At 38.3% G+C, this 126,199-nt stretch overlaps 5 protein-coding genes and 1 pseudogene across 6 annotated transcripts in view; 2 read left to right on the top strand and 4 right to left on the bottom strand.

Moving 5' to 3' along the window:
- Positions 1–2,944: 2,944 nt before the first annotated feature.
- Positions 2,945–11,545, bottom strand: LOC149813631 (tubulin-folding cofactor D-like). The gene is made up of 4 exons (XM_089992090.1): positions 11,453–11,545; positions 9,355–9,447; positions 6,415–6,591; positions 2,945–3,174 (listed from the first exon to the last, which is right to left on the bottom strand). Exons 1-4 carry the CDS (start codon positions 11,456–11,458, stop codon positions 3,058–3,060), a joined length of 393 nt encoding a protein of 130 aa, XP_089848216.1. The 5' UTR covers positions 11,459–11,545; the 3' UTR covers positions 2,945–3,057.
- Positions 11,546–20,242: 8,697 nt separating this feature from the next.
- Positions 20,243–45,666, bottom strand: LOC149813632 (UMP-CMP kinase 3-like). 2 transcript variants are annotated; one of them, XM_089992091.1, is made up of 10 exons: positions 45,363–45,666; positions 44,651–44,704; positions 42,797–42,851; positions 42,238–42,355; positions 41,961–42,117; positions 22,543–22,623; positions 22,324–22,431; positions 21,781–21,846; positions 20,656–20,707; positions 20,243–20,533 (listed from the first exon to the last, which is right to left on the bottom strand). In XM_089992091.1, the coding sequence occupies exons 1-9, from the start codon at positions 45,429–45,431 to the stop codon at positions 20,699–20,701; spliced, it is 717 nt and encodes a 238-aa protein (XP_089848217.1). In that variant the 5' UTR covers positions 45,432–45,666; the 3' UTR covers positions 20,243–20,533; positions 20,656–20,698. The 2 variants fall into 2 exon arrangements, with proteins under 2 accessions (XP_089848217.1, XP_089848218.1); XM_089992092.1 differs by lacking the exon at positions 20,656–20,707.
- A 14,709-nt stretch (positions 45,667–60,375) lies between these two features.
- LOC149813633 (plasmodesmata-located protein 8-like) lies at positions 60,376–63,547 on the bottom strand. The gene is made up of 3 exons (XM_089991167.1): positions 62,830–63,547; positions 60,670–60,774; positions 60,376–60,561 (listed from the first exon to the last, which is right to left on the bottom strand). The coding sequence occupies exons 1-3, from the start codon at positions 63,545–63,547 to the stop codon at positions 60,557–60,559; spliced, it is 828 nt and encodes a 275-aa protein (XP_089847293.1). The 3' UTR covers positions 60,376–60,556.
- Positions 63,548–72,867: 9,320 nt separating this feature from the next.
- Positions 72,868–106,788, top strand: LOC149813634 (hsp70-Hsp90 organizing protein 2-like; annotated as a pseudogene).
- A 280-nt stretch (positions 106,789–107,068) lies between these two features.
- LOC149813635 (uncharacterized) lies at positions 107,069–118,907 on the bottom strand. Its single transcript, XM_089990746.1, has 7 exons — positions 118,717–118,907; positions 117,550–117,696; positions 117,355–117,410; positions 108,023–108,146; positions 107,768–107,874; positions 107,563–107,632; positions 107,069–107,493 (listed from the first exon to the last, which is right to left on the bottom strand). Exons 2-7 carry the CDS (start codon positions 117,632–117,634, stop codon positions 107,417–107,419), a joined length of 519 nt encoding a protein of 172 aa, XP_089846872.1. The 5' UTR covers positions 117,635–117,696; positions 118,717–118,907; the 3' UTR covers positions 107,069–107,416.
- Positions 118,908–123,311: 4,404 nt separating this feature from the next.
- The window catches only part of LOC149813636 (uncharacterized), an 8,476-nt gene continuing 5,588 nt past the window's right edge, over positions 123,312–126,199 (top strand). Inside the window, exons 1-3 of the mRNA XM_089991274.1 lie at positions 123,312–123,769; positions 124,061–124,114; positions 125,678–125,803. Of these exons, the coding sequence (XP_089847400.1) occupies positions 123,338–123,769; positions 124,061–124,114; positions 125,678–125,803 (612 nt within the window). The 5' untranslated portion in view covers positions 123,312–123,337. The remainder of the gene's footprint in view (positions 123,770–124,060; positions 124,115–125,677; positions 125,804–126,199) is intronic.

The raw sequence follows: 126,199 nt of genomic DNA on the forward strand, positions 1-126,199 counted from the left end.
CTCGCTCCTGCCTCTTTGCTCTTTCGGCAGGCAGGATGAAGCCCCGACCTCCCTCGTTGCCTTCATCAGGCAGGGGTGCAGCCCCCTGCTTTCCCGTGGTTGCTAACAGCAGGTCAGCAGGGGCTCGCAGCCCCTGCTTCTTTCGCGTTCAGCAGGTTCGCAGGGGCACGCTGCCCCTGCTTCTTTTACGATAAGACAACGGCAATAGCCCTGTCGTTTCTACCTTTCTGATTGAGATAGCATGTTGACGTCTTTCTTTTCCAGCTCATACGACGGATCCCGCTCGCGCCCCGCGACCCGACCCGTTTATCGCTTACACCCGTAGATGCCAACAATCTCGCAACTCCCCAAGGTAGAGAAAGATTGCACAGAGGACTTGGACAATTGAATTGAGTTCAATTAACTAAAAAAGATAATTAAATAAATATATATGCATTATATTTATACGAGTACGCATTTAACTCAAGGACGCGGTTTCACGATCCTTGTCCTTTACTTTCTATCATGGCTTTACTTTGTCGTCGCGCTTTGCGCCCAGGCTCCTGCTTTTGCAAATGTTTTATTATTGCCTTGCCATTGCAGATGACGCTCAAGTTTTCGCTTATTGCATGTTCTATTAAAGACATCTTCGTGGAGGGTGCAAGAGGCATTTATCATTCTTCCTCTTGCGACAAGTGTTGAGTCAAGAGCTTAACAATACATCCTCGTCTAAGGAGAGGGATCATGGCTTTTCGAGTGAGCAGTCCTGCAAAGTAGAATTGAGAATTTAGGGAGCTGAGCAAAAGCATCAAAGATTGCCCAAATCGAAGTATTTTGGAAGGATGTGATTGGCTAGTTCTGTTTGTCTATTCGACATATCTCGGGTAACCCCGAATTGAGGCTTGAGCGAACTTCTTAGTAGGGGTTCTGTTGAGAAACTCGTATCCCATCTATCGAGGCCAGTATCGAGTCATGTGAGGGATGTAGATACTACGATAGCGGATGAGATTCTTGAAAATCGCATGCCAAATGTTTGTATAAGTTGTTGGTTGTTTCAAAAGATAAAGAATGTCAAAGGTAAAGTTTGAGAAACATTACACCTTTGTGAAACACTTTTTTTGAAGCTCCTATTGAGGAACTATACCCCTTTCATCTTAGAGTACTTGTAGTCGGGCACTACACGCTAGTACTGCGATGATCGGATAAGACGGTCGTGCAACCTCGAACAGTACTAAATGCACAATGTTGTAAACACATAAAAATGTGATCGCCTTCACAGGTAAGATGCTCATTTGATCAAAAGACCAGATCATATAGAATGAGTCGTCAGTTAATTTAACCTTGATGCACTCATTCGCTTCTTGTAGTCTGTCAAGGGAGAGGATGGATCGGTACAAAACTTCAATGGACAGGTTATTAACAATCACCCCACGGGCAAAGATCAGGCCTCCCCAGTCATTGGAGTTAGGGGAAGGAACTACCAGACATTATCCTAGGTAGTAGATCCCATGGATATCTGCAGAAGTTGGATGCATCCGTTGCCAAGTACCTGCCTTTAGGGAATCCTCTCTCAACTAAAGTCGTCTCCTTAGGAGCGGACTCAACTAGTTATTCGGGTTATTGAAAATACATAGAATAACAGACGTCTGAACTAGTCTCAGTTGTTTCTACGATTTGTCTGCGCGTACCCGCAGGCCAGTAATATCGAAACATAAAGTTTGTTCACACTGGTTGATGGGTCATGAGACTTGCTTGTTGCATGGTACTTCACAGCTTACGATCAAATGAATCGTCATGATGTGTTTGACAGTTGCACTGCTTACTTGCTTTGAACTGCTTACCTGCTTGAAACGGCTTACCTATTTAACTGCATATCTGCTTTAAACTGCTTAGCGTGCTGAATTAAATGCTCTTAATTCAGTTTTTTTGTAGTCTCTCTTGTGCACCTACTAGTTTTTCGCGAAACTAACACATTCTATGGGTACATTTGATGATTAGGTACACCACGGATGATGGCGCGATTGCAAGATGGCTTCAAGACTTCTTTTTTCTGCTCTTAGCTCGCATCCTGGATGTTTTTGTATTTTGTAACGGATTTTTCTTGGGATATCCGAATTTTGTACTATTTGGGAACTTCTTAAATGAAAATGGTTTTTCCAAGTGTTTTGTAAGTATCATGTGTAGTGAGTTTTGGTTCTTTTAGCTAGCGTGCCCAAAGTTGTCAGCTTGCCTTTCTAAATTCAACAAAAGAATTATCTTCCGCTGAATTCAACAAGAGATTTTCTTCTAGTCTCTGGCCTGTTTTCTGAAAGGGTCGCAAGTTTGAAATTTTGGAGTGTTACAACATTTCTCATATCTTTGCTTCTTAATGTGTTGGGGTAAAAGCACATAGTGGCACATGATCTGTTATGGAGTACTGGATGTGGGAATTGAACCCTTATACATTCAGGAATGCGGAATGGCTGTGACAGTTTCATTTGTAGCTTAATTAACTCATTGAAGTGGCCTTCCTTACATGAACCAGCCACATGAATGCATGGCAACTTGCTATTGAACTTCCATCAACACATCATAACATGCTCCCTAGGACCAATTATGTAAGTTTTGGAACCAAAATGCACCTCAATGGATTCATTCTTGTGTAGTATCTAACACAACCAAACGTGATTGAAGCCCATAGGAGGTTCAGCACAAAAAAAACAACTGACATGATCAGAAAAAAATGCATTAAGATTTCAGAGCCCCTGAAACTTGGAACTCCCATCACGATCAGATTGAGAATGTAAGCAGCAGGCATAAATGATGCCACCACATCCTCTCTCTACTAGATTCACCATACTTTTAGTTTAGTTTATGCATCATCTTGTAAAAGTCTCGGTTCAATTGAAGGGATCAGCAGACCAAAATTAGATTGCTAGTGACAGCCGGTAAACTTACCATTTCTGACATGGACCACATACTTAATATGCCAACATATATGAATGTAATGTCCAAAGGCTATATCCAAGTTACCCAAAGTAGAAAACCAGTAATTTGTTGTATGTACTGTGTCTCTAAGACCAGTCAGTAACTCATCCATCATTTCTCCAATATTTTCAGGTACATCCATGTCTTCTTCCTCAGTATGATAATGGCTTCCAAGAGTACTATATGAATCTGCGCGGGAACAATGTCTAGATAAATGACAGCTTTCAGCTGCACTTGAAGAAAGATTCTCAGTAAGTAAGCTGTTCTGGCCTTGGAAAAAATATACAAATCCAAGAATGGTAAGGCAATCTGCACTAGTTAAGAGTGCTCACAAGATAAGGCACAAACACATTCAAATAACATTTTTCCAGTCAAAAAAAATGTAGGATGCACTATTATTCGCTGAAAGAAATGACTAGAATGCATTTAAGTAGCAAAAAAATGAAAAAAGACATAAGATGCCAATATTTGACAGCAACATAAAGCAAACACCTCATGTTGCACGTGAAAACAACCATTGATTGAAAAGGCTAAAAGGGAACCTCAACCGAGAGTGTATAGGATACAATCCATCCAGCTTTCTCAAGATGCTGAAGCTAGTGCAGTGGTGTTACAAATAAGATTTGCAACAAAATCAAGGACCTTGCAACAGCATGCACTGATTTAGGCTCCAATGGTAATATAATTGTTGTGTATTTACTATTTACCGTAGTCACTTGTATCATTCAAGGTAATTTTTTGCCGAGGACTTTTCTCAGAGAGATTTTCAATAAGTGGTTTTTCTCAGGAAAATGTTGGGAAAAACTCAGAAGTTTTAAAAATTAAAAATTATAAAAAAAATAATAAGAGAAGAAAATAATAGGTTTTGTATCATTTTTCTTGCAAAAGTAAGGAAATAAGTTTGGAAATTTTTAAAATAAAAAAGAAACAAAAAATACAAAAATTGGGCTTAAATATATAAAATAAGAAACTTAAAAAATATCATGATAAAATCATGATATTGTCGCACTATTTTCATTTCTGGCGATATTTTGAAAATATCGCAATATTTTTGTGATATTATTGGCTTACCTGATTTTGCTGATATTATTGAGATATTTTCAAAATATCAGTGATATCAGTGACTGGTATTTACTGCTTTAAAGGGAGGAAGTATGGCAAGTTTACCTTGCATCAACATACCTTAAGGGCGTCTTTTCCCACCTATACCAATCTGGACACAACACTCAACAAGTTCTTGTTGCTAACAACTAACTCTCAAATAATTGTAAATGAAGACAAGGACTCTTTCTATTGAATATGGGAGTCGTTTTGCGTATTATTAGATATATTAAGACTTCTATTTATCGAGGTCGTTTCTTGTCTGCTTCCACTTTAGATTTAATTGCTTATAATGATGTTGACTAGAGAGGTGATCCGAATAATAGACACTCAACCATGGGTTTGTGTCTTTTTAGGAGAATTATTGATTTCATGGCGATGCAATAAACAGCAGAAGGTTTCTCTCTTCGACTAAAGTTGAATATTGAGCCATGGCTACGACAACTATAGAAGTGATTTGGCTTAGAAGATTGTTGGCTGATATGTGAGTTCAAATAAAAGAAGCCCCACGAATGTGTTGTGACAACAAAAGTTCCATCTACATTGTCAGCAATCGGACCTTTCATGAGTGCAGCAAATATATTGAGATGGATTGTCACTATGTACGAGAGGAGTATCTACATGGCATTATGGATTTGTCTTATGTTACATCAAAATACCAGTTGGCAAATTTTTTCATCAAATCTCTCAATGCTCTTAGATTTCACTTTCTCTTAGGCAAACTTTCGGTTATCCAGCTTAAGTCTGAGGGGGAGTGTTAAATTGTATATATTTGTATATTATATATATAATATATATACGTATTATATACATATGTTGTAACTTTTTCCCTTTTTGTATTCTTCTTTTTGTATTTTGTTTGGTTCCATTTTACTGTAATTTTCTCTTTGTCTTTTGTTTAGTTCCTTTTTGACCAGGCAACATAAAGTTGACTAGTCAAAAACAATTGTTGGAACTGTTCCAACAGCTCTATTTAGAGTCGTTGGACCAGCTCCAGCAACTCTTTTGAGCTCTCTTGGTTGTATATAAATAGGGGTGACCCCCCCCCCCTTTATGTTGTGCTTCTTGCATACCTCCTTTAATAAAATATTAATATTTTTTATCTTATGTGTGACCTTGAGTGGGTTTTGTGAGTAAACTTCATAGTGAGTTCCTTCTTGGTGATTGTCCACTTTTGTATTAATTTGGTGGATATTGTTGGTGATATTTGAAGACCATCATTTCATTACAATTTCTACTAGGTGGGAGTAGGTGCTCCCAAAGCACCGTAGCAATACTCTCTCTCTCTCTCTGCCAGCGGTCCATTGCCAGACACATACACACAGTCATACACATGTGCCCACCTTAATTTGGATTTCTAGCTCCATCACTACTTATAAACTACTCGCTTCTTGCTTCCCTCATCACTTCTCAACTCAACTTCGCTCTTTGGCAACCTTGGTATATATAGTAAAGAACAAAGAAGAAAAAAGATGACAGTTCCAAATACAGATAATGTACAACATTCTGGTGCATGTTTAAGTAAGCAAACCATATAAGGAAATACAACATGTGCAAGCTTTGATACAATTTCTTCCTTGGAGTATCTCCATCCTTTATGTGGCTAATTCACGTGGAAATGAAAAGGATTACTCAAGAACTAAGTGCGTCCAAATCAGAGTTACCGGAAGCTTCTTAGATAAGTGGGAGGCTCACTTCCTGGAAACTCGCTTCCGAAACTTGATGAGAACCTCGATTCCCCCACTCTTCTCCTATGCTTTCCACACACTTCATCTATTCTTCTTATATGTTCTCTTACTCAACTTTTCATGTTTTTATGTGTTTTCTCTCACTCTTCTCGCTAACTTCCATGTGTTTTCTCTAAATTGGTAGTCATCATTTTTAGATTTTGTTACAAATTTAATTCTTACACTAAAAAATCATGAAATTTAATATTAGTCACTTTTATTTTAGTTTTTATTTGTGTTTCATTTTGATTCCCATTTAATTCTTATATTTCTTTTTTATTCCTCACTTCCCGCTTCCTATACATTTTAAAATGCATCGCTTCTCACTTTCACTTCCCGTATAATTTCCCGCTTCCGCTTCCTAGTCTGGCAACCTTGGTCCAAATATTCAAGGCACATAATTGTCATTGCAAGCACCATTTATTAATCAGAAGAAAGGTTGTAGACATGGCGTCAAGGTCAGATATTGTCATACATGTTGGCCAAGGCAATTATCGTCAATCATTCTCAAAAGAATGAAAGATGAACATTACCAACAACAAATAAGTCAATTTTGAAACATAAACAACCCAGACAGATTGAATATAAGCAATGGCCACAAAATAACATGGCAAAAAAGAGAATGAGATGATAGTCTCACCACATAATGCCAACGGAAAGATCTCGGAGGCAAGCAGATCATCCCAATGCGTTGTGTCAACTTCAAAAGGGATTTTCTAAGTAGTGCACTTTGTGGTGACGTTGCAGAATTAATTAACACAGAAATACTGCTCCAAATTACTGGAACTACACCTGGTCGAGTGCTCCGGTCACCAACCTGAATTTAAAAAACATACAAATCTTATTCTGCATATTATAAGGCAATGAAAATACAAGAGAGGCAACAAGTCCAAGAGAACTAATAATGAGAAAAGGGAAACAAACCGGCCATTGGTTGGTGAAATAGAAATAGAAAGCAAAATAGGAGTGAGCCAGGTGGAATACAGTTCAGGAAATTAGTTACCATCAATTCAAAGGAATAAAAACCATAAGCTTTTAAACCACAAGTTTAGCAAGTATTCTGGAAAGATTTACCAACACGTGAATAATCAAGTAGTATATATTCCAAACATCTAAGCAAGTGCTCATAGCATAGACAGACTACTAAATCTATGAGCCTGGGACTGGTTGGATCAGACAAGAATAGGTCAATCCTCAGTTTATGCTAATAGATTACTTCGAATTGCTATCTACTTAATTCTCCCATCCAAACATGATTGATTAGGTAATGAACTTGGTTGGTTCAGCCATATTTTTAAAACTTGGTCAAATCATTCAAGCTCAGTCCACTCACCTAACATAGACTGGATAGACTTAGCCAAATAGCAAATACAATCATCTGAGTGAATAGTCTTCTTAACCTGCAATCATCTCTAGATAGGAAGCCATCTCAAACGGCAACTTGAATATCAGCTTGGTCAAGATGTTTGAATGTGTGGCTTATATAGCTTGGACTACATCAGCGACTCAGTCAATACTTGGTCTGAGTTGGTTTGCTTACTTAGTTGAGTCTATTCTAAGTACAGCACTTTCTTCGGATTCATTAATCATTACAGACGGAGTCAAACCTTGACTGACGTTGGAAAAGTGTCGAACATCAGGTATGCTAGTTGCTATGTCACACGGACTCGGCTAGGGAGGCGCTGCACCCGAGTCGACACGCCCCGACACGGGTGCGGCTTCGGACACGGCCCGGACTCGGTCAACGCCGAGTCAGACTCGGTCAACGAGTCAAGGCCAAGTCCGTCCTTGTTTTGGACTCGGTTAATGTTGATTGAGTCCAAAAATATCCATTTTTAGGGCAAAAAACAAAAAAAATGATCTTTTTATATATTTTATATATATAGCATGAGTCTTAAACATAAGCCCCAGAAAAAAAAAATCCGGGGAGCGCTGCCCCCCGCCCGCTGACCGTGCAGCGGGACCCGCGCCGGGGGGAGCCCCCGGACCCCCCTTTCTGCAAGGGCAAAAGTACAATTTGCAAAGTTTGTAAAAACACTCATGCTGGTGCCAAACTTTAGAGGACAATATCCACATATATGCACACACTGGATATATTATTATTATTATTATTATTATTATATTAAAAAATATCTCTATATATATATATAGCCAAGTCCCCGTGTCCAAAATTTTTAAAATTGCGCCGCACCCGTGTCGCACCCGCACCCATGTGACATAGGCTAGTTATTGGTTCAAGGAGCAAAGTCTCATTAGAATCATCATATCTGCTACTATGAACATCTAGATGGATGGAAAAATCAGCTAATAACATGAAGCACAACACATGGTAGACTAAAAGTATATAAAAGTACATACCCTCATGTCACTGGCATAGGACCAATGCAGCACATGCACATAACTTCAGTTTCTTATTATCCTCTTTCACAGCGTGAGAGCACCTTAGGCAATTCATCCATGTACAACTTAATGTTGGCTTCCTCCTGTTACTTCCTGAACATCTCTTTTGTTCCTTTTCTTTGTTATGCATTAACACTCATCATTCCCATATGCATTATATATTTCTACAAGACATACCATCTTCACATTTTACATCAATGGTATATTGAAGGAGAAAAGAAAAAGGTAGATGACTCATTCTCCTACTTACACAACCCCAAGTCAATCTAATCCAATTCAACTTCAATATACCCACTTCTTATATAACTATTTTTTGTTCTTTGACTGCAAGAAAAGGGAATAAAAAATCCCACAAACACTTTTTGGGGCCATTATCCACATCCTCAATTAGAATGAAGCCCACACATAGGCCAACAAAATGGTAAAGAGAAGATAGTTCTTGGATATGTTCTAGATTTGAAGTTGGTTTCTTCCTGCACTAACAGGAAATATTCTTCCCTAATATTTTTTTCTTTATCTCCCAAAGTGACAGTTCAAGGCCTGACCACACCTACCAAGTCATGATCAAGATGGCAACTAAAAGGACAAAGGTGCCGCAACAAAGATGAAAAGGACCCAAGAAAAAAAGGACAAAAGGGAAAAATAAAAATGTAAACCAAGAAAAGACCAGGACAAAATCTAAAAAGTTTAAAGACACAAAAAGATGGAGAAAAAAAATGCCTCAATAAAATTACAAGAAAGTCAATGGAAGAACATGAATTAATCATCTGAGTGATCCTTTACCATGAGAAATAAGGCTGTGATTTAAATGGCTACGACAATTCATGCACCAAATTATACTAAAGCATCTCAAAGGCATCCTTTGAAATAAAAAATGTTAGATGTGAGAACTAACTACTAAGCATGGATGACCAAGCCATGCATGTTAAGCTAGGCTTGCATCAAGCATGACATGAACCAGGAGATTAATGGATGATCAACAGCAACACTCTTGCAATAAAGTGAATCCAAATAAAGCATAATTTATCATTGTTAATTGACTTATTCGTCGAATTCTAGCAGAAATCTGTACACGCAGAAGAATTTGGTTTATTTAAAAAATCATACAAAGTTTTCCATCATGCTAAAGATGAAACATGCACATGAGAATGATAGAACTGGGTCTCTCCAAGAATCAAACCTTAAATATAGCTGCTAATGCTTCCACAACACCAAGCTGAAGAAATATGCCCATCCCATCATCTTTGTAAGAAGAGAGAACATCTTGTGACCACTGAAAGAAACTAACAAGAATTAAAACAAGAAACAAGTTTAAGCATGAGTATAATATCAAACTCTGGGTTATCTGTTGACCAAGAAGCACTCTTTCCTCTTTGCCAGAACCAGTTTATCAAATGTGAAAAAAATCGTATTAACATGCAAACAGCAGGCTACAAAAGTCATATGAACTCATCTAACATAAAAAGGAAATGTACATCCTTTGAAATTTATAACAATGTCCATATACTTTTCAAATGAGTTAAGAAGTCAGTGAACCGACATTTTTATGCACAGTATGCTGCCTAGGAGTTAGGAACCAGGTGAAACTGTTATCAGGTTATTACGTAGTTTGAGCAGATGCAAACTATGTGATACAGGTGCAGTTATGGATCATATTATGGGTGTGTTTGCGTGCAAGGGTCCATGTAACGATACAGCCACACCCTTCTTTTAAATAACACATGTTATACCAGCCATCCCCATGATGTACCTTTCTTGCATCCATGTGACATAAACCTAAAGCAAGGCAGGTTGCACTCATCCTGCTTCGGATGGTTGCACAAGTATAGTAGTTAAAATTCCACCTAAGCGCAAGACGCCACATAGGAGCACCTAGATGCTTAGGCAATTGCCTAAGTGGGGGAGAAGAGGGGACACCAAGATTGGCATTTATATTTGTTTTCTTCATAATGTTTAAAACATTAAAATCATGTTTGGTTGTGTATTTTGAAGTTTTCCCGTTCTTTTTCTTATTTTTATGTTTTTATATTTTTATTTTTTAAAAATATATTCTTTTATGGGTCTCCAGGTGAAGCCTAGGTGACCGACTACATGCCACCTAGAGCTTTTGACTAATAAGAGCACAACCCAAAATGATCTTTACATAATTCTGTCTCATGCCAAGCCACCTATCATGAAGGAAAGTTGGAACATCGTATTAGTATTTGACTATTTCCTTAAAGGGTAGCAATGGCTGATCTGCCATTCTACATTCACCAAAAAACCTTTAAACAGAACATTTTTTCTCTTCAAGCTCAAACTGTAACAAAAGGCAGCTTTATGCATATTATAAAGATGAAAATACAAAGGGGAAAAAAAAGAGCTGATCATAACATGGCTAAATAAAAGAGATTATATAACACATCATGCCAAAAGAAAAGAAGAGAGAAATGCAAAACCTGAAGGTAGTATAGAACCCTCAAAATTAATGATACAACAAATAGATATATTTCACAAACATCATTTTCAAGAGTTGTACATGTCCTTTTTCAGAAAATTCTCGACATAGTACAAAAGAAAGACAACATATAGGGAAATGATATTTCATGCTTTGGGATAATATCAGGAAACATCACGATATTATTATGATATCATGCTATTTCAAAAACATTATGCTATTTTCTGGTTATATTTTTCATTGAAATTCTCAGAACACACATCTTAAGCACTCATTTAACAACTTGGAGTCCTACACAAGCAAGTAAACATCAAATGCCAATTTCTAAATAATTAGTGTCTGGTAATGGAAAGTGTATATGTCAGTTGAAGAAGCAATAGAAATAAAACAGTTAAGCCATGGAACAACCTGCCAAAAGCCTTGTCCATATCTGGGCGTGCTAAAAGACTGGAGATCAACAGTGCAGCTATTTTTTACATTGTACCAGCACTACACAGATAATCTTTAGATATTTCCAATATTCTTTGCACCAAAGGGAGTAGTTTTTCATGAAGATAACCATTTGCAAGACTAGTATCCCACAATGAGATATCAAATGGAATCAAAACCAGTACAGAGAGCCAAAGAAGTACAACACATTTAGTTTCCATCTTCCCAGCACTTTCATGTGGCAATGATGACACAGAAGGTGTAAGATGACACGTATCCAAAAGAGAAACAGCAACCTCCAAATCAGAAACATCATGTGGAAAAAAACTTGTGACAGCCTTGTAACCACAAACTATGACCAGAGTATAAATAATAAGGCATAATCGCTTTATTATTCCCAAAGTGTCATCACCTGCATCTTTGAGCTCTAATGCTTTTCGCCTAACACCAGCCATTACAGGACAAATAATGCTCTCCAAGTATGGCTCTAGCAATTGACCCTGTTCTTGATACTTAGCCATCTACAAAATCAAGATAAGGAACATGCATTTTAGTAGCATGCAAGGCCAATTAAACATAACTTGACAGGTAAAGTATCAAAATCACAAGTTGAAATAAATAAATATATACTATTATATTTATAGTTACATTTAATATTTAGAGAGGTAGGCCAAATAAAGATTCCAGATCCTACACCGAACACTTCATCCTCAAGTTGTTTTAAGTGCCATGCAATTGATACCAAGCTTCATAAAAATCCAACATATGAAGTGATTGTATGGATTCCCCAGAATACACACGATATTTTTTTTGCAATGCAGTATACCAGCATGTCTCCTTTTTTACCTTATCTTTTTTGTTTTAATCTTAAGTGGATGCCATCCAAATACTCTTAGAGGAAGTTCTGGAGTATGATAAAAGGCGTAACTCAGAAAAAATCGTACACTTCGTTCTACCGTTTGAAGATGTAATAGTTATTGACGTTATAAAAAAATCTTTAACCAATCAAATACTTCTATACAAGCATGAACCCCGATTCATGGTTTCTGCTGCTCCTAATCAACATCGTTTCCATCAATGTACTCATGTTAAATAACATTATGGAGAAATATTCAATCTGATTGCTTTTGGTCACGAAAATCCCACGAGATAATCACATGCAATCCTTTTAATTTTTATAATCCTCCAACTACTCTAAGGCACGTGCGACGCAGGCATAATCATATTCTCAGCAGTATGTAGTGGTTTGATTTTAATGAACCACTGATTGTCAATTACAATGCACATAATTTTCTAATCTATTTCTATCGCAATTTCCAAATCATGGTTTGCTAATCTTATGTGACATTCGTTCACTGCACCTTCCTCCAATTCCTACAATTATCAACTCGCAAGATCGATAGAAATCGAAACACGACGACAAATAACAGAAGCGATATAGTTCAAGAAACAATGTAAAGAAGCGCAGACACTCAAGGGAGAGAGAGAGAGAGAAAAAAAACTGGAATCCTATGAGGATTAAACGAAGAGAGATAACAATCGATCGGAATCTTTCGACGGAGGACTGATCGATCGATCCTCGTCCGGCGATCTCGTCGATCATGGGCTTCAATATCTCCCATTCCTGGACGAAGCAGTTCAGGAGGAACTTCTCCTTCATCTCGAGCTCCACGTCCACCTGTGTCCCTGCCGTGGGCGGATCGGAACCGTCTATCTCGGCCATCAATGGCGGTGCGCAACGCGAAGAAGATGAAGAAGAAGAGCAGTAGGAGGGAGGAAGGAAATCTAGGGTTTCTTCGATCACGCCTTCCCGCCTAAATGCCGCTTTTTGAAAACGCGGGATAGAGACAGGAGGCCTTCCGATTTATAGTAATGAACGAGGGGTCTCCCCCGAATACGCTTTTCACCCGCAGGGAGTAAGTCGGTTTATATCCGTTGATTCGCCGTTTGCTTTCTTGGAGAATTTTCAAATGAACGTCTAAGCTTATTTGAAATTCAATATTCCCTAAAGAAATATTTGCAATTTGCACCTGATCAAACAACTAAAAACACAAGCGGGTCGAATAAGGGTCCGGTAACGACCCGGGTTCAACTTTTGAAAAGTTGGCTTTGGCCTCGGATTCAGATCCTTCCATTGTGGTAATGGATATGTAAAACCACCCGACAACCTGTGGGGAAGGTTAAAAAAAAAAAACAATGAGATCAGGGGAAGACGGTTCCCCCAATTGTAGAACTGCCTTCTCTCATTATCGTCACGGGGGGTGGGGTTGAAGATAAACCTCACCCTCCACAATCGTCGGGTGAAGTGAGGTTTATTCTCACCCACCATGAGGGCTCTATAAAGAGCTCTCACAGTTAGGGATGGCAGTGGATCGGGGGAAAGTGGGGCCCTGCCTAGCCCCGTTTGGACCGGGGATGAAGGGTATGAAACGGGGATGGAGGCGGGAACGAAGGTTAAAATCCATCCCCGTTCGAGGATGGACGTACCCTTTTCCCCGCCCCGCCTCATCCCCATTTGAACCGGGGATGGAGGACATGAAACGGGGATGAAGGCCGGGGTGGAGGTTAAAATTCATCCCCGCTGGGGATGGAGGTTCTAATCTTGAGGCGAGGCGGGGGTGGAGACCTTGTCCCCCACCCCGCCCCGCCCCACTACCATCCCTACTCACAGTGAACCTTCCTTCCCCCTTTATACACACAGATTGAGAGAGTGTGAGGAGAAAGAAAAAAAATCGTCATATTTTTCTGTACGAATTATGTATACTTTTTCTCTGAAAAGTAATATCAACCATACTTGAACTCTCGAGGTCGCAGATCGAGATGTTATAAAGTGGTATCAGAGCCAAGTTTTGATCTTGTGATCTGTGTGTTATGGGCTCACCATGAATCTTCTTTTAAGGGGGGTAGAATTGTAAAACCACTTGATGAGTTCGTCGGATGGGAAAGGTAAAAAAAATAATGAGATCAGAGGAAGGCGGTTCCCTCAATTGCGAAACCACCTTCCCCGATTATCATCATGAGAGAGTGAGGATAAACCTCACCCCCCACAATCATCGAGTGAGGTGAGGTTTTTTTTCACGTTGAGCCTTCATGCCCCCTCGATACGCACAGAGCGAGAGAGAGAGTGAGGAGAAAGAAAAAAAATAGCCATATTTTCTCTGTGTGAACTCTTTATGTTTTTCCTCTGAAAAGTAATATCAACCGAACTTGAACTCTCGATGTCCCAGATCAGGGTGTTACAAAGTAGTATTAGAGTTAGGTTTCGATCCTAAGATATGTGGATTATGGGTGCACCACAAATCTTCTTTTAAGGGGGGTAGAATTGTAAAACCATCCGACGAATTTGTTGGGTGATAAAGGTAAAAAAAAATGAGATTAGGGGAAGATTGTTCCATTAATTATGAAATCGTCCTCCCCTATTATCGTCGCGGGGGAAGGTGAGGATAAACCTCACCCCCCATAATCGTTGAGTGAGGTGAGGTTTATCCTCACCCACCGTGAGGGCTCTATAAAGAGCCCTCATAGTGAGCCTTCCTACCCCTTCGATACGCACAAAGCGAGAGAGTGTGTGGATAACGAAAAAAAATTTACCCATGTTTTCGCTGTATAAACTTTGTATGCTTTTTCTTTGAGAAATAATACCAACTGGACTTGGACTCTCGAGGTCCCAGATCGGGGTGTTACAGGATACTCGAATCAGGTTATCTCAATTAGTCACATAGTGATGAAACTTTTTTTTTTATAAATATCACAAACTTGTGATAAATTAGAATTTTTTTTCTCACATTTTTTGGCAAAAAATAATAAAGTTAAATTACAAAATGGAAAACCTATTCTTATTAAAAAAACAATAAAAATATTATGAAACTAAAATTTTAATATATGGCTAATGTTTATCCTTTTATTGGTTTTTTTATTTTTCTCATGTTTTTTAGGAAAATAGCAAAATTAAATTACAAAATAGAAAACCTATTCTTTATAAAAAAACATTAAAAATATTATGAAACTAAAATATTAATATATGGCTGATGTTTATCTTTTTATAGATAGAATCTATTAATTTTAATTTGAAAATGGTAAAGCATTTTGGGTGAGGCCTAATTCTGGCACAAATTCAACTAGATCCGACCATTTCATTCTCAGTCTGACCCAGATTTGAATCTGGCAACATGATCAAATCTAATTCAGCCTATTCGAGTTCACCTCAAGCAGCCCTGATTAGGCAAGGCTTTGACAAGGTTCAACCCGTAGATCCAAGTATGAACCAAAGAATTAGACCTTTTGTGTTTCTTATCGAGGCATGTTGGATCTGCATTCGAACCGATCCAAGACATGGGAACTAAACACAATAAAAAAATTTGTTAGTATCATGACAATTATTGTGGAGCCAGGAATCTGGAAACATGGTTGGATCTAGTCCAGTCTATTCGAGTTCACCTCAAGTAGCTCCAAGTGGGCAGGGCTCTTACGAGGTTCAACCCATAGATTCAAATATGAACCAAAGAATTAGACCTTTTGTGTTTTATATCGAGGCATGTTGGATCTGCATTCGAACCGATCAAAGACATGAAACTAAGAACAATGAAAATTTTTGTTACAGTGGACACAGACGCCAAGTTCGCCAACTGCCTCAAGGCCGATCTTGGGTTGTTAGTCTTGTTAAAACAAAAGAACGAACTCGAGTTGAAATTCACATCATAAGGAATAGACCTATGTTACAAAGGCACATAGACACGAGTACGTGTGACACGGGTTCAGACTCATAAGTTCATTTTTTTTTTTGAAAAATAGGATATGACACAAATTTTTATTTTTAATCAATAAAAAAACTAAATTTTGATATTTTAATATTAAAAATATGTTTTTTATTAAAATAATACTTGCAAATATTAAAATAACATTAAATGTTAACCATTCATGTAAGTGCCTGTGTCAGTGTGTTTGCTCGTATCATGAGGAATACATCACCAAAATGTTGTGTCCCTGTGACATAGTGTAATACTAAGTATTTTTTTAAATCCAAAATTTTAATTAATGAGATTTTTTTTACTTAATAAGATTTTGATGTGAATGTTTTTATTATGAAAGATTCATAGGTGTAGGCTTATTATAATTCATTATTATTTATTTAATAAATAGGTTAGTATTATTCATTGGATTATAGGAGTAGACATTATGTTGGATCATGGAACCAATGAAGGATCCATAGTCCATGCATAAGACCGCTGGAGGAGTCCAAAATTTTAAGAAGGGTTAGGTGGCAAGAGGTAAACCAATATTAGGAGATGGAGTTTGATTTTTCTTAACTCAATGGGGGAGGCATCCCCTAGAAAGTGAAATAGGAAGATAAAACTTAACGTTCTCTATTTAATGAGTTCAGTCGCCTTCCTCCCCTATATACCACATTGAGAGAGAGAAAGAGAGCAAGGGGGTAGAGAGGAGCAACATTTCAGCCTTTGTAGATGTTGTTTTTGTCGAGTTAAGCCTTCTACTCCCCGATTTTTTCGGTGACTGTCCATATTAGTCGATCATATTCATGTTTTGGTTTATTTTTTTGTGTTGGATCTGATGTGAGGTTTATATATTGACCTTGTACAACAATCACGTGTGTTGGGAAATGGATCTACGATATCTTTTGGGTTCCAAAGGTGTGTCGAGAGAGCTACATTATGATTTGAGCATCATTTTTGTGTGTGTGTTTTAACCGAACAAAATTGCATTAAGGTACGAGATTTTTACATTTTTCAACATGTATGGGGTTCAGCATAGGCCGATCAAGCATTGAACCTTGTTTTTATGGATTGTGTATAGAAGATTTAGGTTGGATTAATTTTATTTCTTTTATAAAAAAAAATTCTATTCATAGTATAGAACAAACACGTTTTCTTTCAAAAAATGATTGATTTTGGATTTTATATTCATGATAGGTGTTGGATTTTTGTATTTACAACATGTTAAATATTTGTATGAATGAATTTGAAATGTTCTTAATATATTTAGAAAAAGTTGGATGGCTTTTTTGAAGTTCTCTTTTGAAATCTTGAAATTTCTTTGTTGATTTTTGAAAGATATAATATGTTCTCTGTTATTTTAATTCAACTAGTTGGTTCTCCCAAACCACAAACCCATAAATTTTGCAATTTGACAGGGATGTTAAATACATGTGTAAGTAATCTCATACCAAATTTTAGACAGAGAGTTGTGGTTTGAGAGTTATGTCATTTGTAAGTCGATATAAAAATTCTATATTGACTGTGAGTCTGCGGAGACAGAGTATTTTTATAAAAAACATCTCTGTAAATGTTGAGGATCTATAGCTAAAATTTTAAGGTGTATTAGTCAAGATATGTAAAAACACATGGTTAAAATTTTAGAGTGTGATTCATGACATTTTGAAAAAAAGAACAGAGGAGTTGGTCTAGAATCTGTAATTTTTTAGAAACATGTACTATCTAGTAATATAAATAATACATATTTCAAAAAAATTTGCTCTCAATTAAAATCAAATTAAAATTTCAAATTTTGATGGGTTTGAATTTGACATATCAAGTCACCTATAGTAAAAATCCTAACATCTAATTCTTTCTGTATGATTTATAACTAACTTTATTTTAAGAGACAAATTTGGACAAGTCTGTACGGTGATAAAAAATTAGTCTGTGTTACAAAAATTTAATTCTCTATTCTGTAATGAGTTAATGTCTGGATTTTTGCGTGTATGCATGTAACATATGTAAGTGCCATCACTTAAAATCTAAGAGCTTAAGTAGTTTTGTATGATTCATAACATATTTTCTAACGACAGGTAAATTTTTACATTAATAGTCTTGAGAGTGAATTGTTTTTGCTTTGAATCCATATAATGGTTTCAGAAGTGAACCAGATGGACTTTGTGGCATGTTGTTGAGCAACATGTGGGCCTATTGAGGTAGTGTGCTGGTGCAATCTTTTGTGAAAATTATATTGAATGCAAAGTTTAAATTTTGTCATGATGCATATGATGAACAACACATATTTGCACATATTGGCACATGATTGGTACATTGTTGTGTCTGAGCAGAGAGATCACCCAATTGGGTGATGCATGAGATGATATGCATGTTTGAGCTTGATAGAGCTCTTGTGACATGAGTGCATGCTATGAATATTGTGAATCCAAAATCGTTCTTTGTGAAAAAAATGCATGAAAATGTAAGATATCAAAGATATCCAAACAATGTGCTAATTTTTATTTTTTTGTTGCCCTCTAAGAAGGTGGAATCCTTGAATGACTGTTGTGGAGGACGAGGTGGGATTGAACTCCATAAAATATTTCTTAAGAGCACGATATTGGAGCTCATTGTCCGCGACCACGATAGTAGGGGATATTTTCCACCATTGAAACTGAAGAATCGTGTGATTTTGAGCTTCAATTGTTAAGCGTTATTAGTATACCAAGAAGTAGCCGCCTAGGGTGTTGTATCTCGATGTCACCTCAAGGAACAAGTGCATACCAAGTTAATAAAATACAATTACGTGTGAAAATAAAATACCCCTGAGGATTGCTTTGTGCTTCGGTTTTTGCCTGTGAACAGTATCCACAGTTAGGTCAGGAGGAAATTTAAATTGATTGCAAGTAACATGCGTGTGCATTCAAAAGTAAGTATCAATAAGAAAGATAAAAGTTACAGCATACATTATGCAATGGTTTATGTATCTTGTATGATTACAAGTATATTTGAATTGTTTTACGTACCTTCATATTTTCTAAAGTTGATATTTATTATATTTATATTTTATGCTATAATGGATTATAGGGTGTTCTTTTTTTTAAGTAGATGAGTTAAATAAAAAAATTATGAACTTAATTAAAAGTTTATTAATTTTTCATTAAGAGTTTGAACTATTTCATTTCGACAATGGTTTGAAATGGATGATTGGTTTGATGGTGGAATGTGGGTTCCAAAACTGTGATGTTTCCCGAATCCTTAGGATGCATTTTCATTTTGATATAAAGACTTCTATTTTTTTTATGATATTCAAGATCATTTTTGGGATCGTTACACAGGTTTATAGTCACAAACTCAAGGCACGTTTGATTGGCCCCAAATGATAATCTATCTCACACAACAGTGAGAGAACAATTTTCATTTGCCCTCATTTTCCATGTGCAAGCAAACGTGAGATGGAGTCCTTCACATGAATTAAAATCACATTTCAGGCCATACTACTCGCTTCTTGTGTAATTTGAAATCATATTTGTCCATCTTGTGATTTTGAATCACAAGCGATGCAATCACATGAGATGCAACCCACGTGATTTAGAATCACATGAGATGCAAGGAAACGTCCCCTCAGTCACAAATTTGGGACTCTTAGGGGGTGTTTGTTTCAAGCCCTTTCTTATGAAAGAGGCCCTCTTTCACAGGAAATAGGGCATCTTTACAATAAAGGGTGAAAAAATGTCCAGGAGAAATATATGCTGGGACCTACATAATAAATGCAAAAAACAACAGAGATTTCCCATTAAAATGGGTTCATACCTCCCCCGAGGAAGTAATTTCCCTCCAAAGTGGCTCCTTCAAAGGAAAGAAACTTCCCTTTAGTGGGAATGTAACAAACACCCCTTTAAGAAAAAAATTATGGCAAAAAAAAACTGGCATCTTGAACCACACATGGAACACTACGCATGCATGTTGGTCTTTTAGGAAGAAGAAGAAAAATTAATGCCGCGGAGCAAGCAATTAGGGGCACTGCTGTTTGCTTGCAGTAATGTGGAAAGCGGGGCGGGGGGGGGGGGGGGGGTGTATTCCAATGTTCCAGTGAAGATGCTGTTTGAGTTGGAGTCAATGTAGAAGACTTAAAAAACCTTCTTTTGGAGATAACATTGTGGAGCATAGAGATCTGATGATGCAGACAGAGTGAATGAGATGATAAAGAGATGGGAGCTTGTAGCAAGCTGCAATGGAATGTATATCTCATCATCATCAACCATCAGATCCCTGACTGTCATACATGAACTTTTGATGGTACTCTATGAAGACGTGAAGGATCAGACTGAGACTCATCAGACTCACCAAGACAAGCAAATGGCACCATTCAAAAATTTTAAGCAAGAAGGTGCAAAGGAATGACTGCAACTCAAGCCAGCTCAAGGGACTTGTCCACGATGCTCTGCCAATGGTGAATCCAACTGATGAACAGAACTCCAGCATTGTGTTCATACAATCTGGGAATACCCATCAAAGTATTTTATTTGGTGTTTGCAGAATATGAGAAAGAAATTGCATTCTTATCATGGGCAGATTGTTGCTTAATGTTCTTTTTGAGTTCCTCAATCAATCAAGAGTTTCATTGAAGAATGTTATAGATAAACCGGGAATATTATTTCTCACAGATACAAAAAGTGTCAGCCCAAAGATGTGATACGGTAATCTGGCACATTAGAACTACAGTCTACAGAGATGGAGATGCATCCCACAATATCTTTTGTCCAGCCAATATTTCAGGTTGCCTGTTTGATAATCAAAATGCAAACAAGAATTAGAGAAACCTGATTCCTGCAAAACAAGATGGCAAGTATATGTTGTAATGACAAACGTAGGTCACACACACAATAATACATGATTAACGTACAATATCACTGACGCCATCATCTTCAATCAGAAAACAAAGTTCCTCAATTTATCTGCACAATTATTGCCGACTTATTACCTTATGGGAATTTGTCAAAAATATCATAGTTATCAGAATAAATTAACAAGACTATAAAATCACGATGAATTCAAATTTTGGCTACTATGACATGACTTTAATTGGTTTATAGTTCCTATGATGCATTTGGGGCTTATCGGCTGAAAGGGATTGATTTTTATAGTACTTTATGGCTACGGTGGCATAATTGGTTTATAGGTTTTAAGATTTTCATATCGTTTATTCATGTTGTATTTTACTAGAATATGCTAAGATTTCTCCTTGCATTATCCTAAAAAATGAAAGTTTTTGATTTATCATGAGATCTGTTGCTAGCAGCTAGCCCAAAGGGTTCAACACATCTAGCTAGGTGGTCGGCTTAAACTGCCGAAGTTTAAGGACGTCACAAGTTCAATAGTCAGGGTGTACACCCTTGCAGCAAGGCTGAAGCTGGGAGTACTGCTGGGGGTACAGTGGACCTCAAGGGTTTAATCAGTTGAGGCCTGCAATAGGGCCAATTAGGTTCATACACATCCTGGTCACGGCCAATGAAAACCAGGTTTTCCCTTTGCTTAGCCCAAAAAGAAAAAGAGTTTCCCTTGCTGAGAAAATCTCAACACTATCGTGTGAACTGTTCAGAGACCGAATTTGTGGGGTCTCAATCATTTACATGGACCCACTTCTAGTTCCATTTATGGGAATTAGATGATCTATAAACTTCCAGTTTGTTTTTTGCAAATCTAAACCTGCAGAAATGATAGACATGTTTCATTTGCTAGGAATCAACACTTGGATCGCAGTTTCTCGATGACAAAATACGATTTTTTGAGCCTTGAATATTTATGAAAATTTTAGAGGATTGGTTTTAGATTTTAAAACCTACTCACATGTCAGAATCAGGCAATCCAAGAGCCATTCCTATAAATCAAGCATGTAAATCACACATGTATGGTCAAACTAAAGAAAGAAACACCAAAAACCTCCATTCACATGTAGTTCACCTCTCTCTCTCTCTCTCTATATATATATATATCAACAATTGTCAGGGAAAAGAATTTGAAGGTATACCTTAAAAGATGAAAAATGAGGCTTGATTTTTTCAAAAACCTCCTCTACTGTTCCAACTGCATTAATCTGCATGCACGAGATGACCAAACTATGTAAAACATACCAGAGTACTCTAAAAATGTATATAAATAACATAGTGATGCTTGATGAGCAAATTGGTGTCAACTTCCTTTTTTATTTTATTTCTTGAAACAGGTTATTTCTTCAGTTAGAGATGAACACTTTTTATGAACTTAAAAGTGCTCTAGGTAGCAAGATATCTCCATCAACAAAATTAACAAGAATTATAAGGTTCAATTTCCTGGAGGTTTTAGAACAAAAAATATCTTTAAACTATATCATATAAAAAAGGTTGATGCTTTTCCACAAACTGCAAAGAATCCTGGGAAATGGATATGGGGTAAATAAGAAAAAGAACAAAATAACAAAATGCCAGAATCAAATATATTGATTGCAAAGGCAATAGATTCATTAGACAAACTTTATAATATCAGCCTACCTTATAACTTTAGGAAAAGGTTAAACAAGAACCAGCATTCAAACCTTTAGAAGTATCCCTTTTCCATCATAATAGTCGATGACAGGAAGATTAAGTTCATTGAAGACCTTGAGACGTTTCTTTATGGTCTCTATGTTATCATCTATTCGTCCCTAGGAACAAACCATAAAATAAGGGCACGTAATGTTAGTATCGATAGAATAAATAAAATGGCCATAAGACAGTTGAGAAGAATATGTATGCCCCTTAAGAGGAAGCCTGACCTGATTACGGCTAAGCACACGTCTGATCATCTCCTCCTCGGAGCATTCCAGGAAAAGAACAAGTTCGGGTTCCTTGCCAATCTGCATTGTATTGCATATAATTTTCAATAGTAAACAATTGTTCGTTACAACATAAACTGGAATATATACGACCCTTGATAAATCAAACTAATAATGCACAATGAAGAGAAATAATGAACTTTATTAATTCCATAATTAAGAAAACCAAATAATGTTACATGTAAGCATTGCCAGGTTTCAAGGCCATCAATAACAGGTCACAAGAGCTTGAACATATGGGAAGTCATTATTTTTCTCTATCAATATCTTAAGCCAAAGAATGTTAATAAGCTACTAGTGACCAACAAACTAAAATCACAAATGAAAAGCAGTAATCAGAACAAAAAAAAACATGGTCATGGCCATGTTAAATTGCATGATTAGTAAGTATCTATATATACATACATGATGTGTACATGTATTAATATTAATATATGTATGTATTTTTTCATTTTAATATTCATGTAATAGGTCATGCCCTCTAGGGGAATTTGTCATTTTAACATGTGTAATAGGCCCTGCCTATTAGGGGCAGTTTTGTATTTTTACCTTTCTTTTTTTATTTTTGTTTCTTTTCATTTTATCTAGCGGTTGGGACTAGCCCAACGGCTAGTTAGACTAGCCCTCTTGCCTCTCCTTTGTTGTATATAAATGGTATCTTTCCCATATTTCAGGTATGCTTCTCTTAAGCATTTTTCATATGAATAAAATGTTTTTTTTTATATTTTGAGTGCTCGCTTGTGTATTTTTGTGAGCTATTGTGAAGTGTGCCCTTGTGGCCTTGTATTTGCCCATTAGAGGCCTGTGTGTTGCCTTTGTCACTTTGTGCTTTTGTCATGCTTTGTGTGCTCTTATGAGAATAGTGATTGTTCTTGTATTTGGGTTTTCATTACATGGTATCAGAGCCCTTGGAATCTTGACTCTTGGGCCTTTTTTATCGCGGTGCTTGTGTGATCGGGTGCTCGTGGTGATCATGATTGTTGTGCTCGTGTGATCGGGTGCTTGTGGTGATCATGATTGTTGTGCTCGTGTCATCCTTCTTCCTTCCACCTTCCACCTTCCACCTTCCACCTTCCACCTTCCACCTTCCACCTTCCGTCTCCTCTTTACTTTCACTCCTTTATCACAGCTGAGCATGAGTCTAAGATTGAGCTCTCCTTCAAGCTAAATGAGACGAATAACTTGATGTGAGCCGCTGCGATGGAGAACCACCTCAAAGGAAAGAAGCTTTGGGGTTATGTTTGTGGCACAAGTCCCGAGCCACAACTTAAACTCACAAAGAAGGAAGGGGACCAAGTGAAAACTCTTGAATGAGACAAAAGAACCAAGGCAATTCAAGAATGTCGAACAAAAATGAAAGATGGGGAGAGTGAACATGCCAAAATTTTGGCATGGTTAATGAACAATGTAGAGATAAAAATATGTGCAAATATAACTAAATTTAAAAAGGCAAATGAAGCATGGACCTTCTTGAAAAGGATGTACACTTAAAAAGATCTTGCACGACAATACTTGTAAGAAAAGATTATATCCATAAAACAAGGAAACATGACGTCAGTGACTACTATAGTGCCTTGTCTCCATTATGGGATGAGCTTGCATTTCTTGAGCCTCAATGGAAGGGACTCGCCATTGGACTTAGACAAAGGCAAATGAAAAAAAAATACCTTTTTCAATTCCTCCATGGCCTTCGGCCGAAATTTGGCGAGCGTCTCTCCTTCATAGATCCTCTCATATTTCGTTAAATAAAGCACTTGCCGAGATTTGTCAAGAAGAGACTCGTCTCGGCATGACCAAGAGAGGAGATGGAGTGTTGGCGGTTGCTAGACCAGGGAATAATGTGAGGATTTACAAGCCTCCACACTTTGGGAGGCAAAACAACGGAGGACCAAGGAGGATTATTTGTCATTTTTGCAATGGGTTGAGGCATATCAAACCAGCTTGTCCAAAATTAAAGACCAAGGTGGCTTTCGATAGAGATCCCTCATCCAAAACAACCAATGAGACGAACAAGAAATGAGAACTCGAAGACTTATCCATTACACAATTGGCAGAGACACTTCAAAAATTGTTGAAGACATCACCTTCAACATCCGATGTCGAGACCACATCATCCTCTCCTCTAGGTATGCCTTCTTGGATTTTTGACTCGGAGGGCCTTTTTACACATAAGTCTCCATGCATTTCTTCTTTATGATATAGGCAGTAACCCATTCTTATCCTGTGCTTCCACCGCCGATGGAACTTAAAAAATTCAAGGTATTAACACTTTGAAAAAGGAATTCAAAAATTATTTGTTTATAAAGTTAGAGTTGTCACTAAATTGAATTTAAATTTATTTTTCGTTTCGCACATGGATGTGAAATCTCCTTCTCACCTAAGGGTTGCTCCGTGCAGGATCTCCAGTCATAGAAGTTGATTGGGCAAGGTCATAGGAGAGGAGATCTCTACTTTATGGATTTTTTGTCTCTTCCTCCCAAATCTTTTTATAACTATGTCCAAGACAAAGATATTGTAACTTGGCACAAAAGGCTTGGACATCCAAGTTTATCAAAATTGTATCTTTTTTTTTTTTAGAAAAAAAATGTAATGAAAATGATATTACATATATTCTTGAAAAGATGAAGTCTCTTTCATTTTTCAATAGAACTTTTATATCCAAAAGACCTTTTGAGTTGGTGCATTCGGATGTATCGGGACCTTCTCCTGTCATGTCTAAAGGTGGTTACTCCTGTTATATTGTATTTATTGATGACATTACTAGATATGTGTGGATCTACTTTATTAGATTTAAATCAGATGTATTTTCATATTTTAAGGAATTTCACATGCATGTTAAAAATCAATTTCAAACCAACCTTTCCATTTTTAGATCCGACTCTGAAGGAGAATTTATGTCAAAAGATTTTCAAGAATATTTAAAAAAAAAGTAGGATTTTTTTTTATCAAAGATCGTGTTCTAGGACCCCTCAACAAAATGACCTAGTGGAAAGAAAACATAAGCATATTATATAGGGGTATCAATGGGCTTGGTTTACCCGGACCCGACCCGAACAAACCCTATAGGGCCCGGGTATGGTGATAAATAAGAAGATCTAATTAAGAACCAAATCTGGACCTGAAGGTTTGATTAATACATTGAACCCGAGTATAGTTTGTGAAATTTTATATACCAGACTCGGACCCGACCCAAGTTCAGATTAAGACCCACAACTTTTTAATGTAAAAATAATAAAAAATATGGTTTTACTGGGTATGGTCAGGGTTTGGTTCATGTACTTATCGGGTCCGAGTATGGTTTTTCTCGTAGTGGACCCGATTAGACTCAAGTTCGGACTTGATACCATACCCGAAAATCTAGACCAAGTCTGGTTCCACCTGAGTCTGAACCAAACCCGTCCCGTTGACACCCCTAATATTATAGAAATTACCATGACTCATCTCATTTCAAACGATGTTCCTAAGAATTTTTAGACCAAAGTTGTTTTAACTTTCATATATTTATTAAATAAAAATGCCATATTCCTCTTTGCAAAATATTTTCTCTTTATAAAACTTATTTAACATAACTCCAAATTTTAAAAGGTTGAGAGTCTTTGGATGTAAGTGTTTTGTGTTATATATATATACAGTTTTGTACATTTCTGTATATTCGAAGTTCAAGGGTATTTTGGTCTTTTCACATGTACAACAAAAACAAGTATTTTTCTGTTTTTATTTTTATTCTTTTTATTGTAATTATTCCCAGCCTTATGGGCTTTTTAGGAATGTTGATAGAGTCGTTGGGACTCTACCCAACGGCTAGAATTCTAGTTGTTGAGTAGGTCCCAACGGCTCTCTAGGAGCCTCTTGTGTATATAAAAAGGGGTCTACCCCCTCTCTCATTTGTAACACTCTCTAAGGGATTATTCCCCAATAACATTATTTATTTTATGTGTGTTTTCAGCCCATTGTGGCTCATTTTTGTGTTTTCATGTATTAACCCATAAGAACTCATATTTGCAAAGTGTTCTCTTGCCCAAAAGCATATCATTCGATTCGTGACATAGTATCAGAGCCTATCGACTCCTTAATGATATTCGACTCTTTCTCAAGCGTATTTTGAAGTAGCTTGAAGATCGAGCTTTGCCTCGGGGAGCATGCCTACCAACCTTCTTAAAGATTGTCCTTATGAATGCATAGAGACATTGGTGCTTCAAAAATAGTTGAAAGTTTGCTCAAGTATTTATTTTACTTCTTCTTTCTTCTCTCTTGCTTTGTATTCTTTGGTTCTATGGCCAAAAAAGAACTGGTGACAATAGTTCCAATAGAATTTGATGAAAAAAACTACAATTTATGGGCTACCGCCATCAAAAGAATCCTTATTGGTAAAGGATTGTGGGAGAATGTTGATGGTTATGTAATTGAACCACAACTCACTCTCACAAAATCCATTAAAGAGAAGGATGAAACCATTAAAGATGAGGTTTTTAAAGAACAAAAGGAAAGGTTATAAGAAAGCCTTGAAGGAATGGGAAATTGCCCATGCCAAGATACTTTCTTTATTTATGGAAAGTATGAACGAAGATACATGTGAAACTAGTTTGAAGTTTGAAAAAGCCAACGAAGCATGGCTCTTCATTAAACAAACATATACTCAATGCGACATTGCATTTCGATGGGTATGAATGAAGATACATGTGAAACTATTTTGGAGTTTGAAAGAGCCAACGAAGCATGACTCTTCATTAAACAAATATATACTCAATGTGACATGGCATTTCGATGGGAGCTTCAAGACAAGATACACAATTGTAAACAAGGCGACAAGAGTATTAGGGAGTACTTTGGTTCTTTAAAAAAATTGTGGGATCAAATGGCTAAGTTAGAGCCCATTTGGGAAACTCCCAATGAGGCTCAAACTAAAAAGAAGCAAATAAACAATGAGCAATTCTTTCAATTCATGAGGGTTGCAACCCGAGTTTGAACAAATGAGAAACAACATCTTACATAGAAATGAAGCAATAACTATGGAACAATAAGAAGACAAGAAGAACTTCCTCCTATTCAAGAGGTTTTAGCTCAAGTTTGCATGAAAGAAACTAGATTAAAGTCTCAAAATGAAGCAAAAGTTAAGGACAATGTGTTGGCTGTTTCAAAACCGGGTGCCAACACTCATACATACAAACCCCCGCACTTTTACAAGAATAATAACTATGGAAAAAATCGTGTATGAAGGAAAAGGAGATGAAAGGAAAATAGGATGTATTTTTTGCCATAATTGTGGAGAACCGGGACATATTAAACCATTTTGTCTGGAATTCAACAAAGATGAAAAAAAGGTTGCTTCGGTTGAAAATTCACAAGTTCAAGATTCTTCAAGTAAATCAATTTTGAACATGTCTCTTTCTCAACTTGTGGAGGCATTGCAACATCTACTCAAAGGACAATAAAAAAATAAGGAATATTATTGGGGAATAATCCCTTAGAGAATTCTTACAAGAGAGAGGGGTCTCACCCTTTTATATACAAGAGAGGCTCTAGGAAGCCGTTGGGTAGGGTCCAACGACTCTCTACCCATTTCCCAAAAAGCCCTTCAAGGTTGAGAAGAAATATAAAAAATTAAATAATAAAAATAAAAGAATAAAAAAGAAAATACAATTATTTTGAATATACATGTGAAAAGACTAAAATGCCCCTAAACAATATATGTATGAACATACATATGTAAACACATATAAACATATATATGTTTATATTATATGTGTATATATTAACAGATCCATCTAATGAAATGCGTGTTTATACCCGGCATGAGCAAGAGGATCAATCGTGTGCTCTTGAAAAATACTCCCAAGGACAACCTATAGAAGAACCAAATATTATAAGATCTAAACATATTTTCATACCTCCTAATAGGTTTGTATCCTATGAGTCTTTCTCTCCCAACTATAGAGTGTGTTTAATATCAATTCACTCTTATCATGATCACATTATAATGAAGCTAAAAACTACCCTCAATAGATTGAAGCCATGAACGTGAAACTAGATGCCCTTCGTAGAGCCAACACTTGGGAAGTTGTTAACCTACCTTTAGGAAAGAAGCCCATAAGGTGTAAATGAGTGTTTACAGTTAAAACTAAGAGTGATGAAACTTTAAAAAGATACAAGGCAAGGTTAGTTGCTAAGAGATACTCTCAAGAGTATGATATTGATTATGAAAACACTTTTGCACCCGTAGCAAGAATGATTAGTGTTAGAACCCTAAATAACTATAGCCTTTATCCAACGGTGACCCATTTATCAATTAGATATTAAAAATGTCTTTCTTAACGGTGAACTTAATGAAGAAGTTTATATGGATCATCCACCTGAGTTTGATATTGAAAGTGATAAGACTCTTAAACTTAGAAAAGTTTTGTATGGACTTAAGCAAGCACTTAAAGCTTGGTATGATAAATTTAACAAAGTTGTGATAAGCTTGGGTTATTGATCTTGTTATACTGGCACTGCTCTTTTTGTCAAGAATACAAGTACTAACATTGTTATTTTTCTGCTATACGTAGATGATATGATCATTATTGGAAGTGACAAAAAGGGAGTTTAAGAAATAAAAATTATTCTTAAAAAACATTTTGATGTGTCTAATCTTGGTTATTTGAGATATTTTTTACGTATAGAGGTGGCATACTCACCCAGAGGGTACATCCTATAAAACATGAAGTTGACTGCAGATATTGTAACTAAATTAGGAATTTCCGATGACAAGAAAGTGAATACACCAGAAGTTGTCAATGCAACATTGAGGTTGGAAGATGAAACTCTTCTTGAATATCCAATGACATATAGATAGCTAATTGGGTCTCTAACCTACTTGTTCGTTACAATACCAGATATTGTTCATGCAATTTACACCAGAGTTACCAGAAGAGCCTAGGGTAATGGGGAAGCACGCTTCGGAAGCGCAAAACGTCGCGCTTCCGAAACGCGTGGGGAAGCGTCCTTCCTTTTTATGGGAAGTGTGTTTCCCTTTTATGGGAAGCGCGCTTCCCCCACACGCTTCCCCCTCGCTTCCCCCATTTTTTCATTTTTTTGCTTCCCCCTCGCTTCTGGTTCGCTTCCTAGGTCACTTCCGAGACACTTCGTAATTTTCTTCTAAGTAGTCCCACGCTTCCCCCGCTTCCTACATTTTTTAAAGTGCCTCGCTTCCCACTCCCGCTTCCCGTATCGCTTCTCGCTCCCGCTTCCTCAACTGGCAACTCTGGTTTACACAGCAAACCAATTTCAACATACACCAACCACGGTGCATATGAGTGTAGTTTTAAGGATTATCAAATACATAAAAAAATTCTTAACTAAAAAGCTTTTCTTATCCTTCTCTTCTTTAGAATTAATAGCTTATACTAATGCAGATTGGGGAGGAAATGACAGTCTCGCTACCGGATTTTGTGTGTTTCTAGTGGACTCTCTAATATCTTGGAGGTGCAAGAAGCAACTGAAAGTCTTGTTGTCTTCAATGGAAGCTAAGTATCATGTCATAACCACAACAACTATTAAGATTAATGTATCCTTTTTGTGTATATATAATATTATATATATATAATATTTAAATAATATATATGTATATATATTAAGTCAACTGAAGTTGACTTCCTTCTAGTCGTTGGGAACTAAGCCCAACGACTGGCCTTTCTAGCAGTTGGAAATGACTAGTCAAATCCAATGGCTAGAGAGGACTCTCTCTCTTCTCTTTCCTCTATCTCTTCCTCTCCTCTTTCTCTATAAATGTGTGGGTGTGTGCTTTGTAAAGTGAGAGAGTGATGGGTAGTTTTAGGTTTATGAGTGTGAGTGTATTTGTGTAGTGAGGATATTATGTATTTTTAAATTTTTTTGTGAATGAAATTATTCATTCATTCACATTCCTTCTGTTTCATTTTTTTGTTCTTATGTTTTTGTCCAAATTCATCATGTTTTAATTCTTGGAGTTCATTTTGGAGTACATCGGGATTCATGCCTTTATGTGACATGGTATCAAAGCTTGGCATCTTGTTTGTGTTTGTCCTTCTAAAGAAAATTTTAATTGATGTACGACTTGGACTTGAGGCTCTCACATTTCGGTATGTGTTTCTTAATTGGAGAAGTTTCTATGGTAAATTTTAAAAAATTGTTTTTGGTATTTTATGTTGAAAAATTGAACGTGTTTTCAAATTAATTGAAATTAAAGCTTATTTTCAAATCTCTTTTTAAATGTGTTATTTTTTTGTTGGCTCTTGCATGAGCATGTTAATTCAAAGTATATTTTGGGTATGTTAGTATCTTTTTTTATTATCAAAGCATGTTAAAAATTATGTTCTAAGTATGTGATTTCTTTAAGGATTCTAAATACTATGATTATATGTTTTTTCATGCTTCTTGCATTTTGTTAAACGAATAAAATATTTATTTTATAATTGAGCCTTCTTGTGTATGCCCTTTTGTAGGCTTTGTTGGTGTGCCCTTAGTGGACACTCGTTGTGCTTGTCCGCTTAGATCTTTGGTGGACACTTTTGTTCTTGATTGAAGGCTCTTGATTCATTGCATACTTGTTAGTTATAAAATATCAATTTTTATATTGTGCCCTCTTTGGTATATGCCCTTAGTGGATTTTATGTACCCTTAGTGGCCTTTGTAATCATCCCTTGGCAGATAATTATGCCATGTATCATATGCTAATTCTTATATATATCTTACATTAGATTAATCTATCACTTGCATATATGGTTAAATGTGTTGCTATGCTTATGTGATTTTTCATAGCTTTTGTATAGGATATGTGGCTTTATGTTATTAAGATTATTGCATATACATGAATTTTTTATCTCTTTGTGAGTATCCATGATTAATTGTACTTGTGTATGGCCTTGGTTTTCTATATGGTTCTTTGAAAATCTCAATATGTTTTGACCCTTTTTAATGTCATATGTCATTGTTGTCTCATAGTAGACTTGTAAGCTAGATTGAGCTATCTCTTTATATAGCTTGTTTATATTGACCATGCATATGATTGCATCAATTGATATATTGTTGTGCATATGATTGCAATATATTCATTTTAAGTTTTTATCTATCTTTATTGGATTTGATTTAAAACTTTGTTTTTTTTCAAATCGGTTCTTTTATATGAACTCACTTATTTGAAAATTGATTCCCGTGAGTATTTATTATCTTCTTATGGTAGTGGTTTTGTCCATCACAAATTTTTTATGATGCATCATTTCATTTTGGCTTTGTTGTTGGGTCAGAGTTAGTCGTTGAGGTGAGTTATGTGTGCAATTCAAATCATCTTATCAGTCTATAATTATCAAAGTTTATGAGTGTCATGTTGACACTTGTCTTGGATCTGATTAATAGTTGATTGGCCTTTGGATCCATGTTGCTTTTGTTGAACCAGAGATTTTGTTGGGGTGAGTTATGTGCACCTCGGTTTTTTGTCAATTCAGATTGTTAGCTTATAGTTTGGTCCTAACCGACGGTTGTTTGATCTTTAATCCTGTGAGTGTGTTGTATCACTCATTTGTTTTTTTTGGCCAGTGTTATTATGATGATGCTTATAATTATGTTTAGCTGTTATGGCTATCTATTTTTTAAACCATGGTGTTTCAAAAGTTTGAAAATTTAATCTCTGGCTTGATTTGTAAATCTTTTCCTTATCTTCTTGATGACATTAGTTTGATTTCATTACAAGTTGTCTTCACCTCGTTGGTTGTGTTATTTTTTGTTGGATAAGAGATTTTTATTTATCAATTTTACAACCACGGCTGTGATGAGTTATGTGCACCCATTGCAGTTGATGATATTGTTTGCAGTTTTACAATCATTTGTGAGGTGAGTTATGTGCGCCTCTTGTGGTTGTAGCTGGTTTGTATTACTAGAGATCCTGTATTGCCTATGTATGGTCACTGGAATGATTATTGCTAACATTTGTGTTTGATCTTGTATTGTCAGGGAGCCTGTATTGCTTGCGCATAGTCACAGGAATGATTATTGTTGATATTTGTGTTTGATCGTATATTATCAGGGAGCCTGTATTGCTTATGCATTGTCATGAGAATGATTATTACTGACAATTGTGTTTAATCTCTTGTCCTATGCACTGATACATTTGAATTTTTGAGTTTTTTTGGGTTGAAGGTCAAAGAGGTGGTTGCTTGTAATAAGTAAATTGGTGTTGAGATTTGCAAATATCATTCATTATGTTATGTGAGATTTTTTAAATCTCTCTATAAATTTTCTAAATGTTTACTACTCAATTGCCCTTGTATGGAAAATGGTTATTGAAATATTTTCAAGCATTTTGCATTGAATATGGTTTAATTGCATGATTAAGGATATTTTAAATTTGTTTCATGATTGGTTGTTTTGCGTGTTTTGCATAAATTTAATTAATGCTTTACTAAGCATTTGTTAATGAAAGATCTCTTATATTTTTTTACTTGTAACTCTCTTTGTGAATTGTTGGTGCGTATCTCCATTGTGAGAGTTCTTTTGGTCCATAAGTGACCACTATTGTATTAGTATCTCTGGTGGCCTTTGTGGCACTCTTTTGAGACTTTGTGAGACCTTGAGACTTTTTCTAAGCTGATTATTGTGAATATATATATACTATCTTGTGAGTTAGGTTCTTGTGTATGAGTGCTTGAAGCATAAGTGGTCAGTACATATTACTCTCTTGTTGCGCTTGTAGGCATTTTCATTGTTCTTCTATTTTAAACATTACATAGTCCATTAGCATGCTTATAATGTGTCTTGGTTCCATACGTTATGAACTTATGACAAGTATATATGCTTTTTGAAATTGTTTTTAAACTTTTTAATTATGTTTAAAATTTTGTGCTTAAAATTATTAAAAAACTTTTTGTCTTAACACTCGTCTTTTTGGATATATTATATATATATATATATTGTATTTTTTGGTGTGTTTGGCCATCCTCTCTCCAAAATATATATAGTTCAATTTTGAAATCCTCTTTTATGGTTTATGATATATATATATATATATATATAGTTTAGATGTTTCGTTAGCTTTATTTACAGGTTCTCAAGTATTGATGATATTGAAGATCCCAAAGACCTTTTGTTTAATAGAGCATATGATTGAAGATCAAAAGATCCTTTAAGGAAACACCAATTGGAAGAACTTGATGAAGTCAATGAAGACATTTTATATAATGGGTTCCTTCTTTTGTAATTGCAAACTTATAGTGAGTCACCGTAAGTTTGAAGGGGGGTGTTAAGATTAATGTATATTAATGTATCTTTTTGTGTATATATATATTCATATATAATATATATTAAGTCAACTGAGGTTGACTTCCATCTAGTTGTTGGAAACTAAGCCCAACGGCTAGCCTGTCTAGCCATTGGACCTAGTCCAACATATTGGGACGTGAATATGGATCCATTACCTATCCATATTCACGATAAATCTGTACATGTGTGATGCATTTTAGTTTTCTTTCTTTAACTCCACATTATTATTATGTTGTATTAAGTGTGGGGGCAAATGTGAATATATTTTTCTTTATGAAGTTGTGATAAATATAATCAAAACAGCCCACACGTTTCCAGTTGAGGAAATGTTTTTTGAAGGCCTGTGATATTCTTGTCTTCTTCTTCTTCTTCCTGCAGAGAAACTTATTATGGTATTAGAGCCAGGACTGATCGATGAGACATCTCCGAGGTATGTTTCTCATAGAGCTTGATTCCCTTTTGTGATTTGCCTATTTCAAATCGATTTTTTCTCCTTGATCTTTTCCCTGTTTTTCCTCAAATCTTTCAAAACTCTTGTTTTTCCCTCAAATCTCTCTTTCTTTTAAATCTCGCCTCACTCAGATCTGATTTCACGTCAGATCTGTTTCTTTATTCAGATCTGATTGAATCTGATCAAGATTCAGTCTGATCAGTCTCATTTAACGTCAAGTCTATTTCCCCTCATTCAGATTTGATCAAAACTGATCAGATCTGATTTTTTACATCAGATCTGTTTTGCGTTATTCAAATCTGATCAGATCTGCTTTCCTCACAACAGATCTGACAATAAGCCAATCAGATCTGCCTTCTTTCACGCCAGATCTGATTGCAAACTGTGTTTCCTCCATCGTGTCAATAGTACCAGGCCTGATTCAAAATAGTGAGTTGTTTTTTGCTTGAGTTTGTATCTTCTTGATTCTTGGGTATCTAATTGAGTTTCTTTCTTGATAAACCTACTTCAAATTGTTGGTTCTTGTGTAAGATCAAATATAAATTCTTTAAAGGAAAGAAGACTTATTTTTATATCAATCTAAGCAGGATTCAATACCCGTAAGGTTCACAGCTTCAGATTCCAAAAGAAAAAAGAAAAAAGAGGAAAAAGGGGGATCTCGTTTTCTGATATATATTTGATCTTATTAAAGTGAGTATTTTCACTCTGACTTACTTTCTTTCTTTGATCTTTGAATTTGTCTTTTTTTTTTCTTTGAATTTGTCATACCATGAATTCCAATCCTTCTTTTATTTCTCCCAATTTGTCGTCGAATTTTTTACCTCGATTAGTCTTTGAAAAACTCAATAATTCTAATTTCCTGATTTGGAAAAGACAAATTACTCCCTTTATAAGGAGTCAAGGTTTATTAGGACACTTGATGACTCTCTCCTGGTTCCACCTGAGTTTATTTTGCAAGATACAAAAGATGAGAATGGGCAGGTTATATCATCTATTCCGGTCTGCAATTCAGAGTTTATTAACTGGGAAAGAAGGGACCAAGCACTTGTGGCGTACATTACCTTCACTCTTTCAGAGAAAGTTCTGATTCATATTCCAGATGATTGTACAGCCATGCAGTTATGGATGCATTTGGCACAAATCTATTCTTAGATATCAGAGTCAAAGGTTATGTACTTGAAGCATGAATTCCAAAATCTGGAAAAGGACAACACCAACATTCTAGATTATCTGAATAAGATCAAGACCATAACTGATCAATTGGCTCTAATTGGATGTGAAGTGTCAGACAAAGATAAAGTGCAACAAACACTTAATGGATTGAGAATTTAAGGTCAAAGTTGCTTGAATATGAAGTCGCTCTCAAAGGATTGTCTGACAGTGAGAACAAAAATCAAGGGGAGTCTCATGATGTTCTCTACACAAGATCATTTCGTGGGAGAGGTCGTGGATTTCATGGAGGGCGAGGCCGTGGATGAAATAATGGAGTAGGACGAGGTTTATTGCCTACTCCAAGCACACCTCCTTTATCTAATAATCAAGGAGGACGCATCTTTTCCACTTGCTATTTGTGCAAGAAACTAGGGCACATAAAGGCAAATTGTTGGTTCAACGATGATTCCAAATACAATACTCAGTTAAACATGGTTCAAAATAATCAGGAAGTGGAAAATCCAAGACAGCTCAAGGGCCAATCAAGTGAGACCAGCAACCCAGTGCTTGATAAAAATATATTATTGACTGCTCTTAATGGTCTGAATTTGAAGCAGAATGAACAAGGGATATGGTATATTGATTCAGGTGCCGCAAATTATATCAGTGGTGATATGGGTAAGTTTTCTACTTTGGTTCCTTATCATGGTAACGGTAATGTTATAACTGTAGATAGAACTCGACACTCTATATCATATGTTGGTCAGGACTTTGTTCCTATTTTCAATTCTAAAACTCTTTCTTTATCCAATGTCTTTTATGTTCCAAACATCAAGAAAAATTCGATCTTTGTTTCTAAACTTATAGACGATACAAAATTGAGCATCTCATTTACCCTCAATTTTATTTATGTGAAGGATCTTCTCACAAAGAAAATGTTCGCTGAAGAGGAGAGATGCAGGAATATGTACATCTTCAGGGAGAGTTAAATCGGATCTGAAGAGCCAGTTACAAAGGTGCTGCCAAAGTTGAAGTTGTTGCCATTATCGTCATCTTCTTTTGTTTATGTCTCCAGTATCGTTGAGTCCAATAAGCCTGAAATATGGCATAGTCGTTTAGCTCATTGTAATAAGTCCTTTGTTGAGGAACTTGTTTCAAGTCATCTTATTCTTAAGTCAAGTTTAGATAAATTGTCTAATGGCTCATTATGTCCAAGTTGTCAAGTGTGCAAGAGTCATGTTATTTTTGTTGATGACTTTTACCCGTTACACATGAATATATTTTATGAAACATAAATCTGAGGTCTTCAATATCTTTCGTCAATTCCACATGTTTGTTAGAAATCATGTTTCTAGTCCTATCCTTAATTTTCAATGTGATGGGGGTGGAGAGTTTTGTTCAAAGAAATTCATTGACTGTTTACGTGATAATGAAATTAATCGTAGAATATCATGTCCGCATACACCTCAACAAAATGTTGTTGCAGAAAGAAAGTACCACCATATTTTGGAGAGTAGTCTTGCAATGATTCATGCTAGTAATTTGCCCTTATTCTTATGGACAAAGGCTTTTCACTCTGTTGTTTTTGTTATAAATAGATTGCCTATGAAGAAGTTAGGACACAGGTCACCATTTTACATGTTATATGGAAAGCACCTAGATTATGACGAGCTAAAGGCATGGGTCTGCACTTGCTATGTCCATGTAGACAAGTCCTTAAGAACTAAGTTTGATAAAAGAGCTTGGGTGTGCAGATTTGTTGGGTATGCAGATGAGTATAAAGGGTATCATTGTTTTGGTCCATCTGGAAAATGCATTCGGATATCCAGAAATGTGGTGTTTGATGAATTGTTGTATCAAGATGTGACTAAAGATAAATGTTCTCCAGTCACGACCAACATTGCAACTCACAAGGATTTTTATCAGCCCTAGCTTAACACTAAACTTTTTGTTGTTCCCAATCCTGATTGTTCTCCACGACAAAGTGCTCAAGATATGAATGTTGAGGAATTGAAGTCTCCTATGCAAGTGTTGATCACAGTAATGGATCACTTCAAGCTGATTTTCAAAGATTCAAAGAAGGTTTTGTCTATGGAAGAAGACCAAAAGATTCAAACGTAGAGCCAAGAATAGAAGAACTTCCACATGATGCAGGTGACAATGTTGAACCAAGGACATCAACCACGATTCGACATCCAATTGAAAGATGGGTGAGTTATAATATTTTTTCAGCAGAACATCAGTTATTTCTAGCTGAAATAACTAAGCATGATGAACCCAAGTCTTATAATCAAGTTGCAAGACACGAGATGGGTAGAGGCTGTGAATGAAGAGATAAAGGCTTTACATGAATGTCAAACGTGGGAGATCGTACCACGACCTAAGGAAAAAAATGTTGTTGGCTCGCGATGAGTGTATAAAATAAAATATAAGTCAGATGAATCAATAGAGTGACGAAGAAGTGTATATGGAGCAACCATCGGGGTACAGTGTTATGGATCCAAATGCATATGTTTGTAAGTTGAAAAGAGCCATATATGGATTGAAACATGCCTCAAGATCTTGGTCCGAAAGTTTTTCTCTAGAGATTCAAAAACATGGCTTCCAGAGATCATCTCTTGATTATTCACAGGGAAGGAATAATTACATTGTTGCTTATTTATGTTGATGACATTATAGTTACTGGGAATTCATAAGAGTACATCAAAGAGGTCAAATCTCTATTGAATATGAGGTTTCACATGAAGGACTATGGATAATTGAAGTATTTTCTAGGAGTTGAGGTTGATAGAACTCATGATGGCGGTCTCATTATGATTCAACACAAATACACCATGGATTTGCTTGCCAAAACAGGTATGAAAGATTGCAAACCAACACCCACACCAAGTCCAATGCTTCAGAAATTGAGTAGCGACGGAGAATTATGCATAGATCCTACATAATACAGAAGCATAGTAGGTATGCTTAAATATCTCACCTTTATTTGTCCCGACCTATGTCACAGGGATTCGGCCAGACAGGTGCCGCACCCGCGTCGACGCAACGTGATGCGGGTGTGGCACCCGGTGCGGTCAACGCACCCAGGGTCATTTTGGTCCATTTTTGAATTTTTTTTTGAATTTTTGCCCTATGAAATGGGCTGCAGAATTTAAAAAAAAATCTTTGGGGTGGGGTGGGGGGGGGGGGGGGGGGGAGGGGGGGGAGGGCGCTGCCCCCTTATAACCCCCTGCCAGGGGCGCCCCCCCTGGACCCCCGCCCGCTGACCGCGTCGGGGGGAACCCCCGGACCCCTCTCTCTCTCTCTCTCTCTCTCTCTCTCTCTCTCTCTCTCTCTCTCTCTCTATATATATATATATATATATATATATATATATATATATATATATATATATATATTTGCCGCACCCCCGCACCCGCACCCCCGCACCCATGTGACATAGGTCCCGACAATTAGGGGTGGCAATTTCTGACACGACCCGCCAACCCGCCTCTTAGGCGGGTTCGGGTTGGGCTTAAGCCAACCCGTTTAATAAACGGGTCGACCCGCGTAACCCGTTTATTAAACAGGTCGGGTTCGGGTTGGGGGTATGCCAACCCGGCTGACCCGTTTAATAAACGGGTTAGGCGAGTGGGTCAACCCGCCAACCCATCTGCCCGACCCGTCAACCCGACCTGCCAACCCGATCCGTCAACCCGCCAACCTGAAAACCCATTTACCCGACCCAACCCATTTATTAAATGGGTTGGCGGGTCGTGTCGGGTTACCCGTTTATTAAACAGGTCGGGTTCGTGTTTGCCACAGCCGACCCGTTTAATAAACGGGTCGGGTTCGGGTTGAGGCATGCTGACACGCCAACCCGACCCGATTGCCACCCCTACCGACAATACATATGCAGTCAATCAAGTGTCGCAATTTATGCATGAGCTGAAAATCAGTCATATGAATATTGAGATATTTGAAGGGTACAACAGGAGATGGGTTAGTATATAAAAGAAGATTGCATGGAGAACATGTATTGTCATTAATGGCCTACACTAATGTTGATTGGGTTGGAGATCCAAATGAAAGGCACTCAATTTCAGGTTATTGTGTTTTTATCGGTGACAATCTTATATCATGGAGTAGTAGGAAACAAAAGACAATTTCAAGATCCAACACTGAAGCTGAGTATAGAGCTATGGTTGCGATCACTTCAGAATTGACATGGCTGAGATTTATTTTGATAGAACTAGGCGAAAAGGTATCACATTCTATCTTGTTTTGTGACAACCAAAGTGCAATTAGAATATCACTGAATCCGGTTCAACCTAAGTCACACGGACTCGGCTAGGGAGGCACCGCACCCGAGTCGATACGCCCCGACACGGGTGCGGCTTAGGACACGGCCCGGACTCGGTCAACGAGTCGAGGCCGAGTCTGTCCTCGTTTTGGACTCGGTCAATGTTGACCGAGTCCAAAAATATCCATTTTTAGGGCAAAAAAACAAAAACAAAATTGATCTTTATATATATATATATATATATATATATATATATATATATATATATATATATATATATATATATATATATATATATATATATATAGCATGAGTCTCAAACATAAGCCCCAGAAAAAAAACACTCATGCTGGTGCCAAACTTTAGAGGACAATATCCACATATATGCACACACTGGATATATATATATAGTCGTGTCCCCGTGTCCAAAATTTTTGAAATTGCGCTGCACCCGTGTCGCACCCATGTGACATAGGGTTCAATACAATAGAGCATATTGAAATAGACCAGCACTTCATTAGACAAAAAATTGAAGGAGAGTTAGAGGCTAAGCTTATAGGAACGGAGAACCGAGTAGCTGATATCTTCACTAAAGGGTTGACCGTACAAAGATTTTGGTATTTGAAGAACAAGTTGTTCATGGTGAAAACCATGCACAACTTGAGAGAGGCTATTGGGACGTGAATATGGATCCATTACCGATCCATATTCACTATAAATATGTACACGTGTGATGTATTTTAGTGTTCTCTTCTTTAACCCCACTTATTATTATTATGTTGTATTAAGTGTGTGTGGGGGGGGGGGGGAATGGGTAAATGTTTTTTCTTTTTGAAGTTGTGATAAATATAATCAAAACAGCCCACACGTTTCTAGTTGAGGAAACATTTTCTGAAGGCCTGTGATTCTTGTCTTCTTCTTGTTCTTGCAAAGAAACTTATTACAACGGCTAGAGAGGACTCTCTCTCTCTCTCTCTCTCTCTCTCTCTCTCTATAAATATGTGTGGGTGTGTGCTTTGTAAAGTGAGAGAGTGATGGGTAGTTTTAGGTTTATGAGTGTGAGTATATTTATGTAGTGAGGATATTATGTATTTTTAATTTTCTTTGTTAATGAAATTATTCATTCATTCACATTCCTTGTGTTTCATTTTTTGCTATTATGTTTTTATCCAAATACATCATGTTTTGATTCTTTGAGTTCATTTTGGAGTGCATCGAGATATGCGTCATTCCGTGACAACAACTATGAAAACTATATGGTTAAGAAGCCTTCTCAAAGATACAGAGTTGTCATCTCTAGACCTTCGAAGATGTATTGCGACAACAAAAGTGTTAACTACATTGCAAGCAACCACACCTTACATAAAAGAACAAAGCATATAAAAATGGACTGTCACTATGTAAGGGACGAATACTTGAGAGGAACAATTGAGTAGCCCTATGTGACTTCTGAGTGTCAACTGGCAGATTTCTTCACTAAGACCTTACCTTCACCTCGTTTTATTTTCTCCTCAACAAACTTTCGGTTATCGCACTGTAAGTTTGAAAGCGAGTGTTAAGTTGCATGATCAGTATGTATATATTTATATATATATGATGTGTACATGTATTAATATTAATATATATGTATTTTTTATTTTAATATTCAGGTAATTGATCATTCCCTTTAGGGGCATTTTTGTCATTTTACCATGTGTAATAGGCACTACCCATTAGGGGGCAGTTTTGTATTTTTACCTTTCTTTTTTTGTTTTTTTTGTTTTCATTTTATCTAGCTGTTGGGACTAGCCCTACGGCTAGTTAGACTAGCCCTCTTGCCTCTCCTTTGTTATATATAAATAGGATCTTTCCCATATTTCATGTATGCTTCTCTTAAGCATTTTTCATACGAATAAAATATTATTTTTTATATTTTGAGTGCTCTCTTGTGTATTTTTGTGAGCTATTGTGAAGTGTGCCCTTGTATTTTCCCATTAGAGGCTTGTGTGTTGCCTTGATGGCCTTGTGCTTTTGCCATACTTTGTGTGATCTTATGAGCATTGTGATTGTTCTTGTATTTGGGTTTTCATTAGAGGACACACATCAGTAAAAAAGGAATAGTTATATTGAACTGAATGATGAATATTTTCTCTATTATATCTTAGAAGGAAATATACAATCAGGTCTCATTGAACTCTCCTAGAAGGATGGAAGATAGAAGCTCACAATGTGTTCAAATGTAATACGATTTTCAATAGTTCGAGGAAACCCATCAATAAGGAATCTACCACTCCCACTTTCTTCAATTTCTCTTTTTATCAGTGACACTGTGACTTCTGATGGAACAATCTTTCCTTCCTTAATTATATCACGGATCATTTCTCTGAGAGAGAGAGAGAAGGAAAAGAGCAAAGAAAAGACAACCAATCAAGGTTTCAGTTTAAGGAAAAGAAGAATGATGATGATAGTACAAATTCAAATGTAGCTGAAGTAAATAACATACCCATTTGTGAAATCGGAAGAAATCTCTCTCCTCAGTAGTTCTCCAGCACTTAGATGAGAGAAACCAAAAGCATCCACAATCTTTTCACATTGTGTGCCTTTTCCACTGCCAGGACCCCCTATAAAAATCATGTTCTGCATATCACTCGAGACATGGATCTAATGCAAGTCCTTCAGAACTTAACAGGGACTTGAAGAGTCTTTAAAGAAAAAAAAAAGAGAGAAGAAAATCATGGGAACTGGAATGCAACAAGCATAGTGTTCAATTGTGCACTCATATTGTGAGACGACCATGCCAGCTTATCAAGTATGGCAATAGAATATACACAATTCACTAGATGTTCGTCATGCACCAAGAGAGAGAGAGAGAGAGAGGGTTTTCTGGGGTTATTTGTAGGCCAACCTGGACAAATCAACAAGTACATGTTGCATTCACCATTAGATTCGGATGCATTGATAAGAAAGCTATAAAAATTTTGAAAAAAGGGAAAAAAAGGAAAAACTTTATCCAACTCTTGTTTAGGACACATTTTGATATAATAAATAGCTGTGATGCTTACCTAAAACAAAAGCAATACGTAGTTCTTTCTCTTTTTTCGAAACAGCATCTTTTTCCTGCATAACATAAAAAGAAAATATCAGTAAAGGGAAGACAAACTACCATGAATTCTACTGAACAAAGTTAGCATGGATTCTAATGAACAAAGGTAGCATGATAAAAGAAGATAAAGCACAAGTGATAATTATCATCACAATAAAAAAACAGGGAATATTTTTTGACAGTAGTATTTTAATAGTATTCAAAGGTAATGTATTTAAACTTAGCAAAACTCAGGACTTGTTTCCTTTGTGTGTGCATAGTACTTGATTAGTTTCTGTGTGAATCCATATTATTTGGTGCACTCCAGTCTACCCCTTTCTATTGTCCTTGTCCATTGCTGGTGTGTCCATTTTTTTGGCACGTTCCAATCTGACCTTCTCCATTATACAAACATTTTTTCATTGTACAAGCAGACTTTCCCTGTCCTTTGCTCTTGGAGTATCATTTATGATCCATATTTCTGAATTTTCTTCTTTTCTCTACACTCTAGCTGCTGAGTTTGATAGAGGAATTTCTTCATAGGCAGTTTGATAAAGACTTTGTCCAAAAGAAAATTCTTGGTCTCAAATTTCAAGGAGAGTGAAATTTCACATATAGAGGTTAAATATAGAGATCTACGAAGGAACAACAAGGCAGCCCTCTAGGTCCCCACCAGTACAGGGTTGTGAAAGCATAGGGAAAAAAATGGGATTAGATACCCTGGTAATCCATGCTGTAAAATATGAGTACTCACCCTTGGTCTATGCAGATCAGTGGCCCCGATAATGCGCAAAACACTCCATCTGGGAAGTACAGTTGTAAGACCAAAACCCAAAGAAGCTGAAGAGGTTGAACCACTTAGGCACAAGCATCTATAGACAAGCTTGGCAATTGTGAACCATGCAGGCTGTGGTGTTCCTTGCTCTTTGAAGCTCCTAAGATTTGTTTGCTTCTCTTGCACATTCCTATATAATATATGATTATTCATGCCAATGGTTTGCTTATGCTTTTCCTGTGTCAATATTGTGTGTTGCTCCAACTTGCTGATTTCTTTGCTAAATCACCAAGAACTTATCAGATGGTTGAGTTCATCATGAGCTGGAGGGGGAGAATGTATGTAGTTATGAATGTTTTTACAAGGATACTAGTACCCTTATATTTTACTTCTATATGGCATTGCATTTCTTCTCTAGGATTTGCTATCTTTTACTTCTGGCTATATACTTAAAAGTGTAACTCACCCTGATAATGGAATCAGAATGTAAAAAAATGGCTTCTAAAAAAGTGTCCAATCAGCATCCCAAGTTGTGTAGATAAAAGAGTTGCATGCATAATGTTATACAAAAAGTTAACCATACATTCAATCAGAGTCATTGAGGCAGAGGTTTTTTTTTCATGGAGTATCAGAAAAATAAAAAAGAAAGGTCGAGATTGAGGTAGTGAAGGAACTTTATGTTGTTCTTGGATATTGTAACTGGCGAATCCACTATTGAAGAAGTAAAACACTCAAAATATTGAATTAAAATAGAAGGTGCTGATTCACTTTACATATGTATGTCCTGGTAAGTATGGTGCATTTGCATACACACTTTGTCCTAATTTAGATCAAAGCATCTGCAGACAAAAAGACAACACTAAAACTAGCAACGAACGAAAATTTTTCTTGTGCAAATTTTCACATATAGCATAGAGTTGTGCGCATAATTACCAATCTGAAAACAATTAAGCTTCAATGCAGCATCATAAGACATACTACTATTACTCTTATCAACCAAAAGTTGGTGCATAACATATTATAAAGGAAATACCAGTATAGTAAGTATAACACAAATACCAGTATAGATGCTTTCGTTCTGAGGGCTCCCACAAAATTCCATGCAAATGAATCCTTCAAAACAATAAATAGAAACCCATCATTACTCCAAAAAAAAATCTATGAGTTATATGTACTAAAAAAAAGAATATGAGGGTACCTGTAAATGCATAAACAAGAAAGATGAGGCGAAGAGATTTCAGTGATCGCAAGATGGGAGAGAAAACCCAAAAAAAAGAAAAAAATGTACAACAATGGACAAAGAAGGACCAGATACCATGGGGAACTAGAAAAATACATAAAACATGCAGCATCCAAATAAGTATAGGAGAACAAACTAATAAGACACCATTCTATCCATCAAATCCAATTCAAGCACAAATAACACCATCAAAACACACAAATCTAACAAATACCAACAAAAAATTCAACCCTTAAAACCCCTCAAACTAACCAAACAATAGACAAAAAAGAGAAGAAAATCATACATTTCAACATTTTAAATAGTTGATTTGAGTCCAAGCAAATGGTAGTCCCACCAGACAACTCGAAATGCAACACCCGGAGAAACCATTCATTAAACAATAAGAATCTCCAACACCAACATCGACAAATTCAATAGATTCCAAACTTGCTACTAATTCTCGAGCAGGATAAAAAAGAAAAGCAAGTCACGGAAGCATGCACCCACCAACAACAAATTGAAAACGCAGGTATGGATCAGCAGACCCACCTTGTGTGAAGGGGCCATGTCACGAGAAGGTAGAAGAAGGCGCGAAAGGATGGTTGCTCTCCTCCACATTGTTCACCAGAACGCTGGGGATTGCCTTGGTGGCGTTGTGTGTTCTGTGCTCATCGCATGACCCTCATCATCTGCACCTCAACAGTTGCACGCGAAAGGGCACCAATCCCCCATTGAATAGATAACGACGTGGGAAGTCCAGGTGGGAGCGCTTCTTTTGCTTCTCCTCACCTTCTCCGGGTTGTTGGAAAGCCGAGAGCCCCAATCTCTCTCTCGCTCTCAACCGAGTCGAAATAATGACACGTTGACATCACCCGACAATTATTTTTTTTGACGAGAAAGCTGGGGTTAGGCAGAGCCCTACCTGTTATACAACCATTTCATTGGGATTCGAACTTGCAACGTCCCAACACAAGGTGACGTGAATGAGCACATATATTTGCTACAATGGATTGTACCTACGATCGAGTTGGAATCTCATGATCCGAGCTGTTTTGACTCAATCTAATCTCGTAGATGTGTTCATCATGCTCGGGTGGTTAGAAATAGACCCTTAGATTCATGTTTTTTTGGTAAAAGAAAACATGATTTTATGAGTAACCAATTTGATGCATTCATAGCTGTTGATTTTTTAATCGCTGAAAAAAACGGTATGCAGGTTGGATTCCAACAATATAAAAATATGTAAATCACATATCTAGTATTAAATGTGAGAAAAAACTTTTTGCTAAGTACTATTTTAAATACAATAAACTGTAGTGAAATTTAACCCTATTTTAATATCACTTATTATTTTTTAAATATTTTTAATAATATGTTGATATAAATTTATATATCAAAATATTAAAAAGGTTTTTATTGATTGAAAAATAAAAAGTTGTGTTGCCCCATCTTATTTTTCATAAAAAAAAGAATTCATCGGTCGAACTTGAGTTGGTGTTGGGTCATTACCCGTGTTTTTTTTAACATATTTCGAGGTATGTCGCGAGAACACAACATTTTGGTGGCAGAAAATGATCAGACTGTCCTTGCAAAATCGTGTGTTTTCTGAAATACCTAGCAATTTAACAAAATCCTTCTGCGTATACAAAATTTTGATTCTAGTTTTTTTGGGGGTGTTTACACTGAAAAAGTACATATTACTCCTCGAGTCAGTGTCTTTTACACCCGGACATGGGTATTAAACAGCCCATGTTGGAGCTAATGAATCCTAGAAATTTAAACAGCCTTCACTGTGATGCATGGATCTAGTTTAGTTAGGTTTAGGTGCATCAATCCAACCCATTTTTGGAATTAGATTTTGGTTTTCAAATGGACCCAAACCTGAATTATGTTGGTCCAAGTACCAGTTAGAGAACTCAAAGATAGCATCACTATGCTTAACTGAAACAATATGGGTTGAGCAACACTTCAAAAGCATCGCTAAAGGTCAAATGTTTTGACATTTGTACATTATTTTTATGCGAATCTCACCCGTTAAGGAGTTAACCTTATCAATTAGATGACATTCGTACATCTGAATGTGTGAACCTGAAACCATGTTTGTGAATGTGGTCACATATTTGTGGACGTGGAAACCTTTGCGTGTTATTTTCATGCGAATCTCGCATATTGAGGAGTTAACCTTATCAATTGAATGTCATTCACATCAGAATGTGCAAACCTGTCACATATTTATGGATGTCTATCTTAGAGACTTGTGAAATTGAGGAGTTAACCTTATCAATCGAATGACATTCATACATTAGAATGTACGAACTTGAAACCATATTTATGGATATCTGTCTTGGAACTTGCTAGATCCACATAAAAATAAATCGCAAAGGTCTCCACATCCACAAATATGTGACCACATTCACAATTGAGAAGTTAACCTTATCGGTTGAATGACATTTGCATATTAGAATGTGCGAATCTAAAACCATATTTTTGAATGTTGTATTGTATTTGCAGATGTTTGTTGAATCTCCTTTGTATGAAGGGTTGTGATTTTCTACAACTTAGATATATATATCGCACGAACCTAATAGGTTCACATGTGCGAAGGGGTAAAAATATTTTAAAAAGGTCATGCATCAAAATTTTGGATATGTGGAAGATTTTCTCAAATTGCTAGGTATTTTAAAAAAAAATGTCATCTTGTAAGGATAATATGAACATTTTTTTTTGGTAGTATGTCCTTGGTGACACGAGCAGTAGACATGGGCACTGACATACAGGGTCTATATTTTAATGTTTTAAGGTTTTATTTCAATAAAAATATACTTTTAACATTAAAATATCAAGAAATTAGTTTTTTATTGATTAAAAAATTGTATCCTCATGATTTATTTTCCAAAAAAATCACATGTCATTGTGTCCATGTGTCTTTGTGACATAGATTTAGAGACATAGCAGTGTAAAGGGGGCGAATACTATCACGATATGCATAGGAGTCAACCCATGCATATCAAGGTATACTTGCCCAACCGACCAGGCATTATCATTCACATGTTATCACGATATGCATGGAAGTCAATCCATGCATATCAGGTATGGCTTAACCATTCATGCATGAATATGTTATCCAATGAAAAAAGGTTGAAAACCCCATCTCATTAAGCACCTACTTATTACTCGAGTTAGGTGCTTGATCGTTAGGTGCTTGATGGGTTTTTCGACTTTTTTGGTGCTTGATGACACACATCCTTCGTCAAATGATGGGATCATACTCGCTACAAGACCACACGCAATTTGCTCATCTGGCTAGGGTGGGTTTGTGGAGGCAGGATCAAGTGCCATGTGGTGGCGCACTTTTAGTGTGCCACTGCACCTGATAGTGCTTCATCATTGCTTGACGATAGGACTTGTCAGTTGCGGGGCACAAACAATGATGAAGGGCGATAAGGTGCAGTGGTACACTAAAAAGTGTGCCATCACATGACACCCAAACTTTTTTCGAGCTTGTAAGGATGAAGCTTGGTGTAGTCCCTGATGGGAAAGCTAGGTGGACCTAGAGTTTTATTTAGACGGACCCCATGAATAGGACGTCAATTAATTATATTTTTTGACAGACAGAAAATTGGTTTTCTCTCCACCCATGCAAAGAAAAAATCGTTTAGTGGAAACTTTAAAGGTGCATTTGGACTTACTAAATTAGGTGAAACTAAAATCTAATTCCATCAAAAACAAGCAAGAAGAGGATTTGGGTGGACATTGACTCCAAGATCCACCTTTGGAGCTAGGGAAATATGTGTTTGGTATAAGGGATTTCGATATCAAATGAATTGCTAGATGCCCCCAACAAAATATAGTAAAAAAAACTCATTGGTTGGAATTTAGAGAACTGCGGAAGGCCCAAACTATTTAGAATTAGGATCATAAAAAAATGCCAATATTACTAGGGGTGGCAAAATCTGACACGACCCGCCAACCCGCTTCTTAGTCGGGTTTGGGTTTGTCTTAAATGGGTTTGTGTGGTTAACAGGTTGACCCGCCTAACCCATTTATTAAACGGGTCGGGTTCGTGTTAGGGGTATGCCAACCCGGCTGAACCGTTTAATAAACGGGTTAGGCGGGCAGGTCAACCCGTTTACCCAAACCTGACCCGCCAACCCGTTTACTTGACCCGACCCGCTCGCCAACCCGTTTACCCAAACCTGACCCGCCAACCCGTTTACTTGACCCGACCCGCTCGCCAACCCGTTTACTCGAACCCGACCCGCCAACCCGCCCCAACCCGTTTACCTAAACCCGACCCGCCAACCCGCTTACCCGAACCCGACCCGCCAACCCGCCCGCTAACCCACCAACCCGTTTACCCGACCCGACCCGTTTATTAAACAGGTTAACCATGTTGTGTCGGGTTACCCATTTAATAAATGGGTCGGGTTCGTGTTTGCCACAACCGACCCATTTAGTAAATGGGTCGGGTTCATGTTGAGGTATGCTGACCCACCGACCCAACCCGATTGCCACCCCTAAATATTACATGTGGGTCAATATTTATAAGTCAAGTGAGACCTAATTGGTCCTCATAAGTGGATTCACCGTGCTCTAAATGCTTGGAACCAACTCTTATATCATGTTTTCTTGACGAAAAAACAAGAATTATGATGCCAGAAAATATCACACATTGTATGGTCTTGATTTTTCCAAGTTAAAATCATGACGATTTATTTTAGTTGGATGATCTACGAGCTAATTTCCACTAACCAAACCGTGTCTCTCCCTCTCTCTATATATATAGAGAAAAATGGGTAGGTGATTCAAACATACAAATAAATGTAGAAATCACACTCTTCATAAGTACATATAGTTGTAACGTTTGGACTTTAACATTAACATCGTTATACAATTTAGCAAACTTGATTACAAATCTTGGTAACTTTATAAATCATAAATCTCTACTGCATTAAATGCATAAATCGTTGTTGCTTTAAATGTGTAAATCATGAATCATAAATCATAAATCATAAATTGCCACAATGATTTGCCTTTGTTACGAAAATATGTGTCATTCATTTGTAAAAGAAATGTTGTTTCACATCCCGCTCGTTGTCAAAAAACAATATGCCTTGTCAGACCTGGATTCCGGTTGTGATGTTTGCAACTTAAGCAATGACGTCTCTGTAAGCAACAATGATTTGCCTTTGTATAGAAAATATAGGAATAGTATAATGCAAATTGTGGTTGTAGTAACATACTATCAATTTGCGAGATACTGTTTTGTTTGTTAATATTGATTTATAAGTTATTATGCTGAATTTCTGTATTGATTTATAATATATTATGCGATATGTATATCGCTTTATAATATATCATGTGTTTTCTAGTGTCGATTTGTATGATATTTGTATTATGATATTGAAACATGTGCGTGCGACATTTACATTGTTGCACGATTGCGGTGGCGATGTGCGTATTCAAATCGTTGTTCATTTAACGATTAAAATTGAAATCGCTTTGCAACATCGTAGATGTCATTAAATTGATGTCTCTTGAATTGCTATTGTCAACACACATATACGATAAGTCATTTCTTTTATTGGCACGGTAAATAACAACTCGATGCATAGTATAGTGTGATGCAACTGATGATCATGACAGATAACATGAAGAATGATGTGCATATAGATTTAATTTTGCATGGTCGACACGAAGAAATCCTTTTGCCTCACAAGTGCGCGTAGTTTTCATTCTCCTCCTCCTTCTTCCTTTGCTTTTCTTTCTCTTCGTCATCCTTCTTCTTCTTCATCATCTTTAGTTCTTCCTCATATTTCTTTGTTTGCTTTTCAACTTTAATATCTGATAGATCAAGCTCCGCATAATAAATATCCAACAATTTGTTCTTGTCTTTTTCATTCTCAATGTTCTTTACATAACCCTCATATATACCAGATTGGCAGATGATTTCTCTAAGAGTCATCCCCTCAAACGGCGAAGGCTTTCTTGTCTTACGAATTGTAGTCATTGCTAACCTGCACAACACATAAATTTAACTGCATCATTGTATGTTACAACCACTTTCCCAAATATATATTATTACAAATTATCACATTCGTTACACAATCACCAACATTACAAGTTGTCGTAATATTTGGCTTCATAAATAAACATCATAGTACGATTTAGCAAAATTAAGTACAAATCAAGGTAACTTCATAATTATACATCGCTATTGCATCAAACGTATAAATTGTTGCTGCTTCAAACGTATAAATCGTTGTACAAATCGCACCCTTCATAAGTACATATCGTTATAACATTTTTGTTTCCTAAGTAAACATCGTAGTACGATTTAGCAAACTTAAGTATAAATCATGGTAACTTCAGAAATCATAAATACACATGACTACTGCTTCAAACGTATAAATCATTGTTGCATCAAACATACAAAGTGCTCCTTCAAACATACAAATCGTTGTAGAAATCAAACACTTCATAAGTACATATTATTGTAAATCATAAATCGTTGCTGCTTTAAATGTATAAATCATGAATCATAAATCGTAAATCGCTACTGCTTCAAATATATAAATCGTTGCTGCATCAAACAAATCACTACTATATTAAATGTATAACTCTTTGTTAATTTTAAACTTACAAATCATTGTAGAAATTTAGCCTTCATAAGTACATATTGTTGTCTTTCACGACTCTTGTTTCAGTATGAAAATAGGTGTTATTTAGCATGTATAGTATAACTACTTGTAAGATTTAGCATTCAAATTTACAAATCGATTTGTTTATATAACAAAAACTTACACAAAACTCACCTGTCTAGGACACAAGTTTTGTTAATTCGACAGTGGAAGAGAAACACCTAGAAGGTAGATGCAGTCGATGGTGGCAACAATACTCCGACTACGCTCTGGCGGTAGCAGACGACGATAAAGGGTACTTCGACGCTAGCAGACGATGACAAATGGTGCTCTGGAGGCAGCAGACGACGATAAAAGCTGCATCGTCAAAGGGAGCTCCTGTTACAGTAGATGGTACATCATCAAAAGGTGATCCAGAATGTTTAAGGCAACATATTGCGAGGAGCTTCTGTTAAAGCAGAGGAGTTTACTCCTTAGGGCGAAAACGATGATGATTTTAACTCTTTCTGACGGGAGGACATTTTTATCATTTACTCAAAACATCATTTTATGGCGCCAATGGCGGGAAAGGGTACTTAAGTATTTGCAAACTCTGGTGGGAGGACATTTTTGTCCTTTACTCAAAATGTCATTTCATGACGCTAATGGCGGGAAAGGGTACTTAAGTCTTTGCAAACGCACCAGACTTTGATGCTAAGTGGTGCAGACACATACGGGGAAACGAGCCCCATGTGCTTACATACGTGGTACTCATTCAAACCTGAGAACATGTACCTGCGTGTTATGAGGGGGAACATATAACCTGCTTTGAGACTTAATGCATGCTAGGACTAAGTTTCTTAACCAACTTTCCAATAGGACACCTCTCTCTCTCTCTCTCACACACACACACACACCATATATATATATATATATATATATATATATATATATATATATATATATATATATATATATATATATATATATATAGAGAGAGAGAGAGAGAGAGAGAGAGAGTCTACCAACGGAATGCTTGTGATCGTCCATCACAAGGCGTGATGGATGGTCACAACATATAAAAAATGCGAAAACATACTATTTGCCTCTTTAGTGGCATTTTTTACCACCGTTAAAAATGATAAAATGCACAAATAGTGTGTTTTACCATTTTTGTTAGATTTTTTGTGCCGACCGCTCATCAAGCCCCGCGATGGATGGACAACGCAATTGTGCACAACCCTTAGTTGCACACCTAAGGGTTGTGCAGCTACCATATATATATATATATATATATAGTGAGGGGTAGGTGCTTAATGATACATGCTTAATGGTTTTTTTTTTCAAGTTTTTTTCATTTTATTTTTAAATTTTGACCATGTGATCTAAGTACTTGATTTTATATGGATCAGCTCTTGAAGTGTTCAATTTTGACACATGGATGAGTTTTTATAAAGTTCAAAAATCAACCGTGCAAAATCTTTGTAAATTTTTGAGGCTCGAAATATCAGTTTTTTCATCGAAAACACATGATCCAGGTGTGGATTCCTCATAAATTGACCATGCCCAACACATTTATGGGCTCAAAGTTGCGAAAAAAATACTGAAAGAACAAAAAACCCATTAAGCAGGTATCATTAAGCACATTTCATCAAGCAGCTATGCTCATCTCTCTCTATATCTATATCTATATCTATATATATATATATATATATATATATATATATATATATATATATATATAGAGAGAGAGAGAGAGAGAGAGAGAGAGAGAGAGAGAGAGAGTGGCCATTTTGTGCAACCTCATTATCTAGAACCTAATGGCTTTCTAGTATTTTTCTTGTCAAATATTGTTTATGGATCAAGCCCTACAGGTATGAACTTTCATACCTAGTTTAAAATGAAGCATGTTTTAGATTGTGTTATTTTGCTATTTAAAAAAAATCAGCAGTGTAGAGTGCACCAAAATTTATGGCCTACAGGTACTGATAAGTGATAACCTTATTTATGGCCTCCCTTTGATATGCTCAAGGCTACCATGCTCTCTAGTGAAATCATTTCATTTGAATGCTTCTATTGATTAGTTTGTAGATTTGCTATTACACGTGCGTGCACACACACACACGTGAGCATGCTGTGTACACATGTACACATGCACGCACGCATGCACACACACGCCTGCCCTAGCTTTATTGAAAGACTGCCTTAGCTTTGACCTTGCCCCTAATGCCATGCAAGCAAGGATGTTAATGAATCGAATTTTATCCGATATAGGACCGAATTCAATTCCTTTTTGTTGCATTTGGTAATTCAAAACTATACCCAATTATAATCAGATGCGGATATGGTTTTGCTTTTTTGTAACCAAATTCGATGAATATATGAATTCAATGGATTCTCGAATCTGGCATGAGCTTTTTTCCATTTGAATCCGTTTAGCCAACATCCTATTAGTTGGATATGGTATTGGCAACATCCGATCCGAATATGAACCGTTTAATTCCCTACATGCAAGTAATCATACTTGTGCTGAAGAAATGATTTTCGGTGACATCTTACTGAATTTGCATTATGGGCGAAGTTGGCAAAGGTTTTGAAGTGTGTATATTTCAAGCTCTGTTACCATGAAAGAATAAGTTTATAATTCAATGAGTGTCAATGTTTTTTGCAGGCTGATGTGTGTCATGCTTATCAATTGTTCAAAAGAGGGGGTTTGAAGGATGAGAACATTGTGGTGTTTTTATGTATGATGATATTGCACACAATAAGGAGAACCCAAGAAAGGGAATCATCATAAACCATCCACAATGTCGAGATGTGTATGCTGGTGTCCCCAAGGTGAGCCCTTCACTGGATAGTTCAATGCGACCTCTCTTTCTCTCTCTCTTTTGATGTCACAAAGATACGTAGATTTGACGACAGGGAAAGCAGGTTTGACTTCAATTTCCCAGCATGTGTGTTCTTTGCGAGAAGCCAGTAGAGGACATGACTCACCTATTTTGGTTTTGCCCGGTAGTTCTAGACCTATTCTTTCAAACTTGGGGTACACCGCCTGTTCAAACTCGTTCGAGTTCTGTTATTCGGGACCTCTTGTTTGGTCCCATGAGTTTACGAAACAAAAAAAAAAGAAGATTATTGTGGCGGGTATGGTTGTTTTCAGCATGGTGGGTGATATGGACTGAAGGAAACAATATCTTTTTCCGGGACATCAAATTCAATTTTGGAAGGCTACGTCAGCGGGTTATGTCTGTTGTGTATCTGGCTCTTAAATTACATAGTAGAGATGGGGGTTGAATCTACTTGTACTCTGAATTGTGCACAGTCGCCATCTAGATGGTGGCTGTCTTACTCTTATGATCCTCTCTCATCCAATATTCGGTTGGATGTATTTTTGTAATGTTGAATGATAAATGTTCTCTCTCTCTCTGAAACGGGCCAAGTACCAAAAAGGAGTAAACTGCTTATTCAATGGAGCCCCACCAATCCAACCAGTTTATTGGTTAGATTAATTTAAAGGTCCGGCTCGACCCACTTACAACTTGGACCTAACTCCAAACCCAACAACAGCCCAGTCAGGCTTTCAGCAGGCCTAGGTTTGGGACTCGGACCTATTAAGACCGAAGGGTCCCAGGGCCACCCCATTGTCCCACCTACCTAATATATGACTACGTCTATCTATATGCTTGGGGCTGCTGCTGTAGAGAGAGAGGGGTATATTTAAATTTTAAAATACACAAAAACAAAAAAATATAAATATCGCATTAATAATGCAACAATATCTTGTTAATATTGCATTTTTTGGGGGCTTATATCAGTTTTTTAAAAACTTGCTATAAAAAACACAAAATTTTAAAAAATAAAGCAATATGTGACTATGAAAAACTTGCAATAAACTCGTCATTCGCATCGAATAATGATGAACAACAAAAGAGAAGCACCTACATTGCGATCTATCGGGTGTAGCTGGCGAACCCCTTGATCTTCCAAACTTGGGAGTATGTCATCAGTCTACTACAAACAAAACCAAAGTAGGGAACCAAATAAGCATACTAATTGTACATTGAACTTTTACCTTCAAAACTCTAGCCATCGAATACCCAATTGAGCAATAAAAAATATAATTCTTGGAATTGTTTGAAACAATATCTTTCAAACACTCCATAAGAAGTCAGCAGACAGTACAACCATGTGCGGAATTGGGCAAATATCGTATAATTGGAACCATAGAGCATGTAGGTGCCCGCAGTGGGAGGTGGTGGTTCAGCGGCAGAGCTGGGGTTTTCATGGTAGTTCTTGTATAACATGAAGAATGGAGGTGGTGTTGGGTAGGGATGGCAGTGGGGCGGGGCGGGGGACAAGGTCGCCCCCCCCGCCCCGCCTCAAGATTTTATCCTCCACCCCCGCCCCGCCTCCCTGGCGGGGATGGATTTTATCCTCCACCCCCGCCTTCATCCCCGTTTCATGTCCTCCATCCCCGGTTCAAACGGGGATGAGGCGGGGCGGGGCGGGGAAAAGTGCATGTCCATCCCCGCCTCCACCCCCGGACGGGGATGGATTTTAACCTTCGTCCCTGCCTCCATCCCTGTTTCATATCCTTCATCCCCGGTCCAAACGGGGTGAGGCAGGGCGGGGCCCCGCTTTCCCCTGGTCCACTGCCATCCCTAGTGTTGGGTATGCTGATGACATCTTCCTGTTTCTTTTTTCAGAGTAGACGCTCTTGAATCAAGATGTGGGTTCGAATGACAAAAGATGGCTACTTGAGAAAATATGGGATAAGACGGTCAGGTTCTTGGTGGGCTTTGGACCCAATCCCAGTTCTCATGGAGCCAACTTCCAAAACCTGGCCGGTTTGTGTGCAGTACAGGGCCACGTTTGGGCTGGGGCTCTTTGGAACGTAATTTTTGCTTGACTCGGGCCGAAATCTTTTTCATGTTGAGTTCGGCCTCGGCCCCTTCATAATCTCTTCAAGATATAAGCCCCAAGGGGTTTGGTGCAGTGGAGGGGCCTTGGCCTTTTGCCACAAGGTTGTAGGAAGGCAAACGGGTCGGGTTTCAGATCCCAAAATACATTGGGGGAAGTAGGTCAGGTCGGATCTGGGATAGTTAAAATTTTGCAAATTCCTCTTCCTTTATCCAACCCATTTGAAATCCTACTAGGGGTGGCCAGGGTTCCCTCCCCATGAGCATCAGCCCCTTGCATTAATGAGGGCAAGGAATAAGGCCCTTGCTCAGCGGAAGCTTGGGGACTCTATAAGGGCAAAGGTTGGACCACAGGTTTGCACCGTTGAGACAGCAACCATCAAGTATGGCAGGCTTAGCCAGCGCAACTAGGTCTCTGATCCCCATCCTTCATGGAAACATCTCTTCAATATATACATGCCTACCATGATATTATTAGGGTTGGGAAACAAGTTGAGCCGCTCATGGCTCAGCTCATAAATGGATTGTTCAAACTCATAAAATAGGCTCGGCATACTGGGCTCGGCTTGACTCATGAAAGCTCAATCATTATATAGTAAGAAATATATTACGTATATTTTTTTGTAATCCTATTTTTTCTAAATCTAAAACAATGTATTTTTCTTATAAACAAGCCAGCTCAAAACTCGACTTGTTTAGCGTGATCTGGTTCAGCTTATTAATTTACCAGCCCTGGATATTACTTGAGTGTGTTGCGTGCTATTTTTTTTGTGGGGGTAGGGGGAGTATTTCAAAAACACACCTAACTTTCTGGCAATATTAAAGAAAAACACCTTAGCTTTTAGAATTCCAAATGTTAAAATTTCTGAAAAATATCTCGAGAGATATCAATTTTTTACATGGTTTAAGGAAAATAAATTATTATGGCCACTTCACCCCTGATGGCTCTACGTATATCTTGAGACATATCGATGTTGGGCATGGTTTAAGAAATTTCCCAAAATATATTTAACTTCATTGTAGATATAATTTGGTGCCCATGATTTCAGTTGTTGCTATCACCTCTATATGAATGGCTATGTTACATGTACACACAGTGGCGTAGCTAGGATTCATGTGAGGGGGGGGGGTGCAAACAGGGGTGTAGGAAAAAAAACTGGTTTGATAGTCGGGTTTTCGGGGGCAGCGGCCCCGAATTTTTTTTTTTTAGATAAAATAAAAAATGGCTACAATTATTAATAAAAATCTATTTCATATGGACAAATCAAACTATTTGCTGCAGTCAGGGCTGGGCTAGGACTGGGCTAAAAAAATGGATAAAAATCTATTTCATATGGAATCAGGGTTGGGCTAGGACTGGGCTTCTACAAAAAAAAAAAAAAAAAATTAACTGTTATAAATTTTCCTACATAAGTAAACATATAATGGGATATAGAGCGGGATCAAAATGGATTGTCCTGTGACGCATACAAGTAGTATTATATGCTTTCTATGAGAGTCTCTTCCATATGAAATAGGTTGCTTTCTTACAAAGGGTGAAACAAACATGTCTATGAGAAATATATGGTGAAACCCACCACATAATAAATGCAAAAAGTAGCTTTCTTGTCAAAGTGAAGGTGAGTCTCCCCTCCTTTGAAAGCACTTTCCCTTCAAAGTGACCCTTTCCAAAGAAAGAGGATTTCCTTGAGTGACAGCTTAACAAATACTCCGTTAGAACTTTTTATTATAGATTGGGTTTTATCATGTAAGGGCAAAACCCCAAATATCTAGACAAATAGAGGAACCAAGGTGTTTTATTCAACTGCAGCTTCATAAGTGATCTGATTGTCACCTGACTAGTGTTGTTAAAAACGCGCCTCAAGGCGCAAAAAGCGCGCCTCGCCTCGAGGCGAGGCCCTTTTCGCCTTGAGGCGCACTTAAAAAGTGCAACACCGTTAAGGCGTATGCCTCATGCGCCTTGAGGCGTACGCCTTGAGGCGAGGCGCGCCTCAAAGTGAGGTGCGCATTAAAAATCGGATGGCCCGGACCCGAGTTCGACCCGGATCCGGGCCCGTATTCTCGAAAGATCGAAGCGCTTGTGTCTTTAAAAAAGACACAGGTGCTTCGGGGCGAGGGAAAGCCCTCGCCCCTTCTCTCTCCACTCCGTCCCCTCTCGTCCCCCACCACTGCTGTCGCCGGCCACCACTCGCCGCCGGCCACCACTCGCATCCGGCCACCACCCGTAGCCGATCATCGCCGTGCGACCACTCGCCGCCGCCGTGCGACCACAGCCACCGTTGTGCGACCACTCGCCAGCGACTCACAGTCGTGCCAGCGACTCACAGCCACCGCCGTGCTACCACTCGCCGCCGCCACTGCTGTCGCCGGCCACCACTCGCCGCCGGCGATCTCTGCGTTTTTCGGTAACAATTTTCTGGGTTTATCACCTTGGGGAAGATGAAGTGGTTGCTCCGCTCCCTTGGCAACCCTCATCTCGAGTTTAAGGTGCCACTCGAGATCAGAGCACCACTATGTCTAGTGCTTCCAAAAGAAAGCTTTTTTCGATTACATTCAAAGGTTGATTTTTTCACTCACCCACATAACGATTGTGTCTTATGTTCTTCTCTTCATCGATGGAAATACATTGGCTCATTGTTGTCGCTGAGATTTTTTCTTTCTCGAGAAATTGTTTGATATTTTTGAAGACCAATTTTCACCATATTGCATGCTAGGCTGCTTGAATCTTTATGTGCAATTGCTTGAAATTTCTATTTATGTTTGTTACAATAGTTGACATGAATTTGCTGAATTTCTCTCCCCTCCTTAAACTCACTCATTTGATTCGTTGTGCGTTTAGGCTGTCCACATTTCTGGTACCAAGGGAAAAGGATCAACGGCCCAATTTATCTCTAGTATATTGATGGGACCTTTCTCTTTTACTGTTCTCTTGTTTGTAATGTTCAGTGGACTTCACCTTCCACAGTTCTTGCTTTTATGTTTGTGTGTTATTTCCTTTTGGTTTTTCCAACTGTAGCTATAGAAAAAGGCTCAAGTGGATGTTTATTGTTCTTTGCCATTTATGTTACTTTTACATGTTAATCTCATATTTTTTCGTATTTATTTGAGATTTTTTATTTCGTGTTGGTTGGCGCTTCATCAATAAAGCATTTCTTATTTATTTATAATTTTAGATCATTTTTATAGTTTTTTTTAAGTTTAAATTTTTTTTTTTTGAGGCTTACGCTTTGCGCCTCGCCTCAGATTTTGGTGGAGCGCCTCGCTACGCCTCAACGCTTTTCACAACACTGCACCTGACCCAGGATGAATACAGTTCCAAACCAATAAGGGCGTTGTTTGCTGCAAGTTGGTAACCAATGAGGACGCCACCCGTGGGTTTAGAAGCCAGACTATAATTGATATAAACACTGTTTGATGTTGGAAACTGACCTCATGCAAAACAAGCAAATATAATAAAAATATTTGAGAAAGTGGACTGGCACAAACTGATTTTGGCATTGGTTCATTACTTTTTTGCTTCCTAAAACACATCTCATGTTGGAATCCAACTAGTAAGGTGTCAAACAGTAGCCATGATTTGGGCCGAGTCGGATCAAGTGCCTGTGCCTGATTGCCTCTAACCTATAATGACCCAATAGGTCCTGATGAAAAAGCAGAAGCGAATCCACAGTTGATCAGGTTCAGAACTCAGAGAGCAAACCTGGCCAGCTTCTATTCAGACCACAGGGATCCGATATATTAATCATTAATGAATTATGGGGACTATTGAAACTTGATTCTTGTCCGATCATTTGACACCTTGAGCGTATATCAACATTCGAATTAAATTGATAAGATAGAGAGAGGGTCATCAAAATCATGCTATATAAATCTGAAAATTGATATAAAACCACTAAAGGAATATACCAAATAAAGCATCAGTACCATTTCCAGAAGAATAAATTGGATTCCTTTTTCCTTGTGCTTTGGTTAACATGAGTTTTTTTTTGTTTTTTCAACATTACAGTGAATTGCCATCTTACAAACCTTCACATATTTTGGGTGCACCAACAAAGAGATAAAATGGGAAGAATGACTGTACACCAGGTGGGCTCCACCAAGTCACCACCAACAGAAAGATAAAAAGGGAAGAATGACTTTACACCAGGTGGGCTCCACCAAGTCACCAAAGCTGGTTGGACTGCTTTAACAGTCTATCCACTCTCTAGCCTGAAGATATCAATGCAACATCATTACACAAAAGATAAAAAAGCAAAAGAAAACCAATGATTTGTGCAGGGGAAGTTTGAAAGAGAAGAAAAAGAGGTTGGTAATCACCAAGTGCTTTTCTTAAGACTGCCATGAGAACCACCACAAGGGCCACTCCTGCACTCACTCCTATAATTATGGTCACTGTTCTTCCAATCTCATCTTCTTGTGGATCTGTAGAAAAGAATAATTACAAGTTGTAATCAAACTTAAGACTGATCAACCCAGTGAGTTTGGATCATACCAAGGAAACTTGGTGTGTCGCACGATACTCCAATTTTTTTCAAGGCAAATAATAAGGAAACATTTATTTTTTTATTTTTTTTGTATGGTAAAAAGAATGGCTTAAACACAAACAGACAATTAGTAACAGGATATTCTCAACAACAGTTGTACTGCAAATCATTAAGCATCTATTCCCTAGTAACATCACCCCCAAAGAATCATATTCTCTTGGATAGACAGAATTTTAGGTGTATGTTGATCGTTTCTCAACAAGTTGGCTGAATTACTTCTGTGTTGTTTTCGAGCAAATTTAGACTCACACCACCTCACTTATTTTGCGTGTTATCTGTTAAACGCTTACATTTAGGATACAATAGACCAAGGTTTGTTAAAAGTTTTCTGAATTTAAAACTTCATCATGCTCTTTTCCATTAAAAACCTATATGATATCAATGTTTTTTTTCTCCTTCATACAAAAGGTGCTTCCCTACTCCATCATTAAATAATTTTTTTCAATAATGGGGAGAAACCACTGTTATGGTTGGTGCAGGGGCGGAGCCAGCAATCTGAACTAGAGTGGGCACAAATTCTTAGGCTGGGAAACGACATGAACAGCTTGCCATTTGACTCGATCAGCTTGGCTCAACTCAGAAATTGAGCATAGCGAGTCAAGCTATTAGCTAGCTCATTTAGGTAAATGAGCCGGGCACAAATATGACAGGCTTGATTGGCTTGACTCGTATTGGTCATTTTAGATATTATATATTTATACATATATTATATACATAAATTGCATATTATATATATTTTATAATGGGTTAAACATATATATATATATATATATATATATATATATATATATATATATATATATATATATATATATATATATATATAAAGCTTTATAAAATACTTAAAAAACAATTTTTTGTAGAAAACGAGCCCGCTCGTGATTGGCTTGCAAAGAGCAGGGGTGTAGCCTTAACGAGCCAAGCTCAGGTTTACCAGCCTAACAAACACCTCCATTGGAAAGATTTTTGGGTTAAGAGAGAGAGAGAGGTGGGGGAGGGGCACATAAAAGATCAGGGTGGGCACTGCCAACCTGGTCCTTCTGTCATGGATCAGGGTGGGCACTGCCCACACCTGAACCCCCTATTGACCTCAATGTGACTCTGCCACTGATTCGAGGTCCCCTTATGAGCCAAGAAGTGCCACATTGACTATGGCCCTGTTTCGGTGTCTGCAGCTTAAAAATCCACATGTACTCCCTCCTGCCCACCGAGGATATTCGGCCTTAATCTTAGGGCAAGGGATGCACACCCCAGGCATCGAACTCGCAACATCCTTCAACTTGAACACCTTAAGCCGACCTATCAAATCAGGCGTGCGGAGCCCTTGTGGGCTTCCATTATTAAACAATAAAACTAAAGAAAAAGAAAACGTTTCATGACCAATTGTTGGAACATGCATTTGAGTTCCTGCATGTCTTGAAGTGTCTAGTATATCCTTTCTGTGGTATAAGTGGTCGTCTAAACGAGATTGGCTAATTAAACTTATTTTTAAAACCAAAAAGAAAAATGCAACCTTCAAGCTGAATTAGCCAATCTCGTTTTAGACGGCCACTTATACCACAGAAAGGATATAATAACTAATACCAATATTTTACCAAAGGAGGCCCGGCCACTTGTCTGGTAGGAGCAGCTAGTGCACGTCACCTTGTGTTGGGACGTTGCAAGTTCAAATCCCAATTGTATGTTTGTATAACTGGTAGGGGTCTGCCTAACCCCAGCTTGCCTTTCAAAAAAATTAATATCAATATTTTCTAGTATGGAGTTACCACTAATAAAGGCTCCATGCCTAAAGACCGTTGTCTTAGCTCTTAGAAACATGGACTTCATGGACTAAAGACATGGGGAGTCGGCTAGATCTATGGGGATCAAACCTTCCATTACCAACTTTGATCACCAGCATAGGAAGTTGATGCTCTGTAAATTGGGGTCTTACCTTTAGAAGTATTTGAGTAGTACCCAGAAGCCCAGTACCGAACGTAGCATTGCGCTAAATAAACATCTCCAGCCATGGCCGAGCCACATGCCGCCTTAAGCTTTTCGACAGCCTCGGTCAAACAAGTGGTGCAATCACTTGAGCTCAAGTCCCCTAGACACTGTCCATATCCCTGTACTGTGCTGGAAGAGCTAACTTTGAAACCAGTTGCAGATTTCAAGTCATCAAGAACATCATCCCTTCTAGTTAAGAACTGAACATCATTGCTGCTACTCTTGCTACACTTGCTGTACACCATAGTCGTATCAAGCTTACCTAAGAAGTCCACATTTTGGTATCTAACAAAACAACTATCAAGTTGCAGGCCACCAGCATAAATGTTGGCACACACCAGACTCAACTGGGCCACGGCGTTTCGAATGCAGCCCGAGCAGTCAACTAGGCTCATGTCACCACGGCATTGGTAGAGCCCGTAGATGGGCGCATCGGGGTTTGGAACAGAGAAGTTATTGTAGGAGGATGAGGAGGCTGAGTTGATGAATGATGTGAACATTAATTTGAGGTTGGTGCTGAATGAAGAGCCAGGCTCATACCTATCTTGTAAACAACCTGCATAGATGAAGGCCTCTGACCTTGCTCTTGCCAAATATATAAAGTAATGAAGGTAGACAAGGATGAAGAAAGAGCTCTTGAAGTTGTGCTGCTTCTCATTCCCCATCTCTCTCGCTCTCTCTCTCTCTCTCTATATATATATATATTTTATTTATTTATTTATTTATATTGTTCTTCTACTGCTTTTTGGATATTGGTAGGATTTCATTTTTAAAAGAAAAAGCAAAAGTTGATGTTGACGTTGGCCACAGCATATATTCTACTACAATGCACACACGGGCTCTATGCAATGTGATTTGCACACTTTTAGTGTGCTGCTGCACCTGATCACCTTCATCATTGCTTGGGCCCAGAACCGTTGTATGATGGAGGGTGATCAGGTGCAGCAGCACACTAAAAGTGAGGATAGCTCGATTAAGGCACATCTCGAGTTTGAAACCAGAGGGGTACATCTTGTACACATGCTGAAGCATAAAAGAAAGCTTTTTTAGTAGGTAGTGAAGATACTACCTAGAGTTCTACACCGAGGGTGCCAAACAAGGGCACATTCAATGCTTAGTGATCGAAGAAATTGGTGGTTTCTCTTGGAAATTAAAAAGAAAAAAATAGAGTATGCTTATCAAATCAGACCTCATATAATTGGAAGAAGGCTTGATGATCTAGATGATGACCATTTGAATAGAAAAAAAACATAGGTACTATTTGGATGACACCAAACCCGTAAACCCACATGGGTCTTCAGGTTTAGTCATACCCAAACCGAAAATCTCAAGTCAAAGTCAGGTTTGACAAGACCGACCCAAACCTAAACCAAACCAGACCTGGTTATACCCCTAAACAAATCTAAGGTACCCATGTTGATAACCCATTCTCTCTCTCTCTAAGATCATTTAAATAGCTCTCCTAACTTTTCTCCCCTATAGGATCTCATGTAAATAGTTTTCCTAATCTCTCTCTCTCTCTCTCTCTCTCTATCTATCTATATATATATATATATATATATAGAGAGAGAGAGAGAGAGATGTAACGTCGGACGAGTTAAACACTATCTCAGACAATTAGCGGTGGTCACAACCGCCGCTAATTGCCTGAGTAGAAAATGACATTTAGCGGCGGTCTCTACAGCCACTAATTGTCATGTTTCAGTTAAAATAAATATATGGTCAAATTTCCGTAGAGAAATGTGGTCCCTTGGACTGCAATCATCGCAGTTACTTGCAGAGTGGTGATATTAATATGTCGTTTAGTATGTGTGATATGATGCGTCATGAAGGATTGCAACAGAATTCTCTGATCATGTTCTCTGCTTACTAGAATTGATTTGTTTGTGCATCTTCTCTGTATTATTAAACTAGTGAAATCTGGATATAAACGACTCAGTTTCTCAAACCAATCAATTTTGAGCTTGATTCAATCCCTAGAAAGAAATTAGGTGCACATTCTAAACATGTTCCAATCCCTGCTGAATTCAATCTAGAGCCTTAGGTTGAGTTAGGTATGTCAGTTTGAGTGCAATAAGAGATGCAGCTTTCCCTCTCTCTTCGAGTGGTAATCCCCATTGGTATCATATTATAAGGTTTCAATCTGCCTCTTAAGAACAACACACTGAGAGCTGAAAAGAGGGACTGACTGCAGTCAGTAAGCTGCATGATTGCAATGAGGCCTATTTTCTTGGGCTCTGTGCACTCCAGAGAGGCCATTGTATTCTTACACATACCAAATCTTTACATTCTGAATCTCATGGCCACCTTTTTGAGAAGTTTCTCTTACATTGTTTTACTAATAAAAATAACTTTTTGTTAATGTATTGTTTCAAACTTTAACAAATCTTCTAATATGTAAGATCAGGCTTTCATGACAGTACATTGTCAAAACTTGCATAGGTGTTTATATTTTTCCTTAGCACTGTTATTATGATTAGATGCCTCTACTCATAAAATCATTTATTTAGCTTTCCCATCTGATCTTGCTACATAACACATTTTCAATTTAACAACTTAGTCCTCTATTAGTTCTAGGCTTTTATCTTAGTATGTCTTACATACATTAATTAGTTAATGCTCAATATGATTTTTTAATTGTATACAGCTGCCTCTTCTTTGGCCTAAGGTTCAACCCATCTCCCCAACATCCTTTTTCATATAATGCTGCCTTTGTGTTCATTCTCCCTAAATGTGATCATATGGTCAAGATGTATTGGTTGTGATGTTGAGCACTTGTATAATTGTATGTTCTCGTGAAACTTTCTTTGTTTCTTTGAAAGCGCAAAACAAATATGTTAATTTTTTGCTATCATGGAGTTTCTTGGTTGACTCATTCATGAATCGCGATTTACAATATGGTTTGAACTGTTATAGGTAAGCTCAACAGAAACAGAAAATTTTTGCAAGGCCATTCAGAATGTTCAACAGAAACTCGTAAACATTGCCTTAAGATTGTAATATTGTTCCTTGATTTGATGTATTTTTAAACCAGTCTTTAACTTTATGTTTTGCTCTTCAGGTATATGATACAATGAGTTCAGATGGTGTTAAAAAGATCCCCAATGCATTTGGGAGATCGACAGGACAGCCATGGCATTTTTCTTTGTTCTCCATTCTTACTTTTGTCTAGCGAATTCAGTGTAAGCAGTTTGCTGCATTTTTTTGCTCTGTAAACTTTTAGGCAGTACCTTCTACAACAAGAAAAAAAATATGACAGAAAATGAATTGCTAAACAGAGGTTTGTTGTTTGCTTAAGGCTACTGAATTTGTGTTACAGGTGTAGTAATTTCTTGTATTTTTGTGTTGTAACAGGTTTCGTTTCCTGTAGTTTTGTGTTGTAATTTCTGCTAGGCAATTCTACCGCAATTCAATGACTAGCAGCATTGGCAGGTCATGGGTACGTTGAGATGCAGAATGCCTATAGTATGAGAGATGCATTGTAGTTTCTCCAACAGCCTGTGTTGTTTCAGGACAATGCACTACAGTCTGTTAGGCGGGAGAAATGGTGTTTTTGAAACACTGTATTGGAGAATTCCGACATCACATTTCAACATTCAGAAGAGGCAGTACGGTACATTTTAACGCCATTATATTTAAGAACAACCTAGCATAGTCTCAGGGTTTTACGCTTCTGGGACGATAATCATAAGTGTGACAGGTTGAGCTAGCACCACCAAGTCTTTGATCACAAAGGCCATTTCTTTGAGTAATAAATAAAAAATTATGAACAAGACACATGACAAAAGTGTTTGCATCCTCATGCAAGGCTCCCAAACAAAGCCTTGAAAGCAGTTTGTAGATGGGAAAAGACGACACAAGGCGAAGATGCTATTCATTCCAACTTGACTCATGTGAAGTACAATGGGATATACACAATCAAGGATCACTTGGTGGTCAGTGCAACTTGGTAGAGACCGCACGTTTTAATTTCTGTCGATGCCAAGTAGGTGGCCATTTCTGGCAGCACTCAATGGTTACAACTTACAAGTGGTTGGCCATCAATGGCTCCCCCCGGCAACTTCATGGCAACTCTGAGTTATTTCAGTTTCCTTCAGCCAACAAGACCATCCAAGAGAACAAAACCCATCTTCTAGAATCCAACAACCATTATCTGCCTTTAGTTCACCTGTAATACCTCAACAGTAAAAATCCAAAGCTTCTTACACTCCAAGGAAGTGACCCACCTGTGATGGAGGGTCCAACATGTGATAGAGGGAAGAGAAGGTTGGAGGGGTGGATTGATTGTTTCGTGAAGACCGATTGCAACACGACCAAGAGAAGAGAGCTTAGCTTGACAAGGCTCTTTAAATTATCAAGGCAGAAGCTCCCAATCAACTAATTGTATTAAAGCAACTCATTGGTTTATTTCGGTATTTTAGTTTCCTGTAATACATTATCGTGTTGTATATGCAAAAAATGTGCAAGAGACCACAATTTGATTTCTCAATTGCCAACATTTTGATTAAAACAACACTAAAGTCAAAACACACCATACATAAGCCTTAGCAACTGCTATTGGAAATTTGGTAAATTCATACACGTAGTGGATATGTCCATGTTTGATATAAAAGCACGTCCTTTTGCTTATAACAAACAAGAAGTTACGCAATTGTCACAGAAACCTCAGAAAAGCCATTGAACATAATTGTGATTAGACCATAATGTAGAACCCAGATAAATCCTTTCACAATTCATCATATACTGGTGCATCTCAGGACACAGGAAGTGTGTCATTGTGATATAGCCAAGTCTTTATAAGCAATAACCCTGTTCCATTTAATTAATCCTGCATTAAATCTCCACATATCATATGAAGCCTTCATAAGCCTTAACTCTACACTTTTGAGCTTTGCATCCACACCTAAAGGCCAACAATGAAAGGAAACTAGTAAATGCATGGGAATTATTTGTAGAGTGAAAACAAGTATTGCAAAAAACAGATGACTCACATTGGGCAAACTAAGTTGCTCATCTTCTAATAACTAGATTAGTACACTTTCAGAAGTAAGCATTAGCTAATTCATGCCAACCATCAACCAAAACAAGCATGATATATATATATATATATATATATATATATATATATATATATGAACTGAATATATTAGGCCCCCTTTTCTCGTTTTGCCCTGTTAGGCCCAGTGGGGGAGCCATGGGTGGGCGGTCGCCCACCCCAGAATTAGAAACCAAGTCGAAATATGATATGACTCGGGTCTTCTTCTTCATTCCGCACGATTTGGTGGTTGCATTCTTTCCTTGCGAATGCTTGTCGAAGAAGATCAGAGCAGGGTGGTGCAGGAGTGGAGATCAAGCCTCCCTGCGATACAGAGTACCCTATGGCCTATGGCACCCAGACGCAGAAGACGGTGGACATGGGATGGAGCCAGCCGAGGGAGTTGCTCTGCCTCATGCTGTGGTGAGGACCGTCCCCTCCGAGAGGGAGCTTAGGAGGCACCTCAGTTGGAAGACCTTCGGCTTGCTGCTGGATCACCACCGAGAAGGAGGTGGCTCAACTACCGAAACAGGCTTTCGATCTCGATCTATGATCTTCACCACCACGGAGGCTTCGAGCCATTGCGCCACCGATAGAGGTCGATCATCACCACCCGAAGTCTGCCCACCCAACGAAAAACTTCTGGCTCCGCCACTGGTTAGGCCTCATAGTTTGAAGTGTTTTATGATAGTTATGAACCCTTAGATGTGTTTAGCATGCTCTATTTAGTGAGAATCAACTCTTGGGTCATGTTTTTGGATGAAAAAATGTATTTTTATGAGCCAGAAAAAATTGATGCCTTTATAGCCATTGATTTTGGATCACCGGAAAACCCTGTATTCATGTCAGATTCTGGTGATCCAAAAGCCGATTCATATTAAACAAAACCTATAGATCACATCTATGGTGTTAGATGTGAGAAAAAACATAAAAAACTACTATTTTGGAAGGAGCATAACGAGAAAAGGGGCAGCACCAGTGTATCACCGATCACCTAATCGTCAAACTCATGTTGGATGTGCGGCATTGAGCCACATATCTTTTTTTCTATGATTTTTGAACCTTTAGTGGTGGTTCTGAACCGCCACTAAAGACCTAATTTCTGCACAGGTCTTTAGGAGCGGTTATGACCACACTAAAAAGTCTTTTTGTGCAAACGGTTCAACATAACGTCAAACCCTCAAAGTGTTCGATGTTACACCCAATTCAAAACCTTGACTATCAACAAATTGAGCATTGTTTTATCCTTTCAATGTATAAGGTGCTCAGGTTGGATTTGGGCGATGTTTTTTGGTTTAGTTGCACTGAAAACCCCATAGACTAACAGGTAGATCATAGATCCACCCCAAGGGGAAAACTCTTTGGTTAGGACCCTCTCCCCCATGGCCTATGTTGGGCATTAGCTTGTGTAAGGGAGTGATGCCCATAGGATTTTAACCTTGACCACTTGTATGATAGCCAAGGCACATGCTCTCTACCCAGATGAAGGCCTGCTAACTGGCTTGCAAGATGCAACCCTTGTGTTCAACGTTACTATAGGTGTAGGCATTAAGGGCCTCAAGCTCCTCGCCACCAATGAATCTGTGCACAAATTTATGTTTAATAATCTCAGAGGCTTTCACTTTGACAAATCATCGTTTGGGATTGCTTAGAGTCTCTCTTCCATCAATAGGTACTCCTAACACATCAACTACATAACCTAACATGGCCTTTTTAGCCGGAACATCCATAATAGAGCCAATGCACTTGACACGATCTCTTTTTTTAATAGAAATATCACTACCAAAGACAATAATACCAGCATTCTCATTTTTAAGATTCAATGTTATTCCTTTTACATTGTTGGCAAATTTCACCATTTTTGTAACACCTCCGGTTGGTATTACATTCCAAAGGAAATATATAAAGAGTTCACAAAGAGAAAACATGGCTAATTTTTTTTTAATAACTCAATTTCTTTCAGAAAGTTCATCATTCATAACATGTGAAAATAATAATTACATAAGTATTCAATAACAAGAAAGTAAACTAACAAGTACTCTACTGTAAAGCCAGAGTAGCTGATCACGTCCTACCTGCGCTAGTATGCCTGAAATTTACAATTGTAATTATACAGGAAGTGAGTCTAAAACTCAGTAAATAATATTTATAAGCAAATAATGATTTTAACTTACAACTGTAGTGGGTTTTAAGCCCCTAATTTTGAGTTTAGTTTTTGACACACCACATAAGGTCTGTATGTTTTAATTTTTCCTCTTAACTCTTTCAATAAAACACTCACTCACACTAAACTATAACACTAAGTCGGCTATACCGGTCATAATCGTCTATGGGGTGTAGCAACCTGCATAGAACACCTAAATTCTACATTGTTTGCCAGACTATGAACCATATACTCTTAGTGATCCCTGGATCACCAAACACCGTTGTGAAACAACAAGGGGGACCCCACCGGGAGGTCAGGCTCAAACTCAAACTCTGCATGGTTCATGCTACATTCTAACCACAATGACTTTCAACTATCCATTGTTGTCTAGAGTCATAAATACTACGTGAATATAACCCTAAGTCATATTTTAAGTTCATTACTTTGAACCTTACTCTCGAACTCGTGTTTCACTCATTCTCCCATGAGTGATATCGTGAAATAATCATGACGACTCTCATTCTCAATCTTAGAATGACATTAGGGTTCACACTTTGTATCATACTAAGCATGCAATGAGGTAGAGTCTCTATGTTGTTAAATCATTGACGACTCACTCTCTATAGTAGTTGTACTCTAGCCGCGAATCAAGTAGACATTTCCACAGGTCACCACTTTAGGGATTTAATGGGTTATGCATGCTAATCTCAATATAAAATTTACATGACATGACTAGATTAAGGAGACTCAACTCTAATCACAATCTCATCACAATGCATGTTATTTGTAGATTATAATATAGATATGTTATCATAAAAGCAATATCTTTCTAATATGCATAATATATCATGGCTAATGTGTGCATGTAAACATCCCATTGCAATAATCTCATGCATGGTCATTTTATACATATCATGCTCACACTTAAGAACTATATTTTTAAACATGCTAATATATAATATCAATAATAACATGCAATACAATATGATTTATTCACAACTAAGATTACTTATAATATCCCTTACCTCGAATATGAATGTTGTACTCTGGTCGCAATCGAGTCTCGAGATGCTCTAACAACATAATCTAATCATCAGATAAGTATGCTCATATTAATACATATATTTTTTTTATATTTTGATAAAATTATCAAAATACTCCTCCTGAGTTGACTCATCAGACCTCAATTTTTGTGCCCCTGATTTGACCAAAATCAGAGGACAAGAAGATTTTTCTTTACGATATGAGTTTAACGTACCAAACCTCACTCAATTTTGAGTTTGGAGTGCAAAGTTATGCCCATTTTACTTAATCGAATATTGGGTATACTTAAGGGTAATTTAGTCATTTCAACTCTTATGATTTTACCTGAGTCATCCTAAGTCACAACAAGTTCGGTCTAAGTTTAGAGTACTAGGTTTACTGAACCTAGTCTCGACCCACCTGGGTTTGGTTTAAAAACTCAGTTGGACTCTCAAAATTCATAATTAATCACGAACTGAATCGAGATCCAGTTCTGGTCTGGATAAAAATCTGTCATACTGGATCCAGACCCAGTTCTAATCTGAATCTAGAACTGATCCATCTAGCTAAGAGTTTGATCTGGATCCAGCTTTGATCTGGATCCAGAATTATCAGCCTAGATCCAGACTCAGTTCTGATCTGGATCTAGAACTGATCCATCCAGTTAGATCTAGATTCATATCTGATCTAGATGTAGCACTGATCCAAACCAGATCCAGTTCTGATCTAGATCCAGATTTGTCAGACAAGATTCCGACTCAAATTTTGTCTAGATCCAGTAAAATTTGGATCAGCCCAGATCAACTGGATCAAACTGAACCCAGATTCGGTCTAGTCCGGATCAGACCAGATCCAAACAGGGAACCGAGACTCTGTCGAACCTGACTCAGTCTTGGTCAAACCTAACCCGGTCTGGTTCACACCCAGACCGGTTCAGTCAGATTGAGTCAGTCTGATTCGGTACGACCGAGTCGTACTGGTTCAGTCCAGACCGGTATGATCGAATATATATATATATATATATATATATATATATATTGTTCTTACTTGGTTCAGTCTGGGTCGCACCTAGACTGACCCAAGTCAGTCTGCTGGGTAAAAAGGCGAAAGGGGCACGACCCCTTCCTGACCTTCTCCTCTTTGATACAGAGGGGCTGGCTACCAAAGCTGACCCTCTCTCTTTCTCTTTCTCTTTCTCTTTCTCTTTCTCTTTCTCTCTCTCGGCAATAAGGCTGGCAGCCATGGTTGCCGGCCTTGTTGTTCGGGTTTTCTTTTTCTTTTCTTTTCTCTGCAACTTACCGACAACCATGGTTGTCAGCCCTTTGAACAAACGAAAAAAGAAAAAAAATGCATACATGTTGGTCGCCAGCAACGATCTCTGATAAGTCTCTCCCTCCTCTCTCTCCAACGCTTTCTCATTTTCTCTTTTTTTTGTTTTTTTTTCCTCACGCTCTCGCTCTCTACGTATTGATGGGCAGAAAGGCTCACTGTGAGGGTTTTTTATAGGGCTCTCACAGTGGGTGAGGATAAACCTCACCCCACCCGTCGATCGTGGGGGGTGAGGTTTGTCCTCATCCCCCCTACGACGAAATGGAGGAACCACCTTCCCCTATTTATTTATTTATTTTTACTTACCTTCCCCACTCGATGATCTCGTCGAGTGTTTTTACAATTTTCCTGACTTGAATCTCGTTCAATCCATAAACTTTGTGCTGATCTGATGCCATTCCACTTTCTGGCCTCCTATAGGAATGGAAAACTGTATCATTTTCGGTGTCAACATGTGGACCATAGAGAACATCCCGACTTATCCAAGCATCAGGTCCAAGTATGTTTCATTTGGAAACAATGCCACGCATGGCCATCTGGGGACATATGTTCCACTTGCCATATTGAACCTGGATACAACCCTTGGGGCTTATGGCCTAATCGAGATCAGCATGTCAACGATGATCTCCATATCAACACTGAACTTGACTAACTACATCTATAAGTGGGTAATTGTTGATGACGTGGCCTTTGACATAGAAAATGTGGTTGTCTTTAGGGATGCACACTTAATCAGGTTTTAGTCAGATTCGGGTTGGGTTTCAATGAAAAACTCAATGTTGAACCCAAATCCTATTTTAGCTACCAAATCCAATTAGTCAAATTCATATTCGGGTGTTGGATTCGGATTCATGTCAGACGTCCGACCCATTGACATCCCTATAGTAACACGTAGACAACCCAAATTTGACCAAATAGTTTTATGTAAAATCTTCTTTTAAAAAAAAGTATTTTGGGCCTTTTCAAGTCAAAATTGGGTTTAAATATTTTTTGGCCTCCAAAGCAATATCAATTAGAGAGTCTTAGCTTCTAAAATGAGACAAAAATTAGGTGGATCCAATAATGGAGCAAGGAGTTATGACAAAAACAAGGTGACATGTAGGACTAAAATTCTGTTTTCAAGTAAATCACATGTTGAGTGCATTTTTTACCATAAAAATTATAGAATTTATTTTTTTACTTAAAATATGAATTAAAAAAGAGAATGTTCGCTTTTAAATGCATCAAACTATGTCTCAATCAAACAACTCGGATAGAGACTTATGGCTGAAATAATTTAGCTTATCGTAATGGATCTAAAGTACAATCCGATTTAAAATATGAAGATCCAAAATTTCTATATCTAGTTTCTAGAAAACTTATGCAAGCCCCGTGCATACTCTTAAATTCTTATCTTCTTATAAAATCCTAAAAGTCATTTAGAAGTTTCTTCCCATTTTTTAGAAGCGTTCCTAATTTCACCCTCAATTCATTGAACTTGATCAATTTTAGGTTGCTTAGCCCCAAAGCTAAGTAACTCTATTAAATAGAATTCAATCTAGTAGCATGAACCAATCCCAATAAGAAAATCAATCTCAAAACTTCCAACTAATAGAAATATGTCATATCATCAAAAGCCAGATCTAGATTTTTGGACCCACAATCTATAAAATCAAAACTCAAATCCATTTCAAAATCTATAAATAGAGATTCACCATTCTAGTCTAGTCATCTATAACTAGAGTAAAAAAGCCCTGTCACATTGAGAGCCTAACCCACCCCGAGCGTCCTTACTCTATCCAACCTAGTTGTCAAATTTAGCATTAGATCACCTATCATAGGATTTATACTATTGGATTTGAACCTCCCCGAGCCCGTGCCCTACAGAGGTATTATTGAATTCATCGTTCATCAAAGTCAATGTCTTAATAGGGCTATCTAAGCATGTGGTGCATTCACCTTTCCTCTTAATTTTATTTTATTTATTTAAAGTATGTTTGTTTCCAATTTTCACATACTTGATATTGTTTGTGCTTTTTCAAGTGTTGTAGTGCTTGACACCATCAACTTCACAATTTTTTATAGGAGTCACTTGCAATCTAAAGCTCAACCATTCATGATTCTAAAGTTTCCCTACTCATCAAAGGAGAAAATGAGCGTTACTTGAAGAGTGGATTTCACGTTTTCTTATATCTCAAATTCATATCCATTTTCACACCCAAACTCTTTATTGAAATACCTCATTTTGGTTTTCAAAATTTGGAGATCAACATAATCCAAAGGTTCATCTACACAAGGATTGGACAATGAGCCCGACGGCCTGCGGATAGCCTGTGGCCTAGCCCAAATCGATTGGCCCTGGGCCTAGTTTTTGAAAGAAGGCCCAACCTAAAACAGGCTTAAGCCTAACTCGACAAGATATCGGATCGGGCTAGCCCGTGGGCTAAAAGGCTGTCTCGTGGGCTTTATATATATATATATATATATATATATATATATATATATATATATATATATATATATATATATAGTGGGAGAGAGAGAAGTGTATCATTAAACCTTAATTTGGTCTGATGATACCGGGTGTGCAGATCAACGGTGCATGCACAATCAAGTGTGCGTGCAAGCCCGTTTTTTCGGAAGCTCTGGACCAGCAAGAAGTGGAGGGGGAGGATCGACGTGCACTCTACCCTCTTCCAGAACCTCACCCAGCAGGGCCTCCTCTTGGCACTCTCGCAAGCGCTCGTCGTTACCGGTGGCAGAGATCCGGAGGAGGTCATCCCGCATCTGGTCCTCGCATTGAAGGAGATCAGGGTCTCCGACTCGATCAACGTCGGGAGGGGGCGGAGGTGGCAGATGGGGCAGAGCAGTGGTGGAAGGGACCGGAGGGGTAGAGCGGCGACGAAAGGGGGTGGAGGGGGCAGAGCGGTGGCGGAAGGGGACAGAGGAGGCGCAATAAGATGCTAAAACGTATTTTAGCGTTAAAAAAAATTGGATGTGCGTGAAACGCATGTTTGACGGTGTGTCTGATATAATCAGACCAAATTAAGGCTTAATGATACGTTGTAGTATATATATACAGATAGAGAGTGAGTGAGAGAGAGAGAGAGAGAGAGAGTAATGCTACGGAGCACCTACTCTCACCTACAAGAAATCATTTGCATCTCTTTAAACAGACCTTATAGATGTACTTGACACAATTTTTTTAATAGAAATCATGTTTTTGACCATATTTTGGGTACATTCTGAGCCGTTGATTTTTGAAGATCTTAAAAAAACTGGCATAATCACATGATCTAAAACTTATTTTTCACTAAATAATGGTTGTAGATCATATCATATAAATAGGGTTTGATCCATGAAAAAAACTCTTAAATTTTGAAAATTTGAAGCTTTTTATATGTGGCACTATATATAAGGCCAAGAAGTATGCTTTTTGAAAATTAAACTTATCTTCAGTTTCAATTAATTTTATATTTTTCAAAATTTCCCTGAAAAACTTTTATATTCAAGGAAATGAATAGAGAATGTGTGAATCTAACTTAACTTGTAACGGGGCATGCGCAGCTCGAATTAAGCTAATGGGACAAATGGAGAAGCTGATCCTGTAAAACGCTAGTTGAGATTAGCAATCTCACCCAGCATTTACAACCACAAAACCCACCCCTCTACGGGTCCCACTTGTACTGAGCTACAGTACAGTTTTACAGGATCCGTTCTCGAAAAAAGGGCTGGTCGTGGGCTTTGTATTAGACCTGGGCCCGACCCGGTTGCTCAATGAGTCGGGCTTGACCAGGGCCGGCCTATCAAAAGCCCCAACAAGCCCGTCCACTAACCGGGCCAGGTCAGCCCGGACCACTCGCCGACGCCAAGAAGACGGTCGCGCTCAAGCCCGACTGGTCCAAGGGCTACAGCCGGCTCGGCGCCGCGCATGTTGGCCTCGGCAACCTGGAGGAGGCCGTCGCCGCCTACCGGAAGGGCCTTGATCTCGATCCCTAGAACGAGCCCCTCAAGTTGGGGCTCGCCCACGCGCAGTCGGGGCTCGCGAGCCGGAATCGGGGCCGGCGGGATCGTCGCCGTTCGGGAACATCTTCCAGGGGCCGGAGTTGTGGGCGAAGCTCACCGCCGATCCGACGACGCGGGCGTATCTGCAGCAGCCGGACTTCCTCAAGATGATCCAAGACGTGCAGAAGAACCCTAACAATCTCAACATGTACCTGCAGGATCCGTGGATGATGCAGGTGCTGGGCGTTCTGCTCAACATGAAGTTGAGAGAGTGGGCTCCGGAGGAGATGGAAAGGGACGTGCCTCCAATGGCCACACCGAGCTATGGCGAAGAGAAGGAGGAGGCACGGCCGGAGCCCGAGCCTGATGGAAGTTAGCAAGGAGGAGGAGTTGAGGGAGAGGAAGGCCGATGCACAGAGGGAGAAGGAGTCGGGCAATGCAGCTTACAAGAAGAAGGAGTTCGACAAGGCTATCCAGCACTACACGAGGGGGATGGAGCTCGATGACTAGGATATATCCTATCTTACAAACAGGGCGGCCGTTTACCTGGAAATGGGAAAGGTAAGCTAGCTACTTTTTATGAACCCTTTTCGGAATTTTGGATAATGGCTCAGTTTGATGATAGTTTGGTATGCAAAACTGCATTGGATGGTCTCTTTGTTTTGTCCAGCTTGATTGGGTTCTCTTAGTATTTTCTCATTAGATGGAGATCGTACATGTTCTGCAGGGGATTATATTATTTTCTGCGTGCAACATTGAGACTGTTTTGAGATTATCTCTGAATTTTATCACACTTCATTTGGATATGGTTGACGTTTGTCTTATTGTTGGATTGCAATCCTAGATAGCTTTGTACCCCTTGCAAGAATACATTGTTGTTTGCTAGGATTTTATGTACTTGGATGGCCGACCGTGTATGACCTATAAAGGTAGATTCTGATTTTGAAGCTCTTGATTTTATTTGGCTGTTTTCACGTAACATGGTTTATTACCGAGTTTTCCTTTCAAAAAGAAAAGGTTCATTACCGAGTGTTGGTGAACCTGCAAAAATATAATAGGAATCACTTGTTTAGGACACAGTAGACTCATACGTCACGCACCCTTCATAATAGTGAATTAGAGATAACCAAAGAATGCACTGTGGGGTTCATTTAGGCTTCTTTTTTTGAAAAGTGAAATTGTCTGGTTGAAGGGATCCCTAAAGTAGGATTGGAGGCAGGGTAGGAAAGTAAAAATGGACAGAAATAGGAGCTTCAAATCTTACAAAATTTTTGCGATTAAAGTCCTTTATTATGGTGAAAATGACAGTGACAATGGTTATTCTCTCTTAGGAGTAAATGTTGCTGTTGATGCATTTTTTAAAGAGATGGGATCAGGTCAGAGTGTGCTCAGAGTGTATTCCGTCAGAGCACCCCTGGATGCTATTGATCTCCAGATCATAGTTCTCAAACTGGTGACTCGGGCTCAGATCGGACCCCAACTGGGTCACCGAGTCAGTGGGTTGACTAGGTGATCGGACGAGTCAGGACTCTATATTTTATAGTGTAAGCACATGAATAAGACATGGAAATAACTAAACTTCAAGCTAATATGTCAATAGATAAGTTACAAAAACATATAATTATACATGATTATCAACTTTTTTCATTGATTAACATTAGATTCTTCATAACAAGTGACTTTATATAAGAATTATGCATTAAAATAAATAAAATACATGATAAAATTTTTTTACTTAATGGGTTGGATCGGCAGTCCTGAATCGTGACCCAGTTGGGGTCCCATTCGGGTCGACTCGGGCGATTCCCGAGTCAACTCGCCGGGTATGCCAACTATGCTCCAGATGAATGGTATCCAAAACCTGCATGAATGGGATGCCCATCACTTGGATGGGCCCCACTCCTTTTTTTGATGTCGTTCGTATTTCAAATGGATGGCATCAGAATGGTTTAAAATGAACAGCTCACAATGAGCTTGTTCATTGTTTTGATGGGTGGTGTTCATTTTTAAGATGAATGACATCCAAGGTGCCTCTGAAGTGATCCTCTCTCTTTTTTAAAACCTCCCAAACTGTGTTTTCACTTTTTAGTTCTTTTTTTCTTTTCTTTTCCCCACTTTTTCTAAACTAGTTTAGCTTTTACTGTCTGGAAGAATATGGACTTTTATATCTCCAAGCCATCCACTATCATAAGAAACAACTTAAATCTATAATTTGTTGATGATACTGAGGGATTAGCTCAGACAGAATTGTCTGCCATATATATATGGCAGACAATTCTGTCTGAGCTAATCCCTCAGTATCATATATATATATATATATATATATATATAGGGGAATGGAAAACCCTTCCAAACCTCTCCAATGGATTTTTGGTGTTTTTTTCAAAATTTCGACCATACAGATGTGATCTATATGCTTGTTTTTATAGGAATCAGTTCTTGGAGCATTTGATTCCGATGCATGGATAGGTTTTTATAAGTTTCAAAATCAACTGCGTGTCAGAAATATCAGCCTGCAGATGTTAGAGATGAGGTAAAGAACCGAGAAGAGAGAGAGGAATAGTCGGCGCAATAGGGTTTTCCCTTTTTACTTAATATTTATAAGTGTTATAATACACTTTACACACTTTACACAGGTAATAAGAACTAATTACAAACATGCCACCGCTGGATCTCGAGGTGGATCGGGTCGGATCCATGATCCAAACTAACAGCCTCCCTCAAGTTGAGTATGGTCTTTGATCATGCTCAACTTGTCTTTGAGTGCCCAAAACTGATGAGTGGATAATCCTTTTGTAAAAATGTCAGCAACTTGCATATCTGTCCTAACATATGCGGGTTCAATTTCTTTTTCTTCCACCTTTTGTCTAACAAAGTGTTGATCGATTTCGATATGCTTCGTGCGACAATGAAGAATAGGATTGAAGGCAATATTAATAGCACTCTGATTATCACAAAGAAGCATAGAGGACGAGATTGGTTCTTGTAATTCTTGCAGTAGGTGTCTCACCCACGTAACATCAACTGTTCCTGCTGCCATTGCACGATACTCGGCTTCAGTACTAGATCGCGCCACTGCCTTTTGCTTCTTGCTACTCCATGTTACAACATTATTGCCGATAAGGATGCAATACCCTGAGACTGATCTGCGCTCATCAGGATCACCAGCCCAGTCCGCATCTGTGTAGGTGAATAGTCGATGTCCTGACGTATAAGCTGTGTCTTTGTTATACATCAAACCATCTCCAATCGTACCCTTTAAATACCGAAGGATTCTTTTTACCGCTTCCATATGTGCATTTGTAGGAGCATGCATAAACTGAGAGGCCTGATTGACAGAGTATGCTATGTCAGGCCTAGTGAATGTTAAGTATTGTAACATCCCTACAACTCGGCGATACAGAGTAGGATCATGATAAGTAGTGCCTTCTTTAGCACTTAACTTATGATTTAGAAGACAAGGTGTGCTAGTTGGTTTACAATTTTCCATCCCTGTAGTGAGGAGAATATCAATAGTGTACTTATGTTGGCTCAATGTAATAGTCTCATGTCGACTATCAACTTCCACACCCAAAAAATATCGCAAGCACCCCAAGTCTTTCATCTTGAATTTAGCCATCAGCATAGACTTAACCCAAGATATGTGATCCTCATCACTTCCGGTAATAATGATATCATCAACATATATAAGCACCCAAACAATAGCTGAACCACTTTTAAAGATGAACAATGAATGGTCTAGAACACTTTTATTGAACCCATGACGCTGGATCTCTGTGGAAAAACTTTCAAACCAAGATCGAGAAGCTTGTTTTAATCCATAAAGAGAGCGTCGAAGTTTACATACCCAATTTGATGAATCATGCATGCTATATCCAGGCAGCTGCTCCATGTAAACTTCTTCCTTTAGTTCACCATGCAGAAAAGCATTTTTAACATCAAGTTGACTGAGTGACCATCCATGTGTAAAATTGTCTATGAAGAGACAATACGCATACAAGCATAAATACTTTTAAAAAGGAAGTGCACGAAGGCACTTTCACAACACTTGAACACAATACGCGAAAAGCGTAAAAATAATAAACATGCAATAATGCATGTGTTTCATAAAAAAGAGGAAATGCTTGAGACTCTCAAGCTTAAGAATTTACAAGGGGAAACACCCCTATTTATACAAGAAATGGGAGGTGCAAGGGGGCTCCCCAAAGGAGTCGTTGGGGAGCTCCCAACGGTCACAATTGTGACCGTTGGGGGCTCCCCAACGACTCTATTGGGGAGACCCCCAAGGCACCTTTTTGAAATTACAAAAAGGAAAAAATTAAAAAATAAAGAAATTAAAAAATAAAGAAAAAGTTACAACATATTCCAATTGGAATATGCGCAAAACAGTAAAAGGACTAAAATACCCTTTTTCGGGTAAAAAAGGGGAAAATGTATAAATATATATACTTATATATAGAGATACGTATACATATAACATATGTATACGTATCTCTATGTATATAAGTATATATATTTATACTTACAATAGGGTTTTTGAGTATACATTTTAACACCCCCCCTCAAACTTACGGTGTGATAACCGCAAGTTTGTCAAGGAGGAAATGAAATCTAGGCGAACAAAGTGCTTTTGTGAAGAAGTCCGCAAGTTGATACTCAGACGTCACGTATGGTAGATCAATGACCTTCTTCAAGTATTCTTCTCTGACATAATGGCAGCCCATCTCTATATGCTTTGTTCGCTCGTGAAATGTGTGGTTCTTGGCAATGTAAATTGCACTTTTATTGTCACAACAAAGCTTTGTTGGTTCTTTGACAACTACTTTCATATCTTCCAAAAGGCGTCTAATCCATACTATTTCCATGGTGGTAGATGCCATGGCTCTGTATTCGGCTTCAGTGGATGATAATGAGACCTTCTGTTGCTTTTTACATCGCCATGAGATCAAAGATTCTCCTAAGAAAATACAAAAGCCAGTGGTGGAGTGACGGTTACTAGGGTCACCTCCCCAATCTGAGTCAGTATAAGCAAGCAATTTTAATTCAGAAGAAGAGGATAGGAATACTCCCTTATTCACCGTTCCCTTCAAGTATCTGATAATGCGAAGCATAGCACTCATATGAACGGTTGTGGGAGCATGCTGAAACTGACTGGCGATATGTATAGCATGTGACAAATCAGGTCGAGTAATGCTAAGATACATTAAAGAACCTACCAACTGCCTGTAGGGAGTAGGATCGATTAGAGGAACACCATCGTCAATCTTCATTTTGGCTCCCACAACTTCAGGAGTTTTGCATACTTTGTCATCAGAGATTCCTGATCTGTCAATAATCTCACAAGCAAGTTTAGACTGAGATAGAAAATAACCACGTTGCGAATAAGCAACCTCAATTCCAAGAAAATATGTCAGAAAACCTAAGTCTGACATCTCAAATTTTGAAGTCAAGACGGACTTACTACCCTTGACTCCTTGAACATCATCACCTGTAATCAACATGTCATCAACATATAGTAACAATATTACAATCCCTGCTTTAGATTTCCTAGTAAATAAAGCAGTGTCAGTATAACATGAGGAGAAACCATTTTCTAGCATTACACTGGTAAATCTGTCATACCAGGCTTTGGGGGCCTGTTTCAAACCATAAAGAGCCTTTCGAAGACGAAGAACTTTATCTTTAGGAATCGTCATACCTGGTGGGGCTTCCATATACACTTCTTCGTTAAGTTCTCCATTTAAAAAAGCATTTTTCACATCCATTTGAAAAATATTCCAATTTTTAATAGATGCAATGGTAATGAGACATCTAACTGTAACCATTCGGGCTACAGGAGCAAAGGTTTCTTCATAATCAATTCCATACTCTTGCCCATATCCTTTTGCAACTAAGCGAGCTTTATACCTTTCCAGGGATCCGTCGCTTTTAGTTTTAATTTTAAAAACCCATCGGCAACCTATAGTTTTCTTTCCTATGGGTAGGGTTTGGAAATCCCAAGTTTCAGCACTTTTGAGAGCACTAAGTTCTTTTTGCATGGCTTCTTGCCATTCTATACATTTTTTAGCTTCTTCAAAATTTCTTGGCTCAAAATAAGAGTGAATGGCACTAAGACAAGCCCTATACCGGGGTGAAAAAGAATCAAAAGAGACAAAACGAGTTGGCGGTCTCCTATTCCTCTCAGATCTCCTGTGATCGAGAGTAGGTACAAGCTCACTATATTGGTCAATGACACTTCTAAAGGTGTCTTGGTTTCTACGGGAGTAGGTTATCGGATCACTTAAAAACCTGTTTTCTTGATCATTGATGATACATCATCATCACTAGATATATCATCATTACTAGCCAATAAATAAAAAAGGAATGAGTAATCAAAATTTTCTTGTTGAGAAACATTTTTTTCAAATCCACTCATTTTCTAAGAACGTTACATTTCTAGAAACATATAACTTATCTCCTCGAAGATCATAGCAACGAAATCCTTTTTGAGTTTCGGAATACCCAAGAAAGGCGCAGGGGATAGCTTTGGGAGAGAGCTTGTCATTTTTATCCGTAAGAATAAAACATTTACACCCAAAAACACGTAATCTATTATAATCAGGTTCAAGTTTATATAAGATCTCAAAAGGGGATATTTTTCCTAATATCCTAGATAGTAAGCGGTTTATCAGATAAACAGAAGCGAGGGCTGCTTCAGCCCAAAAGTTCTTAGGAATATTTTGAGAAATAAGCAGGGTCCTAGTGGTCTCAATGATATGCCTATGTTTTCTTTCGGCCAATCCATTCTGTTGAGGGGTTTTAGGACAAGACCTTTGATGAATAATTCCATGATCCTCAAGATATGTTTTAAATTGGTTGGAGAGATATTCTCCTCCAGAGTCACTTCTAAAATTTTTTATATTACTATTGAATTGATTCTTGATCATTAAATGGAAGGTTTTAAAACATGTAAAAACTTCATGTTTGTACTTTAGGAAATAGATCCATGAATACCGGGAGAAATCATCCACAAAAATAACATAGTAAGAAAAACCTCCTTTTGAAACAACAGGTGCGGGTCCCCAAACATCGGAATGAACAATTTCGAAGGTCTTAGATGAGAACATAGTTCTTTGCTTAAACGGTAAACTTTGCATTTTTCCGAGAATACAATCATTACAGGAAAATGAACTTTTACATAAATCCTTCGCAAAATGTAAATAAGATAACTTGGTGGCATTAGGATGACCAAGTCTTTTGTGCCATATGTTTATATCTTTGTTCCGGGCAACATTACAAAATGATTTTGGAACTTGGAGAGATTCCATATAGTATAAGTCTCATTTTCTAAAGCCTTCCTCAATCAATTTCCCGGACCAGCGATCATGTATTAAACATTTGTCACATGAAAATTTAATATCGCATCCATGGTCCGAGAGTTGAGAAACAGAGAGAAGGTTTAAGTTAAGTTTAGGTATAAATCTAATTTTTGGAATGGAAAAACTTTGATTTTCAAAATTACCTATTCCTTTAATTTCAAGAGAGGTTCCATCCGCAGTGGAAACAAAGGATGGAGAAACATTTTTTGAAAAATCGGAAAGTGAAAACATGTTTGGGGACATATGAAAAGATGCACCTGAGTCCAAAAGCCAAGAGACTTTACCTGGAATGGAAGAGGTAGACACAGCGGCACCGGATGTAGCTCCCTTGAGAAGAGGTTGAAGGGCTTCCACTATTTGATTCAACGAGAGTGACCCACTTGATGATGCCTCTTTCTTTTGTGGTACACCGGTGGTGGCCATAGCGAGAAGCCTCTTCCATTTGGGACATACGGGCTTGATATGCCTCGGTTCCTTACAAAAGTGACAAATAGTCTTGCTATAGTCTCTTTTTCCTCTTTGTCCACCATCTCCTCCTTGATTTTGGAATTTGAAATAAGGAGGACGATAGGTCTTTACATTATTTCCGGGTCTTGATACGGCATTGACCTCATTGTTTTCTTCATGATTACAAGGAACCACAAGAACATTTGATCCTTGTTTACATAAGCTCATACGAGTTTCCTCACCACTTAATTTGGTGAGAACATCTTCAAGAGATGGAGGAGAAAATGAGGAAAGAAGAGATGACCTTATTTGCTCAAATTTCGGTCTTAACCCATTCAAAAAATTGAAGAACCGATCTTCTTCAAGTTGCTTGTGGCGGAGTTCAATTGCCTCTCCACTCCATTTTGGTTCAAGCATGGAGAGCTCATCCCAAATGAAGGAGAGGTCGGCATAATATTCCCTAATGGACATTTCACCTTGAGTAAGGGAGAGGGCCTTCTTTTGAAGGTAATACTTATGGGATAGATCTCTTGATGTATACATTTTCTCGAGATAATGCCAAGCTTCGGATGCTTTCTTGAACTTGATAATGTTGGCATTAATCTTTGTTTCGACGGATGCGAAGAACCAAGAAAGAATCTTGAAGTTCTTCATTTCCCATTCGTCGTGCTTCTTGGAGTATTCTTCAAGAGCTTTGACCCTTTCCTCTCCCTCAAGAACCTTGATTTCATTTCCGTCCATCACGATTATTTTGGGTTCCGGTTCCGGAATAGAGCCTTGCACATAACCCCATAATCCTTTACCTTTTATGTGAGCCTCCATGTTCCCGGCCCAAATATGGTAGTTGGACCCATTCAACTAGAAGCCAAGGGCGAAGTGAGACTCTTTTTCACCCATTGAGTAAAGAAAAAGAGAAGGAGGCGTACCAACACAATGTTTCAACTTCTAGCTTGCACAAGCTCCTTCTAAAATATTTGAGAAGCAAAATCCACCACTTCAACTTCCAAGAATCCGAAGGCACGGTTTTTGAGGCACTCAAAAAAAAGAAGAATCCCACGATCCTTAATCACCAACCGAGCTCTGATACCATGTAAAATTGTCTATGAAGAGACAATACGCATACAAGCATAAATACTTTTAAAAAGGAAGTGCACGAAGGCACTTTCACAACACTTGAACACAATACGCGAAAAGCGTAAAAATAATAAACATGCAATAATGCATGTGTTTCATAAAAAAGAGGAAATGCTTGAGACTCTCAAGCTTAAGAATTTACAAGGGGGAACACCCCTATTTATACAAGAAATGGGAGGTGCAAGGGGGCTCCCCAAAGGAGTCGTTGGGGAGCTCCCAACGGTCACAATTGTGACCGTTGGGGGCTCCCCAACGACTCTATTGGGGAGACCCCCAAGGCACCTTTTTGAAATTACAAAAAGGAAAAAATTAAAAAATAAAGAAATTAAAAAATAAAGAAAAAAGTTACAACATATTCCAATTGGAATATGCGCAAAACAGTAAAAGGACTAAAATACCCTTTTCGGGTAAAAAAGGGGAAAATGTATAAATATATATACTTATATATAGAGATACGTATACATATGTATACGTATCTCTATGTATATAAGTATATATATTTACACTTACAATAGGGTTTTTGAGTATACATTTTAACACCATGTTGTAATGCCAACACAATGACAATCCTGACTGTGCCCAGTTTTACTACTGGGCTGAATGTTTCATCGTAGTCCTGCCCATATTGTTGTGTGAAGCCTCGTGCAACCAGACGAGCCTTATAGCGCTCAACACTGCCATCCGGTTTGTGCTTGATCTTGTACACCCATTTGGATCCTACAACATTCTTGTTATCTGGCCTTGGCACAATTTCCCATGTGTTGCATTCATGCAACGCTTCCATTTCCTCATTCATCGCCTCTACCCAGGCATGAGAATTTATAGCATCATGAAAGGAGGAAGGTTCTGTTTCTTTGGACACTCTGGTTAGAAATGTTTGAAAATCCAAAGAGAAATTGTTATAACTTACCCAACGATCTATAGGATGTCTAACTCGAGTGGAATGTCGTAGAGGAGTCTCAGCATTGACTGGGTGAGTTCTACGAGAATAAACAAGACCAGAAAAATGTGAGGATGTTGTTGTAGGAGGAATGTCTTCCATATGTGGTTCCACATCAAAAGTATAGGGTTCATTGTCTGTCAATAAAGATGAATCCACATGAGACAACGAGTCATATAAAAGTGAGTCACTTAGCCAAGGATCATAACTGTCCTGTGTATCTGTGGAAGATGAACCCAGAGTGTCAAAGTTTTCATCATCAAAAACAACATTTCTGGATACCCGAATTTTGCCTGTATGAGGATCATAACACCTGTATCCCTTATAGTCATCTGCATACCCAAGGAACTTGCACTGTATAGCTCTGTCTTGAAACTTATTTCTCAATGAATGATCAATATGAACATAACATACACAGCCAAAAGGATGTAGTTCTTCATATGATGGATGCCAATTATAAAGAACAAAATACGGAGAATTATCTTCAAGGATGGTCATGGGCAACCTGTTGATAACGTAAACAGCTGTGTGGAAAGCCTCGGTCCAAAGGGAAAAAGGAATGCCCACAGTATGCATCATGCTCAAGGCTGTTTCAACAATATGCCTGTGCTTTCTCTCAGCAACTCCATTTTGTTGAGGGGTATGAGGGCAAGAAATGTTACGTGTAATGCCATGTTCCTTCAAATATTCACTAAAATCATGGGATATGTATTCTCCTCCCCCATCACACTGGAAATATACAACATTGGTATTGAATTGGTTTTGGACTAGTGCATGAAACTGTTTGAACAACTTGAAAACTTCATGTTTGTTTTTCATGAAGTAGATGCAACTAAAACGAGTGTAAGAATCAAGAAAGAGTACATAGTATCGAGATCTAGAAAGAGAAGCAGTGGGCGCAGGACCCCAAACATCTGAGCATATAATTTCAAAAGGCTTTGTTGCTCTTTTATTGATACTATGAAAAGGAAGTACATGACTTTTGCATAAATGACAACTTGGACATTTTGACTCTAAACTGACTGCGGGTATTAGACCTTTAGCAGACAACTTGTCAAGAAAGACTTGACTACAATGACCCAAACGAAGATGCCATAAGTTTGGCTTATTAAGTTTCAAGACTCTAGATGAAGAACTATGATATGTGGATCGACTTAAAAATGTTGGAAAGGAAGGAGCTGAAGAAGCCACGGCTACGGAAGACGACGTCTTCAAAGGCACATGAGATTCTTCAAAGACGTACATGTTCCCGCGCTGTTCACCTTCAGCGAGCGTCTTCTTGGTGTGAAGATCCTTAAGATAAACAGAAGAAGGAGTAAATTCAACGGAAGAATTTGTTTCATAAACTAATTTAGACACAGATAGAATATTCTTTTGAATAGCAGGTGTGAGTAAGACATTTGACAAGGGTAATTGAGATTTAGGCAAAGAAAGGAAGACATTTCCAGTGTGAGAGATGGGGTGGTGAGATCCATCTCCTATGACTATAGTACCATTTCCAGTGTAAGGAGTCAAGTGAGTAAATTTACCTGCATCAGAAGTAACGTGTGTTGCTGCCCCTGAATCAATATACCATATACCTTCCTCATTTTGGCGCAAGTTCATCTGATTGAAAGTAGTCATAAGGATATTTTGTATGTCCTGTGGAAGAACCTGTCCCTGAGGAGTACGGGCAACCTGATGAATGGCCTTCTGCCCTGACCTACTATCTGGCCTCCCTGATTTGTTCCGGTTCTGAGGATTGTACCATCAGTTTGCTTTAACATGTCCCCGTTTGTTGCATAGAAAACAAGTAGGAACACGTCCTCCTCGTGGTACACTGCTTGAACCAATACCTCCTCCACCTGGTGTAGGCAGTAATCCTCCTCTGTTCATAGATGTTCCATTGGGGCGAGGGAGAGTAAATGACACTCCTGTTTGAATAGGCGTATGTGTCATCATCACAGGATGAGCATCCTCTGACACGTGTTCCTGATTTAAACTGACCTCATATTGCAAAAGCTTAGATTGAAGATCATCAAAACATGGAAGGACTGAAACAACCTGGAGTGCGGTGCAGAACATGCGATATTCAGGTCCAAGACTACCTAATACCTGTTGTACTATATCCTTATCTGATACAGGACTTCCGATGGCAGCTAACTGATATGTAATCACTCTGACATCCCCCATGAACTCTGTAATGGATTTGTTTTCTTTTCGCATGGATTGGAATTTCCACTTGAGTTGCAAAACCCGAGATTCGGAAACCTGAGAAAAAGAATGAGCTAGTCCATTCCACAACTCGGCAGCGGATTGGTCATCAGAGATAGTTTGTAAAACACGATCAGAAAGTGTGGAGGTTATATAAGCAACTAATGTCTGATCCCGTTGTACCCATATGTCATAAGCTGGATTGGTGCTTCGAAGTTGACTCACCTTCCCGTCTTCACCTGTTATTTCCTGCATGATATGTGTAGGTGGGGCGGGTGATCGTCCATCTAGATGCCCATAAAGACCATGACTGCAAATAAAAGGCACAATTTGGCGTTTCCAAAGCAAATAGTTATCATGTGATAACTTGTGGGTCATGAGGTGAGTAAGAAAACTGAGGTTCAATTTGGAATCCATAGATTTTATGAAGAATGAGAGAACAAACTGTATTTAACAGTGTATTAAGAGAAGAAGAACAACAATATTGTGTGTGCTGAAAATGATATTAGCAACACATTGCACAAAAGTATAATGACGTGTAATCCAGAAAATAATTTTCACACACACGTTATTAAAAAAAAAAAAATTCAATGTTGTGTAACGTGTGAACCAGGAATAGCAATGCTGTGTACATAGAGAAACCAACAATGCTGTGAAACATGTGAGCCAGAAACAGAATTTGAAAAGAGAAGGAATCGAAATATGAATAAGGATGCGCAAAACTGGGATGTGTGAAATCAGATTGAGAAAAACAGACAGAGAAATAGGGATACGTGAAACTGGGATGATGCGTGAAACTGCGTGAAATAGGGATGCGTGAAATCAGATTAAGAAAAACAGACAGAGAAATAGGGATACGTGAAACTAGGATGATGCGTGAAACTGCGTGAAATCAGAAGATCAGAAATAGATTTAAGGAAAAGGAATAGAGAAAGCCTACGTCCTTTCACGCACTGGTCTTTATAGTCCTTCCAGATGATCGATTTCTGCGCCTGTGCTCTGATACCATGTCAGAAATATCAGAAATATCAGCCTGCAGATGTTAGAGATGAGGTAAAGAACCGAGAAGAGAGAGAGGAATAGTCGGCGCAATAGGGTTTTCCCTTTTTACTTAATATTTATAAGTGTTACAATACACTTTACACACTTTACACAGGTAATAAGAACTAATTACAAACATGCCACCGCTGGATCTCGAGGTGGATCGGGTCAGATCCATGATCCAAACTAACACTGCGTACAAATTTTATAAATTTTGAGGCTCCAAATACCATTTTTTCTATCCAAAATCCATGAAGTGTCGATTTATAGTAAATCAATCATGCTGAACACATCTGTATGATTAGAATTTTGAAAAAACACCAAAAAAAGAATTCCATTGGGGAGGTTTGGGAGGGTTTCCATTGGTGAACTTTTCATTCCCCTATATGTATATTTGTATCTGTTATAAAAGTTGGTTTTGAGTGATAGAAACATAGAGTGCGGCTGCAGGGTTGTGCAATCACATCGCCATAAATGGTGGTGCATTATGATGTTGAATGAGATCTTGTAAACCCAACATAGGATGAATGCAGTTTTCAAAATTATTTTTGTTGCCTTATATATTTTTGGAAGTTATGCAACGCAGGCAAAGGAATCATAATAAAGACGCTTATTTATTTTTCTTTTTTGCCCCCTCTGCTTTCTTTCTTTCCTTTGCTTACTCGGCTTTGGACTGTTAATACTTCCAAAACTAGTGGGGCTTTTGCGATTAGTTTCAACAGATTTTGGACTTTTGAAGTTAAAAGTTGGAAAATCTACAAAAACCTTTTGTAAATATGTGCTAGCAGCAATATGCCAGTTGAGTTGGGAAAGCTTGCTTTAGATATCTGGTAGCTGCAATCTGTGGTGGGTTGTAGAATTGAGCCATTTTTTAATAGGCTAGTAACACAGAAGTCGTAAATTGGTAGCTGGCATGAAATCAGTATCAAGTTTACTTGACTGAGCTGTCACACTGGACTGCGATCAAAGTTAAATACAGCGTATCGGCTTCAATGGAGATCTCACAACGAGTTTGGAAAGTACTAATGGACCTTTAGGTGCCAGTGTCTTATGAGGGGCTTGTCAAATATTTTCTTGGGGCAGATATTACTTTCTTTCCATTAATCAATTTCATGATTTAGAAAATCATGAATTTTTTTCTTTTCTAACATAATTCTTTTATAAGAGAAGTACAAGCTTATTTTCACTTTCTTTTTGAGTAATGATTGTTTTTCCTTGTGCATGTATTCTAATCATGGACTTGCAGATCAGCCTACAAAGAAATACAAAGCGACGTGGCTACTTGACTTATCATGTGTTGCTTCTCTTTATTTCTTCCTGGGTTGATGCTGATATAGTGCCCACCCTTCACTTAGTTCTCCATTTCTTCTTGTGTAAAACGGCCGACCTTCTGTTTTTCTGTTTCAGTATGAGGATTGCATCAAAGACTGCGATAAGGCTGTGGAGAGAGGGAGAGAGCTTCACTTGGACTTTAAAATGATTGTAAGGGCATTAACTAGGAAAGGAACTGCCTTAGCGAAACTTGCCAAATGTTCAAAAGACTATGAGCAAGCTATTGAAACTTTCTAGAAGGCATTAACTGAACATCGGAACCCAGATACCTTGAAGAAGCTTAATGTTGCAGAGAGGGCAAAGAAAGATTTAGAGCAACAAGAATATTTTGATCCAAATATCGCAGATGAACGTGAGAAAGGTATCATACTTTGATTTGAGGATAGTAGGTTACCTTTCATTTGCTATAGTTATTGGATCCCATGAGTTGCAAATCAGTGTATGAGTTTTGCTTTCTTTGTGCTTGTGGTCTCTCTTCTGATTATCGTATTAGGTACTCTCATGATCAGACAGATCAGTTATGGAATGGGGTGGGGCCTTGGCTGTTAGACGGGCAGTCAAGGTTTGATTCTCATGGGCATCGCCCCTCTGTGCAAGCCAATGCGTAGCATAGGCCCTGGGGGCAGGGGTCCTAGCCTGGGAGTTTTACGCTGCCGGCACAACGACCGTAGGTATGGCAGGCTGAGCCAGCGCTACCAGGTCTTCGTGCCGGTTGCGGTTTCTTTGGGTATTGGAAAACCAGTAGGCATGACATCATATGGATTTCTTAAAATGTTGAAATGTGCAGAAGTTAACTGTTATGATTATTAGTGATATTTCACATCCTAGCCGTGATCTGATCTTTTAACAGGCAATGAATACTTCATGCAACAGAAGTATCCTGAAGCAGTGAAACATTATACAGAACAGAAGCCATTAAGAGGAATCCCCGTGACCCAAAGGCAAGTCGCCTGTGCTAAACTTTTTTGGTTGTTTTTGTCAATTTTTTTCTGCTTTGTTCAGCTATGGAATTAAAACCCCATATTTTGTTGGAACGTAGAACCCCATAATGTCTATGCACATCCACAATTACACTAAATTTGTTATGAAGCAAATTTCGCTTTCAGCACTCGAGATCATTAATTTGTTGGTCTGCTCTACCACGATAGCACATGCATGTCACTTCGTGTGATAGATAAGAGTATGAGAAGTTTGCTTGGAGGTGTCTTAAGAATTGATCGTCTCCAAATGCAGGTCTATAATAATAGAGCTGCTTGCTACACCAAGCTGGGTGTGTTGCCTGAAGGACTGAAGGATGCTGAGAAGTGTATTGAGCTTGACCCAACGTTCCCGAAGGGATGTTCAAGGAAGGGTGCGGTACAGTTCTTCATGAAGGAGTATGACAAGGCAATGGAGACATACCAAGAGGGTTTGAAACACGACCAGAACAACCAGGAGTTGATGGATGGTGTACGGAGGTCTCTCTCGCTCTCTCTCTCTCTCTCACACACACACACTATCAACAAGAAAACTTAGTATATTTATTTGATCATTGCAGTTGTGTTGAGCAAATCAACAAGACCAACAGGGGTGAGATAAGCGCTGAGGAGCTAAAGGAGAGACAACTATGTCACACAGACTCAGCTAAGGAGGTGTCGCACCCGAGTCGACACGCCCCAACACGGGTGCGGCTTCGGACACGGCCCGGACTCGGTCAACGAGTCGAGGCCATCCTTGTTTTGGACTCGGTCAACGTTGACCGAGTTTATTTTTGTTCATTTTTTAGGACAAAAAATGTATAAAAACTAAAAAATATATATCTTTTATATATTTTTTATATACTTGTCTTTAGAGAGAAAGACTGTGCAGAGCACAGTCTTTACCCAGACTGTGTTGTACAATCTTTACCAGACTATGTAGATATATTTCTTTTAACTGTACTGAGCACAGTCTTTATCAGACTGTATATATATATATATATCTGTGTCCCCGTGTCCAAAAATTTTGAAATTCAGCCGCACCCATGTGACATAAAGAGACAGGTGCATGGTGGATTATAGCAAAAGGTGATGCTGGTGCTTGCAATCGATGTTTCTAGAATTCTTCCTTTATACATCTAATTTTGAAATTTCTTTCATTTTTCAGGCATAGGCAATGCAGGATCCTGAGATTCAAAATATCCTCTCAGATCCTATCATGAGCTATGTCACATGGGTGCGGGTGCGACTGAATTTCAAAATTTTTGGACATGGGGACATGGATATATATATATATATATATATATATATATATATATATATATATATATATTTATATATATATATACACACAGTCTGGTAAAGACTCTGCTCAACACAGTAAAAAAAAATATATCTACATAGTCTGGTAAAGACTGTGCAACACAGTCTGGGTAAAGACTGCGTTCTGCAGAGTCTTTCTCTCTAAAGACAGAAGTATATAAAAAATATATAAAAGATATATTTTTTTTAGTTTTTATACATTTTTCGTCCTAAAAAATAGACAAAAATAGACTCGGTCAATGTTGATTGAGTCCAAAACAAGGACGGACTCGACCTCGACTTGTTGACCGAGTCCGACTCAGCGTTGACCGAGTCTGGGCCATGTCCGAAGCCGCACCCGTGTTGGGGCGTGTTGACTCGGGTGTGGCGCCTCCTTAGCCGAGTCCGTGTGACATAGATCATGAGACAGGTACATCTTTGCACGTGTTGACATATTTTGTATGTGGCCATAGTCTTTTTTTTTTCTTTGCACGTGTTAACTCCGCCTGTGTAGTTATACACTGCCGGTCCCAAGCCCGGATAAAGGAGGAGGGTTGCGGTAGGCCTGTGACAGCCAACATAAAAACTTTGTCATATCCTATGAAAATGAACCAATATGAGAATTTCGTTGGGGCGTTCCCTACTGAGCGACGCGTTGTACTCTCTAGGCCCGGAGGCAGTGATAAATGTGCAAGGGTTGCTAGGTCGTCGCCCAGAAGCGACGCGTCACACCGGCGCCCGGGTGTGGTGTCAAATAGGCAAGGGTTCCCTCACTTTGTTGGACGGGTGGGGGTAAAGAAGTTAGTCCAAGACCATAAAATTAGGTTAGCCACTTGGAACATAGGGTCTTTAACTGGTAAGTTGGTAGAGTTAGTAGATGTTATGTGTAGGAGAAAGATTGATATTTTATGTCTTCAAGAGACCAAATGGGTAGGTGAGAAAGCTAAAGTGATAGAACCTTGGGGATATAAGATTTGGTATACAGGAATAAATAGGAATAGGAATGGAGTAGGGATTGTTATGAGTCGTCAGTTTATAGATAATGTAGTTGAGGTCCGTAGGAAGGGTGATAGAATTTTACTTATTAAATTAGTATTAGGTACGGATATTATTAATATTATTAGTGTTTATGCACCTCAAGTAGGTTTAGATGATTCCATTAAGCATCAATTTTGGGAAGATTTAGATGTAGTAGTACAAGAGACATCTTATGGAGAAAAGCTTTTCATCGGCGGTGACCTTAATGGACATGTAGGCATTAGTAGGGATGGATTTGAGAATATCCATGGAGGCTATGGTATAGGAGAAAGAAATGAAAGTGGAGAAAGGATTTTAGATTTTTGTTTGTCCTATGATATGATCTTAGCAAACACTTGGTTTAGGAAGAGGGAGTCTCACCTAGTAACATTTAAAAGTGGGGCTAATACGAGTCAGATAGATTTTTTCCTACTTAGAAAGAGAGATAGGGGTTGTTGCATCGATTGTAAGGTTATACCAGGAGAAAGTGTAGCTACACAACATAGAGTCTTAATTTTAGATCTTAGAATTAGACAATGCCGCAAAAGGGATAGACATAGGATAGATCCTAGAATTAAGTGGTGGGCACTGAAAGGAGCTAAACAAGGAATGTTTGTAGAGCAGGTAGTTAAGGAAGTTGATTGGTGTCTCGAGGAGGATTCAGAATCAATGTGGAATAAGATAGCGGGTGGTATGAGAAAAGTAGCTAAGGAGGTATTGGGTGAGTCTAAAGGCGGTGCACCACTAGGTAAGGATACATCATGGTGGAACGAGGATGTCAAATTAGCTATTAAGGTTAAAAGAGAGTGTTATAGAAATCTAAGTAAGAGTCGTGATAATGAGAATTTGGAGAAGTATATGATAGCAAAGAAGGAAGCTAAAAAAGTTGTTCGAAACGCGAGGGCTAAGGTATATAAGGAGGTTTATGACAAGTTGGATACCAAAGAAGGCGAGAAGGATATTTATAGGCTTGCAAAGATGAGAGATAGGAAATCGAAGGATTTGGGTATGGTTAGATGTATCAAAGATGAAACGCAAAGGGTTTTAGTCAAAGATGAGGAGATTAAGGAGAGATGGAAAGATTATTTTGATAAGCTATTTAATGATAGTCATGCTCAAGATCTTGGAGACTTCTCCATTCCTTTTCATGAGATAAATCGTGACTTCATGCGCAAGATTCAAAAGAAAGAAATTGCAGAGGCTTTGAAGAAAATGAAATCAAGAAGGGCAGTTGGCCCAGATGGTATACCTATCGAGGCTTGGAAATGCTTGGGAGAGAAAGGTTTAGAATGGTTGACAAATCTTTTTAACTTGATTTGGCGAACAAATAAGATGCCTAATGAGTGGAGGAAGAGTACTTTGGTGCCTTTATATAAGAATAAGGGTGATATACAAGATTGCACAAACTATCGTGGTATAAAACTCATGAGTCATACTATGAAACTTTGGGAGAGGGTGATTGAGTCTAGGTTGAGGAAGGTTGTCATGATATCGGAGAATCAATTTGGTTTTATGCCTGGAAGATCAACTATGGAAGCTATACATCTTCTTAGACAACTTATTGAAAGATATAGAGAGAGGAACAAAGATTTGCATATGGTTTTTATTGATTTAGAGAAGGCATACGATAGAGTACCTAGGGACGTTCTCTGGTGGACAATGATGAAGAAAGGTGTTTCTCTCAAGTACATTAGTATAATTAAAGATATGTATGAAGTAGTAACCAATGTCCGCACTTGTGGAGGGGTGACAACCAATTTTCCGATAACGGTTGGGTTACATCAAGGATTTGCTTTAAGCCCTTTCCTATTTGCGATAGTGATGGATGAGCTTACGAGATCAATTCAAGAAAATGTACCGTGGTGTATGTTGTTTGCTGATGATATTGTTTTGATTGATGAGTCTAGAGCTGGGGTTAATGCTAAGTTAGAATTATGGAGACAGACATTGGAAGCTAGAGGTTTTAAGTTGAGTAAGAGTAAGACTGAATATATGGAATGTCGGTTTAGTAAGCAACGAAGTAGTGATGGGAGTGTAGTGAAGCTTGGTGAGCAAGATATACCGGTGAATGATTATTTCAAATATTTGGGATCCATCATTCAAAAGTATGGAGAAATTGATGGAGATGTAAATCATAGGATAAAGGTTGGGTGGATGAAATGGAAAAGTGCTACTGGAGTGCTGTGCGATCGTAGAATGCCATTGCGGTTGAAGGGAAAGTTTTATAGGACGACTATTAGACCCGCTTTACTATATGGTACGGAATGTTGGGCTGCCAAGAGACATCATATTCAAAAAATGAGTGTAGCTGAGATGCAGATGCTTAGATGGATGTGTGGAAATACAATAAAAGATAAGATTCGGAACGAAGAGATACGTAAGAAGGTAGGTGTTGCACCCATTGAAAATAAGATGCGAGAGAATCGTTTACGGTGGTTTGGACATATTCGGCGAAGGCCTAATGATGCTTCAGTTAGAAGGTTGGAGAAATGGGAAAATATATTAGTTAAAAGAGGTCGGGGTAGGCCTAGGAAGACTTGGATGGAGATGATAGGAAAGGATATGAATGCTTTGAACCTCACCAAGGACATGGCGTTGGATAGAAATGATTGGAGGAAAAGGATTCATGTGGAAGACCCAAAATGAATTTCTTTTTTGGTTCATATCGCTGACCCCAATTGTTTTGGGATGAAGGCGTAGTTGTTGTTGTTGTTTGGCAAGTTGGACCCCCACCAGTTATTATTCAACATACCACTGGGATTTGAACATGCAACGTCCTACCACAAGGAGACGTGCACCAGCTGTGGGGGACTGGTTGAGTGGGAGTTAACAGGCCTGGGGAGAAGGTGTTGACCCCACCTTTGTCCCAGGTTTGACTCTCACCGGCTGTGCGTGTAACACCCTTGATTTTTCGAACCCTATGTATTGAGAATTTGTATTTATGTATCTATTTATTTTACGAGTGCATCTCGCGTCGGATTGGCGTTTTGAGTAGGGTAACCCATATGCGAATTAGATTTGGATCAAAAACCAAGTCTATTCAACCCATATGGCATTTTTGGAATTATGCTTTTATTGGAGGTATTTTTTGTAAGGAGTAGGTTTGTTACTTTTTTTTGGCCAAGGGTATGGCTGTGGTTTTCTTATGGACCAGGGGTATTTTGGGAAAGTATTTTTGGCTTTTGAGGCATTTTTGGTCTTTTAGCTCGATGGAGACACATGGCTGCGAAGTGTCCCCACCCCTCTTTGTTTGGGGCAACTTGGTGGAGCTGCATTTTTTTTTAAATTATACTTTTAATTTTTTATTCCCTCCCTTTCACTCTCACCCTCTTCCCCCCATACACACTCCCCCTCTCTCTCTCTCTCTCTACCGTCTCACTCCTCTCTCACTCTCTTCTTTACCCCCTCACTCCTCCCTCTCTCACTCACCACCGTCTCTCTCTCCCTCTCTCTCTCTCTCTCTCTCTGTTTTTCTTGCATTGAGGAGGCCCGCAGTGGAGTTTGGAGAGCTGGCGGTTTAGAGGGTTTTTTCCAGCATTTTTTGGCGCTTTGTTTTGGGATTTTTGCGTTTTCGCAGTATGGTTCCTCCCTCCATGATTTCTTAGTTAGTGATTAGGTTCTTTTTGAGCTGAAAATATGTTTTAGTATCTTGCATTGCTGGATTAAATTCTGTTGTTGAATTTTCTGTTTTAGCTTAGCATAATCATGCTTTTTCTTAATCCTATGTGCAGAATTTTTTTGCTGCTATACATGTGTTTTGGGTGTCTTAATATCATGCTTTTTCTTAATCCTATGTGCAGAAATTTTCTGCTGCTATACATGTGTTTTGAGTGTCTTAATATCATGTTTTTTCATAATCTTATGTGCAGAAATTTTCAGCTGCTGCACGTGTATTGGGTGTCTTCATATCATGTTTTAAGCATGTTGTTATAGCTATGTATGTGCAGAAATTTTCTGCATCTATGAGTGAAATTTTTGGTGTTACAATGCTGGTATCAGAGCAGTACAAACCGGTCTAGGTCCGATCCAGATGTTCAAGCTTCGTGTTGTACCAACCTTTCTTTGTCATTAAGTAAAGTTTTATGTTTACGGTATAGCGATAAGTTTGTGTTTTCTTTCGTTTTTAGATATCTCGTTCGCCTCAGAACTGGATTCAACAGAGGCCCATCAACCTCATGACTGGGCCGAGCAGTGGACTTCCTTATGGGAGCCCTCAACACGTGACAGGCTGTGCAGGCTCAACAGTCCCAACTTCAGGGTGTCACCTTCAAGAGGTTTTTGAAGCTTGATCCACCTGTGTTTATCGGGAATTCCGATCCGGAGAAGGCTGAATATTGGATCCGCAAGACCGAGCAGATATTCACTATTTTGGAAGTTCCTGAGAAAAAGAAAACGTTTAGATCGTACTGACTGAAGGACGATGCCAAGCAATGGTGGGAGACCACCTGAGAGGTCCGTTTTGGGATCGTCGTGCCATGGGACGAGTTCAATGATTGCCTAAGAGAAGAAGATGGATGAGTTCTTGGATTTGAAGCAGGGCAACATGTTGCTGGTGGAGTACACCAACAAGTTTGGCACCTGGAGCGCTATTGTTTGAACACATACTCTACCGAGAGAGCGCGGGTTATGAAGTTCGCTCGAGGGCTCAAAGATGAACTCCGGAATCGAGTACTCATCAGGGGTTTTTAGACCCTAATTGAAGCTGCAACGCCCTGAATTTTTAACCGAATTTTTGAGAATTTTTTTTAACAGCGAAAACAACTGATACTATGAGGTTAAACATTCCGGAACATTACAGTAGAGAGCAAGCAACACCATTTCTTTTATTTCAAATATCAAGTAGATAATGACATCAAAGTTTCAATGACATGAACTAATAAATCGAGAAAATCAAATTATCCCGGGAACAATAAATCAAATCTCGATCGAAGCCTCATCCTGCAATCGCTCATAAACTATAATCTTCACCTGAAAAATGGTAAATTGATTGGAATTAAACTACAACTGTCTAAGTAGGAAATACCGTAGTTTTTTTTGTACGTACATCATGTGTCAAGTATATGATGTGAGTGTCGTGTGTGATTTTCAGCATATACAAGAACAAGTAAAGAATCTACACTATGACAGTAACGGTTTATGAACACTAACTACCAGGTAACAGCATTAGCAGAATTTAAACATCTCATAACCATATATTTTATTTCATGCTAAAAGTAAATGCCCACATGTCAAAAGTAATTGTTTATATGTACGATTATAAATCTGTCACTACCTACTCAGATGTGATACCTAAGATGGTCTAATTCAAATGTTTATCTTTAATTATCCTGCGGGTACACGCGGGCCAAGGCAACCGTATCAGAAGAGAACATTCAATGGTTTATTATTCATTGGTGTTTTATTAACCCGAATATTCTAACTGAAATTGTAAATCCTAAGGGAGCGGTCAGTGATCGAGAGAACCTCCCGAAGGCCCAAAACCAAAACATGATGCATCCTAACTTCTGCAGAAGAACAAAGAGCTACCACCTAGGACACATTGGTAATTTGGGTCTCTCAACTCCGAGGACTGGGGACCAACGAGTCATTTTCGCTCGAAACAATAAACACATGTCCCCAGAGTTTCGTACCACCTACCCTCTCCAAGGTAAGCCCGAATCTGAGTGGGTTGATCTTTTATTTATTTATTTATTCTAAAATTCTAGGGTGTTCTCTCAAAATTAATTTACTACTACCTTAGTAGTAGATCCTCAACATTCATTATCTTACAAAGATATACAACCCAATTTTTGTCTATTTGATTGCACAGACCCACTCAGAGTGCTCTGGTACCTTTAGACCAGTTAAGCACGGATGCCCCGGTACCTTTAAACCAGTCAGGCTCACAAAATTTAAATGTAAGTTTCTTGCCGGTGTTATTGACATTGAGTGTAAGCTCATCAACCCAAGTATCCGCATCAGGTACCCAACCCATATTGCCCAATTAGGCAAGATTTCCCAAACACCCACTCAGAGTGCTCCGGTGTCTTTAAACTAGTCAAGCACACAAGCTCCGGTACCTTTAAACCAGTCAGGCCCACAAGAATTTAATTTAAGTCTCTCACTAGTGTTATTGATATTTCGCATAAGTTTAACACCCTAAGTACCCGCATCGGGTATCCATTTAGTTATGCAGACCCAATTGATTCATTTAGAGATCACGCCATGTAGTCTCAAGAGTGTTATAACCGAATCGAGGATTTGTGATTCATTAACCTCGATTATTTAGGTGAAAAATCAGAAAGCATGAACAGAACTCGAGCAGGGTCTGTACTTTGAAAAATGCATTGAATGAAACACTGTATTTAAGCATGCATCTACATTTATCTATCTGTTAATAAAATGTCACAAAGCATGTACAACTGCCATTATGTCATTTCTATGTTGCCATTAAATTTAACCAACATCTGCCATTACTAGTATGATGCACATGTCAAGATTTTTCTACAAGTGTTCTATGGATGATTCACATTTTACCCTTGGAAATGGATGGAAACATGTTCATGTGTGATGCATACAAACGTTATCGGTATTAGACATTTGGTGTGCGCCGTGAACACCTACTATATGTATATTTTCTCACCTGTAATGGTTCAACCTTACTGTTTAATTTGCAACCCACTTATCATGAAAGCTACCAGGACAGTTCCATGATGGCAACCAAGAAATCAGAACTAATTCATTGTGCAGGGTTTTATTCTTATTGTGTCACGGAATCCAGGTAAATGCACACATAAGTTCGTGTGTGCAGGTGTGTGTACAATAATATGCATAACAAAATTGAGTCATGAACTAGGTGTGTAGGTGTCTGAGTTTGATACAGGCAGGCAAAGTAGCACCAAGTCATCAGGCTGAACACTCCCAGGTTGTTGGCAAGATGAATAATTATAAATGTGAGTGGACCAACCCCAAGCAGAGCATTATATCATTTAATAACTGAATTTCTCAGCAGTTTCTAAGAAGTGTTATTGGAACTGAAATAGGGAATTTAAAATTGTTAAACAATAAGAGTTCTTAGGTGGATTTTTTTTCTCAACAATGAGGGCCAACAGCCAACAGGAATCCAAGCGGAGACTGATAGTACAAAAAAAAATTCAGATTTCTGCCCGGTAACCCTGAGATACCTCTTCACCAATATTTCTAAAAAATTGCAAGGAAATAAACATGTGGTTTATAAATAGCAATATACACCCCTAGACCTATCAGAACTGAGACAATACCATGACCGAACTTCCCTGTTAAGCATACCAAGAAAAAAAAAACCAGCTTGATCAATTTAGTCAAATCTTCAACGACCCTCACAACAGGGCAAGTAAAACCACAAGAGTTCTCCACATATTTTGGGAAAAGGTAGCGTAGAGGGTATTCATCGCCCATTTTTTTTAGCGGAGCGAATGACTTATTGAAGTATAGGCCAGATGGTACATCTAGTCCATCACTACGAATAGTGAATTGGGACTAAGACCTGATAAGCAACTCTTACAAGTAATCATAAATTTCTAAAGGCAAACAACAATTTCTCAAAACAATGAAGAACCGACAATAGATATTCAACCCCTTCGAAGTAACGTATGATTATTGCCTAAGCTAATCATTCCAATGAATTTGTACAAACATGAAAACAGAGAATAACTAGTGTTTACCCATCCCCACACTAGAAAGTTCGAAATTGAAACACCTTAACCGAATTAAAACCTCCCAAACCCTCTTTTCATTGAAGATTTGTAGAAACCCCACACAACATGCTCAACATGCGGTACACCTGAAGAAAAAAAAAACAGTAAACCTACCTCTTCCGGCGTGATGGTGGCTGCCGCCGCGAGAGGAGAGGTCTCGGGCTTCGGTTGCTCTGTTGCCGAGCAAGAGATTCGAGAGGGAGAGTGAGAAGCCGAGGGATAGAGAGAGAAATAGGGAGGCAGAGAGTGCAGGAGGAGAAGGAAGAGATGAGTGGGAGGAAGGGAATAAGTAGGGAAGGAGCCCGAAACGGAAGGGGATCCGTTACCCTCCCCTTCACGTCACGACTGCGCAAAACCCCTCCTCCAAAACTCGCACAACGTTAGGGTTTTGAACCCTAACACCCTCCCCCATCTCTCTCCTTATCGGGTTCGGCCCTATAACGGCTGAACTTTTTTAATCTTACCTTTTTTTTTGTTTTTTTTTTTCACTTAACGTGACAGCGGGTGCAGTTTCGGTTCGACTGCGACCCACGACCCACTTGTAATTGGGTTAGCATTTTGGGCCCATCTGGATCCATCAGCGGATCCGTATGTTCTTTTAGATTTTCTTTTTGTTCTTACCTTTTAACGCTCCATTGGGTACGAGTTTGGTTTGGCCTCACCCGCGACCCAAATCCTCAATGGGTCCACACTTGGGCCTATCCAGATTCGTGCATCCAGATCTCCTCTTAGATTTTAAAGTATTATTTTTTTAATTTTCGAATGAAACCCCAATTAAAATTTGATTTGGGTGCAATGACCTTGTTATGGATCCCCCATAATTTACTATGGATCCAAGATCCATCTTGTTCATGAAACCCTTTAAGAAATCCAGATCTAAGGATCCGAAGTTTTCTTCACACTATGGATCCGAATTAAGATACATGGATCCTAGCAAAGCTAGTATGGATCCACACATAAAAATTTTGAATGGATCCTACCCTATTTACCTCTCCGATGTCCAGGATCCAAATGTAGATCCAACCATCGCTTGTGCTATTTCAGATCCCTCTAAAGTGTTAAAGGTCTAATCTAGAAATTTCTCATTAAAATTTGATTTAAACTTCACGGATCCACTCCATTCGTCATGGATCCAATATCAAATTTGACCATGATATTGAGGTTTCAATAATAGAGATCTGATCCATTTGACCGAAATCTTTTACCAAATATCCAATTAAAATGTTCGTGATCCGTTAGCTAAGATTCGAATGGAATATTGAAAATCTGAACATGATACTAAGAATCCAACATTGAAGATCCAAATATGATATCTGAGATTCAAGTACGAATAAACAATTAAAATAATAAAATATCCTTGTAACAACCTAAGGACGTAGATTTTAAGTCTATTTATCTGATAAAATTTACGGGTATTACATCATTTCTCCCTAAAAGGGATTTCGTCCTCAAAATTTCATTGCAGGATTTTCGTAGAGATCGTAGTATAAGGGGATGGGTATCGACAAGGATGTACATATATGTGCGAGCTCCCAACATATAAGGATCAGGACAACACACAATGAGTTTCTAAGAGAAGTTTGGAGCTAAAATTTGGTCTCGACAAAATTCATACATGATTTCTTTATGGCAAAAACGTACTAAATCACGGAAAAGTCTTAACCTAAGACAGTTAGAGTGTATGTTCACTACTTCCTACTTGTTTAGTCACAGATGATAGACACGACTTGCTATTCCTTTAGCTTATTCTTGATTATTGGATGGATTTTTCTTTATTTTATCATAATCACGTCGTTGTTTATTGTCCTTGCTATTTCTAACAGACTCTTTGTCCTGAATAACCTCCACTTATTTCTATTTCTTAAGGCCTTGCACAACTAGTTGTCTTCAATCGATACCTCGCTCAAGGCATAATTCTCTCACAGAATGGTTTATCTATCCACAAAAGACATAAACATAACATTGTATCAAGATCTAAATTCAATAATGATCAAATTCTGCTATAACTGAAGCCAAATCTATTGGCTATATCAATCAATCTCAGCAAATTCTCACAATTTACCATAACTCTTTCTTAATTAAAGATTAACAAGATCCACGCCGGATCACCTGGTCTGAGAAATGCACTACCTCACAAGGAATTACCGCCCTAGAGGGTATACTTGGTCTTGGATTATACACTTCCTCATACGAATTTACTGTCTTACGAATTTACCGTCTTTGCGGCTACCTGCTCTTGGACAGTGTACTTCCTCACAGAAATCTACCACTCTAGCCGGATTACCTGATCTTGATCATACGTACCCTCACAGATAATCCTTTGAAGACAAGTCCTCAACAGGTGCCAAAATAGTAATATATGCATCAGTACAAATAACCGCTCTTAGGGTCGATAGCCACCAATATGGGCGCAAGCATACATATTGTTAATATGCATCACTTCACTTCATATGGCACTAAAAATCATGAAATCCACCTTTTACCAATAAGGTTTCATGAACCATAGTTCACTATTGAACTTAAGCATATATCGCATGCTTTCAAAATTTTAGATCACGTGGCATTTCAATCATATCATACAGAAGCATATTATCCTATGCATCATATCATTGCCATCAGGAACATTGCATTTTCCAAATTTAACCTCGAAGCTCTCTCACTTTCTGTCGTCTCTCTTCTCCTTCTCTCCCTCTCTCTCATAATCCCCTTCTCTCTCTCTCTCTCTCTCTCTCTCTCTCTCTCTCTCTCTCTCTCTCTCTCTCTCGCTCGCGCGCGCGCGCGCTATTTTTCTTGCATTGAGGTTGGCGGTGGAGCCCAGAGAGCCGAGAGGATTTTTTCAACGTTTTTCGGCATTTTGTTTTGGGATTTTTGCTTTTTCGTGGTATGGTTCCTCCCTATATGATTTCTTAGTTAGTGATTAGGTTCTTTTTGAGCTGAAAATCTGTTGTAGTAGCTTGCATTGCTGGATTAAATTCTGTTTTTAAAATTTCTGTTTTAGCTTAGCATAATCATAGTTTTTTCTTAATCCTATGTGCAGAAATTTTCTGCTGCTATACATCTGTTTTGGGTGTCTTAATATCATGCTTTTTCTTAATCTTATGTGCAGAAATTTGATGCTGCTATACATGTGTTTTGGGTGTCTTAATATCATACTTTTTCTAAATCTTATGTGCAGATTTTTTTTTTGCTGCTATACATGTGTATTGGGTGTCTTAATATCATGTTTTAAGCATGCGGTTATAGCTATGTATGTGCATAAATTTTCTGCATCTAAAATTCTGTTTTTGAATGTGTTTAAGCATGTTATAGCTTTGCATTTGCAGAAATTCTCCGCATCACAATTTTTGTTTTTTAATGTGTTTAAGCATGTTGTATTAGCTATGTATGTACATTCAGAAATTTTCTGCATCTAAAATTCTGTTTTTGAATGTGTTTAAGCATGCTGTTATTTTTTTTTTAAAGAAAAGCATGTTGTTATAGCTATGTACAGAAATTCTCTGCATCTAAAATTATGTTTTTAACCTGTTTTAAGCATGTTTTAAAATATCTTGAGCAGAAATTTCTGCAAGTTAATGTTGTTTTTACTGTCATTGCAGAAAACTTTGCAAGTAAATTGGTTGACGGGATGGCGGAACGCGCCGGGAGCGAACTGATTTCTTCGAAGAGGTTATGGAGCGACCCTACGAATAAAGCAGATGGATATAAAAGAGTAAATATTCGCCCGCGAAATTTCATTCATTAAATAATAGAATTTAATTCTAATATTATTTATCGTTTCATTCGCGAGGAGCTGGATGAGAAGAAACTCTCATGTCCGGTCTTATAAGCATGATGGTTTTAATCAAAGTGTGCAGAAAATCTCTCTGGTCATAATGTTGTTTAAGTGTCTTATTAAACATGTCTGATTTTAATTCTTGTACAGAAAATTTTTGTACTTATATTGGTTGTTCAATAAGCATGATTGATCTGCCTTTTTGAAACATATATATATATGTCTGTGTGTGTGCGATGGATAAATGAGCCAATTTTGGTGTTGTGGTTGAGTTTTTCTTGTGATGAAAACTCAGAAGTTTTGACTAGCATGAGGGTGGATTCAAGGAAATCCGTGTGGCATTACACATGCTGTAAAGGACTAAAATTTGATTTTTCTTGCGAAAAAACATGAGCTCACAATAGTGAGAATGTGACTGGTTGAAGGATTTTGAGGGTGTTGACCTTTGGGTTTGTTACTAGTTGTGACATTATGCATATGAATGACAGATAAATTAATAATCAGTTACACTGCTTTTGTCACGCTCTGAATGGTGAGGTGACGTTATTCGTCAAATGGAAACGAGTTCCACCAACCTCATGGGAGGTAGTTAGGTTTTATTTATGGCCGATATGAGCCTTGCACAGTCGTCGTATGGTAAGTTGTAGACCCATCACCACGGTTCTTAAGGGACAATGAACTCCGATACTCAAGGCGGAGGTGGAGCTGTGATGGTATGCTTTAGTAGTGCACCATGTGACCAAGAGAGAGAGAGATGAGATCCCGGACTCTGGTTTCAGGAAGAGGGATTCCTTGACGCTGGTGCAAGTGTCTCGGTGACTCCCATAAAATGGTTGAGTAATTGCTTTGGCAGGAACATCATAGAAATAAGATATAACTGGAAGGTTAGGTCACACTCAGCCTCATGTCCTCAGGTTCTAGGTATTCCCAGCTTGGCTATAAAAAAACCCCTAAAAAGAAAAAAGAGGACCTGATTTGAAGATCTTTGTTCTGAGTCATGCTTGTATCTTAGGATGCATGCACACTTATATTAGATGCAGTGGATGACAACACGTTGATATTTTGCAGGTGCTGACTGATTTCCAAGAAAACCCGAAGGCAGCACAGGAGCACCTCAAGAATCCCCAGGTGATGCACAAGATACAGAAGCTTGTAAGTGCTGGCGTAGTTCAAGTCAGATGAAGTCCATGTAGAAAAGAAAGATAACCCGAGATGAAGAGAAAATGCTCGGAGCATTTGTTGATTTCTCATTTATTTTGATCAACCGTGTTTATGGACGGGATTTTTTGACAGCAATGTAATTTGTGACAATTTTACATCAGAAAAACACCTTTGTGATCGGCTAAGACCGATAGCAAAAAAAGATCTTTCTTTCTCCGCCTCACAACGTTTGTCACGTCCGATTCATGGCTCTCTTTTTGGTGCTTAATGAATAATGCTGAACTAGTTCACAAGTTCTTCGGAATCTTGTCAAATGCTTTGAAAGGAAGATATCATAAGCAAAGTAACTTGATAACAAAGCATAAGCCTGGACAGCTGCACCAAATTGGAGCGTCTAAACAAATTCTGGCTACTTGAAATGCAAAATTGTTCGATGCTCTAATTTTCTTTTCTGCAAAACTGAATGTTTCACCAACTCTGAAGTGAGAGATACAGAATGCTCCAAGATCAATTATAAAAAGGTCGTATGAAAAGACTCATCTCAGACATATGTGCTTGTGTTTGGCATGCACCAGAAGAAACACAGAGCATTAGAAGATGCTACCAAGATGGGTGTGATCTGAATCATGACAAGTCTGGAATGAAGTTGTCAAGAAGCTCTTTTTACCGACATGTTACCAATGATTGAAGTGGTGGTGATAATTGTGTACAACTGCAGCAGAATACCTGGAGGAAAAACAGATTATGATCAAATGAAGTGAATGAATTCAACATCTAATGTTTACAGAAACTCACTGAGCAGTAGACGCCCATTCTCAATTGCCTCAGGATTTGAAGATGCTACCCCAAAGCCACTGTTGTGCACCTATTCATAGCATAATAGTTAAAATTGACTTTAGTTGCTTGTTAATATAAACTGCAATGTTTTATTACACATGAGAACTATTTTCTCGTGCAAGGAACATAAATCGGCAGACCAGTAAACTACTTGTAATCTTACCTCCAACAGGAGATCGCTTGTAATAATTTGTACGAGGGAAATAATTGCAGCAACAGATGCTACAACAATATAGGATTGCAATAGGCTCTCATGGTTACGTCTTCGACCTTCCGCAAAATGTGTTTCAAATAAATTGTTGTTCAAACAAATATACCCATTAGTAAAATTTTGAAATGATAGAACTGCCATAGCAAGCATAAAATTCCAATGTTACAAAGTTCCAAATTTTGTATCTAAGTATTCTTTGGTTAATACCTGATTCTCCAACAGCAAGAGAAATGAGACCAGCAAAGAGTGACAAAACAGCAAGTTGTTTAGGACCCGTATGTTGCAGGAATAAAAAGAGTGCCCATAGTATACCTATCACTTGAATAGCAGCCTGCAGTGAAAACATAAAGACAATTAGTTTAACCTTGATACATAATGAAACATGATTTCTCTTAAGACTGGTTAAGATTAAAAGGACAAAGGTGCCACATTGGGGGATTGCTGTATACAACTCCTTTCAATTTTCTCTTGCTTATTTCATGTATAGTATTCATCAGATTTCCATTTGGTGTGTGCAAATTGTTTAGATAATATCAGATACTGAATTTAGTTGGTCATAAGTTCCAATCTTACCATGTAACTGGCACTCACATAAATAAACCAATCTATTATATTGATATGCTGATGCTCTAAACATGTCTTTCATAACTGTTACCTCTCATTGACATTTATTTAAGCATACATATCCAAATTGATAATTGATACGTCATAAAACTTCACAGATCCAAACCTGTGTTAAAGCATCGCCTCCACAAATTCAGTCTTGAGTTGTCTCTATATTCTTTCCATGTTCTGTTACTTCCTATAGCTTTAACTTTTCTGATGTTTAGAAAGTCTTGAGGAATTTTTTCAAGAAGAGGGCTTGAAAAAACTTTGAGAGAACTTTCCCTCCCACACAAAGTAATTTGCACACTTGCAACGCCTGGGAAAGTTGGAGAAAGTGAAACTTTCCTTGGGAAACACTAATTTTCCTTCATACAAACGCTAGTTTTCATTTGGTAGTCTGCTCACATATGCAAATCTCAAGCCAACATATGCACAAGTACATACACTCGCCACCCATTCATTTGATAGTCAGCTCACATTTAAGAATTTGACGTCACAGACATGCATACACATATATTACTCATGTCCTACACTTTACAAATCGCCATGTGTATGTCCATTTATGTCACAGGGACTCGGCAAAACAGGTGCCGCACCCGCGTCGACGCGACGCGATGCGGGTGCGCGTGCAGCACCGGGTGTGTTCAACATGACCCTGGGTGCGGTCAACGCACCCAAGGTCATTTTCGTCCACTTTTCGGCATTAAAAAAAACACGATGAAAGGAGGATTAGGGCAAAAAAAAATTTTGCCCTAATCTCTCCTCTCCTCTCCCGCCCAGCTCTCTCCTATCTACGCCACCTCCTAGGCTCCTCTCCTTTTGCAGGTACGTACCCTCTCTCGCTCTCTTCTTGTGTCGGCAGGGGAGGGGCCTGATGAAAATTGGACATTCTATCATGCTGATGATGATATCAAGGCTCAAGAATTTAAAAAAATCATTCTTGATGATGAGTTTTGAGACAGAGTGGTACACTTCCTTCAATTTACGTAACCTAGTTGGAAAATGTTAAGAGAAGTTGATAAGGATGAGCAAATGTTTCACAGAGTTTATGAAATAAGGGACAATATGATTGAAAAAATATAAGCTATAGTTTTCAAGCATGAAGAAAAAAAAATCTTGCATTGGAAGATTCAATTTTTTTTAATCATATTCATTCAATTTTAGTCAGAAGATGGGATAAGAGCAACACTCCTTTGCATTGCATGGCACATTCTCTTAATCCAAAATATTATGCAAATAAGTGGCGGGTTTGTGGTATTGGTCGTGTCCCTACAAATTCAGACCCAGAGCTATCAAGACATAGAAATATGTGTATGACAAGACTTTTCCCGAAGCAAATCTTCTACATCAAGTCACACAAGAGTTTATAAAATTTTCATCTTCGAAATTATATGGACCGACATTATTCACGAGAAAAGAGGATAATATAGATCCTATCACATGATGGTCAACATTTGGATCAGAAACACTTCTCCAACGTCTTGCATTAAGATTACTATCGCAGCCTGCTAGTTCATCTTGTTGTGAAAGAAATTGGAGCACATATTCTCAAATCCACAACATGAAGAGAAACAAACTCACCAACAAGCGTGCAGAGGATTTTGTATATGTTCATTCAAATCTTCAATTACTTTCGCGAACCAATGATGAATACATGTACTAATTTGCTCTCTTAGTTATTTGATTATTTCTTAGTTTTTCATTTAAATATACTTGTATTGTATTTAACATTTTCAAATTAGGTTTGTAACGCAGACAAGAAACATCCAAATTTCGGGATGTAAACCCAAAAGAGTGTGACTTTGAGGGAGAGCATGATTTCAACATAACAAACATGGATTTAGTTGGATCCAATATTCCTTCTAATGATGCATTTGATGATAAAAAAGAAAATTATTAAGATCAATTACTTCATCAGGATATACTTTGGTATCTAATTTAGTTCTTTTCTGCTTTACTTATTTGATTGATATTTAAGTTGATTTATATAATTGCTTTACTTATTTAATTGATATTTAGGTTGATATATTGCATGAATGATGATTGATGAATGATATTATGACAATGTTAACTGTTAAAACTTCAAAATTATATATATATATTACATTTTTGCCCCTGCCGCACCTCCGCACCCTAGGTTTTTGAAAGTGCCGCACCCCCGCCCCGCACCCGCACCCATGTGACATAGATGTCCAGGATCCTTGTTGTATGTGTCCCTTGTCCTTGTCCCCATAACATAGTTTATAACATATTATTTGTCTCATGCCTAAACAATATGCAAAGCAAGCTCATCTAGGAGTGCTTCATGCTCATTGCATATCAACATTTCAAATTTTTAGTGAGACCAAATCTCTGAATGCATTCAAGCCAATGTAAGGATGGTCAGTCCAGGTGGCACACACCATGTAGCTATGTAAGGCAACAATAATTGACACGATGAAAGATAAGGTTTTGATAATCAAATTTTCAACTAGAGCTCTACCATTGCAATTGCTCGCTAAAAAGATATATATTGCATTTATCACTCTTGCATCATAACATATCAGACAAAACATGTGCTAGAAAAACCTGCTCTGGCTCATGTCCTGAGTATTGGAATGGTACTCTGATTGTGCCTTGAGTTAATTTGTAACTATACAGAGTCTGTTGTTTGGTTTGTTTACATTAGTTGCAAACAAAAAGGTGCGATGAGTTGCAAGTAAAATTAATAACAGTTGTTTGGTGTAAAGTATGCAAAATGCTTAAGAGGATGTGTATGCCCATGATCTTTTCCCATTTCACCATTACATGCATATTCTTTGTAATGGTCAAATAAAGATTTATAAGCATATTTCGAATTTGACTACTACAATTAATGTTTTCAAAGGCATAGATTTACATCACAAAAGATAATTATGAACCTGCATATACATTTGTTTAAAACAAATTCATTTGGTATTCAGTTAGATTATGCTCCTGGAAAAATGATATTTATTAACCCTCATATGCATTGGTTAAAACAAAATGCACTTCTTATTCACTTAGTCATGCGTATACTCCTGAAAAAGCCTAGATAGTTTTTCCTGTGATCACTATGACTTGCAAAAGCTATCAAACTTTGACCAATGAATAGTAGAAATGGGTCCACTGCAGTACTCTGCAATGTTTACACCTTGTTAAATGAAGAATTTATCTGTAGCGAATTGGCAAGAGATTAATGACATCATACCACAGAATAATTAGTTAAACCGCTATACATCTACATGTCTTAGGTTTTCCTGTATAACAGGCACAAGATCCAATAAGTCCCTCCACATGAAGAACTCCAAGATCTTCATGAAGCCGTACACATTTTTTGAACTTTCAGAAAACACTGACATGCAATCTTTGTTCTTTGTTCTTGTGGGAGTTCTCTCCCAAGTTTATGAAATCGTGTTCTTCATTTTATGTGTACCCTTTTTTGGGTATTCTGTATGAGTGTGAGCTCTTTTGTGTGAATGCCTTTGTTTCGTAAATCCTCTTTGTGAGTGTCGAAGAAACAATCCTTGTTAGGTATTGCTACATTCTTTCATGGTATCAGATCAAGGTTGATAGAAGCAATCAGTTCGGAGTTCTTCTTGTGCATTGGGAAGCATGCCATTCGTGTTTTTCTCAAAGGAAAGAAGCCTCTTTGAAAGGCTGGTTGTGTGGAGCCTTGGAAGCTTGGAAGACTAGATATTTTTGCTTCTTGTGGTGGTGTATTTCTCTCTTTTTCTTTCCTTCTTCTCCCCTTCTTCCTTTCCTAAGCTTGTAAAATGGATGACAATGATAATGTCACCACTAAGCCCATAAAACTCAATGATTCTAACTATGTAACATGGGCTTCTATCATGAAGCACCTCATTTGGGGAAAGGGGCTACGGGGATTAGTGGATGGAATCGATGAGGAACCTAAACTAATGCTCACTAAAGAAGAAGGAAAAGAAAAAGCTCTTTCGGAGGTAGAAAAAGTTAAAGTTGTTTTCACTTATGAGAAAAAGTGAAAAAGGGAGAATGGGTCACGCCAAAATTATGTCTTGGCTCATTTCTAGTGCGGATATAAAGAAGTGTTCAAGCCTTGCGAAGTATGAACACACTAATGATGCTTGGGACTATCTCTAGAGAATGTATTCTCTTAAAGATGTTGCCCATATACGTAATCTTCAAAAAAAGGTTCGCAATATAGTTCAAGGAGATAAAAATATTAGAGAATACTATAATAGCTTGTCCGAGCTATAGGAAGAATTAGCTCTCTTGAACTAAAGTGACATTGTCCACAAGATATAGAGCTTCGCCAAAATCAAATAAATGAGGAGCATTTTTTCAATTTATTAATGGTTTAAGACCAGAATTTGAGACAACCAAGTCCGCTCTTCTTCGTTGAGGGAAGGTTCCCTCTATTGAGGACACAATTGAAGAATTGAGTGTGGAAGAAAACAGACTGAAGAAAAGAATCTCAAAAAATGACGATGACTCAGTTTTAGATGTTTCAAGACCAGAGAATCATGTTCGTCCATATAAACCTCCACATTTTGGAAGAACATATGATGAGAAATAAGAAAGTAAGGTGGAAAGAAAAGAAGTAATTTGTTATTATTGTCGTAAACCTAGGCACGTCAAGACGTACTGCCCAAAGTTAAAGAAGCCTTATGAAAGAAGGTTGCTACTGTTGAAACCCAGCAAGAGACAAAAGAAACATCTATTGGAAGCATGTCATTATCTCAGCTAGTGGAGGCACTTGAACCACTTCTTAAAGGAGCTTTCCTATCTGCTCGAGTTGTGGCCTCTTCAGTAAGCATCTCCCATCCAGGTAAACCTCTTTGGCTTCTTGATTCTGGTGCATCTTTTCATATGACCCCTAACATAGAATTATTATATCAATATCATAACTCAAGTGGTTCAAACGTTTTGACTGCTGACGGCACTTCTCTTGAGATTAAGGGAATAGGATGTTTTGAAAATTCTTCTCAAAACTCAAACAAATTTCGTGTTTCAAAAATTAGATATATACCCAAACTTCATTTAAACCTTTTATCCGTATCTCAGTTAACTGGTCATGGGTGTAATGTTTCCTTCTCCTCTCGTGATTGTCGAGTACAAGATCACCAGTCAGGGAAGCTGATTGGGGAAGGCCATAAAGAAGGAGGCTTGTACTACATGAATTTTTTGGATTTTCACAAGGGCACACTGTGTTGCGAAGAATAAGCAACTTCTATACCAACAAAGTACTTTAAGAAACCCAAATAACTCATTTCAAAGTGAGTTTTGAGAAATTTTTTAATATTACACACTCCCTGTTTGTCACTGTCAGTGATGATCATGTCGTCGACGTAGAGAAGGAGGATAATGATACCTGCATTAGAATTCTTAACAAACAAAGCAGTGTCCGTAAGATAAGATTGAAAACCAAAATCAAGCATCACCTTGCTAAATTTATCATACCAAGCCTTCAAAGATTGTTTAAGTTCATACAAGACTTTATTTAGACGAAGAGTTTTTCCTTTAGGAACATCAATTCCTGGTGGTGGATCTATGTATACTTCTTCAGTTATACTACCATTTAAGAACGCATTCTTAACATCCATTTGATATATGGACCATTGCTCTATAGAGACAAGGGCAATTAGGATTCTAACAGTGGTCATATTAGAGCAAAGGTTTCCTCATAATCTATTCCATATTCTTGAGTGTAGCCTTTGGCAACTAATCTAGCCTTAAACCGCTCAAGACTGCCATCGCTTTTAGTCTTTACTTTGTAAACTCATCGACAACCAATAGGTTTCTTGTTAGGCGAGTTCTTGTATAGTCCAAGTGTTTGCCTTTTCTAAGGCTTCTAATTCCACTTACATGACTTTTACCCATGAGGTTCTTCATAGGAGTGAATTAAGGCTATAAAGGCTTGAAATTTTGGAGAAAAAGATTTATATGACACAAATTTCTCAAGAATTTTTGAGATCCTAGTAGATTTTCTTGTTGACATCTCGGGTTTTGATTCTACAGAGTACCTTTCAAGGGCACATGGTCTTTTTGAGTTTCCTTGTCTAGAATATTGAATGAACTCTTGGTTATCACTAATTGGTTTAATAGGAGAAATATCACTTTGATCATCTTGCTCAATGTTACATTTTTCATTCTTTGAGACTAAATCAAATAGAAAGGAATACTCATCTGTTTCTGCAGATGCTTTGGTTTTAATGGGCTTTCATTTTCTAAGAATGATACGTTTCTTGAGACATATAGTCTGTTATCTCTAAAGTCAAAACATCTATAACCCTTTTGATGACTTGCATATCCTAAGAAGACACAAGGAATAGCTCGAGAGGAAAGCTTATCATTTTTATCTGAGAATACAAAACATTTGCACCCGAATACCCTTAACTTGGAGTAATCAAGAATTTGTTTAAGGAGCTTTTCAATTGGAGAAATATTGTTTAATGACGAAGAGGGCATCCTATTGATGGGATAAACAACAGTTAAGGTTGCTTCAGCCCAGAAAATTTTTGGTACTTGATGTAATATGAGGAGGGTTTTTGTTGTCTCAATAATGTGCCTATGCTTTCTTTCAGTTAGGCCATTTTGTTGAGTTGTGTAGGGATATGACTTTTGATGTATAACTCCATATTGATTTAAATAATCTTTGAATTTTTTGATAGGAATTCTCCCCCTGAATCGGTACGAAATATTGAAATGTCGTCTTTAAATTGATTTTTGACCAGATTATGAAAGATTTTAAAATGTGAGAAGACTTCGGATTTATGTTTAAGAAAATAAATCCAAGTGTGTCGTGTAAAGTCAACTACAAAGATAACATAATAAACAAACCCACCTTTTGATATAATTGGTGCAGGACCCCAGACATCAGAATGAATCAACTCAAGTGGTCGTGTAGAAACAAAAGTTCTTTCCAGAAAAGGTAATCTTTTCATTTTTCCAAGAATACAATTTTCACATATAAAAGTTTCAAAATTACAAAAAAAAAATTCATGTTCGGAAATTGTTGAATCTTGCATATACAAGGATGTCCAAATCTTTTGTGCAAAAGATCCAAATCCAACTTTGCTAACACAATCTAAGTTTGCTTGGGATATTGTTGTCAGGTCAAGCATTTCAGATGAAAGACATGTGGACACTCCAGAAGTTGTAAATGTCAAGATGAAGAGTAATGATGGAGAACCTCTTAAAAACCCAACTCCGTATAGACAACTCGTTAGGGCTTTGTCATACATTTTCATTACAAGACCTAACATTGCACATGTTGTCCATACAGCCTGTCAATTTCAACATGCTCCAACCTCTGTCCATATGAGAACAGTTTTGCGAATTATCAAATACATTAAAAATTCTATATCTCGGGGTCTATTTTTGTCTGCTTCTTCTAATCACAAGCTTCTTGCTTATACTGATGCAGATTGGGGAGGTGATCCGAATGATCGTCATTCAACGACAGGTTTTTGTGTCTTCTTGGGGGAATCGTTGATCTCATGGAAATGTAAGAAGCAACAGAAAGTATCCCTTTCATCAACATAGGCTAAATACAGAGCAATGGCTACTACAACTATGGAAGTAGTCTGGCTTCGACGACTACTTTCCGACATGGGAGTTGAAAATTCAGAAGCATCCAACATGTGTTGTGACAACAGGAGCTCTATCTACTCGGACGTTCCACGAACGTACCAAGCATATAGAAATGGATTACCATTATCTTCGGGAGGAATTCTTGCGCAACACCATCAATCTTCTCTATGTTGCTTCAGAATACCAGCTGGCTGATTTCTTCACCAAGCCTCTTGCTGCTCCTATATTTCAATTTCTCTTAGACAAACTTTTGGTTATCCAACCGTAAGTTTGAGGGAGGTGTTAAAATATGTAATCTCATAGACAACTCATATCTCATATGTAATCTCATAGACAGCTCATGTAATCCCTTGTAATGTTTTTCTTTCTTTTAGTTAGTTTAGTTCTAGTTTAAACCCAATTAAAACTCACTTAAAACCCAATTTTAGGACACCTTTAGGCTTCACCTTTTTTACTAGTCAAAAAGGCCTTTTTGACTCAAAAAGGTGCAGCTCCAAGGGAGCGAGTCCAACGACTCCCTTGAGGCACCTCTCCCCTTCTATAAATATGGGATTGTTTCCCCTTGTAAAGGCATTCTTTGTTCTTTGTTCTTTGTTCTTGTGGGAGTTCTCTCCCAAGTTTATGAAATCTTGTTCTTCATTTTAGGTATACCCTTTTTTGGGTATCGTGCATGAGTGTGAGCGCTTTTGTGTGAATGCCTTTGTTTCATAAATCCGCTTTGTGAGTGTTGAAGAAACAATCCTTGTTAGGATGAACAAAGTCTCAAGTGTGGGCCTAGAAGCCGGATGAAAGGGATACACAGGATAACAGGACACCCCAACCGACCCGCTAAATTCCATTTGCACATTGATGAAAGTGAAAACAAGCCTTCACTGAGACATATTTTGTCTGTGATTTCGAATAGCAAATTGGCCAATTTTGCTATATAGATCTATCATTAATCAACTAATTCTAAAAGGAAATTTCCTCCCAACTACACAAATAACCAAACATGGTTTCCGTCTTTGATTCTGCGACATGCTTTCAATAATTGACGGAAAGTTTCTAAATTGTTGGAACTTGGAAGTATTGCTTCAATCATAATTTTAAGGATGATGGGTAGTTATGCTTTGCAAGATTCAGAGTAAATGTAACCTCGATTTTGGATACCACCCTTGATCCAATCTTGAGAATAAAGAACCACATGCTCAATTCATGCGCCGAATTAAATCAAACCATCAAAGACCCACAAAAATAAGGAGAACCAACAAACAGTGAAAGCGCCAAATGCAATTACAGAACATTAGAGAACCCACTGCAAATCAATTTGAAATATACCCAAAAGGATAGCAAAAAGAGTGCAAAATTGAGATGGGTATCACCTGCGCAAGTAGCAACTTGCAGAGACGACCTTTTCCTTGTGCTACCTTTGTGTATCCTGAAAAAACATTGTAATTTTCTTGTTGAAAAACTTAATTTTTTATCTTCTTTTGTCATTTCTTCTTGAATTGCAAAATTCCATGAACACCATAATAAAAAAATTAGAAAAGAAAAAAGAAAAAATGACGATTTCTTACTGGAATCAACGACCATGCGGTATGAAAAATCCGAGCCGTCCGTCCCAGAAGGCCTCCCGCTCAGTGGTGGTTGCCTCCTGTTCATCCTCTCTCTCTTTCTCACTAGGCCAACAATCTGCCTTATGACAAAAGCATACTTAACCGAGACTGAGACAGAAAGCCCATTAAGTCCAGTTGATCAAGTTTGGAAGGGGTTATGTAACGTCCCAAAATTTTAATCCAAATTTTGAGGATTTTTTTTTAACAGCTGAAATATTTAATTTAACCAGGCTAAACATTTCAGGGGCGTCGCAGGAATCATCAAAGCAATTACTAATAAATGTTTGAACATGCGTGACTCTGAAAGTTTAAGAATTCAGCACCTGTATTAATTTCAGCCGAGAAGTTAATCAAATCATACCATAACCTAAGCATCAAAACTTTCAAAACATGCAACACTCTGAAAGGTTAAGAGTTCAGAACCTATAATAGCCTGCATCATAAAATGTTAGAATCTGCACTAAAAATTTTATTCAGCCAACAACGTCTACTACTCGGACCAATACCCAGACTAGGTACACTGTAACAGGGGGTTTGACGTCCATTTTCAGGGTTACTCAAGCCTGATTTGCAGAACTAAAAAGAAAAAGAAGATTTAGAATAACGCTATAACGCTGCAGCTAACAAAGAACATTTTCAAAGCTCAACAATACTGAAAACCGATGTTTCATACTTGTGAAAATACATACATAACTGGGTGAACGAAGCACCCTGTGTCAGATTTTTATTACAAGTAACACCCACCGAACAGAGATTCACCTATTAATCACGGCCAACTACTCCTATCGAATTGCCTAATCGTATCAACCCTACATTCGCCATCTAACAGCATGATTTATCAGCAGGAAGATTTCTGCATGAAGTCCTACATACTCAAAACCCCAAAAAGAATCAACGCCTCTATGTCCCATACGCAAAGTTTGAGGCAGCACAGTGCATCCTTGCTCTTTCTGCGTGATTTCGTATCAATCGGACCTACCAGAGGGTATGGATCGATGGAAGGAAAAATCCTCATAGTTACCTCCATACGAAACCAAAAATTAAATGAAATCCTTTCGATTTGGGGTAAACTATGACACAGTACAAGCTTGAAACACGGTATATTTGCAAAACATAATAAAATCCTACCTGTTCGCAGCCTTTTCCCCTTTTTTCTCAGCCGTGGTTGGAGGTGCAGCCGGCCACCCTTGCTCTGCCGTGAAAGGGAGGAAGAACGAGAGAGTGAGGGAGGAAGAGAGTGCGTGTGAGGGAAGGGGAAACGTTGGCTAAATAGATGGGATGGGAAGACGGTTACAAAACCGTGAGGGGGGGAGGGGGGGGGGGGGGGATGAATCGTACAGCCGCCCCCTCTCTCCATTTCAGATAAGGGCGTGAACCCTTCTTTTAGGGTTTCACGTTCTCCCTTTCAAACGCCCCTCACAGAAGAATTTTATTTTTTTCGTTCTTTCATTTTAACGCACCGACGGTTACGGGTTTGGTTCAACCAGACCCGTGACCCGCCTTTCGTTGGGTCCACGCTTGGTTCTTCTTTTTTACTTTAAAAAAAAATAAATGTTTAAAATTCCGAAGAAGGATCCGACTTGAATTATTATGGATCCAAATTATGTTATCCTGAATTTCACGTAACCATGATGAATTCAGGATCCAATTTATTTATAAATCCTTACAAGAGATCCGAATAAGGATCCAAGGTTTTCTTTATATTATGAATTGAAACTATGGATCCAAATTAATATTCAAGGACCCAAAAGACTCTATCGTGGATTCCAACAATTTATTATGGATCCAAACATTAAAATTTTAATTGGATCCATACTATATTTAAATCTTTAACGTCTAGGATCCAAATGGAGTAATATGGATTCAAACATCACATAAGATATTACGAATCCCCGTAAGGTGTTATAAGTCCGATCTAGAAATTTTCTTATTAACATTTAATTTAAACTTTATAGGTCCACTGAATTCTTCATGCATCCAATATCCAATATAATCATTATATTGACGATCCAATGTCAGATATTTGATCCATTTTGCCTAAAATCCTTAGTTGGTTGTCTAATTAAAATGTTCGTGATTCGTTATCTAAGATTCAAATGAAATATTGAAGATTTGAATAAGATACTAAGAATCCAACATTTAAGATCCAAATAAGATATTCGAGATTCAAGTACGAATATATAATTAAAACAATAAGATATCCTTGTACCTGATAAAATTCATGGGTAATACGGGTTAGCTGATTCTTGGTTAATTGAAATGAAGCCAATTAGGGTGTCTTCTAAACCTGGTTTAAAACCAGATTTTGGGTATTACCTTGGTTTATGACCTACAACCAGGTTTGGTGGCCCCTTTAAGTGCCATACAAACATAGTATTGCTAAACCAGGTTTTCAGAAAACTGGACTCAGTGTTGCAAAACTGGATGGAGCATTCTTGCAAAATGGAGGGTGGACATCAAACTGGGTATCCAACCTGATATGAACAGCGTAAGTCATGGTTGTTATCAAACTAGGTTTAGGTGTGAAGAAAAGAGATAAGCTGCTCGTGCCTAGAGGTGGCAGACGGGCAAGGCCCGGCACGCACGCGGCCTGCCGGTTCAGGCCCATTAACAAACCGGTTCATGAACCAGACCGTTTGTGAGAAGGCCAAATCGCACCGGCACAGTGAAACCGGCATGGTTGGACCGGGTTTAGGCGGGCCGGTTCATGGGTTGAACCGGCAGAATTGAAAAAAATTCAAAAAATTTGAAAAAAAAAATGGACACCATGATTTTAGTGAAAAACTCTGAAGGAAAAAAAAACACGGGACCAAAGTCCAAAATCTTACAATAAAAAATTGTTACAAGTAGATTACAATTTAAAATTTGAAAGAAAAAATCTAAAACTATAAATATTACAACTAAAATTAAAATGAATACTACTTGTCTTCTTCTTTAGATGGATATAAACGGGTTGAGACATGTTTGCAGATTGAGACAATCTGGTTCATGGGTTAAATGGGTCTGGATCATAACAGGTTTTTGGGTCGGGTGAGTAAAATCGGCACGACCCACTACACGATTCACGGGTTGGGCTCCGACTGTTACTGTAGCTTTTGGGCCATGCCGGTCTGGGTTCCAACAGGCCTGTTTTGATCCTGTTAACTAGTCAAACCGGCCCATTAGCCACCTCAAACCGTGACTTGGCTTGTGTTCGGCCAGTAAAAAGCTTTTCAAAGTCATGAAATAGGCTCCGCGATCGAAACTCAAATGTTTAGGCTTTGGTTCGTGTGGACTCATTAACTAGTAATAAATTTATTCTACATCTAATTTGATTTGTTGTAGCTTGCAAGCAAGTAATTGAATGTTTTGTCTATCAATTGGGGAGGGAAGGGGGCTAATCCCCTTGTTTTTCCTTCTCTAAAGAAAAAAGTTTAGAGCTTAAATCCTATTACTTACAAATGACAAGTATGAAACAATGTAATCATCCTATAAATGAAGCAATTTGAGTTCACTCAATAGGTTGAGACTCAGAATCTAAATTCTATTATTTCATTGTGCTCAGCTTATTGAACCCATGTTCGCCATGAGCTCAGGCTTGACTAGGCTTGCCACAAGAAACTGAACTTGTATACCTTGTGTTCTATTCGGTTGTCTCGTTTACCAGCCAATGTTATCAGTATTGGTGGGTATCGGCATGTACATGCAGAAAATCATACACTTCACCCCTAATCGATTCTTTTTTAATAAATGTAAAAGAATACTAAATATTAATTTTGTAATATTATTTTAATAGTTTTAACATGTGTCACATTTTGATTGACAGGTACCAATGGGGGGCTTAGCTTGTCTGGTAGGAGCAGCTAGTGCTAGTCACCTTGTGTTGGGGGCATTGCAGGATCAAAACCCAATGGTATAGATGTATAACTGGGAGGGTTCATCCTAACCTGCCTTTAAAAAAAAATGATTTGACAGTAGTTTTTTTATTTTCTGTTCGACACATCACAATTCACTTGAGCATAGGGATGGCAGTGGGGCGGGGGACAAGGTCTCCACACCCGCCCCACCTCATGATTAGAACCTCCATCCCAGCCGGGGATGGATTTTAACCTCCACCCCCGCCTTCATCCCCGTTTCATGTCCTCCATCCCCGATTCAAACGGGGATGAGGCGGGGTGGGGATATTGTGGGAAAAAGTGCTGGGTACAGGTCGGGGCGGGGAAAAGTGTACGTCCATCCCCGCCTCCATCCCCGAACGGGGATGGATTTTAACCTTCGTCCCTGCCTCCACCTCCGTTTCATACCCTTCATCACCGGTCCAAAGGAGACGAGGCGGGGCAGGGCCCTGCTTTCCCCCGGTCCACTACCATCCCTATTTGAGCATCGGGATACAGCTGAATCAATGGCCAAACGATTCAGGTCCCATACCAATACTGAACATTGAATACCAGCCCTACTTTGAGGGCATCCCTTGACCGTCTATGATGGTAGGTAGGGATGGCAGTGGGGCGGGGGACAAGGTCTCCACCTCCGCCCCGCCTCAAAATTTTAACCTCCACCCCCGCCCCGCCTCCGCGGCGGGGATGGATTTTATCCTCCACCCCCGCCTTCATCCCCGTTTCATGCCCTCCATCCCCGGTTCAAACGGGGATGAGGCGGGGCGGGGCGGGGATATTGCGGGGAAAAGTGGTTGAGGCGGGGACGGGGCGGGGCGGGGAAAAGTGCACGTTCATCCCCGCCTCCACCCCCGGACGGGGATGGATTTTAACCTTCGTCCCCGTTTCATACCCTTCATCCCCGGTCCAAACGGGGCGGGCCCCCGCTTTCCCCCGGTCCACTGCCATCCCTAATGGTAGGCTGGTAGCAAAACATGGAATCAAAGTAAGGCAGATCAGGTGCAGTTTGATTGCACGGTTTCACCCCAACAACAGGCTGTGGGTGTTCACTGTTCAGGTGCAGTGCAGCAGCACAATAAAAGTTTACTCAATCCCAAGGATGCAAACAAACCAGATTTAATGTGCTACTTTTGGCTGTTTGATTAAGGATGGCAGTGGACAGGAAAAAATGGGGTCCGGCCCACCTCATTCCGTTTGGACCCAGGATGGAAGACATGAAACGAGGATGAAAGTGGTGATGGGGGTTAAAATCAAAACTCATGCAGGAATGAAGGTGGGTATGAACATACACTTTTTTCTGCCTTACCCCGCCCCACCCCGTCCCCGTTTGGACCGGGATGGATGACATGAAACGGGGATGGAGGTTAATATCAAATCCCGCGAGGGAACGGATGGCAGGATTTTGAGATGCGAGACCCCTCCCCTGCCCCGGTCGACTGCCCTCCCTAGTTTTGACCTGATTTGAATCTGACTTTTTTTTATGTATTTAGCTGATCTGGATTCGATCCGTTTGCATCCCTAAACAGAGTGCTATGCCACAAGTGCTAGTGTTTTTTACACAATGTTGTAAAAAATAATGCATCAGGCTTAGATCGTAGTTCTGATACATTTGCTTCCTCTAGCAACGGGCGACTTGAATCGGTTTGGATCAATCAATGACCTTACAGTTGGAAGTCAGCAACGGGTAAGTACCAACCGACCCGATCCATTATTTGTATAGCATGCTCCGGTGAAAGCGTAACATGCGCAATGTTACCTACCATGCATGGTCATGTATGGTACTGGTTCATCACTCCAGCGGTGCCCGGCCCCAATAAAACCCTCATCCCTGCCCGCTTCCCTCGTTGGTTACGTCTCAGAGTCCGCCATTGCTGATGGCGACGGCCACCGGCCTCTCTTGCCCTAGTCCTAGATTCCTTCGCCCTCTCCACTCCGCCACCAGCACCACCTCCACCTCCACCAGGATCTCCTTGCTCTACAACGCCCGACGGTGGCGGCAGCGGCGGCTTCCTGCCCTCACCGCTCGCGCCTTCACCAGCCGTGGCGATTTCGAGGACTTCGCGAGGCGCGTGGTCTCCGGCGAGAAGCTGAGGGATCTGTCCCGGGCGGCCAACGACGGCATCGAGCAGCTCGTCTATAACGCCCGGAGGACCGCCTTGGACCTCGACAGCCGCTTCTCTATCTCTGATAGGCTCGATGCTGCCGCTCGGTCTACTTCCAACGATTTCAAGAGAATCGACAGTGAATTTGGCATCGGGCAGAGGTGGAGGACGTTCTCCGTGGACTTCCGGCGGAATTGGCCTGGAGTAAGTGTGAATCTCCTTTCAGAAACGATTAATCGTGATTAGGTGGATGTTGTGATGCCATGAACATTGAATTAGATTGGTTTCCTTGTCAACTTCTATGCTTTCACGAGGATTTGGTCATTAGTAATGGCTTTAAATGGTTTCTATCCGATTAATTCCCTCTTTTATTACATAGCGTCTATTTTAAATTCGTTTGAATCCATTCTATGGTTGTTGAATTAGCTGGTATCTGATAATCTAAGAGTATTGGCTGTTACTAACCATGCGATTTTATCTGCTTGTATTTTGCAGTACAGGAGGCAATTGAAGGGTTTTCTTGACACGCCGTTGGGCAAGAGCTCCGCAGTGAGTAGTGTTTCGAGGCTTCGAGTTCCCTTTTCCTACTTTTTTTTCCGTTTCCAGAAAATTATAGATTCTTGTGCTTCTTTGGTGTTGATTGATGGGATTGTTTTATTACCTTGCATGAGCCCATCTTCACAAACAATTGTACACATTGGAAATTTATTGTTTGCCTATTGTGTGGGACGGTGAACTTAGTGTTATGTTCAAAACCAGCCTATTGGTTAACAGGCAGATGTATCTTTTAGCCGTATGTGGGAGATGCTAATGCTAAAGTATAAATTGTGGGGACGCACAATAATTACAAAGTACGTGGCTTGCGGTTTGACTTACAATAAAAGCAAAATATATCAGTTCCTGATGAAGAAAGGTTAGAACAATAGCACTTACCAAAACTATCCCAGGTTCCAACCAAAAGGCGGGGAATTGAGAACAGAAAGCGGTGGTAGTTTGATCAGATGTAATGATCAGTTGGAGTTTTGTTTATTAATAATACTTAGGTGTCAGGATCTAGTTGATCTGCCCGGATACTGTCCTCCCTTTCTCTTGTTTCTTTGGGCTGAGGATTTGAGGAATCAATGTATTTTTAAGTGTGACACCCTTGAGGGCATTATATGTAAAGTAGAACTTTTCTGCTCTACTCTTTATTTCCTTTTTGAGTTTCAATGTTCTCCTCTACACTCTGATTTGTCTCTTAGTTCCCATTAAGAGGTGTCAAAAGGTTTTTGGGCTATATTATCAATCATCATTTTGTTAAGGTCAAGTGTGATAAATTTTTAACCATAATTGGGCTCTTGCTAGTTTGGCTTTTTTGCAGTTGGATTCTTTGTGTTTTCCCATGTAGGAATTTCAAGCATGGTTTAGCCTATGCTTGCCATTATTTTACAATGTGTGAGTGTGATAATTTAGAACTAAAATAGGTATTCGCTCCTCTAATTTGGATTAGATTCTCAGTGGTTACCTAAATTTGAAGAAAGGGGAAGTTATTCCATCCATTGGTGAATATGTCACATGGATAAGGACGTGGTTACAGGGATATGACCATTTTTATGAATTTTGCAATATGGCTTAAGACATAAGGTAGATGAAAAGGGAGTATCCATGTGACATAGATTGGTGACTGTATTGAAAGCAAAGATAAAGATAGCTACAGTAAAAGACAGAGACACTTGCTATTTAATGAGTTGCTTTTTGCACGGATTGCTTTTTTTGTCGTCGCTGAACTTCAGCAGAGGAATGCAGTTGAGCAATTCAAAGTGATACCTTCTAAATTAACCATCTGTAATCCATTTTACACTTCTTATTGGTACCTAATGAAAATGAGGTGCATAATGTTTGACCTCATATCTGGATCTTGCAGATATTTAGTTAACCAGTGCATATAATAGATTGGTCAAATCTACTCTCTTACATCTGAAAAATTAAAGGAAAAAACTGTGACAGTGATTTTTGTGAAAGTCATGTAATATTGGAGCCTTTGGATTTTGTGTTAAATTGTTGTTGTATTATGTCTATGAATGTATAACTTGTAAGATTATGTGCTAATTGCAATTTTGCCCTTTCTTGTAGACTCTTGCCTTTCTCTGGTTAGCACTCTCAGGATGGTTATTCAGGCTACTGATCATAGGCACGTGGATATTACCATTCGCTGCTCCTTTGCTCATTGGAACCATTGCTAATAACTTTGTCATAGAGGTAAAAACTAAAAACTGATATTTTATTCTGTTCAAAAATCTTGATGAACATTTTGTAGCTTCCAAATGCTCAGGAAAAGGAGGCAAAAAATAAATATTTGTGGATAGAAGTTCTAATCTTATATTACTGGGAATACAAAAGCTACAATCTCCATTAAGTTTACTAGTAGTTTGGGGAATAATAGGGATGAACATTTTTTCCTAATTAGGCAAATGTGTGATGTCTATCAAACAAGTTATAATGAAATTAAAGAAGTACCACTGATTAGTAATAAAGTCAGAACCAAGGTTGTAAAAAGCGTATCGTAACTCGTATCCGGTTGGTCCAAAATAAGATATGTATCATATCATAAAAAATCATATATTTTTAATAAGAATATTTTAAAAATCCTAAAAA

Source organism: Nuphar pumila, chromosome 16, assembly GCF_984573655.1.
Source record: "Nuphar pumila chromosome 16, dmNupPumi1.hap1.1, whole genome shotgun sequence".
NCBI lineage: Eukaryota > Viridiplantae > Streptophyta > Magnoliopsida > Nymphaeales > Nymphaeaceae > Nuphar > Nuphar pumila.

Excerpts from the sequence above, each read along its gene's own strand:
- LOC149813635 (XM_089990746.1), bottom strand. The coding sequence starts at position 117,634 with ATGAACAGGAGGCAACCACCACTGAGCGGGAGGCCTTCTGGGACGGAC. Across the intron at positions 117,411-117,549 it reads CCGCATGGTCGTTGATTCCA|GATACACAAAGGTAGCACAA; the intron begins GTAAGAAATCGT and ends ATGTTTTTTCAG. Across the intron at positions 107,494-107,562 it reads GAATGGGCGTCTACTGCTCA|GTATTCTGCTGCAGTTGTAC; the intron begins GTGAGTTTCTGT and ends TTTTTCCTCCAG.
- LOC149813631 (XM_089992090.1), bottom strand. Across the intron at positions 6,592-9,354 it reads CATTAGCAGCTATATTTAAG|GTTGGTGACCGGAGCACTCG; the intron begins GTTTGATTCTTG and ends TTTTAAATTCAG. Across the intron at positions 3,175-6,414 it reads CTTTCCGTTGGCATTATGTG|CTGAAAGCTGTCATTTATCT; the intron begins GTGAGACTATCA and ends CTTCAAGTGCAG.
- LOC149813633 (XM_089991167.1), bottom strand. The coding sequence starts at position 63,547 with ATGGGGAATGAGAAGCAGCACAACTTCAAGAGCTCTTTCTTCATCCTT. Across the intron at positions 60,775-62,829 it reads CTACTCAAATACTTCTAAAG|ATCCACAAGAAGATGAGATT; the intron begins GTAAGACCCCAA and ends TCTTTTCTACAG.
- LOC149813632 (XM_089992092.1), bottom strand. The coding sequence starts at position 45,431 with ATGTGGAGGAGAGCAACCATCCTTTCGCGCCTTCTTCTACCTTCTCGT. Across the intron at positions 42,356-42,796 it reads ACGTATTGCTTTTGTTTTAG|GGGGTCCTGGCAGTGGAAAA; the intron begins GTAAGCATCACA and ends TGATTTTTATAG. Across the intron at positions 21,847-22,323 it reads GAAAAGGGATACTTCTAAAG|ATTAATGCAGTTGGAACAGT; the intron begins GTTTGAATGCTG and ends TCGTGCATGCAG.